This window comes from Cervus elaphus, chromosome 28 (assembly GCF_910594005.1).
Source record: "Cervus elaphus chromosome 28, mCerEla1.1, whole genome shotgun sequence".
Lineage (NCBI taxonomy): Eukaryota > Metazoa > Chordata > Mammalia > Artiodactyla > Cervidae > Cervus > Cervus elaphus.
In genome coordinates, this window is record NC_057842.1 from 46,039,622 (window position 1) to 46,183,800 (window position 144,179).

Sequence of the window (144,179 nt, forward strand, 5' to 3'; positions counted from 1 at the left end):
ACAATCCCCCTCGTCTCAACCTGTTCCTATTCACAACCCAATGTGTAGGTTGCTCATTACACAAGGAGTCTGGAAGTCCAGTACAAGGAAACTACACGTTTTCAAGTAAATTACAGGGTTTTGAGATGATAGAAATTTGTTGTCTGGGCACACACTCTGGTTCTTTTCCTTCCTTCCAAACATGTAATGCTGGTTTTCTGTTTAAAGGGTGTTCACTGTGTGTATGTCGCTCTTAAACCAAATGAAACAAAAATGTGGGAATCATTGTTGTCTTTGCTCTGATGGCACAGTAAGGTCAGTTGCAACATGAGGAAGGGAAACTGGCAAACAGCTTTTAACTTTTAAGTACAGTTTTCAGAATAAATCTTCAGGCAAATGCTCTGGAGACATCTCCACAAATGCCTTGTGATCTTCAGCTGCACTGTCAAGTTATTTTTCCCCTTTCCCCTCCTCTTTTAAACATCAGTAGCTCTACTGCTTTCCTACAAAATAAACAGTCAGTGTTTTTGCTGAAGGTGTGGGTGGGTAGGGTATAGAATCAGTAATTACAGATGATTTCCTCTATGATTTCTCTTTTCTACATGAAATAAACACCTCAGCAGGCAAAGTCTCTTTTTACTTTCATGATTTGAATGTATCTAAATGAATTGTTAACTTTATAGGGGCTCCCAGCAGTTCCAGGAGATAACTATGAACAATTTTAATCTTAAGATTTGTCTTAATTTTTTTTTTTACTTTCTTTCATTTATAAAGTAAATTTATTCTTGACCAGGATTGGTAAGAACAATTATTTTCAAATATTGAAATGATTTAAAATTTTCATTATCTGAAAATTGTAGGCCTGGGAGATAAGTCCCAGTCTTCCTATGGTTGATTTTATTTGCAGAAAAAATAGAGCTAAAGTTTCACATGGATGATTAAGAAGTGGATAGTTAGAATGTACATGCATTATACAGACATGTGGATGCCTTCCTCAAACTTATAATAACCAGTATTTTCTTAGTTTGTCTCTTGGAAGACAAACTACTCACTTAATACATGCACTAAAGTATTTTTACATCTTCTACATAATAGTGTCGTGAATACATTATTAATACATGTATGATCCAGTGCTCCATGCATGTGCAATCAAAATTGTTCTTAAGAGTTTCTAAATGTTCAGTTTTTCTGAAATAAACTGCAATTTAAATCATGCAAAATGAGCATTCAACAATAATAAAAAGACATAAAACACATCAGATTATCATTCTAGAAGGACTCTAGCATACCAATATAAATTTCCAGTTGAGAATAGTACACACAGTGGCAATTGTATAATTGAGTGAGCATGAGGCTGAGATATCCAAGGAAAAGTTTTTGCCAGGCTGAAGACAAGAATCAAGTGGAAGACACTCAGCTATTTGTCATAACCAATGACTGTAAAGGAAAAAACGTGATCATAGGTTCGTTTCCCTAAATGCTGCAGTATCTTGATGATTCAGAGGGGGAAGTACAAGTTTTAAAAATGGCTTATGTTCAGGAACAAAAATCAGGTCTCTCCTCTGTTCCTATGGTGATATATTCCAGAAATTAAGAGTTGGTTCTCTGTCTGATCTGTCCACAGATGCATGGTTTCTTTCTTTAACCAGCTGTAGCTAATTGCATGAGGGCCGCCTCTTGCGCTGAACATGAAAAGGAAACCTGTAATTTATTGCAATAGACCATACCATTTCTGCTATACAACTGCCTTTTCTGTCATGTCAATGAGTGGATTTCTCATGGTACATTGGCAGCTCAGAGACTGGAAAACAGCATTAGTTGGAGAGAGAGAGGAGAGAAAAGGGTTTTAGAATCCCTTCATGTACTTTACACAGAACTCGATAAAAGAATAAACTAGAAACAGAAATTCCCTTTGCAATCTGCCAGGGGGAAATTTTTTTCTGCTATTGTTTACACGTAACTCTTTGCATCAACTACATGGACTTAAGAAGATACAAATATGGGTGACATGTAGCTTAGTATTAGTTTCTATTGAGCAACCCTCCTCACGTGCCTGGAGGAGTGGTCGGGGAGACCTTCACTGTAGATAGAGCAGGGTACCCAATGCGTCCTTCACCCCCTCATGGTTTCAAGGGGCTCAAAACTTCAGTCAGGTATAAAATAGGCACAAAATAACTGGGCCTGATATTTAGGAACCAGATCTGTCCATCAAGGTGTTTACTAGAAATTTAGTTCCTAATGAACTAGACTTTGCCCTGCCTTAAGGCCCACTTGTAAATGCTTGTCAAAGTGGTGCCCTTCTTTTGTTGAGTGGAAATTCAAATTAAAAGACATGCTATTTTGCAGGAGTGGAAAGAAACAAGTTGAGAAAGTGCCGTGTATGTTTTCCAGTTGACTCACAGCCCCCTCAATAGTCCTTTTGTGTGAGGGTGGCAAGTTTTCCCCTGAAGCTCTGACAAGTGTCAAGAAGGGAGCCCTGGGGATGCTGATTCCCAGACAGTGGGCGTGGAAACTCCACAAGGGTCTCCAAACGTAGCTGTTCTCATTATGTTGGTTGCACATGGTACCTGTTGTCACACAATTTGATTGACTTAAACCCCTGTCCCAACATGTCAATAGTTTGGGGAAGATTCCAATTAATCATGGAATTCCTAAGGGCCGTATATCTGCCCCTCTGCCTATGACTGGCTCTCCAGATGCTCCCTGGAGTCGTTTCCAATCTGGGTTACTTCTCAGTACCATTTGAATCAATTAAAAATACCCAGTTTTGCTTGTATGGCTTCAGAAGCAAATCCTGCTACATGTTTTTTCCTGTACATTGTTAGGCAATTATAGCACTAAGGAAATTGGTAAATTATGTATATGTAAGCTATTAAGAAATAACTGAACAACATATTAGAGTGTGCTTGAAAGAAAAATGCCATTGAACTATACATACATAATATCAATCAAATATGCATGTGTATATACAGGTATGTATCTATACCTATATATATGCATACATTACATTGCCGCAGTCAGTGATGGTTAATCAGATGAATGTTTGCTAACTGGAAAAATATAATATGATTGTGTACATCCCAATTCACATGATACCTATTTTTCATTCTTTGTGGAAATAAGGAGTAGAGAAGGGACTTTTCAAAAACCTCAAAAAGTGAATAGTGACCAGTTTTCCAACCACAGCCCTCACAAACAAACTTCTGTTTTTGATTTCCTATACTACTTTTCCATAGGGAAGTTGTCCCTTCCACTCAATAAGAGGGAAAAGAAAACCAGACCCGTCTTGCAAAATTATACAACTTGCTCTATGACAGAATAAACCTTTAAGTTATAGAAAGTCTAGAATTGTTTTAATATTACTGAATTCTTTTCATTTTCAAGCTCTTTTGGCTAGAAACACAATGTTTCTGCACTAGAAAAGTTAGAGAAAGAATAATCTATACTACATGATTCTTAAAATTTGCACTATAAGTAAAAAAATATTTAATTTTATCAGCCCTTTGAAAATTAACACTACATACTTTCCAAATATATTCTCAGAGAGGCTTTTCAAGAATTGGTTTTAACACAAGACTTCAAAAATTTGAACTCTACTTAATTAAATTGTACTTAATTCAAGAATGTATTTAGTTGTTAAGATTACTAATGGAATTTGTTAGTTTTCAGGGTTTGTGAAAATGCATTATATTCTTAATGTTGGAGTTCTTGAAATGATTGTTTAGTCCAGAACTAAATATAGCTCTTCTGAGGTAGATTAATCCATGAATATCCATTCATTCTCAAGACTAAAACAACAACAACAAATTATACTTTGATATGAAGAAGCTTCAGTTTTATTTTGAAGCCAGGAGTGGTCAACCCAAATGCACGTGAGTGTAGAATAAAGTTCTATGTTCTGAGGTATAAGATTTAGTTGCTGTGGGTCAGCAGCAGAAGAGAAATTTACCTAGGAATGCTGTCATCAAGGAACGTTTCATGATGGATTGGAGTATTATAGCCAATAATATTGCCTGGAAGTTAGGAGACCTTTGAATCAGATTGGTTTCCTGAAGGCAGTATGCATCCTATCAACTGTTGCTTTGTGAGAATTTGTCAAAGGACTAATGGCTTTATATAATTGGGAGAGAGAAAAAGTAGAAAGAAGCAAGGGAATTGAAGAGATATTTGTTGAGCCCTCATATACTAGACACTGGGCTGGAAGCTCTGCTTACATGTATTATGCCCTTAATGTTCACAATGATCCAGTTCATGCTTAGTCGCTCAGTCATGTCCAACTCTTTGAGACCCCATTGACTGTAACCCACCAGGCTCCTCTGTCCATTGAATTTTTCACCCAAGAATACTGGAGTGGGATGCCATTTCCTCCTCCAGGGAATCTTCCCAACCCGGAGATCAAACCTGCATCTCTTGTGTGACCCAATAAGATAGTTTATTACTCTTATTCTACAGATGAGGACACCAAGGCTTGGGGTGACTTATGATATTGCTCATGGTCACAGCTAATAACTGTTAGAGCCAAGATTTGAACCTAAATAAGTTTCATTCCAAATTCCATACTCCTTTGTCTATAGCTACTACTCTTAACTAAGTCAACTTGGCAGATTCTTTTTGAAAAATTTTATCCTTTCCAGTAGAGAAGAATTATTAAATACATAGCAAATGTAACTTAATTTCTTTAGTTTGGTCCAGCTTTCTATATGAATTCATAAAATCCTTAGGCTAAAATCCTTCTTTAGATTGTATGTTTTGATTTGGAGTTCTGAAAATATGGTAGTGAAAGTGAAAGTGCTCAGTCGAGTCTGACTCTTTGCGACCCCATGGCCTGTAGCCCATCAGGCTCCTCCATTCATGGGATTCTCCAGGCAAGAATACTGGAGTGGGTTGCCATTTCTTTCTCCAGAAAATATGGTATCTCTCCTATTAAAAAGAAATGTCCTAATCTGCGCTAAGCAAGAGATAATGAGAGTGTGTATACAGAGAAGGCAATTTAATTACAGAAAATTGTGGGGAGAACATCCTGAAGAGAGAGGTAACTCAGCATCCAGGCTCAGCCTGGCTACTCTGTTTCTAAACGACCTAAACCTAAAGAGAGGTTCACTCTCTCTATTTAGTTTTAACCATCTCTGCTTGCTCCTTTTCTACACCGTAAGACTGTACAGAAGTCATCAGATAAACTCAATCTGCCTCGTATCCATAATGAACAATTAGAGAATAGTAATAAAGTAGTTTTGTTTATAATCTCAGAAAAATATTGCTATAACCGACGTTGACTTTGACCGATGCTCTGATCTTAGTAAGATTAATATCAGCAGATTTTGGTTTGAATTACAATGTCAGTCCTTTGAGTTTTTGCTGCCTTCTAGTTTATGTGACAGAAGTAAATATTTTCTGAATTTTATTTTACTTTTCATTAGGGAGAATACCCCTCAAAGTGCCATAGTAGCATCAGCTTGATACCAGGCAGTTGGATTAGGGTATCATATACAAATATACTATGTGTGTGTGTGTGTATAATAGGGTACTATATTAAATAGACTTCCCTGGTGTCTCAGATGATAAAGAATCTGCCTGCAATGAAGGAGACCTGGGTTTGATCCCTGGGTTGGGAAGATACCCTGGAAAAACCCTGGAAGATACCCTGGAATGGCAACCCACTGCAGTATTCTTGTCTGGAGAATTCCCTAGATGGAGGAGCCTGGTGGGCTACAGCTCATGGGGTTGCAAAGAGTCAGACATGACTATGCCACTATCACATTATATTGATGTCATATAAATCTGGAAACCAGTCAGCCAATGGTCTCATTGGGCTGACACTTGAAGGCAAGGCTTCCTATTCTGAATGCAAATAAAATATCAGGCAAATTTATAGCTTGAGTTGACTATATGAGGGTGAGTGAGGTACAAACATTCAAACTTCTCCATGAGTTATTTATCTTTAGGTGATTTTGGGGTGGAGGTCAGGCACAGCATATGTGAATACAGATTTACACCTTTTAAGTTGGACTACCTTGCATCTGTTGGTGAATAACCTGGATAGATAAGGATCAGAGGCCACTGACAGTCACAGGTGGGGAAATGTATGAGGAAGGTGGCACTTGCAGGCACCAGGCAACCCTGCCCACATCAAAGTCCTGAGCGCACTTTGATTTCATAGCCCTTTCCATTGCCCTTTTATGGTTCTGTGACAGAGGTTTCTGTGGTTAAAATCAGATCGTGTATCTGCCTCTCGCCCATTGAGGATCAGGTGCCCAGAACCTTAAAGCAGTATAAATAACATTGGAGTACCAGTGAGCTGCTTTTGTTTGTCAATGGTCCACACCAATGTCTCTCACCAAGATACTGTGTGTCAAAAAACTTTCAGAGCTATACTGATTTATGTTTGAAATAAGTCATAGTCATCTTTCAAGGAAAAAGTTTTGTGTTTTTTTTCTTGACATAACTGCTGTGTCTCCTTTGTCTCTTCCTCCCACACCCTTTGCAACACCATATTTTCCTTTGTGCTTGTGTGATGTACACCTCTGGCATGCTGGCTGAGTGTTTTCATGTGGTGGAGGAAACTCCCAGATTCCAAAATGGCCCTTCCTTGTCATTTTGACCCGTTTATGAAGTGTTGTTCTTGCCAGATGCAAAACAAAGCACCACACGGAGGTGAAGAACACAGGCACGGGTCAGAGCAAATGACTGTGCTGATGACTAACCCAGCCTTTAGTTTTGTCAAACACATGCCTTATTTCTGTTGAGATTACACACTCAAACCTATGGCTGGACCTACTAGTTCTCCAAAGGGGAAGGCAAAGGTATTAGCTCTGGTGGCCAACTTTTACCATTGTTCTTGTGGTGAGAAAAAACAATATTACATTTAAATTATAATATATCCTAAAAAGAAACAACTCCTAAAAAAAAACTTCATGGCCTCATCCAGTCATTTTCAAACTTAATGTATCCTTCATTTCACCATATGATGGAAAACTTTCTGGAATCCTATCATGATGCAAAGTCTCACTTTTGAGGAAGGATAATATATAGTATACTATATATAAGATACATACTATAGTATACTATTCTGTGACTCAGTGTTAAAAAATCTGTCTGCCAAAGCAGCTGTGGGTTCGATCCCTGGGTTGGAAAGATCCCCTGGAGAAGGAAATGACAACCCTCTCTAGTATTCTTGCCTGGAAAATCCCATGGACAGAGGAGCCCGGTGGGCTAATTCCATGGTGTTGCAAACAGCTGGACATGAGCTAGTGACAAAGCAACAATAATAGCAATTCTATTGATCACATATGTTAAATTTTAAGGACCTCAAAATTAAATTAGAATTTTTGGGAAGAAGAGTTGATGTGCATATCTTTTCACCAAGAAAAATAGAAATCAGAAGAAACATCTAGTGTCCAAGGTACAGTCCCATTTCAAAAACTCTCATCTGAAGATGGCAAAGGCATTTTGGTCCAATTTTCTGTCATTACTACATATCCCACCTAGACAACAGGTCCATGCAGCTGCAGACTACCAGCTGAAAGCTAACCAGTGCATGTGCTTTCCAGCCAGAAAGAGTTTGTGGAATGCTCATGCCATGCCGTACTAGACTGTCATATTCTGGAAAGTTCACTGGAGCCTGAGAAGTATATCTTCAAGCTCAGACTGTCACCAGGGTTTTTATCCAACTCAGTGACTAGAATGTGTTGAAGGGAGTCTGTGTGAGTGTGTGTGTGTGTGTGTGTGTGTGTGTGTGTTAGGTGGTGGGTGATATTGGTGCTAAGGTTTGCCTTAAATGGAAATGCTAGGTTAAAACACACACACACACATTCCTGACCATCCTTGACTCCTCTGGTATCAGACTTTTATGGGACAAGGTATGTGATACTCTATACCAACCAAGGTAAATGGCAAGATTTTTCAAAACTTTGAAGGAAACAGAGGAAAAACAATACCATGTCAAGTAAAGAAATAATTACATAATTTGGATTTTCAATTAGTAAAAAAAAAAAAAGTCAAGTGATTATAAGCCCCCATCCTGTATGTTAACTTTTCTGAGTCTGACCCCTAACTAACTCACTTTCCAAATAATGGCTATACCGCCGTGTGTACACACTATATACCCTGCCTCCTTTCAAAGAATTGAGCTTCATTCTTCCTGTAGTGACAGTGCAATGGGACAATAATTCTCAAGTGGAAGTCTGTGGTGCTTTGCTGCTAATTAGGATCATCTGGAGAGACTTTCTAAACTACACATGTCCACCCTCCTTTTAATCAGAGGAGTGAATTTCCCTGTTCCTATTTAATAACATGTAGTATCATACCCTACTACACAAAGTTCTCATCTTTATACATGCTGCCATATTTTCACTATTATGAATCAGAACAAGAAGACTTGTTTGGATAACCAATTTCAGGAGGGCCCTTTGTGGAGATTTCCAAAGAATCTTAGTAATATTTAATAACTTGTTGAGAAGTGGCTATGCTTTCCTTTCTTTCTTTTATTTACTTGTTTTCGTTACTGTTGTAAGGTTCCTTGTAATAAGAACAGCCCTCAGAGACCAAGTTGTTGGTCATTTGCTGACTTTGAAGCCAATTCTTAGCTTCCTCCATCTTTTATGCTGTTGTTTTCAGACTTCTCCTTGGCACTTGCCATTTAAAATGTTTGAATTTTGCCTTTGGGGAGCTCTACCTTTTGTTCTTCCACAAAAAATTTGATTAAATGATGACCTCACTCAAAGGCAACTGAAATTAGCCCTAAGTTTAAAAAATTCTAAGAAATAAATTCTTTTCTTGTGTCAGGAAACATTCTTCTTCCACTTGGTCCTCTGTCAATATCTCTAGCTACCTGGATGCTTTATTTTGTCACATGCCATTTCTCATCTGATATATCACATGTTTGTTTATTGGTTTATTGTACATTCCTCCCACTCACCCCACTGGAATGTAATCTCTGTGAAAACAAGGACTGTGTTTTGCTCTTTGTCTATTAAAATGGTATCTGGCACATTCTGAGTGCTTTATAAGTACTTGTTGAAAACTTGAACATTCAGCAAAGCAAGGATAAGTCCAAGAACTTATTTTTCTCTCCTGAGAGAAAGACAAAGAATATTGGCTCTAGTGGCAAGTCTGTTACTAGAGTATTAATTTAGCCTTTCAAATAATTTTAAGAATTATTAAAAACTATATAGCTCTAGAGAATTAGACCTGATTTTCTAGCAAAGTAACCAACTTCTACCCCTGGATAACTATTGTCCTTTGAGGTAGTACTTTTGAAAGAACAATTATCTTTTCAAGTAAAGCTCAGAATATTTGGGTAACATCTCTTTGAAGTCACCTTGTTGGCTATTTGTTAGCTATGCAACCAAATTAACCCCACTGCTTAAAAAATATATTATTTAATTAATTTTTGAGTAGATAATATACTTACACGAATATTATTTAGATTAGAATATTATTTAGATTCCAATATTTAGGAGTATTTCAGACACTTTTCTTTTTATTGATTTCTAGTTCAAGCCCATAGTAGTCAGAGAACATAATTTGTAACATTCAAATTCCTTTAAGTTTAGTTAGATTTGTTTTATGGCCTAACTATAATCTCTTTTAATAAATATTCTGCTTGCACTTAAAAAAAAAAAAGTGTGCTCTCCTGCTGATGGTGGGTGTTCTATAACATTGATCAGTTTGGTTGAAAGTGTTGTTTAAAGCTTCTGTACCATTACAGATGTTTTTCCAATTTGTTCTACCTATTATTGAGAGAAGTTTAGGAGAAACCTCTGGTTGTAACTGTAGATTTTATGATTTCTTACTGCAGTCTTATCAGTTTTTACTTCATATATTTGGAGTCTTTTTCAACGCAGAAACATTTAAAATACGTTCCATGATAAATTCTACAATACAAGGTATTTTGCTTTGAGTAGTCATTTTTCAAGGAGATCTAAAAATTGAGCAAGTCTTTTGTGTTTAGCCAGATCGTACCATTTCATTACTCACCATTCTCTGGGTAGATTTAGATTCCCATTTTTAAATATTTTCTTTCTGCCTAAGTGATTTTCTTTTAACATTTTTTTACAGCACATGTCTGTTGGTGATAAATTCTGCTTCTGTTTGCCTGAAAAAGTCTTTTTATTACATTTGTTTTTGGAAAAAATTGCTAGGTTTAGAATTCTAGGTGCCCTTTTTTTTCTTTCAGTACTTTAAAGATATTGCTATACTACCTTCTGACTTGCATTGTTTCTTAAAAGAAGACTGCTGTCTTTTTTTCTCTGAGTGCTTTTAGGATTTTTCTCTTTATCACTGGTGCTAAGCAATTTGATTATGATGCTTTTCATGGCTTTATTCATGTTTCTTGTATTTTGGGGATTATTAGATATGTGTGTTTATAGTTTCATCATATTTTGAAATGTTCAACCATTGTTTATTCAAATTCTTGTTTTATTCTCCCGTTTATCTCTATCAGGGGCACCAATTATATGTATATTTGGTGGATGCCCTTCTACTTTTACTTTTTCAGAGTTCTTTCTATGTCTAATTTTGGATAATTTTTATATTTATATCTTTAAGTTCTCTAATCATTTCTTGTGTGCCTAATCTGCTGTTAATCTCATTCAGGATATCTTTTATCTCAGAAATACATTTTTCATTTTCAGAAGTTTGATTTGATCTCTTCCATGTCTCCCATGTTTCTACTTAACATTCTTAATCTTTTCTCTAGCTTACTAAACAAAATGAATAATTTATAATAATTGTTTTAATATCCTTGCCTGCTAATTTTATCAGTTGCATTATTTCTGGGTTAGTTTCAATTGATTTACCTTTCTCATCATTATGAATCATATTTTCCTGCTTCTTTGTTTGCTTGGTAATTACTGATCAGGTGTTAGACAGTGTGAATTTTATTTTGCAATGTACTTGTTTTTATATTTATATAAATATTTGTGAGCTTTCTTCTAGGGCACAGTTAAATTACCTGGGAAAAGTTTGAGTATTTTGGGAATCTGGATTTTAAGCTTTATAGACAGAGCAACATTTATTTTAGGGATAATATTTTCCAGTCTTAAAGCCATAGTCTTCTGAATACTTTACCTGATGTCTTTTGAATTATTTTTCTACTCTGGATGATGAGAACAGAAGCTATTCCAGGTCTTGTGTGAACTCCAAGAAATGGTTCCTTCAATCCTTTTGGAAGATGGCTTTCTCCAGCCTTAGCTTCCCTATCTATCTTTTTATGCATCTCTCACTGTCTCTCTCTCTAGCTCTCTCCTCTTCTGAACACAGAAACAACTAAAAGCAAGACTGACTGATTAGTTTGAGACAGCTTCCCTCGTATGTCCTGATGCCCTGTCCCTGGAAATATCTACTTAAATCTTCAAATCCACAAGTCAGCATTTCCTGTTCTTGATTTTAACTTTATTCAGTGGATTATTTCAAATTAGTAGTAGCTCCCTCTTGCTTGTAAGATTTTGATTCCTGCAGAAAAATTTGCATTTCTCTCCTTTTTCCTAAATTCTTGACAAATTTCTTGGGATTGAGATTCAGAGAAACATAAAATTTCTAAGAAATTCCAGGATGGAATTCCATCGCTATATCTCCCTTGCAGTTAAACTTGGCCATGTGACTAAGTATATGAGTGGAAGGAAATTGTGCAACTTCATTTCAAAAGAGGAAGACATTTACTCTGGCATTTCTTTGTCTCCTTTCTTAGGGTTGTGAGGATGATAAGCCAGCTGAGATAATGCTGGTGAGGACAGCCTACTACAAATGTCCAGGCTACCAGGTAGACAGAACCTGAATCCCTGGATAGCCTTGAGGAACAGTTTCCCTGCAATCCTGGAGTGTTTTATTTCTGGAAAGTTTTATAGGACAGAAAATTTATTTAATCTATGGTTTGGATTATCTTTAATGTAACAACTTAGACTCTAATACAATAGGTATATTAAATTCATTTATAGTTACCATTATGATGGATAAATTTGACCTTAGATCCGTCATGCTATTTTATGCTTTTTATTTGTTACAATTAAAGAAATTTACTTATTTTCTTTGCTTCATGTATATAGGTATAATTTTTCAGGAAGATTTGTATTTTCTTTTTCCACTGATTACCTTTGTAACAATTTTCTCATTTTCTTTTTCCTCTCACAATCTTTTGGGTGTCATTTCTATTTCTTCAAAATATTTACATTATATTTTCTACCAGTTAAATACAGTAAATGTTTGCTCTCTGTTCAACTGTCATAGTTTTCCTGGCCATCCTTTGGTTGGCTATTGTTCATCTTTAATAGTATCCTCAATAAGGGCTCATGGTAAAAATATTCTTTGAGTTCTTTCCTGTTGAAAACTATTTGTCTGCATCCTTTATACTTTCTGATATACAAAGTATATACTTTACATCAAGACAGTATGGTACTGGCATAAAGACAGAAATATAGATCAATGGAACAGAATAGAAAGCCCAGAGATAAATCCAAGTACCTATGGAAACCTTATCTTCAACAAAGGAGGCAAGGATATACAATGGAAAAGAGACAACCTTTTTAACAAGTGGTGCTGGGAAAACTGGTCAACCACTTGTAAAAGAATGAAACTAGAACACTTTCTAACACCATACACAAAAATAAACTCAAAATGGATTAAAGATCTAAATGTAAGACCAAAAGCTATAAAACTCCTAGAGGAGAACATAGGCAAAACACTCTCTGACATAAATCACAGCAGGATCCTCTATGACCCACCTCCCAGAATATTGGAAATAAAAGCAAAAATAAACAAATGGGACCTAATGAAACTTAAAAGCTTTTGCACAACAAAGGAAACTATAAGCAAGGTGAAAAGACAGCCTTCAGAATGCGAGAAAATAATAGCAAACGAAGCAACAAAGGATTAATCTCAAAAATATACAAGCAATTCCTGCAGCTCAATTCCAGAAAAATAAATGACCCAATCAAAAAATGGGCCAAAGAACTAAACAGACATTTCTCCAAAGAAGACATACAGATGGCTAACAAACACATGAAAAGATGCTCAACATCACTCATTATCAGAGAAATGCAAATCAAAACCACAATGAGGTACCATTACACACCAGTCAGGATGGCTGCTATCCAAAAGTCTACAAGCAATAAATGCTGGAGAGGGTGTGGAGAAAAGGGAACCCTCTTACACTGTTGGTGGGAATGCAAACTAGTACAACCACTATGGAGAACAGTGTGGAGATTCCTTAAAAAACTGGAATAGAACTGCCACATGACCCAGCAATCCCACTCCTGGGCATACACACCAAGGAAACCAGATCTGAAAAAAGAATTCATTTGAATCAGTTCTAATGAGATGGATGAAACTGGAGCCCATTATACAGAGTGAAGTAAGCCAGAAAGATAAAGACCAGTACAGTATACTAACGCATATATATGGAATTTAAAAAGATGGTAACGATAACCCTATATGCAAAACAGAAAAAGAGACACAGATGTACAGAACAGACATCGGGACTCTGTGGGAGAAGGTGAGGGTGGGATGTTCTGAGAGAACAGCATCGAAATATGTATATTATCTATGGTGAAACAGATCATCAGCCCAGGTTGGATACATGAGACAAGTGCTCAGGGCTGGTGCACTGGGAAGACTCAGAGGGATGGGATGGAGAAGGAGGCGGGAGAGGGGATCGGGATGGGGAACACATGTAAATCCATGGCTGATTCATGTCAATGTATGGCAAAAACCACTACAATATTGTAAAGTAATTAGCTTCCAACTAATCAAAATAATTGAAAAACAAAACAAAAAAAATCAAAAACAAAAAAAACCCAAAAAACAAAAAAAAGTGTATACTTTATACTTTTTATATTTTTTCCCTTGAGAATCTGTAAATTTATTCAACTCGGAATATTAATATAAAGAACTCAATGATTTTTTGCCCCTAAATGCTGTTACAATTTAGACCAACTTTCTCAGAGACCATAACAAAGCATGCTGATTTACAAAGTGATAATGAGAAAGGATAGAGAAATCATATTTTGGTTTTGGATATACTTGTCATTGACTTGTATCTTTAAGAATTACATAAGGACCAAAAAAAAAAAAAAAGAATTACATAAGGACAGAACACTGCCTCAGGGAGGATGAGAAACACAGATAATAAGAATGTAGTCTATACCTGTAATTCATGTGTATATACCTTTAAAGATAAAAGAAGAAAATGTTTATAATGTCATTACACTAACCAAGGATATAATTTAAAACTCTCACACCTTTACTGTTCAAGTGAGTCTATTTATTGTTAGAGCACTGACCCAGGAGGGAGGTCATGTGGACAGAGATTAAACCATTTACTATGTTTCTTTCATTTACATAGTTGGGAGATGGTGGACCTCATATATTACTTCAAGTTTCTTGCAAATTCTTTGAGGTAAACCAACTAAAATAGTTTTACATTTGATATTGACATATTCATAATTAGCCATGGATAATTCAGAGTATTTATAATTAATGACATTTCCTCTGCAGTAAAGCTGAGATGGCCAAAGACAGTCATGTCATCATAAGTGGCAGAAATTTCAATCAGTCCTTAAAAAAATCTTCTATTTTTAACTTGGATTTCAAACTTCATCATTGCCATATAAAATGTTGTGTGTCTTCTGAGAGTATTTCTATATGCAGCTCTTTACTGTTCCTTTTCTTATTTATTTATTCAACAGATGATTTATTGGGTGCCTACTATATGTCATGCAGAGAATCAGGAGTGTACCAAAGTCAAAATCCTGGTTCTCCTGGCGTTTATATTCTAGTGTGGAAGATAGATAGACAAGCAGACAATCAACCAACCAACCAACCAGCCAGATACCACATTTTTATTAGAAACAATAAGCATGAGGAGGGATAGAGCTACGGAAGAAGGAGTACTACCTCAGATAAGAGGGTCAGAGAAGGTTTCTCTGAGGGAATGAGCAGAATCCTAAACGTGAATAGCTGGGGAAATGTGTTCCTGGCAGAGAGAAGTCTAAGAGCAAATACCCACACTAGGAATATGCTTAGGTGTTCTGGGAATAGCAAGGAGGCTGCAGAAGTCAAGGAAGCAAATGCAGTAGGAGAGTTCATGGAAGGTGGTGGGGATTTAATAGGATCTTGCAGGGCTTCCCAGGTGCCTCCATAGTGAAGAACCCACCTGCAACGCAGGAGATGCAGGAGACAGGGGTTTGATCTCTGGGTCAGGAAGATCCACTAGAGGAGGACATGGCAACCCACTCCAGTATTCTTGCCAGGAAAATCCCATGGACAGAAGAGTCTGGCAGACTACACTCCATAGAGTCGCAAAGAGTTGGACATGACTGAAGTGACTGAGCATAGAGCATGACAGGTGCCATGGGCTTTAATTTATGGCAACAATGGATTTATACCTATGAAAAGACACTGGGTAGAAGGATGCCATGATTTAGTTTGCATTTTAAAAGAACTCCTAACTGGGACTCGTCTGGTTGTCCAGTGGCTAAGACTCCACACTCTCAGTGCAGAGGAGGCCTGGATTCAATCTCTGGTCAGGGACCTAGATCCCATACACCTCAAATAAAAATCCTGTATGCCACATCAAAGATCCCATGTGTTGCAACTAAGACCTGGCACAGCCAAATAAATAAATATTTAAAAAAGAAAAAAAAAGAATCCCTGACTGCCATACAGAGAACTGACTTTAGGGAGCATGAGTGGAAGCCTTGAGACCAGTTAGAAGGCTATTGCAATAATCTGGAACAAAGGTGAAGGTGGATTGGCCAAAGATGGTTGAGAGAAGAGGTGGTGGGCATTGCTTAGATATAGATCATATTTTGAAGGTTAGAGCCAATACATTATGCTGTTAGATTGAATGTAGTCATATGAGAGCAAGAGAACTGTCTGGGTTAGTTTCAGTGTTCACCCTAAGTACACGGCTGAATGATGGGACCACTTATTGAGAAGGGTAATATGGGAGAAGGTGTTGGGTGGCATGGCTTGAATGAGCTCAGTTATGATGTATTAAAGTAAGATGCACAACTAGATGCCAAAGTGGAAAGGTTGAGTAGGCAGTTTGATGTGTAAGCCAGAATTCATGGAGAGTTCAAGACTGGAGATAATAATCTGGAAATTTCTACACATACATTCTATCTGAAGCTATAAGGCAAGACAAGGTCATGTGAGATGTGAATTGAGGTGAAAAAGAAGTATGAGGATTGAGTCCTGGGGCATGCCACTTCTAGAAATAGGGAGGAGGAAGAGTCTCAACATGAAAGACTGAGAGGAGAGGGAAACCCAGGACGATGGTGAAACAGAAGCCAAATGAGGAAAAGGTTGAAAGAAGTCAGGAGCAGGCTTTAAAAGTTTCAAGCTCGTTTGCACCACAGTTATGAAAGGTGCTATTATTAGAGGAAGCTGAGTGAAGGGTACACAGGAACTCTCTGAACTATTTTTGCAACCCCTGTGTGAGTCTAAATGTATTTGAAAGTAGACATTTAAAAAAATGGTTCAAGGCAGTTTCCACAAGAGTGGCAAGCAAATGCCACTGAGAAGTCAGTGAAGGAGAGGACTTGGAATTGAGTGTTCTGTCTGGACATCATTGACTTTACTAAGAGCGATGGCATGGAACGGAGAACAAAAGTTTGATGTGAGTGTTTTCAAGGGAGGATGGGAAGTGACGATGTCAGGACAAGGAGTAGAGACAATTCTTTAGAGGAGTTTTACTACGGAGTGCAGAGAAATACTGTGGTAGACAGAAGTGTGAATAGGGCCAGAAGAACATCTTAAAACATAGTTGAAAGTTGAACTTCCTGCCACTTAAATCCTTATATTTCACTAGCCACTGCCTTTTATTGTGGTACTTTTAATCACTTCGCTCTGATAGTTTTGCATTTTCTCTTGCCACTCATGATTTTGCTTTTTTTTTTTCATTACCACTGCTCCTGCCCTTTAAAATGAGTTCCCTTGGCTGTCTATCACATTGTAGAAGTTTATATCATTCAAAGTGTCTGTCATGTTCTATCTTTCCAGCGACTGTTTTCTGCCTGAAAAAAATATAGAACTAATTCTACTAACAATTTTAGAACTGTAAGAACATTATAATATTTGTGCAGAATTGAGATTCAGATGTGTGTGCATGTGTGCATGTGTGTGTGTGTGTGTATTTAGTGGTTAATCAAAAACATTCACTTAGGAAGTTTCATGGAAAGCAAGTGGCGCCAGGTATTGTGAGGCTACAAAAGAAATGGAACGTGTGTAAGGCTATGTTGCCTCTTGTCTTTGGAAGTCTGTGCACTCTAGTTATATGTGGTTATGGCCTAACCTAATGGGCTGACTCATTTCTGTGGCTGCTTTATAATTTTGTATCTCAAAGGACCACAGATTCTAAATACCTCTTCTTGTCTCCTTGAACATCTCCTGCCAACATTTGTAATGAAGTCAAATAGGCATGGCAGGGCGATGCTTTTAACTGACAGCACACGCATTTGGGTAAATGTAGAGCAGGGAAATACAGAGACTTCCCCTGTCCCAGTTGCCTGTCAAATTCAGCAGTAACAAAAGGCAAAACCTGAGTTTCACAAAGCTCTTTAAACAGGGCAAACAGGCCTCTAAGCCAATGGTTTAATTACAGTATAGGGCATTCATTGTGGCAAACCATGCTTAGAATTTCAAACCACTCCATGTGCTTCTCGATAAAAAAGAAAGCGCACCCAAAACCCCACAAAGCTTCTCACACCCTGCCAAACCAATGATGTCACAGGACAGTGTTCTGTTTGTTTGGCTTTTGAGTTTTCAAACCATCCCAATTTAACAAGAACTGGCCAAAATTTGAGGGACTCTTTTATACCTTTTTCTTGTCTTTTAGTCAACCTGACTGCCTGTCCCCTTGCCTGCACTTCCTCCTCTTTATTTAGGGTTTTTTGCTGGGAAGAGTTTTAGGTGTGCATTTCTGATATCATTTCACCCACTACCAACATCAGTCCAGTCAAAGCCTCTGCAAACCATGATTTCTTTCTTTACTTCCCCTCTACAAGCATCCACTCTTGGGTACTTATATGTCTTTGTATGTGCTTACAGACTTGAGTATTGTGTGTATTCTTGTGTTTTTAATTTGCATAAATGGTTTTGTTCTATCAATTTAATTCTTTACATTTTAAAAATTGAAGTATAGCTGATTTACAATATTGTATTAGCTTCAGGTGTACAACATAGTGATTGAGTATTTCTGCATATTTGTAATTTTCGCAAATCTGATGGATACGAGTTATCCCTTTTACATTTATCTTATTACTATTTCCATTTAAAAACTCCTTGTATACGCACTAGTCACTCAGTTTTCCTCTCTGTGAACTGTCAAACCTTCTCCCGTCCCTTCTCTTTCCTGTTAGATTTCCTATATTTTCTTACTGATTCTTAGGGTTGTGTGAGTATCTAGTGATAAATACCTTGTTGGTATTAGATAAAACAATAATATGCCAGATTTTTGCCCATTGTCCTAATTAATAGGACCTTCTTTCACTCTCAAATATGTTCTTAATTTAGAGGTTGCAAATATCTTCTCCCAGTCTGTGGCTCTTCTCTTGATGTTATCAGTGGTTTTTAACAGTTAAATCCATTAACTTATTAGCCTTATGGTTTGTGCTTTTGAGGTCTTTTAAAGAAGTCTGTTTTTTAAATCCAGTTTTATGTTTTTGAACATTTAGACTTATCCAGCTATTTACCATTTCAGGTCATGCTATGCTGAACATCCCTTGACACTTCTTTGCTCCTATGTGTAAGGATATTCACTAAGTTATGTGTCTATGTGGCTGAGACTGCTATGTACTAAACAATTCCTGTCTTATTTTCCTCTATACATTCTATGGCTGGAATATATTCCATAGTTCCAATTACATTTGTTAGCTGGGTGGCATGTGACTGGTTTCTGGCCAGTAGAATGTGGATAGAAATGATATATGATGTTTCCAGTATTGACTCATGAAAACTTCCCATAAAGGATTCTCCAGTGTTTTCTCTTTCTTCTCAAGCTTTCTGGTTAGACACAGAGGATGAAGTGGAGAACCCAAGTCTGGGTATTGCCACAGGATGGAAACACCTTGGGTCCTTGAATCACTAGATGGAAGGCCATCACTGAATTGTAGATTGGGATTTATGTGAGAACAGAAAATGTTTTCTGTTCATCACCTACTAAAGTTCTGACATTGTTTTATACTAGTGTGTTAATCTCCTAGAACTGCCAAAAAAAGAAAATGCCACACTGTGTGGCTTAAATAGAAATTTATTTTCCCACAGTTTTGGCAGCTGAAAGTCCAAAATAAGGTGTTGGCACAAGTTTAGTTTTTCCTGAGACCTTTTTCCTTGACCTGTACATGGCTGCCTTCTTACCATGTCCACATATAGCCTTTCCTCTGTGCATGAGCATCCCTGGTGTCTTTCAGTGGGTGTCCAAATTTCCTTTTCTTACAAGGATATTAGTCAGATTGAATTAGGGTGGTCTATTTAGATGGTGACTGCAGCCATGAAATTAAAAGACGCTTACTCCTTGGAAGGAAAGTTATGGCCAACCTAGATAGCATATTAAAAAACAGACATTACTTTGCCAACAAAGGTCCGTCTGGTCAAGGCTATGGTTTTTCCAGTGGTCATATATGGATGTTGGACATATATAGAGTTGAACTGTGAAGAAAGCTGAGCACCGAAAAATTGATGCTTTTGAACTGTGGTGTTGGAGAAGACTCTTGAGAGTCCCTTAGACAGCAAGGAGATCCAACCAGTCCATCCTGGAGGAGATAAGTCCTGGGTGTTCATTGGAAGGACTGATGTTGAAGCTGAAACTCTAATACTTTGGCCACCTCATGCAAAGAGTTGACTCGTTGGAAAAGACCCTGATGCTGGGAGGGATTGGGGGCAGGAGGAGAAGAGAACGACAGAGGATGAGATGGCTGGATGGCATCACCGACTCGATGGGCATGAGTTTGAGTAAACTCTGGGAGTTGGTGATGGACAGGGAGGCCTGGAGTGCTGCGATTCAGGGGGTCGCAAAGAGTCGGACACGACTGAGCAACTGAACTGAACTGAACTGACTGATTTAGCTTCATTTACACTGAATTATTTCTTTAAGGAAATTTCCTCCAAATGAAATTACCTTCTAAGGTACTGGCAATTAGGGCTTCAACATATGAGTTTTGAGGGGGACACTGTTCTGTACATATCAAGCAGAGAGCAGTATTTACATTGACCAATATTACTAAGCAGTGGCGTTACTAGATGCTGGGAACTTTGTAAGATACTGCAAAATTGCTCTCCACAATACTAATATTAACTTACGCTCTCCACCTTTGTGCATAATAATTTTTATCTTTACATTTTTTACCTTCTTTTGGTTTGGTCAGACTTTTCCATTTTCCCCAGTCTGATGGGTATGAAATCTTTTGCTGGCCCTTTACTTTCTATTTTTACATAGTATTTCCTTTTCAGTGTATAATACTTAAAATTTTGATTCCCATTTATTCTGTTTGAGATCCTTTGTCTTTTAATTACTAAAGTCACTTATATTTATTATAAAATTTACATTTATCATAATCATGGTTTTAATAGGACTTATTAATGCTACCTTATTTCATGTTTTTATTACCTACACTTTTGTTGTTTTTCTTCTTTCTCTTATTTTCCTCTTTTTGTCCCTATTCCCATCAATTTCCCAGCTACCATTTTGGAAATGTTTAGATTTTTATTCTTTATTTTGTGTACTCATTTTTCTTATTTTCTCTGTGTGTTTGTGTGTGTGTGTGTATGGGCATACACATGTTGATAATTGCATATAGAGACACAGGTTGTTTACTCAGCTTTATTTCCCATATCTCACAGTTTCCTTTTGTATCTAGTTCTCTTTTTCTTGAAATATATCCTTCATGTGTATTTTCAGACTGTTTTTGTGTTATAAATAATTTTGTGTGTCATAAGCATAAAAAAATTTTATTTTGCTCTTATAAGTAAACAGTAATTTATTGGATTATATATTCTAGTTTCATACGTCTTTCAACACCAAAAAAAAAAAAAAAAACCTCTCCTCTGTCTTCTTGCAACCAGGGATGCTACTGAGAAGTTTTATGTTAATCTGATTCTTATTGCTTGGGTAGGTGAGATCCTTTATTCTATGGAAGCTTTTAGAACGTTTTTCTTTGATGTTCTTAAATGTTACATTTGTGTTTCTAGGTGTGGCTTATTGTTCTTCTATACTTGTTATTGTATGAGACTTTGCAATCTCAGATATTACATTTTTCTTTAATTTTAGTAAATTCTGGGCCATTATTTCTTCAAATGTTTTGATCACTTTGTTCTTTTTTTTTCCTCTTGGCATTTCAATTTTATAAATGCTGATATTTCAATTTCTTTCCCCATATTTCCTTATTTTTTCTTATTCTTTCTCATCTCTCTTTGTTATTCTCTGATGACAGATGTATCCTTTATTGTGGCCTTGCAAATTCCTAACTCATACTTCAGTTATCACCCAGCTGTATATCTAATCCATTAGGGACAATAAAATCAATACATTTTCATATCCTGTAACTATAATTGATTCCTCTTTATAACTGCTTTTTCCTTATACATGTTTACAGCATCTTTCTTTGATAATATTTATTTTGGCTTTAAAAGTTTGTGTTTCTGCTGCATTATGATAAATAAAAAGTATACAGTTTGGAAAGGAAGAAGTAAAATTTTCCTTTTATAAAAAGGGTATTATCATCTATACAGAAAATCCTGAATAATTTGCTAAAAAGGCTACTAAGTAATAAGTGGATTTGTCAAAGTTTCAAGACAAAAGGTCAATATACAAAAAAAGAATATATGTAATATAATAATAATATACACATATATAATAATATATACACATATATTTCTATATACTAGCAATGAAAAATCAGCAACTTAAAATTTTAAAAAATACCATATAAACTGCATCAAAATATTTAAAATACTTAGGGATAAATCTGACAGAAGTGTGTACAACTTGAAAACTATAGAACATTACTATAAAAATTAGAAAAATTAAATATAAGAGAGATATAATATGTTCTTAAAGAGGGAATTGGAGAAGGATATGGCAATCAACTCCAGTATTCTTGCCTGAAAAATCCCATGGACAGAGGAGCCTGGTGGGATACAGTCCATGAAGTCGCAAGAGTTGGATATGACTTAGTGACAAACCACCACAAAATTGGAGATATCAATATTATTAATATATCATTTCTTTTCAAGTTAATCTATAGATTCAGTGCAACCAATCAAAATAATATCAAACTTACAGAAATTGAAATTTTTTAAATTTTATTTTTTTAGTTGACGTCTAGTTGATTTACAATGTTGTAGCAAGCTCTGCCATACAGCAAAGTGACTCAGTTATCACATACAGACATTCATTTATTTAATATTCTTTTCCATTATGGTTTGTGTGCATGCGTGCTCAGTTGTGTCTGACTCTGGGTGACCCCATGGACTATAGCCCACCAGCCTCTTCAATCCATGCAATTTCCTACTCCATTTATGCTTGCCATTTCCTACTCCAGTTATGGTTTATCACAGGATGCTGAATACATCCCCCTGTGCTATGCAGTTGGACCTTGTTGTTTATCCTGCCTGTATATAATAGTTTACATCTTCTAATTCCAAACTTCCAGTCCTTCCCTCCCCTAACCCCTTCCCCCTTGGCAACCACAAGTCTGTCCTCTATGTCTGTGAGTCTGTTTCTCTTTTGTGGATAGGTTCACTTGTGCATATTTTAGATTCCACATGTAAGTGATATTGTATGGTATTTGCCTTTCTCTTTCTGACTTCACTTAGTATGAGAATCTCTAGTTGTATCCATGTTGCTGCAAATGGCATTATTTCATTCTTTTCATGGCTTAGTAGTATTCTGTTGTGTATATACCACATCTTCTTTATTCATTCATCTCAAACAATCCATTTGGGTTGTTTCCATGTTTTGGTTATTGTGAATAGTGCTACAGTGAACATAGTGGTACATGTATCTTTTTGAATGATAGTTTTGTCTGGGTATAGTCCAAGGATTGGAATTTCTGGATCATATGGCAATTCTATTTTTAGTTTTCTGAGGAACTTCCATACTGTTTTCCATAATGGCTGCAAAGAAATTGAAAACTTGATTTTAAATTTATATGGAAAAGTGTAAGGTAGTTAAAATAGTCAAAACAACTTTGAAAGAAAAATAAAAATATTGGCAGACTTATACTAACTGATTTTGGTCTATTACAAAGAATTAATATGATTTGGTATAAAAGAGACATACTTATCAATGGAATAGAATAGAGCATCTAGAAAGAAACACACACATGTACCATCAAGTTTTGGCAAATATATTAAGAAAATTCAGAGTAGAGTAATAATTTTTTCAACAAATGGTACTGGAACAATTAATCATATGCAAAAAAGAAACTCTACCCTTACCTCAAAGGCTTCCCTGGTGGCTGAGATGGTAGAGACTCTGCCTGCAATGCAGGAGGCCTGGGTTTGATCCCAGGATCAGGATGATCCCCTGGAGAAGGGACTGGTAACCCATTCCAATATTCTTGCCTGGAGAGTCCCATGGGCAGATGAGCCTGGCAGGCTACAGTCCATGGGGTTGCAAATAGTCGGACACAACTAAGCAACTGACACTTTAACCTTTACCTCATACATAATAAATAAAAAATGAACTCAAAATGGATTTTAAATGTAAAACCCCAAATGATGAAACATATAAGTGTTTTCTATAGGATTTTCTTATAGGATAAAAGAGAAAATCTTAGTAGCTTGGAAATTGGTAAAGATTTCTTAAATACTGTACCAAAAGAAGATGCATAAAACTTAAATATGTAAATTAGAATTAACTTGAAAATTTTTTGACATTTTCCCTTTAAAATCATTGTTACAAAAATGAACAAGTGACACAGATTGCAAAAAAAAAGAAAAATGCAAAATACATAACTGACAAAGAACCTGTATCTAGAATATACAATGTTGCTCAGTCACTAAGTCGTGCCTGACTCTTTGAGACCCCATGGACTACAGCTCACCAGGCTTCCCTCTCCTTCACCATCTCCTGGAGTCCACCCAATAAAATGAATCTATACATTCATATATAATGAATATATGATGAAGTCTTATAATTTGATAAGAAGACAACCCAAGTTTTTAAATGAACAAAAGATCTAAACAGATAGTTCACCAAAGAAGATGTACAGATAGGAAATAAGCACATAAAAAGATGCTCAACATCGCTCATCATTAGAGAAATGCAGATCAAAACTACAATGAGACATCACCTTACACGGTCAGAATAGCCGTCATCAAAAAGTCTACAAACAATAAATGCTGGAGAGGGTACAGAGAAAAGGAAACGCTCTTGCACTGTTGGTGGGAATGTAAATTGATACAGCCACTGTGGAAGACGGTATGGAGATTCCTTAAAAAGCTGCTGCTTCTGCTGCTGCTAAGTCGCTTCAGTCGTGTCTGACTCTGTGCGACCCCATGGATGGCAGCCCACCAGGCTCCCCCGTCCCTGGAATTCTCCAGGTAAGAACACTGGAGCGGTATCACCTTTCTAAATTCCATATATATGTGTTAGTATGCTGTAATGTTCTTTATCTTTCTGGCTTACTTCACTCTGTATAATGGGCTCCAGCTTCATCCATCTCATTAGGACTGGTTCAAATGAATTCTTTTTAATGGCTGAGTAATATTCCATGGTGTATATGTACCACAGCTTCCTTATCCATTCATCTGCTGATGGGCATCTAGGTTGCTTCCATGTCCTGGCTATTATAAACAGTGCTGCGATGAACATTGGGGTGCACGTGTCTCTTTCAGATCCATTATACAGAGTGAAGTAAGCCAGAAAGATAAAGAACATTACAGCATACTAACACATATATATGGAATTTAGAAAGGTGATAACGATAACCCTATATGCAAAACAGAAAAAGAGACACAGAAATACAGAACAGACTTTTGAACTTTGTGGGAGAATGTGAGGGTGGGATATTTCAAAAGAACAGCATGTATACTATCTATGGTGAAACAGATCACCAGCCCAGGTGGGATGCATGAGACAAGTGCTCTGGCCTGGTGCACTGGGAAGACCCAGAGGAATCGGGTGGAGAGGGAGGTGGGAGGGGGGATCGGGATTGGGAATACATGTAAATCCATGGCTGATTCATATCAATGTATGACAAAACCCACTGGAAAAAATAAAAATAAAAAAAAAATAAAGCTGAACAATATTCCCGTAAAAAAAAAAAAAACAAAAAAACAAAACAAAACAAAAAAAAGAACACTGGAGCGGGTTGCCATTTCCTGCTCCAATGCATGAAAGTGAAAACTGAAAGTGAAGTCGCTCAGTCGTGTCCGACTCCTAGCAACCCCATGGACTGCAGCCTACCAGGCTCCTCCGTCCATGGGATTTTCCAGGCAAGAGTATTGGAGTGGGGTGCCATTGGCTTCTCCAACAAGCTGTCTCGGTTGGTCATAACTTTCCTTCGAAGGAGTAAGTGTCTTTTAATTTCAGCTGCAGTCACCATCTGCAGTGATTTTGGAGCCCCCCCAAAATAAAGTCTGTCACTGTTTCCACTGTTTCCCCATCTATTTCCCATGAAGTGATGGGACCAGATGCCATGATCTTAGTTTTCTGAATGTTGAGCTGTAAGCCAACTTTTTCACTCTCCTCTTTCACTTTCATCAAGAGGCTTTTTAGTTCCTCTTCACTTTCTGCCATAAGGGTGGTGTCATCTGCATATCTGAGGTTATTGATATTTCTCCTGGCAATCTTGATTCCAGCTTGTGCTTCATCCAGTCCAGCATTTCTCATGATGTACTCATATATAAGTTAAATAAGCAGGGTGACAATATACAGCCTTGACGCACTCCTTTCTCGATTTGGAACCAGTCCATTGTTCCATGTCCGGTTCTAACTGTTGCTTCTTGACCTGCATACAGATTTCTTAGGAGGCAGGTCAGGTGGTCTGGTATTCCCATCTCTTGAAGAATTTTCCACAGTTTGTTGTGATCCACACAATCAAAGGCTTTGGCATAGTCAATAAAGTAGACATTTTTCTGGAACTCTCTTGCTTTTTTGATGATCCAACGGATGTTGGCAATTTGATCTCTGGTTCCTCTGCCTTTTCTAAAACCAGCTTGAACATGTGGAAGTTCACAGTTCACGTACTATTGAATACTGGCTTGGAGAATTTGGGGCATTACTTTACTAGTGTGTGAGATGACTACAATTGTGTGGTAGTTTGAGCATTCTTTGACATTGCCTTTCTTTGGGATTGGAATGAAGACTGACCTTTTTCAGTGCTGTGGCCACTGCTAAGTTTTCCAAATTTGCTGGCATATTGAGTACAACACTTTCACAGCATCATCTTTTATGATTTGAAATAGCTCAACTGGAATTTCATCACCTCCACTAGCTTTGTTCATAGTGATGCTTCCTAAGGCCCATTTGACTTCACATTCCAGGATATCTAGCTCTAGGTGAATGATCACACCATCATGATTATCTGAGTCACGAAGATCTTTTTTTTTTTTTACAGTTCTGTGTATTCTTGCCACCTCTTCTTAATATATTCTGCTTCTGTTAAGTTCATACCATTTCTATCCTTTATTGTGCCCATCTTTGCATGAAGTTTTCCCTTGGTCTCTCTCATTTTCTTGAAGAGATCTCTTGTCTTTCCCAGTCTATTGTTTTCCTCTATTTCTTTGCACTGATCACTGAGGAAGGCTTTCTTATCTCTCCTTGCTATTCTTTGGAACTCTGCATTCAAATGGGTTTATCTTTCTGCATATACCCTAAGGAAACCAAAATTGAAAAAGATACATGTATCCCGTTGTTCATTTTAGCACTATTTACAATAGCTAGAACATGGAAGCAACCTAGATGTGCATCGAAAGATGAATGGATAAGGAAGTTGTCATACATATACACAATGGGATATTAAAGAAAGTGAAAGTGAAGTTGCTCACTTGTGTCTGACTCTTTGCGACCCCATGGAGTGTACCCTACCATGCTCCTCCATCCAAGGGATTTTCCAGGCAAGAGTACTGGAGTGGGTTGCCATTTCCTTCTCCAGAGGATCTTCCTAACCCAGGGATTTCACCCGGGTCTCCTGCACTGTAGGCAGACGCTTTATTGTCTGAGCCACCAGAGAAGTCCTAATGGAATATTACTCAGCCATAAAAAGGAATGCATTTGAGTCAGTTCTAATGAGATGGATAACCTAAAACCTATTATACAGAGTGAAGTGAGTCAGAAGGAGAAAGATAAATATCATATTCTAATGTATATATACAGAATCTAGAAAAATGGTACTGAAGAATTTATTTGCAGGACAGCAATGGAGGAGCAGACATAGATAATAGACTTATGGACGTGGGGAGAGGGGAGGAGTGGGTGAGATGTATGGAAAGAGTAAGATGGAAACTTACATTACCATATGTAAAATAGATAGCCAATGGGAATTTGCTGTTTGGTTCAGGAAATTCAAACAGGGTTTCTGTATCAATCTAGAGGGATGGGGTGGGGTGGGAGATAGGAGGGAGGTTCAAAAGGGAGTGGATACATGTAAACCTATGGCTGATTCATGTTGAGGTTTGACAGAAAGCAACGAAATTCTATAAAACAATTATCCTTCAATAAAAAAATAAATTTAAAAAATGATTAAAAAAAAAAGAACATGGTGAAGACCATACTTTAGTAAATACCCCTGAAAAAGTAAAATAAAAGAACCTACAATAAAGGAGAAAAAAAAAAGATGCTCAACACCATTAATCATTAGGGAAATGCCAACTAAACTATGATGGGATAATAATAGATAACCACTGAATTGAAAAAAATTGAGAAGCCTGTCTATACTAAAGTGCTGGTGGGGATACAGAGCAAGTGAAATTCTCATGCACTGCTGGAAAACATGTAAAATGGTACAACTACTCTGAAAAAACAGTTCCACAGTTTCTTAAAAAGTTGAACATATACCTGCAATGTATTCAACCATTCCACTCCTAGGTATTACTGACCCAATAGATACAAAAGAACATTACCATTTGCACAAAATGAGGTTGGAAAACACCTTTCAGCTATTACATAAAAGCCACCTCTTTTGTTTTTATTGTAAATGAGCAAATGTAATACTTCCTAAATTTCAATATGTAAACCAATGGGAAATCCTTGTATCTTTTTTGTAATTTTTATACTTTCAAAACTGAAGAATAATACACATACAGAAACCTGTAAAAATCTTACATGTACAATTCAATAACAATCACAAAGTGAACTCACCACTGGGACCACCACCAAGATAAAGAAACAGAACACGTCTAGCCTCTCAAAGATCCCATCATCTTCTCTCCCAAACACTGTAATTCCCTCCTTCAAAAATACTCTATAACTCCCAGTTCCATAGATTGGTTTTCCCTCATTTTAAACTTACATAAATGGAATTCGACAACTACATACATCTTTGAAAGTTGTTCTTCATAATGGATTTGTGTTTTTTTTTTCTAAAACATTTTGTGAAAAGTCTTTTACTAATGTTGCATAGATAAATATAGATTGATATAGATTGAGCTATTGATTTCAGTCCAGTTCAATCACTAAGACATGTCTGACTCTTTGCGACCCCATGGACTGCAGCACGCCAGGGTGGGTCCCTGCCCATCACCAACTCGCGGAGCCCGCTCAAACTCACCTCCATCAAGTCGGTGATGCCATCCAACAATCTCATCCTCTGTTGTCCCCTTCTCCTCCCACCTTCAATCTTTCCCAGCATCAGGGTCTTTTCAAATGAGTCAGTTTTTCTCATCAGGTGGCCAAAGTACTGGTATTTCAGCTTCAGCATCAAGCTTTCCAATGAATATTTAGGACTGATTTCCTTTAGGAGGGACTGGTTGGATTTCCTTGCTGTCCAAGGGACTCTTAAGAGTTTCCTCCAATACCACAGTTCAAAAGCATCAGTTCTTAACTCACTCTGCTTTCTTTATGGTCCAACTCACATCCATACATGACTACTGGAAAAACCATAGCTTTGACTATATGGATCTTGGTCAGTAAAGTAATGTCTCTGCTTTTTAATATCCTGTCTAGGTGGGTCATAGCTTTTCTTCCAAAGAGCAAGTATCTTTTAATTTCATGTCTGTAGTCACCATCTGCAGTGATTTTGGAGCCCAAGAAAATAAAGTCTGTCAATGTTTCCATTGTTTCCCCATCTATTTGCCATGAAGTGATTGGGACCAGATGCCATGATCTTCATTTTTTGAGTTTTAAGCCAGCTTTTTCACTCTCCTCTTTCATTGTCATCTGAAGGATCTTTATTTCCTCTTCACTTTCTGCCATAAGGGTGGTGTCATCTGCATATCTGAGGTTATTGCTGTTTCTCCTGAAAACCTTGATTCCAGCTTGTACTTCATCAGTCTGGCATTTCACATGATGTACTCTGCGTATGAGTTAAATAAGCAGGGTGACAATATACAGCCTTGATGTACTCCTTTCTCAATTTGGAACCAGTCCATTGTTCCATGTTTGGTTCTAATTGTTGCTTCTTGACCTACATACAGATTTCTCAGGAGACAGGTAAGGTGGTCTGATATTCCCATCTTTTTAAGAATTTTCCCGTTTGCTGTGATCCATGTAGTCAAAGGCTTTAGTGTAGTCAATTAAGCAGAAGTAGATGTTTTTCTGGAATTCTCTTGCTTTTTCTGTGATCCAACAGATGTTGGCAGTTTGATCTCTGATTCCTTTGCCTTTTCTAAATCCAGCTTGAACATCTGGAAGTTCTCAGTTCATGTACTGTTGAGGCCTAGCTTGCAGAAATTTGAGCATTACTTTGCTGGCGTGTGATATGAGTGCAATTGTGCTGTAGTCTGAACATTCTTTGGCATTGCCTTTCTTTGGGATTGGAATGGAAACTGACCTTTTCCTGTCCTGTGGCCACTGCTGAGTTTTCCAAATTTGCTGGCATATTGAGTGCAGCACTTACTTACAAATTACTTATATAAAATAAACAACTTTCTAGAGAGACAAAACCTACCAAAACTGACTAAAGAAAACTAAAAAATTCAAGTAGACCCATGACAAGTAAAAGAGACTGAATTAATAACAACAGCAACAAAAATCCCACAGAAGAAAGCCCAAGCCCAGATGGCTTCATTGATTAAGATATCAAACAGAAGAGTATTAAGTAAAAATGAATACTGTTCAGAAATATCCCCCCTCAAAAATCGAAGAGAACACTTCTCAACTCATTTTGTGAGGCCAGTATTATCCTGATAATAGGTTTGCCTTGCCTGCACTCAATACTTCTGCTCAAACTACCATCTGTGAACTTACAGAATGCCTTATCCTCTGTCACGGTTTTCCACACAAGATTGGTTCTGATTAAGGATCTTAGTTCACAGCAAAAGCTATACGTTCATGGAACTCGCTCGTCTTATCACATTCCTCATCTGGTTTGATAGTACAATGGAATCACCTGTTGAATACTCAGTTACAGCACCAATCAGGTGGTAACACCTTATAGGGCTGGGGTAAAGGTCTCCAAACAGCAGTAAACAGTCTCAGTCATCTACCAATATAAGGTGGTATTTCTCCCATAAACAAAATTCATGAGTCCAGAAATTAAAAGATGGCAAGAGAGCGAGATCTACCTACATACCTCTCATAAATTTCCTAGTCACCAATTTTCCTAATTATGTTTCTACCAAGTCCCTGACCACCCAGCCAAACAATTGGCCACAACCCATAAATCAGTGTAAAATTCCACATCTGGCCATTTCTCCTTCCAGGTAGTGAGTAATTGAGTGTGCTGCTTGAATTTCTGCCCACTGGGGGAAGGTTTCACTGTCTTTCAGGGTGTTACAGAAAGGGGCAAACAGTATAGCTGTCTGCTCTTGGGTGGTATCTGCTTAGTGCATGGAACCACCTGTAAACTAGGCCCAAGTCATCTCTTCCTCTGTCAACTGATCATAGGGAACTCCCCACGAGGCCATATGTACTGGCCAGTAAAGAGAAGGTAGTATAGGAGGAGTGGGGACCATGGGTATTTGAGTCACTTATTGATGTAACTTGCTTATGCCATCAAAGCCTGCTCAGGTTCAATCATATACATACCACTTCCGTTTAATGATGTAATGCTGCTGCATACCCAACTATATGACTTGGTGGATCAGACAACATCCAGTTCCTCATAGGTAATTTAGCTGACATGGTAACTTTGTGGTCCATGGTTAAGCATCCAGTCTCTACTAAGGTCAAGTAGTGGCCAGGAGCCACTTCTCAAAAGGAGAGCTTATCTGCAGAGGATGGCAGGGCTTTGTTAAAAAATGCTAGAGCCCCTACTTCAGTTCACCCATTGTTATTGCTGTTGTTGGTGGTGTTCAGTTGCTAAGTCATGTCTGACTCTTTATGACCCCATGGACTACAGCACACCAGATCGCCCTGTCCCTCACCATCTCCTGGAATTCACCCGAGTTCATGTCTATTACATCAGTGATGCTATCAAACCAACTCATCCTTTGTTGCCCTCTTCTCCTTTTGTCTTCAGCCTTTCCCAGCATCAGGTCCTGCCCAAATCTCCAAACTGCATCTCTCTCTGTCAATGGCATTTCAAGCACCATTGGGCCTCAAAAATATGACCTAAGTGGCAGAGCAGCCTGGACTGATTACAGAGTCTTCTGTTCTGTATCTTAGACTTCTAGTCTCTAGAACTGTGAAGGAATACATTTATATTGTTTAAGATACTAAGTCTATGGTATTTTGTTATGGAAGCCTGAGTTAACAAAGATAGATTTTTGTACCAGGATTTAGGTGCTGCTATAACAGATACTTGAAATTGTGGAAGTGGTTTTGAAACTGGATAATAGGTAGAGAATAGAAAAATTTTGAGATGCACAGTAGAAATATGGATGTTCCAAGTGATTCTGGTGAGGACTCAGATGGAAATGAGGAATGTGTTATTAGAAACTGAAGAAAATGACATAAATCACAGCAAGGTCCTCTATGAGGGACTTCCTAGAGTAATGGAAATAAAGACAAAAATAAGCAAATGGGACCTAATTAAGTTAAACTTAAAAGCTTTTGCACAGTAAAGGAAACTATAAACAAAGTAAAAAGACAACCCTCAGAATGGGAAAAAGTAATAGCAAATGAAACAACTGACAAAGGATTAATCTCCAAAATATACAAGCAGCTCCTGCAGCTCAATACCAGAAAAGCAGACAACCCAATCAAAAAGTAGGCAGTAGACCTCAAAAGACATTTCTCAAAGAAGACATACAAATGGCTGATAAACGCATGAAAATATACTTTACATTGCTTCATTATTAGAGAAATGCAAATCAAAACTACAATGAGGTATCACCCTACACTGGTCAGAATGGCCATCATCAAAAAATCTGCAAACAGTAAATGCTGGAGAGGCTGTGGAGAAAAGGGAGCTCTCTTATAAACTGATACAGTCATTGTGGAGAACAGTATGGAAATTCCTTTAAAAACTAGGTGTAAAACTACCATATCACCCAACAGTCCCACTACTGGGCATATTCTCTTGAGGAAACCACAATTGAAAAAGACATATTGTTCATTGCAGTACTATTTACAATAGCTAGGACATGGAAGCAACCTAGATGCCCATCAGTAGATGAATGGATAAAGAAGTTGTGGCACATATATACAATGGAATATTACTCGGCCATAAAATGGAACACGTATGAGTCAGTTCTAATGAGGTGGATGAACCTAAAGCCTATTATACAGAGTGAAGTAAGTCAGAAGGAGAAAAACACATATTGTGTATTAACACATGGCTTCCCTGGTAAAGAATCTGCCTGCAAATGCAGGAGATTTGGGTTTCATCCCTGGGTCAGGAAGACTCCCTAGAGGAGGGCATGGCAAACCACTCTAGTACTCTTGCTTGGAGAATCCCATGGGCAGAGGAGCCTGGCAGGCTACAGCCCATAGGGTCACGCAGAGACCTATGAGAGACCTATCACCACACGACTGATGCGACCACGCAGCAGCAGCATGGAATCTAGAAGGATGGTGCTGATGGACCTATTTGCAGGGCAGCAATAGAGATGCAGACATAGAGAACGGATTTGTGGACACAGTGGGGGAAGGAGGGGGGACAAATAGAGAGATCAGCATTGAAATACATACATTCAGTTCAGTTCAGTTCAGTTCAGTTCAGTTCAGTTCAGTCCAGTCACTCAGTCGTGTCCGACTCCTTGCGACCCCATGAATCACAGCATGCCAGGCCTCCCTGTCCATCACCAGCTCCCAGAGTTTATTCAAACTCATCTCCATCGAGTCGGTGATGCTATCCAGCCATCTCATCCTCTGCCATCCCTTCTCCTCCTGCCCCCAGTCCCTCCCAGCATCAGGGTCTTTTCCAATGAGTCAACTCTTCGCATCAGGTGACCAAAGTATTGGAGTTTCAGCTTCAACATCAGTCCTTCCAATGAGCACCCAGGACTGATCTCCTCTAGGATGGACTGGTTGGATCTCCTTGCAGTCCAAGGGACTCTCAAGAGACTTCTCCAACACCACAGTTCAAAAGCATCAATTTTTTGGTGCTCAGCTTTCTTCACAGTCCAACTCTCACATCCATACATGGCCACTGGAAAAACCATAGCCTTGACTAGACAGACCTTTGTTGGCAAAGTAATGTCTCTGCTTTTCAATATGCTATCTAGGTTGGCCATAACTTTCCTTCCAAGGAGTAAGCGTCTTTTTATTTCATGGCTGCAGTCACCATCTGCAGTAATTTTGGAGCCCCCAAAAATAAAGTCTGACACTGTTTCCACTGTCTCCCCATCTATTTCCCATGAGGTGATGGGAATATATACATTACTGTATGTAAAATAGATAAACAGTGGGAATTTGCTATATGATGCAGGGAGCTTGAATCTGGTTCTCTGAGACAACTTAGAGGGGTGGGATGGGGTGGGAGGTGGGAGGGAAGTTTAAGAGGGAGGGTACATATGTATGCCTATGGCTGATTCATGTTGAGAGAAATCAACATAATATTGTAAAGCAATTATCTTCCAATTAAAAATTAGAAGAAAAAAAAGAGAGAGACTGAAGGAAAGGTGGTTCTTGTTATAAAGTGGCCAAGAACTTGGCCGAACAGTGTTCTGATGTCTTGTGGAAGGTAACGCTTGAGAGTGATGACACTGGATATCTAGCTGAGGATTTGTTGTTCTTTAGTTGCTAAGTAGTTTCTGACTTTCTGCGACCTCATGGACTGCGCCCGCCAGGCTCCTCTGTCCATGAGATTTCCCAAGCAAGGATATTGGAGTGGGTTGCCATTTCCTTTTCCCAGGGATCTTTTCAACCCACAGATTTGAACCTGTGTCCCCTGCACTGGCAGGCAGATTCTTTACCAGTGAGCCACCAGGGAAGTCCCTTAGCTGAGAATATTTATAAGCTAAATATTGAAGGAGTGGCTTGTCGCTTCCTGTTTATAGTAAAATGTGACAAGAAAGAGGTGAATTTCTCTTTCCTCCTCCATGTAAGGACACAGTGGGATGGCGGCCATTGCAAGCCAGGAAGAGAAACCTTACCAGAACCTAGCCCTGCATCCTCACTTCATACTTCCAGAACTGTGAGAAAATACATTTGTATTGTTTAAGTCACCCAGTCTATGGTATTTTGTTATGACAGCCTGAGCTAATGAGTACAATGACCAATTGAGATTTATCCCACAAGTGCAAGATTGACTTCATATTAAAAAATCAATTATGTATTATATCACAGCAATGGAACAAAGGAGGAAAACCACATGAGTATCTCAATAGGTGGGGAAAGGGTACTTGACAAAATCAACACACTTTCATGATGAAAACATTTAACACCTAGGAATAGGAAGAAACTTCCTTCACCTGATAACATCTATGAACCTCCTATAGCTAGTTTTACACTTAATGTTGAAAAACTGCAAAGACTGCATGCTTTCCCAAGAGAAAGATGTTCACTCTCCCCATTTATATTCAGCATTGTACTGAAGGTCCTAGCCAGGACAATATTAGGCAAGAAAATGAGGTAAAAGTCGCTGATGTTGGGAGAAAGTAAAACTATTTTGGTTTGTGGATGACATGAGCATGAATATAGAAAACCTTAATGCAGACTTAAGAATTCATCAAAAATTATTAGAATAAATAAATATAGCAAGTTTGCAAGGCATAAGATCAATATTCAAAAATTGATTGTATCTCTATGTAATAGCAATGAGTATACCAAATGTAATTAAAGGAAGCAATTGCTTTTATAATCATCAAATACTTAGGGATAAATTTTAAAAAGAAGTATGAAACATGTACTATGAAAAAGGTAAAACATCATTGAAAGAAATTTTGAAAGACCTAGATAAATGAAAAGGCATACCATATTCCTAGATTGGAAGGCTCAATATTATTCATATGTCCGTGCTCTCCAAACTGATCTATAGATTCAATTAAATCTCTGTTAAAATCCTACCTGTCTTTTTGGAAAAGATTGACAAGTTGATACTAACATTCACATGAAAGTGCAGGGGTCTAGAATAGCCAAAACAACCTTGAAAAAGAAAAACAAATTAAGAAAACTCACACTTTCTCATTTTGAACTTATTACAAAGTTACAATATTCAAGACACTGTGTTTCTTCTATAAGATTAGATATATGGGTCAGCGGAATAGAACTGAGAGTCCAGAAATAAGCCCATACATATATGGTTAATTGATCTTCAATAAGGATGCCAAAATCATTCAATGGGGAAAGATAGTCTTTTCTACAAATGTTGCTGTGACAATTGTATATTCACATGCAAAAGGATAAAGCTGGACTCCTGCCTCACATCATATATAATAATTAACTCAAAATCAATTAAGACTTAAATGTCAATGTTAAAACAATAAAATTCTTAAAGAAAACATAGAGTAAATCTTCATGACATTGGATTTGACAATGGTTTCTTAATTATAACACCAAAACCATAGCAATCAAAGAAAACATAGATACACTGGACTTTATCAAACTGACAAGTTTTGTGTGTCAAAGGACGCTACCAATAAAGTATAAAGACTGCCCATAAAGATTCAGGAAATATTTGTAAATCATATATCTGACAAGTATTTATTATCCAAAATATGCAAAGAATTGTTGTAATTCAAGAAAACAAGTTAAATAGCTCAATTTAACAATAGGCAAAGCATTTGAATAGATATTTCTCTAAAGAAAATATACAGATGCCCAATAAGAGCATAAAATGATACTCAGCATCATTAGTCATTAGAGAAATGCAAACCAAAACCACTACAAGATACCACTTCACACCCACTAAAGTAGTTATAATGAAAGAAGTGGAAAATAACAAGTGTTGGGAGGATGTGGAGAAATTGGAACCCTCAAATGTTACTGATCAAAATGTAAAATGGTAGAGCCATTTTAGAAAAGATTTCAGCATTTCTTCAAGAAGTTAAATCATAGAGTTATCATATGACCCAACATTGCATTTCTAGCTATAAACCCTAGAAAATTAGAAACATATATTCACATAAAATTTGTACATCAGTGTTCATAGCAGTGTTATTCATAATAACCAAAAAGTGGAAACAACCCAAACATCCAGCAACTGATGAATATATTAACAGAATGTGGTATGCCCATACAATGGAATATTATTATGCAATAAAAAAGAATGAACTATTGATTCATGTCATAATATGGACGAATCTTGAAGACATGCTTAGTGAAAGAAGCCAGACACAAAATGCAATGTAGTTTATGATTCTGTTTATATGAAATATCCAGAATAGGCATAACCATAGTGACAAAAAGTTGCTTAGTGGTTGCTAGAGGCTGAGGGGAGGAGAGCATAAGGAGGGACTACTAATGGGGAGGAGATCCCTTTGTGGGGTGAGGAAAATGTTGTGGATTAAATAATGCTGATGACGGCATAACCTTGTCAATATGCTTTTAAAAACCCCACTCAGCTATACACTTCCAAGTACATTTTATGGTACACGATCTATACCTCTTTTAAAAACACGCTACTCTCTAACTTGGTATAACCACATTATATGACTTAATTATATGACCCAGGAAACACGAGTGGACTCTGGTCTCATGGTGCTTTTTCTTGGCGCTCTGTTATTAATTAACTGGGTAAAACTGTTCCTGTTGTATTCAAGCGATCTCCTCAGAGACAGAGCCTCCACTCCATCCGAGTTGTTGGTACCCCGCCACTCCTCCCTCCCATGTCTCAGCAGGGCTCTAAGGCGTAGGAGGGTGGCAACTCCCTTGTCCTTTGGTGCCAGGATCTTCGGAGCATGTCCATGGTGGTGACTAAAAGGAGAGACAACCCCCACAGGTAGTGATGAACTATCTCCTCTTTGTGGGACAGCAAGGGGCCTCCTCTGAGCCTGGGACCAGCTGACTCGTGAAGGAAACGGAGTATGTGCTACAGTCTCATTTTTACCACACATACCCCAGAATGATATCCATCTGACCTAAATGCTGCCATTCATCTCAGACAGACTAAATCTTTCTACCCATACCACAGGAAAGCTCTGTTACTGATGGGGACTATAATATCCTCATGTATGGTTGTGTGGAAAGAACAAAGGGTGTCCACATGGGTCCCAGATCACTGTGCAGATGCTTATCTTTTTTTTTTTTTTTTGGCTTCTGAAACAATCTCTGAAATGAATAATCCTGCATATCCAGGCAATATTTTAATAAATAATAAATAAAAGACAAGACAATTTTCTCTTTATATTTGGGAAATCAGAGTTGGAGTAATACTCTGAGTTCTTTAAAAGTATTTCTTTTCAGGGACTAACCTGAATTATAAAGCAGAATAAAATATTCAGAGCATCATCAGTACTTACAGGTTCTACTTCCTGCTGAAACAAATCTATCTTTGTGATGTTTATTTATCCTGTCTTTTCTTCCATAGACCTTCATCTTCTCCAGATTCTTCCCATTCAGATTTTTTCTTCCTTCTCATCTCTAAACAAAAAAGAACCAAGAAGTCTTAAATGACTTACTTGCTATTGTTGTTGACCTCTAGACTCCTCCTTCTTTCAGCATTGTATTTTGAAGAGTGAATCTGTGAAATTAACTTTAGTCTCAGTGACTAATTATACTTAACCCTCCTCTCAAAAACGATGTAAAAATGAACACCTTATGAGTAAGGCTTACAGGAAAAGAGTAAGTTACCTAGCTATTAAATGATCATTTAGGCAAAATATTGTTACTCAAAAATGCCTTCATATGCACTGAATTATTTATCTAGAAGTCATTACACTGTCTTAGAAAGAACTTCATTACAAGGTACCCCAACATTTATCAGCCAAAGCTTTTCAGAATGTCTTGACTCCACAAAGACTCTATGGATCACTTTCATAGTAAGTAAGTAAACAATTGAGTCAGAAATAATTGGCCTTGAAGAATATGTTTTCTAATTCAAACTAATTAAAATGTGTAAACTATGATTCAGTTGCCTTCAGGATTGTTTTTAATAAAAGAGGTGTACTCCACCCAGCTATTTTTACTTTTAACTTCTCTTTTTTGGGTCAAGATGCATGATTGTACAACCAATGTTTAAGTTCCAGGTCTAAGTAATTGTTTCCCTCCTGTAGTAGTTCTCATTTCTCACCATACGTTAGAGAGTAGCTTCTTCTTTGTATCACAAGAGGAAACATGGTTTTCACCCGTTGTTTTGTGTTTTATGAAAATTCCCCACTTTTCTCTACTTGCAACAGAGCAATTTCCTATAGTTTAGTGTGTGCATGCTCAGTCGTGTCCGACTCTTTGTGACCCCATGGATCGTAGCCCACCAGGCTCCTCTGTCTATGGGATTCTCCTGGCAAGAATACTGGACTGGGTTGCCATTTCATCCTCCAGAGGATCTTCCTGACCCAGGCATGGAACAGTGTCTCCTGCATTGGCAGGCGGATTCTTTACCACTGCACCACCAGGTTAGTTAGGGGTGGTCCAATTATAAGAAAATAAATCGGTATTTCTATATATCTAGCACAGCTAGTTGACTTAATAGGCATCACTTTGTTGTTAAAATTCTCATCTATTCAAACAGTTTTATTTCCCTAATAAAAGGCTAACACTTTTACATTTGGAGTGACAATTCAATTTACAAGAAAATATTTTGCTTGGCAAAACTGTATCTGGACCACAACTCATCTCACTTTCTGAAGCTTTGCCTACTTCACAGTTTTCTCTTCTTGAGTTCTTTAAAGGTCTGGTTAACAATGCCTCCACCCCTTAAACTGTTTTGCATCAACTAACGAACAATGAATCATCCTTGTTAACAAGTATTAACGGTCGAGTTGATTTCTGGTTTTATCCCAGGGTCAGTTCTAAATGGAACTGTAACTATATAGTGCCAAAATCATCAATTAAAGAGTTCAGGAAGCAGTTAATCCTTTGTTTATGTTGTCTGGATTTTTTTCTTTCTATAAAATTAAATGATTGAGTCATATAAATTGTTCATTTCAGCATTAGGAGAGTCTCATTAGCCCTAATCATCTAATTAAATATTTTTGGATGATAATTAATGATGTTTAAGAAGGTAGTGTGCTATTCTTGCTGATTCAAGAATGGCTACTCTATTAAATTGAAAGGCCAGTAAATGGTGAGAAAAATGCACTGTGAAAGCTATGCTTTTCAGATGTTACCAAGTAAGAGTAATGGAATCTGGTCACAGTGTTCTATTCCCAATTTTGCTTTTCTAAGTTCACATCCCCCTCCTTCTAGCCATAGCACCATCATTTTTTTTTTCTCTTAAATAAATCAATATCTTTTAAAATCAATGAAATATTTTAAATTGGAGCAATCATAATTTCTCCTCTTCTTGTATCACTACTGTTTCCCTTATCTACTCTATATACTCTTTAATTATTGTCTGTACAATTCTTCTCTCATCCTGGTGTATATTTCTTTTTTTTTTTCTGTAGCTCAGGCGGTAAAGCACCATCATTTTCTCATTTACTTTTGGACTTTTGAATGTGATAGTAGGATGGCTTTTGCAAAATTCTTAGGTCAATTTTTTGGCTCTAAAAATAAGCATAATAACATAAAAGTGATGATTGAGGTGACAGCATCTATAATGTTTCTTTAGGTCTGCAGATGTTGATGTTGTAACAGTATAATATGAATTATTATTGAGAACTCCCATATGCTCAGAATCAGATGTAAAGAGGTTTCAATCTTCTTTTTTGGGGACACAGAATATTTTTTAAAATTCTCAAGAGAATACTACTCAGCCATTAAGAAAAAAGAAAAAGAATAAAGTCTAGCCATTTGCCACAGCATGGATGGACTTGGAAGGTATTATGCTAAGTGAAATCAGTCAGATAGAGTAAGGCATATACCGTATGATGTCATGTTTATGTGCAATCTAAAAAATAAAATAAGCTAATAAATGTAACAAAAAAGAAACTCACAGACATAGAAAATATACTAGTGGTTACCAGTGGGGAGAAGAAAGGCTGGAGGAACAAGATAGGGGTAGAGGATTAAGAGGTACAAACTACTACGTATAAAGTAAATAAGCTACAAGGATATATTGTACAATACAGGAATTATAGCCAGTATATTATAATAACTATAAATGGAATATGGTCTTTAAAAATTGTGAGTCATTGTGTGGTACACCTGAAACAAACATCATGCATCAACTAGACCTCAATTTTTTTTTAAAAGACCCCCCCAAAAAAATTCTATAATATATATTAAAAGACTTTTGAGATGTTTTCTTTTTTGCTGACATTTGTGATCTTTCTTATTTAAATTGTTGTGCTTAGTCTTTAAGTCAATAAATAAATAAAAATATATTGAAATTTAAACATAATCCTCAAAAGAGCCTTCTAAGCAAATTACAGTTGTTCTTTTGGTGTACTTCAAAATAATGACACCATCAAATTTTTTTTTTGTTAAAAAAAACAATTTTAAAAATTAATGTTTAAAAAATTCTCAAAAAACAACTAGCTCCTTTAGTTATTTGTTTAAAAAATGTAAAGAGCAGAATGCCTGAATATATTTATCCAGAAGTAGTCAGGAAAGCTGAGTTTTTTGCTCTATTTTATTTTGCAGAGGATTAGAAATGGAATTCAGACTCCAAAATAGAAATGTTTCAATATTCCAGGGAAGAACCATTGGCACATTGAAAGCATAGATTTAGGAAATGGCAGGATATCAAGGTTGAAATGAAAACTGACCCTTTCCAGTCCTGTGGCCACTGCTGAGTTTTCCAAATTTCCTGGCATATTGAGTGCAACACTTTCACAGCATCATCTTTTATGATTTGACATAGCTCAACTGGAATTCCATCTCCACCACTAGTTTTGTTCATAGTGATGCTTCCTAAGGCCCATTTGGCTTTGCATTCCAGGATGTCTAGCTCTAGGTGAGTGATCATACCATCGTGATTATCTGGGTCATGAAGATCTTTTCTGTATAGTTATTCTGTGTATTCTTGCCACCTCTTCTTAATATCTTCTGCTTGTGTTAGGTCCATACCATTTCTATCCTTTATTGAGCCTGTCTTTGCATGAAATGTTCCCTTGGTACCTCTAATTTTCTTGAAGAGATCTCTAGTCTTTCCCATTCTACTGTTTTTCTCTATTTCTTTGCACTGATCACTGAGGAAGGCTTTCTTATCTCTCCTTGCTATTCTTTGGAACTAGGCATTCAAATGGGTATATCTTTCCTTTTCTTCTTTGCTTTCACCTCTCTTCTTCTCACAACTATTTGTAAGTCATTTTGCTTTTTTGTATTTCTTTTTCTTGGGGGTGGTCTTGATCCCTGTCTCCTCTACAATGTCATGAACCTCTGTCCATAGTTAAGCAGTGGTCACAGGACTGGAAGAGGTCAGTCTTCATTCCAATCCCAAAGAAAGGCAATGCCAGAGAATGCTGAAACTACTGCACAATTGCACTCATCTCACACGCTAGCAAAGTAATGCTCGAAATTCTCCAACCCAGGCTTCAACAGTACATGAACCGTGAACTTCCAGATGTTCAAGCTGGTTTTAGACAAGCCAGAGGAACAAGAGATCAAATTGTCAGCATCCGTTGGATCATCGAAAAAGCAAGAAGGTTCCAGAAAAACATCTATTTCTGCTTTATTGACTCTGCCAAAGCCTTTGACTGTGTGGACCACAACAAACTCTGGAAAATTCTTAAAGAGACAGGAATACCAGACCACCTGACCTGCCTCTTGAGAAATCCATATTCAGGTTAGGAAGCAACACTTAGAACTGGACATGGAACAACAGACTGTTTCCAAATAGGGAAAGGAGTGTGTCAAGACTGTATACTGTCACCTTGCTTACTTAACTTATATGCAGAGTACATCGTGAGAAATGCTTGGCTGGATGAAGCACAGGCTGAAATCAAGATTGCCAGGAGAAATATCAGCAACCTCAGATATGCAGATGACACCACTCTTATGGCAGAAAGTGAAGAAGAACTAAAGAGCCTCTTGATAAAAGTGAGAGAGGAGAGTGAAAAAGTTGGCTTAAAGCTCAACATTCAGAAAACTAAGATCATGGCATCTGGTCTCAACACTTAATGGCAAATACATGTGGAAACAGTGACAGACTTTTTTTGGGGGGGCTCCAAAATCACTGAATATGATGACTGTAGCCATGAAATTAAAAGACACTTGCTCCTTTGGAAGAAAGTTATGACCAACCTAGACAACTTGTTAAAAAGCAGAGACATTACGTTGCCAACAAAGGTCTGTCTAGTCAAAGCTATAGTTTTTCCAGTGGTCATGTATGGATGTGAGATTTGGACTGTAAAGAAAGCTGAGTGCCAAAGAACTGATGCTTTTGAACTGTGGTGTTGGAGAAGACTCTTGAGAGTCCCTTGGACAGCAACGAGATCCAACCACTCCAGCCTAAAGGAAATCAGTCCTTAATATTCATTGGGAGGACTGATGCTGAAGCTGAAACTCCAATACTTAGGCCACCTGATGCGAAGAATTGACTCACTTGAAAAGACCCTGATGCTAGGAAAGATTGAAGGTGGGAGAAGAAGGGGACGACAGAGGATAAGATGGTTGGATGACATCACCGACTCAATGGACATGAGTTTGAGTAAACTCTGGGAGTTGGTGCTGGACAAGGAGGCCTGGCGTGCTGCAGTCCATGGGGTTGCAAAGAGTTGGACACGACTGAGCGACTGAACTGAGGTTATCAAGGTTAGTAATGGGAAAATAAAATTAGAATAATTATATTATGTAGAGTTTATTTATAAGTTTTAAAGTTTATAAAGTATTTTTATATATTAACTCAGTCAACTTTCACAATATCTCTGGGGGAAAATTGGGGCAAAATCTGTGTTTTACATTTGAAAAAACTAATACGGGATAAGCTAAGTAATTTGCCCAAGGCTGTATTGCTGGTGTTGTATTGATGCAGGACTTCAATGTGTATCTTTATGATCTTTCTTGGGAGTGATAGTTCTGTGCTTTAGGATTTCTGCTTTGCTATTAGGTGATTTCAGGGGAATCAGAAGATAAGAAAGAAAGGCAATGTTTCTAACCATTTCCTTTAAGATGAATTGCTCTTTTATACCTTGACATGAACATTCCAGAGGCACTGGGTCAATGAAAATACTTTGGTCCACACATCTAACTACTCCAGTCACCTGAGTCCTTTGCATTAATTTTAGCCAGGTGAAGACCACAAAAAGAGATCTGATTTTAGAGCTTCATTGGATGATCCTAAGTCACCTGAGGGTATCACTTCTGTCATTACTTATGTAGTGATTTCTCATGTAGTGATTTCTCTTCATGTGGCAAGAATGGGCTCTAGATAGGAAATGGAAGGGATAAAGAAGCAGATGTTATTGAAAACAAAAAGTAATCTGAAAGCTTATCCCAGGGGAGATACCCCTTTCCAGGCCACATGAAACTTTCAGAGACACCATGTACAGTTTGGGGGAAAAAAAGGAATACAACAAACTTTTTCATTGTATGAACTAGAGAAAACGAAGTTTTACCAAATCTTTTTAGCTGAGGGAGACCTTGATGAAACCATGAGAAATCATCCAAGCAGGAGGCTTTAATTAGAGAACTCTCAGAAACCTTAAATAAAAAGGAACCAGCCATTCCTAGAAGGAAAGCAGTTTTATAGGGAGCAGCACTTATCCCAACTCAAATGCTCGTGAAAACTGATGGCTCGAGTGGCTTCTGTTTGAAAAGGAGGCTATCAATGTTGACAGGGATGACTGGCAGGGTGGAAAAAGGAGGGGGATAAAGCTTTGCAGAAAGGCTTCAGAGGAAATTTGACACCTTGCAAACCACAGGTGTGAAGGTAAGTGAAACTGGTAAGTAAAAGTTACTGTTGTTTTTCAGGGTCTGACACAACACATACTTTTAGTTCAAAATACAGAAGTTTGACTGGACAATGTGAAAAACTTTGGGACATGGACTGCCCAGAATTGGGGCATCAGGGGATTGTTTTCTGACCCTGACGAGATTCCTGATACTGTTCTTGTATTGTACTCCACAGTACTCACCAGAGATCTGGGAAGTTAGGCTAGCTTCCTTCTCTACCCACTCTGCCTGTTTCAAATTCCAGCCTGAGATAGGCTTTCTAACCCGGCTCTCTCTCAGGGGTCATTTATTCAGTACCTGAGCTTTCTGGGTTTGGAGATATTAAGATATTTTAATATAGAATCTTTGCCTTCAAGGATCACAAAAAATCAATGAAAAAATGGGGCATAGTGAATTCAGCCTGAAGATGAATTATTCTGTAACAGAACTAACTGTAAGAAATAAAACATAAATGCCAAGTAATTGGTATAAATATTTTTATAGGAGTTCAAAGGTGGGAGCTAGAGAAGTCTTTTGGGGAGAGGAGGAAGTTGAGTTACATCTTTGAGACTGAGTAGAATTCAGACAGCCTGGGTAAGGATGAGCTGAGATGAGGGCTTGTGAAGAAATTAGGGGAAGTGTGAGAGAAATGCTTCCCAAGAGACAAAGATACTACTGGAGCAAAGGGACAAGTGATTAAATTTAATAATCCTGAGAGGCACCGTCAGAGAAACCAGAAGTGCTTTTTTAACAGTTATTTTTGTTTGGCTTTTGGAGCTAAGCATTTGGGTTTGCTGAGGATATAAACAGTTCACTGTTTTTAAGGGGCATGGACTGACCTGAAGTGGATAATAGAATGGGCTCTGGGGCATTGGGCTTACAATTGAACTCGGTTTTGCCATTCTTTAGCAGTTGCAATCTCTGAGGTCACCCTTCATGTCTCAGGCTCCTAATTTTTAATTGGGAATAGTCTTAGTATCTCATGCAGCTGGTAGTTGTGAGGTTCAAAGGAAATAAAATATTTAAATGCTTACCATAGTACTTGGCACAATAAATCTTAGCTATTATTTTATTATGACTATAATTATAAATAATACTAACAACAGTAATGATAGTAAAATCTCAAAGACAAGGAACACCATGAAATTATTCATGTGCTTATGAGCACAGCAGAGGTCATGCGTAAAGAGTGGACCTTCAGAACCTGCTAATGTTTTTTCCTGACCTCCAGGATAGACGGAGAAAAGAAAACAAGAGCTTTAGTTTTCTCTGACCCATCCCCCAAGTCCTGAAGTCCAGGAATGCTCACGGGGATCCTGGCTTCTGCGTGGATCCACGTCGCTTGTTCTGGTGCTGATTTCTCAGGGGTGTGGCTCCCAACTCAGGTCAAGATGGAGCAAAATGCTTTCCTGAGTTTTCATCAGACTATGGTACAGACAGGCTCAATAACCTGTGCCCTCTATTTATAATTCACATGAAGTTGTTTATTTCTTGCTTCTCATTTTAGCAGGATAAGCAAGTCGAGGCAGGCCACTTTCTAGTAGATTGTGAGAAGATAGATCTCAGCATTAGCTTGACTTGTGGGTCTGATGTGGAGAGAAGAGAGTCAAAAGGAAATATTCTTGTGGCTTTCTGTATGACTGCAAGGCAGCAGGGCTGTTGTTTGCTAGAGCAGCCGATTAAGAAGAGTGACATTCTGGCCAATGAATGTTAATAGGCCCAAGTGGAAGTGTGGTGGCCAATGTTGAGTCATAGCTTGAGAGGAAACCAGTTTTACCCATGTTTTTTTGTTCTTTAGTGGAGACCCTTAGTAAACTCTTCGAAGACAGTGGCTTTCTACAGAGGAGAGCGATTGTAACCGTTGGCCACAGCAAATGTCTCTTCTCAGTCTTGTGTCGGAACAAGAACCAGTTATGAGAAGCCTGGGTTTGGCTTGCTTTTGGTGTGGTTAATGTTGGTGGGAAGGTTAGTTACAGATCTCTTCATTTATTAATGCATTTGGTCTAAGACAGGCTCTCAGGACCTCCTATTGTTGTTGAATGTATTAGTCTAGTTTACTCTGTCCAGGCTAACAGAATTCAAGTCACCCTGTACCCCCAAGAGTGTCTCACCAAGTTCCCCTTTGTCTGGTTGGGGGGCAGGCAGGTGAGGCATCCTTGGGTGGTTATTTGAACATGAAGTCTGACTGATCTTGCACCATCCTTGTACAGCGACCTGAGACCTGGGATATTTTGTGATTGCTCTAGGGGCTTTACCAGAAAATAGGAATGTAGATGGCCTCTGTTTCAATGCTAGAACCTGCTTTCTCCCAGGTTTATTCTTGAGGATGACTAGTAATCTGAACTCTTCAAACTTAAGGGAGAGCCTAGTGTCTATGCAAGAATAAATACACAATTTGGACCAACTCTACTACAGAGGAAATTGAGTTTTATCAGACCTGACATACACAATCTCTCACTCTCCTCCATCCCAAAGTAAATAAAACAGTGCTCATAGTGCCATGTTAGCAGAGGGCTGGCCTCATTTCTGTGTGTGTGATGTTACTTACCTGCTTTGCAAATATTCTCAGATTGAAATTTTCCATGCCCAGTTATCTTTCTCGTGCAAATAAATCTCACCCAGTGTTCTATACCAATTAATTTACTGAATGAAGCATCAGTTAAAATATCTATTGTGACTTTCCTGTTAGGAACTTGGTTCAAAAGCAAGTTCGGGGTATAGACTGAGACCTAAGTAGTTGTTTCCCAGTTCTTCTGGGGACTTCCCCGCCACCCCTGGGAGGCTTGCAGGCTAGAAACTGATACCCACCCTTCACAAAGGGGCCTCCTCCAGCGTGGTAGTGCCAGCACACAGGTAAATTGTTATTTCTAGGAATACTTGCACATCTCTCCTGTTGCCAGATGGCAAACCAACTTCTCCAGGAGAAACACTGGAAAACAATACCATTCTGTACTGCTTCTGTGTTTTCTATTGTGAGAAGGCTGCTACATAAGCCGACCTCCAGGGATTTTTGAGCTGCTCTCTCTATACCAAGTGGCAGCTGATTGATCATTCTTTACATGAATCAAATATTCATTTTCAGCAGCTAAAGTCCCTAACACCCGCAAAACCCAACTGGTGTTCTGCTTTCCCGTTAGGAGACAGTTGCAGACCACTCTGCACTTCCGAAGAAAAATCTATGTAAACGGTTGGGTTGCACACTTTAAAAAATAAAACTTAAAAAAAAATAAGACGAACAGGTGGGCTTTCTCATTCTGTTATCTAAATCAACTCAGCACAGACAAGAAGGCCAATAGCGAAGCCTAGAGATTCTGAAAGGGAAAACACATACTTTGTAGGTTCTGTCCCACATTCAGGAAGGCCAGCAGGAAGTTCCTCCCCAAGCAGGCGCTTCATATTCTAGAGCATGATGGGGGCTCTTTACTGCTGCTGCTCATGAATAGGACCTCCATGGTAAATCATTTCTCAAGGAGGCTTTGCTTTTCCGTTTTAAATAAAAATAGATTTAAAAAAAATCCTTCCTCAGAGTGATAAACAACTCTTTGAAGTAAAAGTCACCTAGATTATCTGGTAATCTCTATAAAAGACCTTCTCCAGTTGATCGAGCTCTGATTCTGATGAAATAATGCATCAAAGTTAGAAGGAAAAAATCTTGACTCAAGTTTTACCAATAAGTGTGATGGAGGGTAGGGGTGAATGGAGAAGTACAATGTCAAGTGTAAGACCCACCATAAGAATTCCACTTAGAATTCCACTTCTGGTCAATACTTTTTTTTTTTTAACTTGTGAAGCTATTGTCTCTAAGCACCAAACTCATCCTTCTACTTCTTTACTTTGCTTTGGGATGCTGGATCTCCTCAAAACACATTTACTTCTCTGTTGCTAGCTCTTGATTAGGTCCTACCTACCCTGGAGGAGGAAATGGTAACCCACCCCAGTATTCTTGCCTGGAGAAATCTCATGGACAGAAGAGCCTGGCAGGCTATAGTCCCTGGGGTTGCAAAGAGTCAGACACCAATGAGCATGCACATAGGGAATGTTAGAGGGAAGCTGCAGGTCTGGAGAAGGAGAAAGTTTCTTTTTCTTCCTGTTACCTCTGAGGCCAGTTTTGCTGGTTGTTCTTTTTTGTATCTCCCAGCAACACTTCTTCAGCTTGTTGGTTCCGGTCACAGAACTTCATACCAGTTGGCAATGTTTCCCAAACTTGCAGGACCAGTCTCCCAGTAGCCCCTCAGAGACATTGTCTCAACTGGCAGCATCACTTTCTTAGATGCCTAGGTCAACCCCAGAGGCCCTTCCACTGCCCTTAGATATACCATCATCTGCCAGCTGCCACCTCCCTGTGGAAGTACCTTCCACAGGGCCCACCCTCCAAGGCCTGAGGTCCAGCACCCCTAAAACTGTGCTCCTGCCTCAGACATCTGAGTGAAGGATCCGTTGGGGCTTTCCTCTAAGCATTTGGTTTTAAAATTTTTTCATCTCTTCCTTTTCTTCTCCAATCCCACAGGTGGTAACTGTATCCTATTTCCATGACAACTTGGTGTTTCCTTTGTGCATCTTCAGTAACTCAGTACCTAGTAAATAATTCCTTGTATTCCTTACCTCTGTTGGTATAGTTTGTCTCTTGGCTGGTCCTAGACTGATAAATTAGGAGTTCTTTTCTCTACCTCACATCTCTTTCACTTGAACATTAACTAGATCTTACAAGGCCTACCTGGAGCTGACCTAAAAATGGTGCTCTTTGAGGGGAATATCTTGTTATACTTTACTACCTGGGCCTAAAAGACAGTGTTTAGTATGAGTTCTTATCCTGTGCTCCAGAAATATGTGAGAGGTCTGCTTACTAGTTGAGTTAGCCTTTGATAAGATAGAATAAGGAAAGACTTTACATTTCTAATTGATAGGGACTTACAGATGTTCCATTTTCTCATTCTAGGTCTCTATGGAAAATTAAAGGATCAGAAGAGTTCTTTTCACTCCAGGCATCAAATGCTATAGAAATAAGAGATCCAAAAGATTTATAGCATTAGGCAAGGGAAAAAGATCGATGGGTTTAAGTGACATAATTGAAGTTTTCATTGTTAGAAACCTCTTTTATAAGCTGGGACACCTACAGGCTTGGCAAATATCCATACCTGTTAGCCATCTGCATCACCACTGACTGTGTGTATATATTGAAGGATTTAGTGAATCATAGACATATGATCACTGCATGGAAAAAAATGTGTTGTGCCCAGTATAGTCTTTTCCATAAAGAAAGCATCACTGGGAAATACAACATGTGGAAACAGGCCACAAAAATGCAGCAAATTAGTCTTTATTATCCACTCATCCATGCAGGAAAATTTTAAAAGGTAATAAAATCTTAGGTTCTTAAAATTGGCACTTTAGCCTCACTGTTTTTAGAGTAAAATATATAGTGCTAGATAACCACTGTGCATCGTAGTATTTAGTCTAGTTTTTAACTACCTTTCAATTTAAGAGGCATTTCGAATCATGCTGTCACCTGTTCCTCAGTTTTCCACTGCAGGTTACCATCCCAAACTACCTCATTAAAATAAATGAAAACAAATAGGATTATCCAAGTAAATTGTCACTAATGCTATTATAAAGTAAGAATGTTTTGGCACCATTCAATAAAGCTACAATTCTGAGCTGTAAATGTAACACATGGAAATTCGGATGACATCTCAACTCATTAGTTAGTCTGTTCCATATTTGTGCTTGCACTTGGAATAAATGATAATGTCATTCTGTACCTGCACAGTATCATAAGCGTCATTGTTTTCCCTAATGAACAATGATGCAATTCTATGATTCCATGATCCTTGTCAAGTATCCTGTTTATTATAATTTCTGAGTACAGTGGATAATCCTGTAATTTGAATATATGTATGCCCACACCAAAAAATCAAACCTATATACCTTTCAAAATAGTTTTCACAAGCTTCTTTCTAAATTTTCCAATGCTTACTGCAAGGGAGTGGAGTTGTGATTTAAAAAAAAAAAAAGCCTAGTGCAATATGTGCAAACTTTTCTCGAATTTTTAACCATAGGCATTTGTTTTAAGTTCAGTGTATATCTTATAGGCATAGTCTAACTGAAAGAGATTGAGAGAGAGAGAGAGAGAGAGAGAGAGATGTGAACCAAAAGTGGAGATGAACTACCAGAAGCAGAGATGACGAGCTACCAGGAACAAAACACAGGAACTTCTCAACCTGACTCAGGGGCACTCCAAATTCAGCAGTAAGGTGATACAGTGTGAAATCATCTTTAGAATGCAGTTTAAAAATCTGGTATATAATCCAGCATGCTGCAGCCACTGTGTACTATAGCCTGGTGAACAACTGCATCTCCCCCACCCCAAGTTTCCATCCGGCCATTCTTCAGCCAGATGTACAGGAAACTGAGAATCAAAGCAACTAATGTGGTCATATGTAAATAGCACATCTGACACTAGGGGAGCATAGGCTTTTTAAGCATAGGACTCACCACCAGGGTGACAGAGACTCTAAGGAGTGAGCAGAAATATGATGATTTCTGAGAACTCGGAACATATGCTGAAGCCACAGTGCTGAAAAGTTTGTTGTCAGTGTAGAAAACGACAGGGTCTACATTTTGTAAGTTTTTCCTTAAGCAGTTTCTTTCCTTTAAATGACCAAGATGGTGTTTCTGCCTTTCTAGCACTGGAAGATTTAGCATTTTCCTCTCTATTGATTGTGCCTCCAATAGCTGTGTCTTAAAGGAGACTTCCATTATTATCACTTGGAACATTAAGTAGAATGAAGCCAATAACAAAATGAAGAAACTCAGATGGAAGTAGGATAGCATAGGGTAATAAATATTCTTTTAGCTGACTCTTAAGAGCTGTGTGATATTAGGCAAATTATCATCTTCGAGGTTTAATATTTCCATCTTAAAAATGAGGATAGGACACCTATCACAGAATTCCTGGGATGATTGACAATCTTTAGAATGCATGAAACCCAGTGTAGGCATATTCTGGGTGCTCAGGAAATGTTAATTCCCCACTTGCTCCGTTTCCTTCTTCATTATGTGTCCAGGCATCTTACCAGCTTTGAAATGTCTTGGTCTGAAAGTGACAGAATCACATAACACATTTAGAAAATTTAGTGTGTTACTATATTTTTGGCCAGGTCAACTCAAGTCATGATGAAATGGTTTGGTTCTGGAAAATGCTAGCTTTCTAGTCTTTTGGGGAAAGCTACAAAGATATCAGGAGTTCATCTTCCTACCTAGGAAATGCACTCCAGTTACTGCTACCTGTGTATCAGAACCCCAAACTGAAAGAACTTAAAAGATAGCAGAGTATGGAGGGAAAGAAAAGAATGATGTGATTCTGGAACAAATACTTCCACATTCTCTGTGCCAAAACAGAAAGTATAGACTCATCCAAAGCTAGGTCTAGACCCGTGGGGGCAACTTTGGAAATTATAAGTGCTCCCAAGGGCGTTAGAATTAATATGAAGTCCCTGGAATATATATGAGCATGAATTTGATGACTGTATATCCTGCGTTTCCCAGGAAGGTCCAGAATTGTATGTTCTCTCATGATAGTAATAAGGCCCTTTTTGTTTTCCAGGGTGTCACAGTTTGAATGATATATTACATGATTTTATCATCATAGGATACTCACAAGGCTCTCAGCCTCCAAGTGTAGGTCACCAATCAAAAGAATCTATATTAGTCCCATTTTTCTACCATTGTTTTTGGTGTTCCTGATATCACTTCTAATGAACACATTTTTATTATCTTTGAATATCACCTGAGTGTACAGTAAAGAATTATTGGGAATAGTTATATCCATGAATGGTTTTAGTTTTCTGACTATCCACTTCTTTTGGAGCCATTATTTACATAACATTCATTTTCTCAAACTGTAATTTTTTTCATATACTTCTGAGTTCTCCACTTAACTGGTTTATCTTTTTGTCCCTGAGCACTTACACACAGTTAATTACCGTAGCCTTATAATATATGTCTTGATATCTGATGGGACTTGTTTCCCCCTCATCCAAATTGATTCTTGTTTGTTAAAAATGGCTTAACCATATCTGCAAAATTATGTCAAGCGGTGGACTTTTATTTACACTTTACAAAGTAGGAATATCAAAAGCCTATGAAACTTCCTTCTACCAATCTAACCTGTTCCATCTGAGGATCTCAGGTTTAACAGTACACCTGGATTTGATTTTTCATATGTTTATACATGTTATGGATGGGTGGTGAGATGTGCTTGTCTTTGGTGACAAGTGTTATGAAATAAAATTTCCTCCTAATTCAGAGCAGACTATTAACATGATGGCACAATCAAGACATTCATGGAAACTTAATGACAAAAACATTCCAAGAACTGCAGAAGGGCACTTCCCTCATCATTTCATGTCACACCCATTAAAATGAAAATTCCTTTTGGCACAGCTTGGGAGAATCAAGGTAGAAGGATTAGTTGGGTTGTGCCAGCCTATAAAGAGCTTTTACCCCTTTAAATTAGTACAAACTGAGCTATTAAATACATATGAAAATTAATGGCATTTACAGCCATTGTTATGGCCATGATGTTAATACCAAAACTTTTACATCAATAGGGAAGAGTGTTTATGTTTAACAAGTTCACATTGGTTGCTTTCCAACATCTTTGAAATGTTTTGAAAATTGGGAGAAGCTTAAAATTGCTGAAATATCAAGGATAAGCTGAAACCATGACTGCTGGGGCACTGAATTGTGCCCAGAATCAGACCTTCTCCTAAGCTCATAGGAGTTTTCATGTCAAACTTCCCAAGTTGAATTTATTGGGTATGATGGTGCTCTTTAAGAAGAGATCTACATATCTGTGGATTTCCCTATGAAATCTGCAGATCTCAATATAAATATATGGGCTTGGATGGACTACAGATGTACGCTAAGAGTCTGCAGATGCAGATTGAACATGCATATGATATTAATCAAAACACATGTGTAACTAAGTCCTTCTTCTGTCACCATGGGTATAATACTGGCTAGGACATAGATTTTTGTAGGAAAGAGATAGGTGTTCCCATTTGGGTTATCCACCCAACTTACAACACACTCATTATTTTAACTAGCTGCTCCAGATTTCTAAGTTTCCAGCAAAGCAGGAATCTTACCACTCTACTCACTGACTGTGAGCCTCTATCTCCTACAAAGAAATCTTGAAAGTGGAGTAAGTTAAGAAAGTTCTCCTGTACTCCTTGACCTCATCTCCCGAAGGAAGAATAAAATACTCTATGGCAGCCTAGATTGTCTATTCAGTGAGTCAATTAATACACAAAGCCTTCATTTTTATATCTTTTCTTCCCACTGTGTGCCCATGTGTCTTATCCTAAGGGCTTTCCAGGATAGGCCTGTGCACAAAAGCACAGAACTCTCAGTGGTTTCTCCTCCAGTATCTTCTTTGCTAAGCGAGGGCTGGAAGCCCCAGGCTAGCTTTCATGGTCTCTCTTAATATGTGCTATTTATGGTGCACATTTAAAAATTCAACCCCAAAATACAGAGTACTGTCTATGTGCTAATCTCTACTCTATATTCTTGGGACACATCACTGAACAATACAAAAAGCTTTGCCATTGTGGGCCTGACCTTCTAGCTGCTTCCCCAGAATCCTGCCTATCCATGGCAAACAGGTTGAGGAAGTTGAACTCTGAGTTAGCATTCTGTCAAAGGCAGGTTTTCATCCCATAGTGCAGAAATTTGATTGAGGAAAAAATGAAATTCAGGCATATTTATATATTAACTAAAATTATATTCATTTTGAGGAAAATAACATGAATCTGTTTTCAGCTCTTATTTCTCTTTTTATTTTCATATCTATTTATGCTATTTCCCTTTGGTGATTTGGACGATAGTCATCAATGTGAGGAACATGTTTTCTGTACTTTAGTACAATAGTTAGTGATAGCTGCTGCAAAACTTGGATTTAATCCCTTTGTATGAATTGTAACAGGATAGAAATATCACAGTCTCAATTGATATAAAGGGAAAGTGAAACTGTTAGTTGCTCAGTTGTGTCCAACTCTTTGCAACCCCATGGACTGTAGCCCTCCAGGCTCCTCTGTCCAGGGAATTCTTCAGGCAAGACTACTGGCATGGGTAGCCATTCACTTTTCCAGGGAATCTTCCCAATCCAGGGATCAAACCTGGGTCTCTTGCATTGCAGGTGGATTCTTTCCTGTCTGAATCACTAGGGATTTAAAGGAGACAATATTTAATCCTCTCAAGCTCTTAACTTTCACCTTAATGTGGTGATGTATTTGTGGAGAGGATGGTTGTTAGCCTGAAAATACCTTTATTTAACCTTTCCTCTCAAAGAACAGTTTCATTAGCTACTCAATTCTAGGTTGACAGTTATTTTTCTTGGCAGTTTTTTCTTTCTCAATCAACATTTCACATTAATTTCTTAATAGAGATCCAATTTCCACTTGACACTCATATTTCTCCAATTCCTAAAAAAGATCTTTATATAGTTGGTTTATTTGGATTAGGTTCTAAACAAGTTCCACAGGTTGCATTTCATCATTAACTCTCATAAACCCCTTTAAAACTTGACCACTATTCTTTTTTTCTTACTGCCATTTTTTTCTTCTGTTGACAAAAACAGATCCTTCATCATGTAGAATAACCACATGATTCTGAATTTGGTAGATTGCTTCCTGGTAATGTCTTGTAGCTTGTTTCTCTAACTCCTGTATTTCCTATAAACTGGCAATTAGATCTTCAGGCTTGAGTTGTTCAAAGTTAGTTTGTGTGTGTGTGTGTGTGTGTGTGTGTGTGTGTGTGTGTATGTGTGAGGGGTTGGGGGTGAAAGGCGAGGGTTGGTGACAAAGAATATTTCTTGGGTAGATGATGTGTGCTATTGCCTCACATCAAGAAGGATATAATATCTGATTGTCATGCTTCTAAAGATGCTAAAACTGGCCAGACCCCTGGATTTAGGTCATGTCAACTCAATCTGTCTGTTAGAAAATTCTGGAAAGTTGGAGGGGCATATTTCTTAAAGGGTTTTGTTTTTTTTTGTCAGTATGTAAATAAGATGTCATTCTTTCAAGAATACAAACATTCACTAAGAAGAAAATGAAAATTATCTTCACCTTCACCCTCCAAATTATAAACACCCCTCCCCACCACCCCCATAAACACACAAATGTTATTTATGTAGTTTTGTACACAGTTTTTTTCCAGTTAACACGAATTGAGAAGTGTTTTGGTGCATTTATACTATGCAACAAATAGGAAACAAAGAGCTTTCTTGGCAGTGATCATGAGGTTTCTCTGGTTCCCTGATAGAATACCAATCTCTCATGTATTCCACAGACCTCCAAAGTAACATAAAATACATACCTTCAAGACTCCTGTTATCATGGCTGGAGCTTACTGAAGACATCTAGATACCAGGTTGGGAAGCACTCTGTATATTCTGCTACTCCAGAAGGTTTGAAGATTTATCCTTAAATCATTTGCTTTAATCTCCCAAAGTTTCTGATAGCCCAAAGAAGTTAATGGTCAGATACTAACTATGCAATTAAAAGTGTGGTTTGATATTATGCTGAATCCAAAGTCAGTGTCATTGGCAGATAACTTATGCATTCAAATAGGATAAAATCAAATAACCATACAGAGGAAGCCTATATGTTCTGATATCCAGAAGGTCACTGTTTGGCTAGTTGAAAATCCCTATAAATATTGTAGAAGATAGTCTATGCATAAAGCAGGTGTCATAGAACGTTTGTTAGGAAAATATTCCAGTTCTGAGTTAGCTGTGTCCTGCTATGGTATAGAACTAGAGGCTCACATGGGCTCATGAGCAGAAGTCTACCCAGAGTGTCTCATATTTTTCTTAATTGATGTTGAAATAATGCAGCTTAGAAACCAGCAATTCTATAAAACAATCAGATAGATTAAATCTGGCTTTTGCAAGTTTCTTTGGGTGGTCAAGTGCCAAAGACCAGTGCGTCAAAGGTGAGCTCTTTGTGTTCTGGTTTCTGAGATTTATTTTGAAAAGACGGAAGAGGCATGGGGTCCACAACTTTTGCTGTTTTTAGACCCACAGAGTGGCATGATGCCTCTGGGTAGTAAGAAGTCCAAAGTCAAAGACAGCTTTTGTACCTGTGTCCATCCTGAGCCAACTGCTGACTTCCAGTGCGGCAGAATTCATTCAAACAAGGACAGGGAAGATATAGGACACTGAAGAACACTAGTTGTGCTTCTCAGGTTTCCTGATAGAATGTGTTAACCCTCCTGTTCACATCACAGGCCTCCAAAGTGCTATCATATTCACACTGCCATTGCTGGAGTTTCCTGGAGAGGTTTATACAACTTAAGTTGGGACGCATTCTGTATACTCTTGAAGATTTTGAGTTCTAGCCTAGAATCAAGTCCCTCCCCCTCCACCACCACAAGACTCCATATTTGAAATACTCTGGTGGATGCTCTATTTTTGTATCCTTTTTTAAAAATTGAAGTGTAGTTGATTTACAATATATAGTCGCCAGTATGTGTTGAGTTGGTGCAGAAGTAACTGCGGTTTCAGATCGTGAAATTTAAATAATTATAACTAGGCTCAAACACATCTTTATTAATCAAAATAGGAACTGTTGCAATCAACACATTTTTGCCAACAAATAAGTTCATTAATTCCTATAGCATAAACATCTGTGCTTTGGGATTCGACAAACTCTTGGAAAGCATTTTCTGCCTCCTACTGGTTGTAGAAGCATTTTCCCTGTAAAAAGTTGTTGAGATGTTTAAAGAAGAGGTGGTCAGTTGGTGAGAGGTCAGGTAAATATGGTGGATGAGGCAAAACTCCATAGCTCAATTCTTTCAACTTTGAGGTGTTGGTTGTGCAACGTGCAGTTGGGAGTTGTTGTGCAGAAGAATTGGGCCCTTTTGGTTGACCAATAACAGCTGCAGGCATTGCAATTTTTAGTGCATCTCATTGATTTGCTGAGCATATTTCTCAGATGTAATGGTTTCACTGGGATTCAGAAAGCTACAGTGGATCTGCCTGGCAGCAGATCACCAAACAGTGACCATGACCTGTTTTTGGTACAAGTTTAGCTTTAGGAAGTGCTTTGGAGCTTCTTCTGGATCCAATCACTGAGCTGATCATCGCTGATAGTCATTTAAAATCCACTTTTGATCATACATCATAATCTAATTGAGAAATGCTTCATTGTTGTTGCCTAGAATAAAAGAAGATGACACTTCCAAAGACTACCCCCCCCACCCCCCAGAAGGGCTTTCCAGGTGGCACTAGTGGTAAAGAACCTGCCTGCCAATAGAGGAGACATAAGAGACACTGGTTTGATCCCCTGGGTTGGGAAGATCCCCTTGAGGAGGGCATGGCAACCCACTTCAGTATTTGTGCCTGGAGAATCCCACGGACAGAGGAGACTAGAGGGCTACAATCCATAGGGTCTCAATGAGTTGGACACAACTAAAGCTACTTAGCATGCACACACACAGCCCATGAAGCACCCACTCATAAGCTTTTTCACCTTTCCATTTGCTTCAGATGCCAAAGGACTGTAGAATGGAGGACGCTGAGTTCTTGGCAACTTCTTGTGTAGTTGTAAGAGATCCATGATTGCTCTCAATTGGTCATTGTCAACTTCCGATGGCTGGTCATTATGCTTCTCATCTTCAAGGCTCTTGTCTCCTTTGCAAAACTTCTTGAACCACTGTTGCACTGAATGTTTATTAGCAGCTCTTTGGCCAAATGCATTGTTGATGTTGTGAGTTGTCTCTCCTGCTTTATGATCTATTTTGAACTCAAATGAGAAATCACTCAAATTTACTCTTCGGGTAGTATTGTTTCACTTCATGGCAAATAGTTGGGGAAACAATGGAAACAGTGGAAGACTTTATTTTCTTGGGCTCCAAAATCATTGCAGATGGTGACTGCAGCCATGAAATTGAAAGACACTTGCTCCTTGGAAGAAAAGCTATGACAAACCTAGAAGGCATAATAAAAAGCAGAGACATTACTTTGCTGACAAAGGTGCATAAAGCCAAAGCTATGGTTTTTCCACTAGTCATGTATGGATGTGAGAGTTGGACCATGAAGAAGGTTGAGCCCCAAAGAACTGATGATTTCAAACTGTGGTGTTGGAGAAGACTCTTGAGAGTCCCTTGGACTGCAAGGAGATCAAATCAATCAATCCAAAGGGAGATCAATTCTGAATGTTCATTGGAAGGACTGATGCTGAAGCTGAAGCTCTAATACTTTGGCCACTTCATGCGAAGAGCTAACTCATTGGAAAAGACCTTGATGCTGGGAAAGAGAGAAAGCAGGAGGAGAAGGGGACAACAGAGGATGAGATGGTTGGATGGCATCTCCGACTCAATGGACATGAATTTGAGCAAGCCCTGGGAGATGATGAAGGATAGGGAAGCTTGGCGTGCTGCTGTCCTTGGGGTCGCAAAGAGTCAAGACATTCCTGAGGGACTGAACAATAATTTCCATAGTCTAAAATAAATGTAAAATAAATAGCAAGTAATAAGTCATTAGCAAAAAAATAAAGCAAGAAATGCACATTAAAATGACATATAGCATACTTATTTAAGAATATATTCTAATATCAAATGGCAAATTTCAACAATGCAAAAACCACAATTACATTTGCACTAACCTCGTAACATAGTGATTCAAATTGTTATAGATTATACTCTACCTAAAGTCATTGTAAACTATTGGCTGTATTCCCTTGCTGTACAATCTATCCCCATACCTCATTAATTTTATACATATTGGTTTGTACTGTTTGATCTCCTTAACTACTTTCATTGAGCTTCTCTTTAAAGTTATGCTTATGTTTTTGACATTTTAAAAATGTAAGAGAGTGGAAGATGTGCAAGTCATGTGCACATTGCTTGTGATTTTTTTTTTTTTTTTATTTTGGTAAGTGTTGCCAAGGATACTATCCATAGGACACTCCATGTAAGGCTACACTCGAAAATTGTCTTTGGGGTTGAGATTCAGGATAAACAGAAAAACTTGTCTTATGAAACTGGCAGACTTTCTTCTTCCTAGTAAGTAGAGTATGTTAGCCTAAGCAGCTATGACAAAGATACCCCAAACTGTGGCTTTTAAACAGATTGGATGCTTGTTATTATTCTGTGTGAAAGTCCAGACATAGATGATCTAGAGCTGGTGGGAAGCTCTGCCATTACTGACACGCAGCTTTTATGTTTGGGTTCAAAGTGATTGTCCCAAAGAACAAAGTGCAAGGGAACCAGAGGTAGTTTACATTATTTCTGCTCACTAATTTCTCTCACTGGTCAGAAATTAGTCTCATAGCCATGCCTGTTTTTGAGGGAGGATAAGAAAAGCTTGACTGTCAAAGAAGCAAGAGGCATACATATGATGGACAAACTCAGTATCTGCCAAAATTGGCTCCTCTGGCTATCCAAATATCCATGCACACCCTTCTTTTCCCACACATAACATTCTCCCTCAGGCTTAAAGTTCAGAATTTCTGCATAATGTACCATCCTCTCTATCAAGTCTAGCTGTTACTCTGTAGTCTGGTGACCTAGAAACTACAAGAAAAGTTATCTTTAGCCCCACCTTCACCCCAAAATACCACAATAAACAAAGCTTTATGACCATTTTATTGTGGATAACCACAATAACAACTCCCATTCAGAAAAGTGAAAAATGATGAACTCACAGCAGCTACTCATCCATCGCAACCATCACACCCCACCAGATGGAAATTGCAGATTCCGTGCCCTGGCAGTGCCGGGTCCTTCAGCTAGACTGGGATGCTGGGAGCAACTCTTCTGGTCCTATGGGAGGTTTTCGTGCCTTTATCCTTCACAGCCACTTATAAAGTGGGCATAGCCTGGTGTCTGCTGGTGAAGGTTTAGGAGGTGGAGGAGTGCTTTAACCTTCAGATGGCCACCATCTTCTTCAGGCTAGGCTTGTGCAATACAATTCCTTTAAAACTTAACAGACTTATGGTCTACTTGCTTCTTGTCAGTTCCAGATACCAATAACTACTGTCAAAGATCTTGTCTATCCATAATTCTTAAACCAAAAGATTCTATTCTTTCATTTTCTGGTCTCCATACTCAATATACCTCTCTCTCTCATATTGCTGGAGACTCCCTAGGACCATCTGAAACAATAGCTTTGAGTGAGATGCCAACATCCTTAGTCTTTACTGTGGGAGTGGCCCCATTGTCTAGCAGGGAACATTCAGTATCTGGCTCTGAGGAAGGCTTGGCATTGAAGTCTCATCTCTCAGTGTATTTGATGTATTATTTTTCAAACCTTTGAATCACCAGACTTTCATTCAATTTAGACTGCAGCCTGCAGGCAATAGAGAACTTCCCAGAAAAGAGATCTCTTGTAAGAAGACTAGCAACACCTGAATTAACCTCTCTTTAAGCCTTTACTAAGATTGCCACTTACTAATCACCCACTAACGGTGGTAGTTTTACCATGTTTACCATGGTATGACGAAAGTCAATAGCTGACAGATTTCAAGGGATTAGATCTGGGAGACAGAGGGCCTGAAGAACTGTGGATGGAGGTCTGTAACATTGTACAGGAACCAGTGACCTAACGATGCCCAAGAAAAAGAAATGCGAGAAGGCAAAGTGGTGTCTGAGGACATGTTACAAACATCTGAGAAAAGAAGAGAAGCAAAAGGCAAGGGAGAAAGGGAAAGATATACCCAACTGAATGCAGCATTCCAGAGAAGAGCAAGGAGAGATAAGAAGGCCTTAAGTGAACAATGCGAAGAGCAAGATGAAAACAATAGAATGGGAAAGACTAGAGATCTCTTCAAGAAAATTGGAGATATCAAGGGCATATTTCATGCAAGGATGGGCATGATAAAGGACAGAAATGGTAAGGACCTAATAGAAGTAGAAGAGACTAAGAAGAGGTGGCAAGAAAACACAGAAGAACTATACAAAAAATGTTTTAATGACCTGGATAACCACGATGGTGTGGCCACTCACCTAGAACCAGACATCCTGGAGTGTGAGGTCAAGTGGGCCTTAGGAAGTGTTACTATGAACAAAGCTAGTGGAGGAGATGGAATTCCAGCTGAGATATTTCAAATACTAAGAGACAATACTGTTCAAGTGCTGCACTCAATATGTCAGCAAATTTGCAAAACTCAGCAGTGGCCACAGGACTGGAAAAGGTCAGTTTTCATTCCAATCCTGAAGAAGAGAAATGCCAAAGAATGTTTGAACTACCATGCAATTGTACACGTTTCACATGCTAGCAAGGCTGTGCTCAAAATCCTTCAAGCTAGGTTTCAGCAGTACGTGAACTGAGAACTTCCAGATGTACAAGTTGGATTTAGAAAAGGCAGAGGAACCAGAGATCAAATTGCCAACATTCATTGAATCATAGAGAAAGCAAGAGAATTCTAGAAAAATATCTACTTCTGCTTCATTGACTAGGCTAAAGCCTTTGATTGTGTGGGTCTCAACAAACTGTGAAAAATTCTTAGAGATGGGAATACCAGACCACCTTACCTGTCTCCTGAGAAACCTGTATGCAGGTCAAGAAGCAACGTTAGAACCAGACATGGAACAATGGACTGGTTCAAAATTGGTAAAGGAGTACATCAAGGCTGTATATTGTTACCCTGCTGATTTAACTTACATGCAGAGTGCATCATGCAAAGTGCCTGGTTGGATGAATCACAAGCTTGAATCAAGATTGCCAGGAGAAATATCAACAATCTCAGATATGCAGATGATACCACTCTAGGGGCAGAAAGTGAAGAGAAACTGAAGAACATCTTGATGAGGGTGAAAGAAGAAAGTGAAAAACCTGGCTTAAAATTCAACATTCAAAGAACTAAGACCATGGCACCTGGTCCCATCACTTCATGGCAAATAGATGGAGAAAAAAGTGGAAACAGTGACAGACTTTTTCTTGGGCTCCAAAATCACTGCAGATGGTGACTGCAATCATGAAATTGAAAAACACTTGTTCCTTGGGAGGAAAGCTATAACAAATCCACACAGAGTATTAAAAAGCAGAGAAATCACTTTGCCAACAAAGGTCCATATAGTCAAAGCCATGTTTCTTCCAGTAGTCATGTATGGATGTCAGAGTTGGACCATAAAGAAGGCTGATCACCAAAGAATTGATGCTTTTGAATTGTGGTGCTGAAGAAGACTCTTGAGAGTCTCTTGGACTGCAAGGAGATCCAACCAGTCCATCCTAAAGGAGATCAGTTCTGGGTGTTCATTGGTAGGTCTGATGTTGAAGCTGAAGCTCCAATACTTTTGCCACCTCATGCGAAGAGTTGACTCATTAGAAAAGACCCTGATGCTGGGAGAGATTGGGGGCAGGAGGAGAAGGGGACATCAGAGGATAAGATGGCTGGATGGCATCACCGACTTGATGGACATGAGTTTGAGTAAGCTCCGGGAGTTGGTGATGGACAGGGAGGCCTGGCGTGCTGTGATTCATGGGGTTGCAAAGAGTTGGACACGACTGAGTGACTGAACTGAACTGAACTGAAGGTACAGTCTAATCTGGTGAAACAAAAAATCCAAAGTTATATTATTTTCTCCAAAGTAATAGCCCAAAGGTCAGCAGTCCAGGGCTAGTACAGACATTCTGCCGTCCTAAATGCACAGCCCCTCTGTATTCCAAACAGCTGCCTCAGCTCCTGCCACCACATCTGCATCCCATCATGTCTATTATGCAAAAGAGTATGACTTGTGAGTTGTACCTATCAATTCTACTTATATCCCTTTGGTTAGAAGTTAATCCCATGGCTTGGTTAACTATAGGGAAAATGTGAAGCATCATTTTTAGAAAGGAATAGACACTGGTGAGCAGTTACAATTCTCACTACAGAATTGAGTTGTCTTATTTTTCTTTTTGCCCAGGTAATCAATTAGCTCAAAATCAAATCTGTAGCATGTGTGTGTATATTTGTGTGTGTGTGTGTGTCTGTATAAAGGGCTCATATCTCAGCGAAAGATTCATGCCATACTACACTGTGAATACTCTTGGGAGGAGTAATTATTTAAAATATCATCAGACATCACAGCTATAGTGAGACCTAGCTCAATGGGTGGGCTTCACTGTAATAGCGGCTGAGAAGGGGTAGATATGAGGAAGTGTGACAGGAGACCAGTGAGCCTTCATTCTAGGCAGGGTGACATGCTTCAGAACAGGTGTAAAATGGACACTATAGGAGGCCATACAGGATCTGGATGACTTGTTGGGGCCTCCTAGGGCAATGGAGTTGGGGGGAGGTGGAGGAAAGTCTGATCACTGTTAATTTTATTGTGTACCTACCCATGCCAAGCAACATGTAAGGGCTTTATATGCCTGTGTTACCTCACTTACAACAAGGGGGCCCTGGAAGTCGAACAGAACAAGACAGTCTCAGGTGCCAGGAAACTGGATACGGCTGCTAACGTCTCGCACTAGTTCAGCAAGAGCGTTCACACAACTGGTCTCATTTGACCCTCCTGAGCCCTGCTGTGCCTGTTGGACAAAGGTAAAGAAACAAGGCCTGAGAGGCCAGGAAATACAGAAGCGACAAAGCTGGGACTCCAGCCCGTGCCTCCCCACAACCTCATCTCACTACACCCGTAATTTTACATGCCTCTGAATTCTACATCATTTCACCAAGATTTGGTCTCATATCTAAAAACAAAGTTTAAGAATGTCTTCAAAGTGGGGACATAGGAAGACTTTTAGATGATTAATGGAATAAAAGGTTTCAGTGTGAAAACATTGCAAATCCTTGACTCTAAAAGCTAAGAAAGAACTTTCTCATTGAGGCTGAGGTTTCAGGCCTCGCTCCTGTTGAGGCCAGTCCCTCCCTTGTGCATATTCTTTTCTCCTTGGGGACATTGTAAATGATCCTTCCTTCCTAAAAGGTTTTTTACCTTCAGCCTCTCAACTTTCCTAAATCTTGCCCATTCTACAGGAAGGGAGCATTGTCCGCCAACTTCTACCTCATCCTCTCCTCTCAAGATGCCCAACAATAGGCATGGTTCACTCCTCACATCTAGTCACACTTTCCTCCAAAAATGGGTCTTTGCTTCTGATACCTTTTCTGGTAAAGTCATTGGTGATCTCCTGATAGCAAATTCAGTGGACATGTCTCCATCCCTTCCTTCCTGGTCTTCCTGGCACATTTGTTACAAATGGCCTCTACCTCCCTTCTCCTTTTCTGCCCCTGACACCACTACATCTTTGAATATTCTTTCTAAGAATTCTTGTGGATCAATTCTGTCTATAGCCCATATACTAGAGTCTTTGAGTGTGTTCCTATTTCATTCCTATTCTTTCTCACTCTTAGATATTTATCTCCATCTCCATCTCATCTTATATCTATATTTCAGTTCCCCAAACTCCTGAAGAAAAAACGCATTTCTCATTGAACAATCCACATTTTCCCCGCAAATGTCCATCAACAGCTGAAATTGATTACTTTTGAAATTGAACTTATATTCCCCCCCTGCTCAATCCTGGACATCTTCCCATTGCTCACACTGACTGGCAACACCACTAGCCACCTCATCTCCCAAAGGACAAATCTGGGATCATACAGGACTCGTTCCTTTCCTCACCCCTCACCCAGTCATTCTGCAAGTCTCCTTGACTTTGCCTTCTAGCCTTCTCTTGCATCAATCCTCTCCTTGCTGTCCTCTCCACCACATCTGAAGTCCAGGCCATCCTTTGCTCCTTCTTAGAGAGTGGTAGTAGGTTCCAGGTTGGTTCTACTGCCTCCAGACTCATTTCTTTCCCATCCAGGTAGCCTACCAAGTTGATCTTGCTAAAACATAGGTCAAATTCTTCTTAAAATCCTTAATAACTCCCCATAGACTACAAAATGAAATCTGAGCTTTTCTTCAGGGTATGTAAAATCTTCAAGAGCTGTGCCCTATTTTTCTACCTCCTCAGCCTTATCCTCAGCTAGTCTTCCATCCATTGGCCCTTCCATTTCGCCTTCCCCTATTTATTTGTCTGCTATGTTCTTTTCTCCAAACTCTGTCTATAATATTGTATTATCTCTACCATCTATTCACCAAATTTTCCTAAGCATCCTTAGTGGAAGTCTCCTCCAAGTATAATAGGGACTATAGAGAAAGGAACACCTATGTTCGTAGGCAACTCTACATTGAAGAGTTTAGTGTTTTCACTAAGCCTCGAAAGATGAAGAAAAGCCCCTCCCGTGGAGCCTGCCTTGGCCCCCAAAGAGCCTCCTGCCTCTTCCCCGTATTACACTGCTGCCCTTGTATGTTGACTTCTTTCTCCTGATGGACTGTGAGCTCCTTTAGCGTAGGGACCACATCACAGTCCTGGGAGTAGCCCCAGTGCTAAGCACAGTACCGATGCTTTGTAGACCTCAGTAAACTTATTAAATTAGACTGAATCAGAGTAGCTCAAAGCCAAGGAGCTCATTAGTGGCAAGTATTTGGCTAAAGAGAAACGGCACCCATCCTCAGGAAAACTGGGCCTGGAATCTTGACCTCATTAGCACCCTGTTCTAACCCAACCTGCCAACTGACTCTGACTTTCCAAACATTAACACAAGGCATCAGCACGTGTGAGCTAAGGATATACACACCAAGTATCAACATGGCATATGGATATGTAGTATATGGAAACTAAACTCCTTTCACTCACCAAGTTTATAGCCCTTTTAAACTGCCTGAGTTAGTTTTGAATCAAACCCAGATTTTCTAGTGTTTCAGTTCATTTTCTTTTGGCAAACACATCTTCCTGTTGTTAAGAAGAAAGCCTTCAAGAAAGATTATTTAAAGGTTGAACTGGTTTCTTGAACACCAGCTAACTCTTACAGTATAGATTTTAATGGTAGGAGTGTAAATGAATTAGAAACACATGGATTCATATCTTCCTAGAATCTTTAGATTATTTAAAAATTTAAAGGAGATATTTGAGAGAAAATATGATTGAGGTGCCATCAGATTCCAAACATAGAATATTGAAAGATATTCTATGAGCTCAAAGTATGCCTGTGCAAGCCTGTAGGAATATCATTTCATTAATAGGTATATGAGTGAACTAGTTAGTAACGAGAGTTATTATAAGTGGAGAGAAACCATAAGGTCCTGTTTAAGCAAAATGGCTGCCACCAGAAGACAAGAATAAGTTCCAACTCAGAGTTTCTAAGTCTGATCCAACTAATAACAAAGAGAAGCTTTCTTTTAAGTTCAATAGAACAGCCTTGTAGAGGTGGGTATCCTAATGTTGTTTCCTTAGGAGTGCTGGATATGGGGAGACTTGGACACTGGAGTGAAAGGAAAGTCATGCAGGGGTCCGACCTGTCTCTTTAATGGAAACTCTTTCATTGTGAAACCGCTGCCTCATTTGGCACAAGTTGAGTGCAGGCTGGGAAGAGCAGGGTAATTGCAGGTCATGATGATCTAGCAGGATTAGTTAGTTTGTATAAACATGTTCCAAGTCCAGCAATGTTTCAGTTAAGCTGCACAGGGAGAACTACCAAAGCAGGCCAGCCCTGGTTCAGTGTCACAAACTGTTTATTTGTACAAGAGATCCCTAGAAGTCTACTAATCCAGGAGACAGCCATCTTAGGGAATTAATGGAGCCCTCTCTGGAGTGGTTATTTTAAAACCAGATTAAACTAGGCCCTTGAGAAAGCAGCATAGAAAGTAATCCCACATGGAGTCCCTTTGTGAAGCGGGGAAGTGGATCTTTTGAAAGAACTTTCCTATCACAGAGGTCTGTTGGTCTCCTTCATTTTAGAGTAATGTGAACTGGTGTAGAGGGCTATGGCTTACACGTTTAAGTATAAATAATGTTTACAAATGTTGCTCCTTCTGTGGTTAATGGGCCTTCTCCTCTTACCTGTTGAGAAATAGCCATTGCTGTAGCTTTTCTGTAGTTCAAGTGGGCATTCAAGAAGCATTTTTTTTCCTTTGCATTTTTTTTCTTTAGGCCTTCAATGGAAACCACAAATGAAAGGTACACTAGGCATTGTTATTTAATACTTACTGAGTACTTCCTGTGGGCCAGGGACTGAGTTAGGGACTAGATACAGAGATGATAGTCATAATAAAAGGAAAAACAACATAGTGTCTTCAAGGTTATAGTCTGGGTCTGGGAAAGAAGAGACAGGTATGTGAACATACCATAAACATATGAGACAAGTGCTGAAACAAAGTGGAGGACAACCTGTTAGGTGAGTCTAAGCTCCACAGGGAAGGATTCAACTCTGGGGAGGTCAAAAAAGTCTGCCAGGGGAGGTGATGTGGAGGGAGGTCTTAAAGGATGGGTTGGATTTTGGTATTCAGGTTGGTGCAAAAAGTAATTGTGGTTTTACATCTTTGAACTTTGCCACTTGATATTGGAATACACTCTTAAATAAATGTGGTTATGTTATACATCATTTTAAAGTGCATTTCTCACTTTTGTTTTTTTAAATAACATTACTTGCTGCTTATTTTATATTTATTTTAGACTGTAGAGTTGATGTTAGACAAAAAGCAGATTAGAGTGATTTTCTTATTCAAGTTCAAAATGAGTGGTAAAGCTGCAGAAATAACTCACCATATCAACAATGCAGTTGGCCCAGGAATTGCTAAAAAAAAGTACAGTGTAGTGGTGGTTCAAGAAGTTTTGCAAAAGAAAGGAGAGTCTTGAAGATGAGGAGTACTGTTGCCAGCCATGTGAGAGGATCATCAAAGCTGATCCTCTTACAACCACACAAGAAGTTGCCAAAGAACTCAGCATTCCCCATTCTTCTGTCATTTGGCATTTGAAGCAAATCGGAAGGGTGAGAAAGCTGAGTAAGTGGATGCCACATGAGCTGACCGCAAATCAAAAAAATCATTATTTTGAAGTGTCATCCTCTCTTATTCTACACAACAACCATCAACCATTTCTAGATTGGATCATGATGTGTAAAGAAGAGTGGATTTTTTACGACAACCAGCAATGACCAGCTCAGTGGTTGGACCGAGAAGAAGCTATAAAGCACTTAGCCAAACTTGCATCAAATAAAAGGTCATGGTCACTGTTTGGTGGTCTGCTGCCAGTCTGATCCACTACAGCTTCCTGGTGAAACCATTACAACTGAGATGTGTGCTCAGCAAATTGATGAGATGCACCAAAGCTGCAATTCTGCAGCCAGCATTGGTCAACAGAAAAGGCCCAATTCTTCTCCACAACAGTGCCTGATTGCATGTCACACAACCAACGCTTCAAAAGTCAAAAGCATTAATCAGTTCTAATGAGATGGATGAAACTGGAGCCTATTATACAGAGTGAAGTAAGCCAGAAAGATAAAGAACATTACAGCATACTAACACATATATATGGAATTTAGAAAGATGGTAATGATAACCCTATATGCAAAACAGAAAAAGAGACACAGATGTACAGAACAGACTTTTGGACTCTGTGGGAGAAGGCGAGGGTGGGATGTTTCGAGAGAACAGCATCGAAACATGTATATTATCTATAGTGAAACAGATCACCAGCCCAGGTTGGATGCATGAGACAAGTGCTCTGGCCTGGTGCACTGGGAAGACTCAGAGGGATTGGGTAGAGAGGGAGGTGGGAGGGGGGATTGAGATGGGGAATGCATGTAAATCCATGGCTGATTCATGTCAATGTATGACAAAACCCACTACAAAATTGTAAAGTAATTAGCCTCCAACTAATAAAAATAAATGAAAAAAAAAAAGTCAAATGCATTAGGCTATGAAATTTTGCCTCATCTGCCATATTACCTGATCTCTCTCTCTTCAAGCATCTCAACAACTTTTTGCCGGAAAAACGCTCTCCACAACCAGCAGGAGGCAGAAAATGCTTTGTAAGAGTTTGTCGAATTCCAAAGCACGGACTTTTATGTTATAGGAATAAACTTATTTCTTATTTACAAAAATATATTATAATGGTTCCTATTTTGATTAATAAAGATGTGTTTGAGCCTAGATATAATGATTTAAGGGCTTCCCATGTGGCTTAGTGGTAAAGAATCCACCTGCCAATGCAGGAGGCGCAGGTTTGATCCCTGGGCCAGGAAGATCCCTGGAAGGGGAAATGGCAACCCACTCCAGTATTCTTGCCTGGAAAATCCCATGGACAGAGGAGCCTGCTGGGCACGGGCCTTGGTGTTGCAAAGAACTGGACACAACTGGGCAACTGAGCACATAATTTAAAATTCACAGTTCAAAACCAAAATTATGTTTGCACCAACCTAATAGTGGTACTGATGGTAAAGACCCACCTGCCAAAACAGGAGATGTAAGAGACATGGGTTCTATCCCTGGGTTAGGAAGATCCCGTGGAGAAGGGCATGGCAATCCACTCCAGTATTCTTGCCTGGAGAATCCCATGGACTGAGGAGCCTGCTGGGCTACAGTCCACAGGGTCTCAAAGAGTCAGACATGACTGAAATGACATAACACACACAGCATGATAGTTGTCAAGGTCAATGTATCAGTGGAAAACTAGATAGGTAGGGAGATGAATGGGAAAAGGAAGATGTCCACATGGGTTCAATAGGATTGAATTTGGTGAGAAGCCTTTGTGCCTCCTATTGAGAGAGTGATTTGGTTTCTCCCTTATTTCTCTAATAACCCTTCTTCTCATTGGTTGCTTTGACTTTTCTCTTGGATCTAATAGCCTGGCAATTTTGATTCAATTTAATTCAGCATTTATTGCTATCATACATTTTTCAGCTCTGTATTAGGCTTGTGGGAGATAAAAGAGGAGGAAACCTTGTCCCAGCCCTCCCAAAGCATGTTCTCCAAAGTGTGTGTTCACGTCCTCATTGCACTGCTTCAGAAGCAGGTTGATGGTGATCTTCTAGTCCTTAAAAGACATCCAAATTGGCAGTCGATAGCTCAGCCTTGCCCAATTAAGAGTTTAGCAAAAATGTCACAAAATATGCTAGGCATGGAAGTTGAAGTTTCCAATGAAAACTGTAATTGAAGCTGAAGATGGTGAAATATAAATCCTTCCTTATGACAAACACGGTCTCCAAGAGTGAGACCACAAGCTGATTCACTTATCTCTTGTATGTTTTAGGACAAGCACAATTTTTCCATAGTGTAAAATGGTCTTTTATAGGAATATATGCCTCAGGGAGTTATAAATATAGATTTTCCTGGCACTAACATTTCCTGAGTTGTAAGGGTAAGGCCACCTCATGCAAAGAGTTGACTCATTGGAAAAGACCCTGATGCTGGGAGAGATTGGGGGCAGGAGGAGAAGGGGACAACAGAGGATGAGATGGCTGGATGGCATCACTGACTCGATGGGCATGAGTTTGAGTAAACTCCGGGAGTTTGTGATGGACAGGGAGGCCTGCTGTGCTCTGATTCATGGGGTCGCAAAGGGTCGGACATGACTGAGTGATTGAACTGAACTGAAGGGTAAGGATTCCTAAGACAGAACTTTAAAAACCTGCAGTGTTGCTTGAAGCTTCTCCATACATCTTTTTAACTGATCAATTACTTTTATTTTATTGGTTGATCAAGAAAGAGAAATATTAACCTAGTTATTAGCTTGGCTCAATAGATTCTCATGTATGAGAAAAAGAAAGTGACATTGAATGGGACCAACCCCAAAATAGACTCGTGCTAGCACTCACTTTTCTCCTTAATCTTGAAAAAGAAAAACCAGATTTAGGAAGGTACTTACATTTAGTATACCTGGAAAAACTTATAGAAAAGAAAAGATTAGTCCATGGCGATTAAAATCAAGGAAAATTACATTGGGTCTGTAAGTACTGAGATGGAAGTGAAACTAAGGACCTCTTGTCACCACTAGGGATACCAAATTCAGAACCTTTCCACCTTAAACATGCAATAAACCCAGAAGGTATTCACTGTAGCACTTAACCATTCAAAATGTTCAAATTAACTTCCAGAATTCTCAGAATTATGGGAAAGAGACTACTACCCAATGAACTTCCAGCTGAACACTTTATTGAATTCTAACTTTTTTCCCCATTCTATTCACAGGAACCAAACTGAGTCAATAAGAAAATATTAAACTATTTCATAGTGTATATGTACCATAGCTTCCTTATCCATTCGTCTGCTGATGGGCATCTAGGTTGCTTCCATGTTCTGGCAATTATAAACAGTGCTGCGATGAACATTGGGGTGCACGTGTCTCTTTCAGATCTGGTTTCCTCAGTGTGTATGCCCAGGAGTGGGATTGCTGGGTCATATGGCAGTTCTATTTCCAGTTTTTTGTAAAGTCACATGACTAAACCGGACTTCCTCAAGGGCTCAGTGGGTAAAGAATCCGCCTGCAATGCGGGAGACATAGGAGATGCGGACTCGATCCCTGGGTCAGGAAGATCCCCTGGAAAAGGAATTGGCAACCCACTCCAGCATTCTTGCCTCAAAAATCCCTTGGAGGGAGGAGTCTGGTGGCCTACAGTCCAAAGGGTCACAAAGAGTCGAAAAGAACTGAGCGACTAAATAGCAGCACAGCATGTGAGTCAACTTTGATACTGACCGTGAAAACAATATGCCTAATCTCTTGGCTTCACTCATTTGGGGTGTGTGTGTGTGTGTGTGTGTGTGTGTGTGTGATATTTATTGTATTCTGGTCATTTTGGCATTTAACAAGTGATTAATACTCTTCTGTATGATCAGTTTATGCTGAACCCAGGAGCTTCAATTCAGGCCAGACCTGCTTGTGACTATTCAGGGGTTTCTGTGGGGTTCATTAACCCAAACATCTGTGTAGTCTACAAAATATTTTCTCCTTTGTTTTCTTATTTGGTCCTTAAAATTGACCTATGAAGAGACTGGAAAGGTTTGATTATTCACATTTCACAGGTGGGGACCAACGAGTCTAATTTAGATCCAGGTATATTAATTTAAACCTGAATAAGTAGCAGAGCTAAGGCTTACAGCTGTTTCCCCTCTTCAGGTTCAGAATTATTCCCACCACACAGGAGGTGGTGTCAGTCAAAGAAATCATTAGCTGGGTGAATCCCCACTCTGCTGACGGCCACTGCCTGACAAGGTTACTTTACCAGAGTTATTAGTGCCCCAGGTGGGAGTGCGGGGGTGACCAGGTGCCCCCTCAAATTAATAGTCTTTAAATTTTTAATTTAGTGAAAGCATCAGGTCAATTCAGTTCAGTCACTCAGTTGTGTCTGACTCTTTGCAACCTCATGGATTGCAGCATGCCCGGCCTCCCTGTTCATCACCAACTCCCGGAGTTCACCCAAACCCATGTTCATTGAGTCGGTGATGCCATCCAACCATCTCATCCTTGGTCGTCCCCTTCTCCTCCTGCTTTCCATCTTCCCCAGCATCAGGGTCTTCTCAAATGAGTCAGCTCTTTGCATTGGGTGGCCAAAATATTGGAGTTCCAACTTCAACATCAGTCCCACCAATGAACACTCAGGACTTACCTCCTTTAGGATGGACTGGTTGGATCTTCTTGCAGTCCAAGAGACTCTCAAGAGTCTTCTCCAACACCACAGTTCAAAAGCATCAATTCTTTGGCGTTCTGTTTTCTTTATAGTCCAAGTCTCACATCCATACATGACCACTGGAAAAACCAATGCCTTGACTAGACAGATCTTTGTTGACAAAGTAATGTCTCTGCTTTTTAATATGCTGTCTAGATTGGTCATAACTTTCCTTCCAAGGAGTAAGAATCTTTTAATTTCATGGCTGCAATCACCATCTGCAGTGATTTTGGAGCCCTGAAAAATAGAGTAAGCATAGTACATATATTCACTGTATCTAAAGCCTTGATCATTTCTGTGAAACTCATTCATTTTTTTCCATTTGCAAACCTTGCAATGAATTGAGAGGGAACTGCTTGTGTCTTTGACAACATAATTGAATTATTTGAGCAATCTGATTCAGTTGTTCATCAAGTTTTTTTTTTTCAGCTTTGTTGAGGTATAGTTGACAAAGTGTCCCTCATAGTAATTTGATATAATATTTATATTGTGAGGATTCCTCTCATCTAGTTAATTAACACATCCATCATCTATCTTTTTTTTTTTAGTGACAACACTTAAACTCTACTCTCTTAGCAAATTTTGCTTATACAATACAGTCTTATCTACATAGCCAACATGTTTATAGCTGAAAGTCTGTGTACTTTTGCCTAACTTTACCTATTTCCCCCAGTCCCCAGCCCCTGGCAACCACTTGTCTACTGTTTCTATGAGTTTGGTTTTTTTAAGATTCCACATGCATGCATAAGTGATAGCATGCAGTATTGATCTTTATCTGATTTATTTCACTTAGCATCAAGGTCCAGCCATGTTGTTGAAAATGGCAGGATTTCCTCCTTTCTCATAGCTGAATAATATTCCTGTGTGTGTGTGTGTGTGTGTGTGTGTGTGTGTGTGTGTGTGTATTCCATCTTCTTTATCCATTCATCCCTTGATGGGCAGTTAGGCTGTTTCCATACTTTTATTCTTATTGTTGTTCTCTAATTGCTAAGTCATGTCCAACTCATTACAACTCCATGGATTGTAGCACACCAGGTTCCTCTGTCCATGGGATTTCCTAGGCAAGAATACTGCAGTTGGTTGCCATTTTCTTCTCCAGTTGATCTTCCTTACCAGGGGTCAAACTCACATCTTCTGCACTGCAGGCAGATTCTTTACCACTGAGCCACCAGGGAAGTCCCATTTCTGTACCTTAGTCATTACAAATAATGTTGCAGTTAACATGGTGGGGCAGATATCTCTTTGATATCCTGTTTTCATTTTCATCAAATATATACCCAGAAGTGGAATTGCTGGATCATGTGGTAATTTTAGTTTTACTGTTTTCCATAGTTGCTATACTAATTTACAATTCTGTAAGTTCCTTTTAAGTGGTTATTTTGGCAGCTGCTTAATTGTCCCTTTCATTGAGTTCTTCTAAACATTAGTTTCCTCATCTGGAAAATGGGGAGAGTATTTACATTCACACTGGTTTGGTGAGAGGTAAATTAGATACACATCTAATCCCAATGCCTATTCATAGGATGGAACTGGCAAATCTGAGTCACCCGCTCCACCTTACCCCCACCAACTTATGCATGTAAAACTTCGGCTGTCACTCAAGACCCACCTCTCATCAAATACTGTAAACTTTCCAGGGGACAGGACATTGTCTTTCTTCCTCATTTTCTTATTTTAAGGCTTTATTTTTTAGAAATAGTTTCAGGTTCACAGGAAAATTGAGTAGAAGTTACAGGGATTTCCCATGTACCCCTACCCTCACACATGCATAGCCTCTTCTATGATCAAAATCCCCACCAGAGTAGTACAACTGATGAACCTACATTTACACAGCACAATCACTCACCCAAAGGCCATAGTTTACACTGCAGTTCATTCTTGGTGTTGTATATCCTATGAATTTGGACAGGTGTTAATGACATGTGTAATAAAATGTACAATGCTATCCATCATTATGGTATCATATATTGATAGTTTCACTGCCCTAAAAATCCTCTGTGCTGTGCCTATTCATCTTTCCTCCCCTTCCTTCAATCCATGATAACTGACTGATCCTTTTACTGTTTCCATAGTTTCGCCTTTTTCAGAATGTCATATAGTTGGAATCACAGTGTGTAGCCTTTTCAGATGGCTTCATATTCCCACATTCCCATATTCATATTCCTTCTAGTTTCCTTCATATCTTTTCATGGCTTGGTAGCTCGTTCTCATTTCTTTTTAGCACTGAATAATGTTCCACTGTACGGATGCCCCACAGTTTATTTATCCATTCACCTGCTGAACATTATCTTGGTTGTTTCCAAGTTTTCACAGTTATGAGTAAAGCTGCTTTAAATGTCCATGTGCAAGTTTTTGTATGGACATAAATTTTCAAATTATTTAGGTAAATACCAAGAAGCACAATTGCTGGATCATATGGTAAGGATATGTTTAGCTTTGTAATAAACTGCCCAAGTGTCTTTCAAAGTGGTTTTGCATTTCCACCAACAGTGACTGAAAGTTTTCTCTTGCTCCACATGCTCCCCAACATTTGATGTTGTCAGTGTTCCAGATTTTATCCATTCTGGTAGGTGTATAGTGGTATCTGATTGTTCTCTTAAGATCTTGTCTTTTTATCCTTTATGCTTAGCATAACATGGCAAATGCTGGGTATAAAGAATTCACTCAGTAGATATTTCTCTGTTGATTTTCCAAATTAAATAGATTCTCTCTCTCTTCCCATTTGTATATACATGTATACACATATAAGCATATGTGTAAACATATTTTAGCCTGAATAATTTTTTACTCTTGCTAGCAACACACATTTATGTGACAATAAAAGTATTATATTTAGAAAAGAGATAAGAAGTCTTGGTTACTCAATATGATGAACTATTGATTCTTACACCTGAGAAAAATTAAAACACCTCCATTCCTTGAAATCATCATCTCTGTGGCTAGCAGGACCTTCGTTTTCAAGGTTCCACCTGAAAGTCAAATGTTCCTCCTCCTCACATTAATGATGATTTTATTTGCCTATGATAGATAAAGGAGTCATTTGAAGTGACATAAACCTAAAATACTGGTTACAAGAAATTTTGTTCTAGTCTACATTAATTGTTCCTGTCTAAATACAGGGTAACACTCACAATTGAGTTTGCTATCTGACTCAAGTCTTATTTGGCTTCATTCTTAACCCATCTGTGGAGTGTTTTGTAGATTAGCGTTGTGTTTTAGAAATACAAAGAATTCTGGAAAAATTCAAGTGAGGCTTTAAAAAATTGACCATTAATTTGGTAAATAACATCTTCCTAGACAGAATGTTTCAACTTGGCCCTTTGAATATAAATATTTTTAGGAAGTATATTAGCTAGTTTGGTAATTCAGTTATAATTCATATCTTATATTATTTTCTTTTACTAAAATGCTACAGAGTTATTCCTCTTGAGCCTCAATTATTCCACACTTTTCTGCTGTGAACTGATCCTCAGTCATGCACTGAGCACCTCCTATGTGCCCTGCACTAAATTCCAGGGTCACATACAAGAGATCTATAGGTTAGGATGCCATTGTGATTATGGAAGGGCCTGAGGGTAATGCCTGAATGAAGAAATTAGGTAGTTAGAAACTAGTTATCATTGACTTAAATGTGATTTTGAGAATAATCAAGCCCTCTGTTAGTTTCCCTTGTCATGTCTTAGACACCCACCATGAGGCTGTGCACACAGGAGCCACCTACAAGTCAAGCAGATGGTGAAAGTGAAAGTTTCACCAGTGAAACTGGTGCAAGTGAAAGTTGTGTCTGACTCTTTGCAACCCCTTGGACTGTAGCCTGCCAGGCTCCTCTGTCCATGGAATTCTCCAGGTCAGAATACTGGAGTGGGTGGCTGTTCCCTTCTCCAGGAGGATATTCCCAACCCAGGGATTGAACCCAGGTCTCCCGCATTGCAGGGAGATTCTTTATTGTCTGAGCCACCAGGGAAGCAGGCTGGTGACACCTCCAAAAACAGGCATGACACAGGCCTCCAAGGGCACGGCTCAGCCTCATGCCCAAACGTGTTCATGTTGATGAATGACTTTACACTCTCAAGCCATGAAAAGATGTGGAGGAAACTTCAATGCATATTTTGTTAAAATTTCATCTACCTGATTTAATATTATTCCACAAAGAGTTTTCAGGCTTTCAGTGAATCAGTCAGTTAGTTCAGTCAGTTCAGTCGCTCAGTCATGTCCGACTCTTTGCGACCCCATAAATTGCAGCACACCAGGCCTCCCTGTCCATCACCAACTCCCGGAGTTTACTCAAACTCTTGTCCATCGAGTCAGTGATGCCATCCAGCCATCTCATCCTCTGTCGTCCCCTTCTCTTCCTGCCCCCAGTCCCTCCCAGCACCAGGGTCTTTTCCAATGAGTCAACGCTTCACACGAGGTGGCCAAAGTATTGGAGTTTCAGCTTCAACATCAGTCCTTCCAATGAACACCCAGGACTGATCTCCTTTAGGATGGACTGGTTGGATCTCCTTGCAGTCCAAGGGACTCTCAAGAGTCTTCTCCAACACCACAGTTCAAAAGCATCAATTCTTCGGCACTCAGCTTTCTTCACAGTCCAACTCTCACATTCATACATGACCACCAATCACAACCCTCCATTTCTCCTTCTCTATATAAGTCCTTCATGGGATATTCAGGAAACCAGTGACAATCCAAGAAAAATTGACATTTAGAACTTTGGAATACAGTAGGTTTGGTTGAAAATGGATGGGTACTAACTATGGAGGTCTTAAAACCAAGTAAATTTACTTTTTCAGGCCATTCCTATCCTTTATTTTCATTGATAAGAAGGAGTTGCTGTCATTGGTTTCACAAGCAATTCTCAGGCTTAATCTCCTCTTTATATTTCCTTTTCCCCCAATCCAGAAATAATACAAGAAACCCTAATAGTTCAGTTCAATTCCTTGAAGTGTAGAACTCCACATTTTATTCCTTCTGGTGACAATATCTCATGTCTAATGATTAAGAAGAAATAATGGGACTTATTTCTCTGGCAATCTAGGAAACAAATTGGTTGAAAAAACATGCCCTGAATTTCCCAACTACTCTTAAGATTGCATCAAGGTACAGGAAGAAAATAAACTCTTGATAAAATTCTTGATCTGTTTGAAAAATCTTCGTTGGGAGGCAGCATATTCAGGGTAAACCCTCTGCCTTTGCTTCTATTCTAATTGGCACACCATGAGATATTGACAAAGTTGCCTAACTTTTCAGCTTTCCTATCTGCACAAGGTATTTGACCATGATCATCTTGTCAACCAGCATTTATTAAGCATCTCCTTTTGTGTGTCACTGTACTAGGTACCAAATCAGACATATGGTAAAGATCTATGAGATAACAAAAGTGAAAGTGTTCTAAGGTCTTTGAAGGAATGAATCTGTGCCAAGTCAGAGATTATGAATTAAAAGATTCATAGCATGAAGAAAGGTCTTCACAGTTCTCAAAATTTTTAATGTATTTAGTTGACATGGAAATCAGGATTAATCCCAGTAGGGAAGAGTTAGCATTTCACAGAAAGAATTTCTGTTTCAGGGTCTGGAATATTAGTAAAGATCACAGGATCTCAAAGGGGTCATTGTATCGAGCAAGTCTGGACAGATAGTTACAAATTTATCATAAAAACTGGCCAAAAATTTGGGCAAAATCATTGCATGCAGAGAACATCTGGTTATGCTCCAATTGTCTTAGTTGATTAATTCTCTAGCTTCCTTCACCCTGCTTTATGTCCTGGGAAGCTGACCCCTAAGGAGTGTCTCACCCAGTCTCCCTTGCTACTGCTTTCTGGTTGATTTAGATCAATGGGAAGCACCAGTAGATCAGAGTTCGGAAAGAGACTGTGTTGGGTTATTTCTTCTTGGCTTCTTGGCTCCCTGTCTTCTTGGTGGGTCTTTGACAAGGACTGTGGCCTCTAGTAGGTAACTGAGCTCTAGTAGCACTATTTCCCCTCTTGCCCTTCAGACCTAAGGGTGGTATGATCTTCCCACTGTTGCTGGTCTCTGGGTGCCTCCACATCTCTTGTTTATTCATTTAGCTTGCCCATACCTCTGTAAGTAGTCCCATATTAAACTGTCATCACTAGAAACTTCTGAGGTGATTTCTGTTTCTTACCAGGATCTTGACTAATATGTACAGCTACAAAAGAAACTTTATAAAGCCCATAAAGACCCTTGTATAGACTGTAAAATATTTTTCACATGAAAAGCAAAATATCCCTCAGCTTTGGAATCAGCCTCTCCACAAGCTGTCCCTGAAATGTTTGAATTTCATTTCTTTGATTTTGAAAATCCTCACACAGGGACATTAAAATCTTCTGATGAAACCATTTTTTTAAGCTGAGAATTTATTGCAAGAACATCTCAGAAGGGGTGAGAAACCCCAGAGAATATTTTGCACATTGTCTTTTTCCTTGACGTGGTTGATGACGTGCATTTTAAGTCAGAAGAAAGGGAAACATTCAGTAATTCTGGCTTTTCTTAGGCAATAATGGATTTTGCAGGTCTGGAGAGAGGATTTTATCTAAGAAGTTAGAGTGTGCATGGATAGATGCTCTGAGCAACATGCAGAGAAAACAATGAATGCAATGAGGTGTCCACAATCTGCAGTCTGGAGGACGCTTGTTTGATCCAGAGTTGACCTTTTGTGACTCACTTTACCTCCCCTCTGTGCTATTAACAAACATATGACCAAGTGGGGAGTGGTAAATGAGTGCATTTCCTGCAAATAAGAGTTTAATGAGACTCTCTAGCTGGTCACATACCAACGCATGATGATAAAATGTTGATTGTTGATCCCCTCCCTCCCAGGTCAATGTGCTGAAAACAAACCAAATTTAATTTTAGTTTACAAAATCATAACGAAACAGAAAATTAGGTCAAAATAAGTAAGTCTGTCTCTGGTGGCAGTAACAGGGACTTTTGCATAAAACCAAGTGATCTCACAGTAGAAGCCCATTCTTGCCTGACCGGGTGTTGTGGCAAACACAGCATTTTCTAACCAGCATGCTTCACTGGGTGTGATTTGGCTAACTAACTCTTCTTGGGCTTAAAAATGGGGCACTGAGCTAGGTTAGAGAAAGGGAAAGTTACATTCCAACTCCCTCTCCAAGGGTATTGAAAGGTTTACATGGAAAAATGATGTTTCCTCCCCGTGATATGTTGCTGTTTTGTTTTTTGGTTTCTTTTTGGTTTTTTAGTTTTATTTTTTGGCCATGCCACATAGCATGTGGGATGTTAGTTCCCTGACTAGGGACCAAAACTCTGTCCCCTGCATTGGAAGCACAAAGTTTTAACTGCTGGATTGCCAAGGAAGTCCTTGTTCTTTATTTTTGACTATTGATGGATAAGAGGGACACAAAGGGCACAGACATGATCAGGAGCTGATGCAGGGAAAAGCAATAAGAAGACAAGTATTTTTCCCCATTGTATCATCTATCATTCTCCAGCAAAGAATCCAAATTCTTATAGCCTTAACTATAAGGGACAACTTTAAAATACCACATGATCCCACTTATTTGGAATTTATTCTGCTGCTTGCAATATCTCTTATTGCTCCCAAGGTTGAAGAAAATGGAAAGGGATGGAAAGAAGTATGAAAAAGGGTTGAACAATAATATTAGCTAATCTACTTTTAAATTTTTTTATTTATTTTATTTTTTTACTGCGCTGGGTCTTTGTGGGCTACACGGGCTTTTCTCTAGTTGTGGCAAGTGGTGACTACTCTCTAGTTGGGTGTGTAGGCTTCTCATTGTTGTGGCTTCTCTTCTTGCAGAGCATGGGTTCTACAGCATTCGGGCTTCAGTAGTTGTAGTTCCCAGGTTCTAGAGCACAGGCTCGGTAGTTGTGATACATGGGCTTACTTTCTCTGTGGCATGTGGTATCTTCCCAGATCAAGGATTGAACTCACCTCTCCTGCATTGGCAGGTGGATTCTTTACCACTGAGACACCAGGGAAGCCCCTAATCTATTTTTTTTTATGTTAAATTATTTGTTGATTTATTTATTCAACAAATGTGTACTAGACACCATTTTGAGCCTGTAGTAAGGCTGTGGATCCAAGCATGAAATAATATTAAATCCGTATCTTCAAATGCCTACTTCTGAGTGAGGGAAGTAAACAGTAGACTAAAAGACAAAATGATACATAATATAATATCTGATATCATAAGTACCAACATATGGGAGGCTCCGTACCAAGAACTTACTTATCCCAAGAGCTCATCTACTCCTCACAACAACTCATGGGGTAGATTTATTGTCCCTATTTTATTCTGAGAAGACAGATTCAGAATAGAAGGGGCCTTGTCTCATGTAGTCCTAGGTAGGGCTGAGACCAAATCTGCCTGGTCTCATAATCAGCAGACGGTTGGATAGATTTGTTTGGCCTCCTCCTGAGTCTACCTACATCTGCTTATCCTGAAAGATGTTTTCCCAAGCTGGTCCTCTCTGAGGTCTCAGAGCACTTCTTGCTTATAAAATTCTCTTGGCAATTAACCATGAACAGCCTCATAAGAGCTACCATCTCCAGCATTTAGATCTGTTATTGAAACATTTTATTTGCATTTAGCTTAATTAAAAGCTTGATTATGATTAAATTGTCATCATCCTTGCTGCAAACTCCTTAAGGGTCAGAAACAGTTAAATGATTTTTACCCTTTATGGCCCTCGAAAACCACATCATGCCTCATAGACATGAATGCTTGCATGCTGAGTCGTCTCAGTTGTATCTGACTCTTTGCAGTCCTACAGACTGGTAGCCCATCCGCCTCCTCTGTCCATGGGATTCTCCAAGCAAAAATACTGGAGTGACTTGTCATGCCCTTCTCCAGGGGATCGTCTCAACCCAGGGATCGAACCTGTGTCTCTTATCTCTCCTGTATTGGCAGGCGGGCTCTTTACCAGTAGTGCCACCTGGGAATGCCTCACACTCATGGACACTTAGTAAGGAGCTTATTTAATTGAGTCTCTAGAAAACGTGGTCCTAGGAATTCATTAAAGTTAATGCATTGTTATCTCAGTTCGTAGAGGAGATTCTTGTTCTTGATTCCTTACCTCAGTGCGTATAGGTAGAACATTTCTTCTTTTAAATGTGTAGTCTGCCTTATAATACCTCCTTGGAACACAAAATAAGCTGGTCCAAAATATTCAGCGTAACTAGTACAGTAAGGGTAAGGTACTCTGGACCCTTATACAGCCACACTTATGGAAAAGAATGAAACTGTTAAATTTGCCAGTTAAGCTGAGAATTAAAAAATAAAACATGCAAAACAAAACAGGACCTAGGAATAAATGATTTGCCTTGACAAAATCTTGCTATGTGGGAAACACCCCTGCAAACATTAGATTCAGACAGTGTCTACTGCAAACTTTGCTAACCAACATCCGGAGCAGCAGGTCATCTTGAGTCTATTTGCATCAGGTCAAGGCTGCTCTTTTACAAGAGGGGTAACCCTGAAGCCTCACTCACGTAAAATAACATTCCATTTCAACCATAACGTTTCTTAAGCAAGAATGCAGTCAGGCAGCAAGTAAATATCTATTAAAAAAAAAAAAAAAGGATAGCCTTTATGGATGTGTAAATACTCTGCCCAGCTCTTCCTTACTCAAAATTCACTGGGACCCAGGAGATTTGAGCAGAGTGATTCTGAAAGGAAATGTTTTCAAAATACAAACATGTCTTATTTGATAAATGTCATCTTTCTGAACTGTTATATATGGAGATATCTCATAATTGAGACTTTATGACTTTCTCCCTTGTATTTCCATTGTATTAGATAAATGTGAATGTAAAATTGTATAAAATTTATACAGATAGACATAAAGGAGTTTGATTGGAGTAATTACTTCAGGGTGTGGGGTAGCTCTTAACTCACTTCCCACACTTTTTGACATTTCTAGATCACCCTATGAATGACCTCCTCTCTTATTTTGATCACTTGAGAACTGGCAGTTGGAAGAGGTTGTTCTTAGGAGCAGTTTCAACCTCCTTAACATTGAGGTGGTAGTTTGGCTCTAGAAAAGAGCCATGTCTAACATGCTTTTGTATCTATACTCATATTAACTGGCATCTTTGGGCTGGGCGTGTTGCCATGATGAGAAACCACAGCACTGAACTTCTCTGTATACATCCAGTGTGGAAGGAGTGGTCCGAATATGGCTAATGTCTGCATGACATCTCTGAAGACTAAATAAATCTGACAGATATGTTGAAGACTTATGTGCCAAACCAAGACACTTGTTCAAACTAGTAGAATTAAGATGGTAGAAGATTAATAAAAATAAAAAAATAAGAGAGCCAATGATTGGATGCTCATGATAAAATTTCAGAGTCAGGAAATTCCTCCACTCATTCATTCAACAAACATTTTTTAATATATGCCAGGCACTCTGCTAGTTCCTTTGAATAGAAAGATGAACAACAATCCCTTCTAAGAGTGTTCACATCAGGCTTCCCTGGTGGCTCACTGGTAAAGAATCTGCCTGCCAATTCAGGGAACATGTGTTTGATCCCTGATCTGGGAAGATATCACATCCCACAGAGCAACTAAGCCCATGTGCCACAACTATTAAGCCTTTGCCCTAGAGGCTGGGAGCCACAGTTACTGAGCCCACACGCCCTAGAGCCCGTGCTCCACAAGAGAAGCCACGTCAGTGAGAAACACACACTGCAACTAGAGAGTAGTCTCCATTCACCACAACTAGAGAAAAGCTTGTGCAGCGACGAAGACCCAATACAGCCAAAAGTAAATAAAAAAATAAAATTATATTTCTTAAAAAAGTATTCATAGCAGAGAAGTAGAGGCAGATAAGCAACAATTTTTAGAAGAGTATATTAGTTTCCTAGGGCTATAAGAGAAATACCATAAATTGGATGGCTTAAACAACAGAAATTTATTTTTCACAGTTCTGGAGACTGGAAGCCCAGGATCAAGGTGTCTGCAGGTTTGGTTTCTCCTGAGGCCCCTCTCCTTGGCTTGTGGTTGGTGCCTTCTTGCTGTGTCTTCACATGGCCTTTCTGTGTGCATGCATCCTTGGTGTCTCTCCTCTTATAAGGACACCAGTGACGCTGGAAGGGCCTCACCTTAATGGCTTCATTTTAAATTTATCACCTCTTTCAAGACTTTATCTTTAAATATGGTTACATTGTGAGATACTGGAGGCTGGAACTTCACCATATAAATTTGGAGGGTAACACAACTTATCCCATAACAGTCTATGAAAAGCTATGGTAGAGCCTGCCCAGGATGCTGGGGAAGCCCCAAGGAGGGTCACAGTCAAAGAGGCTTCATAGAGCATGTGAGAAATAACCAGGCCTTATAAGATATAGAGCAAATAGCCTGAATTCAAACAGTGGACTCTTCCCACAGATGAAACTGGGTATGAATTAAGAACTCATGAATAAATGGTGATGTTATATACTTTGAGAACCACATCTTATATTCAGTCTAAAAATTCGGCAATGGTGTATGTTCTTACAAAACAAAAACACAAAATAGGGATATGTATAGATAATAAAGATATCTAAAGACATTTACTGGGTGTTGGAATGGGATAGAAGTAGAGCATGACCAATGCAAGGATAGATTGTTCACTGAACAGTGAAGAGACAGAGGCCAGGAGAGGCCCAACCCATTAACCATTTGACAAATGCCCACTCCTGGGCACTCTGTGAGGGCTTCTTGGGCCAGCAGCAATTCTGTATTACAGGCTCTTCTTTTAGGTTCCTGCCACCAGGGACCTCTCTCTTGGGCTCAAACCAATGGGCTCCACACTCTGTTCTTCTGTCTGATCTTTATTGTTTAGCAAATAGACATTTTTTCCTTAAAGAGGCATTTAGAAGCCAAAAGTTTCTGGATATGCACAGTCTATGGAACCATGTTGAACTGTCATTGAATTAACAAAGTGGCAGATTGTGGTAGAAAATCAGGGAAACAGGAACTTTCCTGGCTCATGTTTGTGTACTGTCTCTGTGATGCATCACAAAATGTCATCTTCCATTTTCCCAGCTCGGAAACAGTGACAGTAATAATGACCAGAATTTAAAGCTAAAATAAGATAATGTGGAGGATTATAGAATATCAGGAAATTATGGATTGAATCAAACAGTTTATATTCCTCTGAGGAAGATTCAGGTGGATAAAACAATTCATTTGAGTTTGGTTTTGAGGATTAAAAGGGGAAATTCTTTTTTCAGAGACATTGAAAAATGTCAGCAGTGTGTAATTTGAAGATGTCCACCATATGGATTCTAATGGATCAGCTTTCAGAAAGCAGTGACATCAGAGAGAATTTCTCAACTTCTGAAGCCCTGTGAGCCCAGGAAGCAGGGGAAGATTAAAATGCCCTGATATTAATTTTCCTGCTTTTATGATTTTTGCCAGTGTTTTCTTTTTAGTATTGATACCCAGTAGTTTCTCAAAGGACCCTTGAAAAAGAGCATCAAATAAGCAAATGACACTGTTCATTTACTTGAATAACTAGAATACAAATTTCAAATATTGCAGACTTGTGTCAAGTTCAAATGACCAGGATCAAATTTACATATATTCAAATCAATGAGGGTCTTTACCCAAAAGTATTATAACTTTGAAATGCTTGTTGAAATAAGCTATGAGAGGAAACAGTAGTAAAAACTAGAATTAAAAATATGTGCGTGTTTTACTTTTTGCCAATTTTGTCTCTGAATTCCTCTGAGCTTTTTGATAATTCTGATTTAGTTATCCATTTTTAGCTATTATTATATTCATTAGCTTTTTCCACATTAAGTATAATACAACAAAAGTGCGAAGTTCAATTAACTTTTATTTATATGTGAGTTTCAATAACAGTCCCAACAGGAAATTATACATTATCTAGTCCATTTATGTTAGTTGACAAGAGGAAACCTCAGGCATGAAAAGGAAAGAAGCATTTCCCAATGAAACAAAGTGATAGAGTAGCAGAGATGAGCCTCAATTATGACTCCTGGGCCCTACATTCTAGTACCTTCTCCCACTCTGCTCTTTTCCCAGAAGCTTAGTCCCTCTAGATGTCTGGAACCTTCTCCTGGGCCCTTCTCCAGCACCTGAGCAACTGAACAGAGGCTGGACTTAAGGATGAATGGAAAAGAATCATGAGCCGTATTGAGGTGTGGAAGTCACCACAAACCAAAGCCAAATTCAGATGAGTTTTGTTTCAATTTTAAGTTGTTTCTTAATTAATTGCATTTCCTTTCTAGTCATTAAAACAGATAATGAACAGTAAAACCAATCTTCCATCTAGATTTTCATACTAGGCTATGGGACAAGGACTATCCTCATTGCTTTCCATCATGTTTACAGATATTATGGACTTTGCTTGGTCAAAGTGCTATGAGAAAAAGACTTTTCATGGCCAGAGGAAGGCAAGTTTCTTCACTTAAAAAATCATTATCATCTCCAATTGCATGCATAAATAATACTGGATATTGTGAGGATACAAAGTTGTATGGTATGGTCTCTGCCCTCATAAAGCTTATAGTAGTAAAAATTTTAAGATTAAAAAAATACATAACTTTTCCACTTATAAAAAGTGGCATTCCTAGACTGCCAGTTAGTGATAGTTGTGTGTTCTTCTTTTTGTATTTACTGGAAGAAGAAATCTTAATAGTTTAGTGGGAAAAGGCATCATTGGGGTTTTCCGCTGGCATTCTAGAAGGAAGCACGTACTATTTCAGACAATAATGTTCTTCCAGCAAAAAGGAACTAGTCCAGAGCCTAAAAGTGGTTCAAGGCAAAAGTTCCTGAGAGAAAGTAATCTTGGCGAGCCTTTCATGAAATCCCAAGGGACCAGCCTTCCTCGTTTCATAATGGTAGTAAACAAGAGAAAAACAACAAAAGCTTTTTGCTTCCCGCTCTTTTCTGGACTTCCATTGTGGAGAGCCTATGACTGACAGCTGAAGGCAGCATTAACTCCAAGGCTCTACCCAGGTTTCTCTCTCTCTCTCTTTTTAGATTTTATTGAAGTATAGTTGATTTACAATGTTGTGTTAGTTTCTCCTATAGAGCAAAGTGGTTCAGTTATATATATTCTTTTTTTCATATTCTTTTCCATTATGGTTTGTCAAAGGATATTGAATATAGTTCCATGTGCTGTACAGTAGAACCCACAAATGCCTGCCCACATTAGTTGCTGGGGGATCCAACATACCCCCAATCTCAGCCCCCCATCCCTCCATGGCATCCCCTCCGGCCCCTCTCCCCACTTTCCTCTGGAACACTGCAGGCTTTGGTGTCTCTCAACCAGGTCATGCTAATGGGAACCCATCTCCTTCAGGGTTTAGCAACCACCAGTCTCACTTTGGCTGAAGAGAAACTTGGTTTTTAGTCAGCTCAGCATATTATAAAGGAGTAGGAGCGATGAGTGAGAGACCTCTAGAGGTTTATGAGATTCCCTGTTCTATTTATTAACAGAAACAAGCTCAGGAAAAGAAAGACAAAATTGAGGACATTCAAGAGTGGAGTGGCTTTAAAGAGGGCTTCAGTATGTCCATTTATTTGTGAAGCTTTGTGGCAACTCTGTGCAGAGTTGAATTATTTGTAAGCCTGGAGTTTTAGCTTGATAATGGGTAACTGTAGTTATTTTAAAATGAAATTATTTGTTGGAATGCTTTGGTTACCTCCTCATGATGATTTAGCATCTTTGTCTCTTTTAGAAAGAAATGTTTAGGTGTGTGCCTCTAACAAAGCCTTTCTTTCACACACATAAAATATAAATAGAACCACTTCACTACAAGCTATCTGAGATCTAGTCTTACACGGTTTATCTGAGATCTAGTCTTACAGGGTTTTCTGAGTTTGAAGAAACTGCTTTTGCTCTGTACATAGCTCATGATGAGTAAAGAGGGGGATTTCCTGGAAGCTACATTGTCAAGAACTGACCCAATGCTGGCTTTCCCCACTCAGAGCATCCCCATGGCCCTACCAGTAGGGCAACAGGAAGTATTGTCCACTCAACACAGTGGCTTAAGTCCCACCTGGAGAAACCGTCCTGAGGGTTACAGTCAGTGGAGTCAGAGGCAGACTTGTGCGTGTCTTTCCTTTCCTTTGCAGGGTTGATCCCTCGTGTTTAAAGTAGGAGACTCTCAAAGTCAGGAAACAAGTCAGACGTCTGAACTCTGCGGTGACGTGAGGGCCCCTGTGAACCGGAAACAGACATTGACAGTATTCCCTTCAAACTCAGTTGGTTCCAGAAGCCTATCTCTGCTGCAAAGGGGGACTGGGCGGTTGACCCAAAGGCTAACTTGGGCAGAGTCAGCCTGCAGTTCACCAAGGTCACTTTTATTTTTCATTTTTACTGTTTAAAGAGAGAGTTGGGTGTGTAATGTTGGCACTTTTACAAGCGGCTGGTAAAGAGAGAGGAAAGAGGAAAAAGTAAGACTGTTTTCAATTCATCAAACTGCTGCTGATTTAGGAATAATAAACACAAGTCTGTTTCCTTGATTATTTTATAAATAGCAAATATTTGGGTAAAGGAATTTGATAAGTGCGCAGACTATAGGAATTGTTTACCAAAATGATGCGTCAGTTAAAAAAAACAAACAACAATCCCCCAAAAAAACCCTTGAGTATGTCTGTGAGATTCTTCAGTCTGGTTCCCAAGGTCCTTAGTCATCCTTTCCCTCATCTTTTGAACTTGATCAAAGCAACACGGGGGCCTCTGAGGGGAAAGATTGGTTTCATTATGCAAAAGGCAATAAGGTAGTGCCCTTCCCAGCAGTTAATAGACAGGAATGTTGTAAAATACCGTGTGGTTTTCAAATACCAAGGCGGAAGTCTTCTGGTTTATAACCTTCCTAGTCATCTTGCCTGGCCTCCTGGCTTTCTCGTGTGTTGCGACTAATTCCATGCTAATCCAGACTGGTTAGGCGAGAGACCTACTGCCCCAAGTAGGCCAGACCTCTGCCTGGTGCTAACTAGCATGGCCCCTGGGACCACCAATCCTAGGCTTTTCCTCCAGACCCCAGCCAAAGTTCTGGAATTTCCACTGCGCTGAATTACTGTAAGAGCTTCCCAACTTAAGTCACTGACCCAAACATGCAGCAAATTGCATTTAAATGAGCAACCCAGGCCTTGAGGAAAATAGGAGGGAAAATATAAACTGTGGTCACTGCATTCTTCTGATATTTAAAAATTAAAATGGAAATATTTTGTCCATTTGGATTTCTGGGAACTTTAGGATGGGAAAATTCTTCTGAAGTTCTTGTAAGTGGGGTATCCACTTTTTAAAATGAATGATTACCAAGGAAAAAGTAATGAAATGATGTTTTATTTGTTTGTTGGTTGGTTTCACAAATATTTTTCTGAGCATCTATCATAGTCAAGGCTGAGACAGATGCTGGACAGGAAGATGAACAGGAGGTTTCTGGTTCAGTGGGCTTATCAAGAAGGGAAAATATCTACCATTGAATCATGGTTCTTTCAAGGTGAAGATCCTTCTCACTGAGGAAAGGAGAGGAACACACACAAGAGTCATCCACCTCCAAGTAGTATTATGAGACTCCCGTTTTGACGGTTAGTTCTTCAACCTTGAACCTCCAAAAGTTAGAGGTCATCAAAACCCATCCTTCAATCATGTTTTTTTTTTTTTTTTTCCTGATGCTTCCAAAGTCCTTGCATCTCCAGGGACCAGCACAGCATTGTTTGCAGGTGGGAGGGGAGATTTTCCCTTCTGAGACATAACATTCCTTGTGAGGAAAGACGACTTCAGTCGAGGAGCAGGGATCCCATAGCCCTTCCAGACAGGATTAGATGATTTTGGTGTGGTCAGCTTTCTCGGAATGTCTCCTTATCAAGCTTGTGAAGTTTGTCCCCAATCCTAAATAAAAAAAAATCTGCTTTTAACCACATTTGTCTCAAGGTCTTTGAGTTACTTGATACATCCTTAATCCAAATCACAGGTTGTTCTAGGAGACTCAAGGACTCAAACAGCTTAAATGTGGCACTGGAAGGCAAAAGACTATCTGTCCTGTTAATCACCAGCCCGAGAATCAGGAGTTGCAAATAGCCCAGAAGAGGACAGGTAATGACAGATGGAATATAAACAGAATGGAAGAGGCTCCCGGGCAATATTTTTGTTTTCATAATGGGGTCTTTTAACATGATAGGGTCATGTTAAACACAAACTTAATTCATTGGCCCAAGCAAATAGATTGGATTTAGAAAATATTTTTCTTTTGAGTAGCTCAAAAAACACACTACAGCATCTAGGAGTGCTTATATTGGAGATTCTTTATGTGAGCCTGACATCATGCTAGCTATTTAAGTGGAGGTTAGGACAGATTTCAATCTTTGTAAAACCATGTGATACTTATACTATACCTTTCATTTGAGCATTTGTTCTCCCAGGACTTCTGCAAGGGTGTAGATAATTTATGGCTTCTTTTATGAGTAGAGAAACTGAAATGACTAACCATTAACAGGTTGTATTTTCTCAAAGTTACCCTGTAGGGTAATGAATAGATTTAAGAAAACAATCCAAGACTGCAAATTCCTAGTTTCTTGGCCTTTCCCCTTAGACGTTTATACTTTAGATGATCCTAAATGCAATGCCTCAAGAATATAAGAAGTCCTGTGTTAAGGATCCCAATGGACTATTACCTCATTATCATCATAGGACATTTTAAAGGGGAATGTGACAGTTACCAGGGGCTTCCAGGTGGCTCTATTGGTAAAGAACCTTACTGCCAGTGCAGGAGATGTAAGAGATGAGAGTTCAATCCCTGGGTCAGGATGATCACCTGGAGGAGGGCATGGCAACCCTGTATAGTATTATTGCAAGGAGAATCCCATTGACAGGGAAGCCTGGCGGGGCATAGCACATAGGGTCACAAAGAGTCAGACATGACTGAAATGACTTAGCACACACATGATATTGGAGTGAGTTGCCACGTCATTCTCCAGAGGATCTTCCTAACCCAAGGATCAAACTCGTATCTCTTATGTCTCCTGCATTGGCAGGCAAGTTCTTTACCCCTAGTGCCACCTGGGAATCCCCTACTGTGTATTTCATTCATTCAAATTTAGTACTGCTCTTAAGGTGAGGCAAGAGGGACTCTTACCCTGATCTCTTGGCTTTAGAGGACACCACATGTCACAAACACTCATTTATAAACCAACACACGGGTGCTTAGTGCTGGCATAACCCAGCCATAGCTGCAAACATCTGCCCTGATGATGAACCCTGCTCAGGTCCCAGGGAAACACGGTTACACTCCTCTCGCTCTGTGTCCTCAGATCAAAAGGACTGTGACCAAATGCCATGAAGGCTTGTAGGCTGTGCCGCCACTCATGTCAGAAATGGGCCTTGCTTTGGTAAGTAGAGAGTATTTGGTAGCAGGAGCTCTTGCACATGCTAAGTTGCTTCAGTCATGTCCGACTCTTTGTGACCTCATGGACTGTAGCCTGCGAGGCACCTCTGTCCATGGGATTCTCCAGGCAAGAATACTGGAGTGGGTTGCCATGCCGTTCTCCAGGAGATCTTCCCAATCTAGGGGTCAAACCCACATCTCTTATGTCTCCTGCATTGGCAGGAGGGCTCTTTACCACTAGTGCCACCTGGGAAGATCTAGAGATATTCAGTACCAAATACTCACCCCAGTTGCAGATGGTGGCTGAGGAATATGTTGCAATATTGGAAGCTCTGTATTATTCCGAAACTCATGTGTCAGTAGGGCTAAATGTACCATCAGTGAATCATGATACTGGTTTTATACTTGAACATAAATATTAAAGCATATATTATCCAGATCTCAATTCATATAGTATACTCTATGTGGACCTGTTTAAAGGTTATTATTACCTTATTGGGAGGTCTTGGACAGGTCATAACTTTTCAGGGTATCTATTTCCCCATTTGTAAAATAAAATTGTAGGGCTAGATGCCCACTAAAGTCTCCTTCAGCTCTAAACATTTATTTTTAACTTCTACTTATTTATAAATACATATGCTTCTTATAAAACCTAATATAACTTTATATAAAACCTACTATAAACTTCATATAACCTACTAAAACCCTTACACCTTATATAAAAATGTGAACCCTTCTTGTCTTCATTTTGCCTCTCCATCTCCATTCATTCATCAGGCTTTATAGGGCACTGGATATATGACAGACTTGATGCTCTACATGGAGTAAGAACAACACACCAAAGACTAAGTCACAGTTCATGTGCCCAAGCATCTCACAGGCCAGAAAACACTTGATTAGATGAACAGACTATAATAGGTCAGTGCAGCGAGAGCTGGACCTGCAGAAAGAGGCAGCACATAGAGCCCTGGGCCCTTTATCTGCCTTGAGGGATGATAGGTTAGAGAAGGATCTTGGGAGGAGGTAGGGTGTGAGTTGAATCTTAAAGGACAAGCAGTACTCAACCAGCCAAGAGATGGGGAAAACATTTTAGGTAGAGAGGGCAGCACAGCAGAGGCACAGGGGTGAGAGGAGCACGGAACACAAGGACGGCAAATGTGTTAGCCAAGGATCCAGCGTGAGGCATAGATAGGCTGATTCTGAAGCAGCAGGCAGGCACCAAGACTCATGGGTGGACTTCAGGTGATGGAAAACCCTAAAAGATGATAAATTAGAGGATGACATAATAGATTTACATGGTAGTTGGATCATGACTTGACAATAGTCTAGAAGGATAAAGTAGTGGAGAACAGCTTAGAATCAAAGGAACAAGTTGGAAACTAGAGGTGTAATCCCCATGAGAGATCCTGAAGGCCCAGGGTGGGACAATGATAGGACTGATGGAAAAGAGGGGTGGGATTGGGGTCCTATTTTGAAGAATGACATGGATCCATTTAGGTAACAACCAAATTCAGAGTATCCATTCCTGTATTGGTCCATTTGATTCTCCCCATATGAACCGCGAGATGAAAACTTTACCTGCTCTGTGTTTACAGATTTGCATCTTTGAGATCGTACTTGCCATTCATTTTACAGGATGATGTGCATGTTGAAAGAAGGACACTGATGCCCCGCATTCCAAGAGGCTCATTCACTGATGCTCATCAGCTTTGGAAGCTGTGAGCAAACCATTTCCAGTCTCACTCTGTCATCCCTTTTGCGTCTAAAAGTACTTTGTGGAGAGGAAGTATGAACCGCTCAACAGGACTCATGCGATCCACCCTATAGATTTTCAGTTTTCAGGAAAGAGAGTCTCTTCACAGCCAGACAGTAAGCAATCACTTCAGTTCAGGCATCTGCAAACTCTTTGTGAAAATGAGGCAGAAGCAGAGGGTTAGTTTTTCCTTAAAGGCAGAGGCCTTCCAAATCCAGGGGGCAAGTCCATGGCACAGCAAATTGGGTGAGATTGCCCTCAATTCTCCAGAACTGAAGACAGTTGATAAAATGTGGCCAGCCAGGATGCAAGGGTTCCTCCAGGGGACTAGCAGTTGCCCTGGGAAGCTCCAGGGAGGAGTGAGACTGCTGTTAGATCCCAGTTAGATCTCTGAGATCCAAATGGCATTTCCAGGGGTCTATGATTTATACAGATTTATATAAGATGGAAAGCACTTTATGAAATCTGTTCCTGCAATTACATTTCCTAAGAATTACTAGGGATTAGAATGTCACTATCCTCAGACACTTTGTCACATAGTTTTCTGTAAACAGTTTATACAGAAATAAAGGAGAGAGAATGATCAGTTGCCAGTTTGTGTTAGCTTTTTCATACGGCGGCTCACCATGACCGGTTCCTTCTGATTTATGTACCAACTGCCTGTAGCCAGCTGCACAACAGTTATCCTGACTCCTTAGCACTTTTAAAGTGTTTTTAAAATAAGCCCTAATGAAAGGCTTCCTTTCTGTTATCCATGTCCTTCAGGATAACAAAAATTCCCCACAGAAATCGTACACATTTCTCAAAATCCGTAAATCCTCGTGTGACATTTTAATGTCCCAAAGTCAGTGCATAATTAATGTCTCTTGTTATAAGTTAAGGCCTTTCTGGAATGTTTTGACTTTTGAAGTCTCACCAGTAGATAGATTTTCTCTCTTATTCAAGAACAGCTTATTATTGGCTTCAATTCCTATTAACCCCAAAATTATAATTAAAATTCTGAAGTATTTGGCTTTTTTATAGCCTGAGATGATACTCAAATTTAGCGATGTGAATCCCTTTTTGTCCCCCAACACTGAGGAATTAAAAACCAAATACCACATTTGAGGAGGAAGGTATATTATAGGGTGAATGTGTTAGAGAAATTGTAATGGGCATAAGAGTTAAATAAACAGACATTATTTAATATTGTTACTTGACCATGTCAGCCTATATATACTTGCAGGAATGTTTTCTTTTATTTATTAAAATATTCCCCTAAGAATCTTACTAAAATTCATCATCTTACTAATGTTACTAATTCCTAGGAACCCACTTCTGCTATCAAAGTTGGATTGTCTCTGGCCAGAAAGACTGTGTATATTTCATGGATTGCTAGAAGCAAGGGAGAATGTCAGCACAGCCAAGGTCTGTGGGCCTCTTTGGCCTCCTTATTTACACTCCAGACAGCATGTGCTCCCCTGCCCACCTTAGAACATCAAATGGTTCCCACATCCAAGAATAGGTCAAGTCTCTCTGCAGGCTGACACCAAAAGAGGAAAGCCCTCTTCCATGGAGATCCAGACCTTGAATCCATAGAAGAAAACTTCCTCTGGGTCTGTTGAGCATCTAGGACTGAGATAGATTTTGTTCCAGAGGTGTTCTGACTGGAATGGAATATGCTCAGAGCTTCTGAGATGGATGCCAAGCAAAGTCCATATAGCTGTGAGCCAGATAGATGTGGTTGCCACTCTCCTAGAATCCTCTCTGTGTTTTCAGCTTTGGTCCAAGAGACACTTTTAGTACAAGAGACACTCTTGTACTAAATTTTAAAATGGAGATACAGAACTGTACAGTGCAATTCCATCTGTGTGAAAAATCTCTATATAAAAGTGGATAAGTACATGTATACATACCTTGTATATGCTTTAAAACATTCCAAGGACCAGAGTTAAAATACTGTAGGCTGAGGAGAGAAGGAAAACATTTTTATTTTCAGTATATTTCTCTCTGTATTCTTTGCTTTAATTCTGTGTATAACCTACAATTTTAAAGAAATCTAGTCTTAAAAACCAAACAAAGAATTAAGGTTTATCTTTATAAGCAAATGTGGGAAAGTATATTGTTGAAAAGCAGTTTATATATTTATCAAAGGAGATTCCCTTCTTGTAAAAAAAAAATACAGATAAGTAGATGATAGATAGACAGACAGACAGAGATAGATAGATAGATAATAGTGTATCAGTGGGGAAAAATTGAGGATACAAAGCAAATTGCTATAAAAAATTACCTCTGGGGATGTACTGAAAGAGAAGCCCTCTCATTTTCTATGTTACACAGTTCTGTAATATTTGAGTATTTTGCCAGGGAGAATGAACTGATAATCGGAAAAAAATTTTAATAAGAAAAACATTGTGATATGCTTTATGCCAAACAATTCAGCAAATTCTTCCTCATTTAAGTGATAAAAATAACTTAGAGAATTTTTTCCCTTTCTGGTTAAGGTCCATAAGCATAAATATTCACCCAGTACTAGTTTTCCCAAATCCCTCTAGTTCTTTTTTGCCCTTCAAAGTCCTAAATCAGAGAGGATTCCCTAGAACTCTTCTCATTCAGTTTGGAGCCTGTTCTTCTGTGGGATCCAGATGTGGTCCAACAGGGGACATTTAGATCCTGCGTGGGTTGCTTGACCTTGCTCAGGGTCACTTTTCCACCGCCAGACCACTGGGAAAGGGTATTTAGTTAGTCTGGGGGGCCAGTGCCTTTCTGTCCTTAACCCTTTAGCTCGACCTTGTACCCCAAAACCTTTGCTATCTTATGGGCCTCCTTGAGAGGTAGCAAGCAGATTCAGTTTTTGTTTTACTTTCGGAGCACTCATTTGAAGGTTTTCATTTTGAATTGGCATGATTCTGGGTCTCAGACCCACACACAGCCAGTGGCAAGCTGTTGCATGGTAGAGAAGGCCTAGGCAGGCTCCTCTGTACTTTCACTTCCCACCCGGATTCCTGAGCACAAACCAATGGGAGATTGCGTCAGATTCGCCGAGGCAGACCAATTAGACAATCCTGAAATCCCCTCGATGACACAGCATGCATGAAAGCCTGTTTGTACCATCTCACATGGCTAAATTTAGCTGTAGTCTGGCTATTTTACAGAAAAAAAAAAAAAAAAAACCTCTTGAAAAGAGGCAAAGAGATCAATCTAAGGATACAAAAAACCTGCCTGGGCTGGTTAGTCTTCACTTATTTTGTAATGCAGACAGAGAAGGAGCTGATTCCAAGCTCAGCCAGTTGCAACAAGAGTCCTTGTTTCCATGAAGTTACTCTGGAGAAGAAAGTGCCTTCTAGGTACTAGGGTGCTGAGTCTGCCAAGCCCACACAAGAAGTAAGCTGGGAAGGGTAATTGGTACCCTGAAAAATAAGTCAGTTATCCAATACCGAGTTACTGACAATGTCCTGTGAGGGTCTGTAACAGGGCAAATAACAGGCATATGAATAAAATCAAATGTCTCCCAAAGATACATGAATCAATAGCCAAAGCATTAATAATACCAAGGATATCATTCATGTTATGAACAAAGTCTTTGGAACACATGCATCAGATAGATCTTTTAATTCATATGAAAAAATTAGACTTTTAGGGCATGTTGTGGTCTATAAACCATGGAGTTTTCAATATTTTTAGTAGTTGATACCAACAAGAGTAACATTATCCATTTATGATAAATACCACTAAATATCCATTAAATACCACTTGGTATTTTGAAGGATATTATAGAATCTCTTTTTCATATAAAGATGCAACAAACTATCTGGATGTATTAATCATGCTTTTCTTTTAGAAGGAGTAATCTTCTCCAGGGTGTTTCCAAAGATTTTAATTTACAGAATAGTTTTCCCACTCTTTCTGAATGTGAGTCTGGAGAGCTACATTCAAGGATATACTTAAAACTTTTCACATGTTGATACCTCACAGGGCTCCACCTGCTGATTAGCTGATAGATAAAGTCTCAAAAGAGTGGAGAGAAGCATAGATAAGTATTAGGGTACATGTGGCAGAATGTCACAGAATGAAGTCCAAAAAGCTTTGGAATACATGGAAATCCAAATTTCCCTGAGAGAAGATTGGTGAACAGACATGTACACAAGGGGAAAAAAAAAACACCCAGCAACAGAAAAATGCCCAGTGCTGTGCTAAGGATGTCAGTTATGGAGTTCCTCTTTCCCATCTGTCAGTCAAGAAGGTGCTGGCCCCAACTGAATACACGTACATTGAAAGAGAGGACCTTGCATTCTAAAACCCATAAATCTAGAACCCATAAAGTCATCTCTAATTTAATTGCAAACAAAGCACTGAAGTGAATTACTTAAACAAGAAGAAAATGGTTACATAAACAAGAAGAAAATGAAGCCCAAAGAGAAGAAAAAGAAATGAGTTAAATAGGAAGTAAAAAAAAAACAAACAGTCATATAGAGAATTATTGTGATAAACTGGATATAATTGTATAGCTATGTGTGTACATTTTTTCATGTTAATAATGATAGTATTTGATGTTGGTAACACATAGCACTTTTGTCCACATCAGCAGCATTCTCTAGTACACAACTCTAGTAAAGATCAATTTATCATGAAGTACGGATTTTTCAGAAATACACCTTTTGTGTCATTCTGATTTGTCTTCTATGTCCCAAAGTTTTAACAATCAATGCTTTAGGTTCCATTTATAATTCAATTGCTTCAGCCATATCTCTCAAATAAGAAGAAATAGATGGAAACAATTTGAAAATGAATTTGCCAGTTTAAAAAATGCCATAATTCAAAATATGAGGTGAGTCAAAGGGAGGCATTGCTCAGAAAGAAAACACACATACACACACCCTGAAAAGAAAACTATATCATTAGGCAAGTTTGTTCACTTTCCAACAACAAATGACTCATTCATCGGTTTGTATGCCACATATGTTACATGCCTTGAATACAAAGTGGTATTTACCTTTCAACAACAAGAAAAGCCCCTAAGGTCTCACATTACCTCAGTTTTCTCCTAAGTATATCAGTGTGCTAGACCAGTCTATTACCCTTCAGAGTAGGTGATCTGCAGAACTTGCATAGACAAGGAAAAACAACCAATTATTTTTCTACCTTTTACACATAACAGCTACTCCTCTTGCCCAAGGCACTTTCTCCTTTCCTTTCACTGGGAGCTAATAAATAGACAGATGGATGGTTAAATAGCTTGATAGATAAATGATTTTAATGAAATAAACCTGTTTGAGCTTATAGAGCTGAGTATGAACCAAGTGTTGCCTGAAATTTTAGAAGAAAGATTCTAGAAATATGGGGGAAATAATGACTCAACAGTTGCCTCAGGAAAAGATCAGCAACATTATCTTTAGGGTCTGCTGTTTGTGTCTTATTAGGGGAGAGACTTATTGATAACTTAAGCATTTTTCTGTCAGAGATTTTTCCACAGGAGTGGGGGAAGGGCTTTGGGTCTCCAAATGGTCTACGTGACCTCACACTCCCCAGCTTCTGGGCCAAAAACCCTGGATTTTATGTTAAATATGAATAAGTAAATTTTTTAACTTTTAAAACAAAGACAAATAAATCAGTAAAAGAAGCTTCATGTTTATACAGAAATACATATCCATGAATCAATGAAATGAATATCCTGTGAATCAGTGAAATAAATATCCTAATGATTTTTACTAAGGAAATGCTTGCCATAAGCATTCCATTTCAGAACCAAGGAGTCATTTGTTTGTTTGTTTTATAAAGTGTCTGCCAATTATTTGCTGTTTGAGATTAGGAAATGTTAAACTCTATTCAAAAGTACATGAAGAACATGATACAGGAGGATTAAAAACTCAAATGAAAACTATCTACATGAGAAAAGAAATCTGGCTTTTTAGTTTTAAGTTCTGCTGCGATTTAGTATTTGACCTCGGCAAATGTCTTAGCTTCATCTGGGTCTCAGTTTCCTTATTTAAAAGTGGAGACGATAGCACCTTTTGATGTAACGCAGTCGCGTTTTGTGAGGGACGGATGTGTGAAACTACTTTCAAAGAACAAAGCACTGTTTGAATGTTAGCTTCATGAAAAAATATAGTACCTTCTTCTGATTTCCTTCCCTCACAACTGCCATTAATAAAATTATGGTTAGGGTGAAACTAGCATTCCAAGAACATTCCTGATCCACTTCAACTGTGTTTTAAGTAAGGGGTGGTTAATGTCCACAATGTATATTCTATCTAATTTGAACTCTAATTGAAAGTTGCCCTAACTACATTCCACTGTGTTCCCTTTGACTTATGACAAACTCATACTCATGTTTGGTTAAACAGTTGTTCAGTGAGCATCTCAATCACAGATGTAGTAAAGTATCCTAGTTCTCCGCTGAGTACAGCAGTTAGTTAAAACATCCTGGGAAAATAGTCAATTTAGCCTGTGATTCATGTTGGAATCATGCATTGCTTTCTAGTAAGAGATTCCTTGGAGTTGTGTGTACAGTTTAAAAGCAGACAACTTTTACAAGAACATTTTTCTGAACAAAAATTCCCTTCTTAACTTTCAGAAATTGAATTTGCACAAGAGTGCTTGAATAGCATAGACATTACTGAAGAGTGGCCAAATCCAGGGCAGTCATCTCACATAATTTTTCAGCTCTTCAAGGCTGAGATTGGAGATTCCACAATTCTCAACTGTGGTTTTTTGTTCTATGGTGATTTATTTTCCTCCCTGAAGTTTATCACACCCTGGGTCTAGAATCACTGACCTTCCCTAAGAGAACATTTTTAATGTTCCTGAGATGCTTGATGTGTGATAAGTAAGCAACAGACTCGAAAACATAGGCACTGCAGAGATTCCCAGACCTTCCCTTAGGCTGTTAAGAAAGTTTAGGCAAATCATATGCTATACTCATGCCTCAGTGTTCTCATCTGTAAAACAGGGAAACAATACTGATCTGTAACACAGGGCTGTCCTCGAACCTAAGGGGGAAAGGTTTACCAATAGGAAGGGCTACTAGATAATTCACTGAAATATTTGATTTCGTGGGGTCAGTCCTAGCATTCTGGCACTTTCATTTAGGAGAAAAGTAGTTTTTTAAAAAAATGTTATTGGAGTATAGTTGCATTTCAGTGTACAATATTGTGTTATTTTCTACTATATAGCAAAGTGAGTCAACTGTTCGTATACATGTATCCCCTCTTCTTTTAGATTTCCTTTCCATTTAGGTCACCCTAGAGCATTGAATAGGGTTCCCTGTGCTATGAAGCAGGTTCTCACCAGTTATCTATTTTATACACACTATCAATAGTGTATATGGGTCAATCCCAATCTCCCAATTCACGCCATCCCAGCTTTCCTCAAGTTTGTTCTCTACATCTGTGTCTATTTCTGCTTTGTAAATAAGATCATCTCTACCGATTTTTTCAGATTCTACATATCTGTGTTAGTATACAATATTTGTTTTTCTCAGAAAAGTAGTCTAAAATGGGAAAACATGTCATTTAAAAACTCATAGAGAAGAAAAGCAAGGCTTTTGGTTGTGTTGAGGTGACCAGTAACTCTGCCAGGATTAGAAATCAGTCTGCCCATCAGAAATGGCCAACTGTGGAGAGCTGTCCTCTAGGGTTTGTCCTTCACGTCACTAACGCCAGCTCCATAGCACACAGATGCTTTTGGTGACATTCAGTACCTAAACAAAACTAATGCACGTGGAGGTTTGGGGTCTTGCCTTAGTAGATGGTAAACCATGTAGGAAACATTTCGAACCAGGACGGTATTCTGTTTTCCAGTGTCACAAACTTATACAGGTATTTCCTATCAGGTCTCCAAAAGGCAACTTCTGTAAACCTTGGGGGGATAAAAGGGTGACTATTTCCTTAGACATACGTTATATGAACCAGCTCCATCATGTCACAAAATCACCACCCAAGGTGATTAAATTTGTGATATACGACAAGGGATCATTGTATTTTACATAAAATTTTAACACACTAGTAAATGATCATTGTACAAAAGACAGGCAAAGTATGTGTAAGAGGAGCCCTAATAGGAGGGCTAAGGCCTGGATTCCTCCTTGCCTCTCTTCCTTCATAAGGCTGTGTTAGGAGCCAGCATCCCCTACACCTTCCTCACCATCTGTACTTACTGCATTGCTTGATAGTTTTATTTCCTTTCCTAAACTGGCAGACTCACCATAAAGCCAGCACACAGTGGAGAAGCAAAGCTAGGTCTCCTTTTTCTTCTTTTGCTCTCCTCTTTTATTCGTTCAGTAATTTATGCTTTTATCCAACAGATATTTTTGAGCACCTCCTATGTGCCAGTCACATGAATGGATTATCAGATTTAATCTTTACAACCTCACCATCACTTCCACTTCCACTCTGAAGATAAAGAAATTAGAAGTTAGGTCACTTGCCCAGTTCAGAGAGGAAAAAAAAAAAAAAAAAAAGGAGGAAACCAGGATTTAAAATTAGATCTCTCTGGCATCAAAGTCAATGCCTTTTTTTTCTTCTCCATCATGCTATTTCCCAGGCTTATGTTGTTAGACCAGAAAAAAAAAAAAAAAAAAAAAAAACAGTGGAAATAATGTTTAAAGAAAGTATGTATGGGCTGTTTATCTGAAAGGAGTGGGATGGTAATCTGGAGATACTGTAGAAAGAAGGCTTTGGAACTTATGGTAACCAATAAGCCCTAAATGACATATGACATGGCACATTCTAAAATATCTTCCAAACCTTTAGATAACCAGTTTAGCAGGTCTGTTCTGTAAAATGAATAAATACAACACAAGGCCTTCAAGGATGCAGAGCCTGGGGAGGGGGCACATGTCAGATCTAGAAACCAGGACACATTTTGGGGAAAAAGATTTCTGAGTTTAAAAAAAAAAAAAAAAAAAAGTCCCCTTAAGGCTGATCTCTATAGCTGGGAAAGGAGAAGTCAAGACTTACAGGAACAGGTACCAATTAACATTTGGCAGGAAAGCAAAAAAAGCCTCAGGAAAATGCCAAGGATTTCATCAGAATAAACTCGTACAAGAATGTAAAGTTCCAGAGCACCAGATGGCATGTTCTGAGGTACTCAGTATTATAAACAGAGATGTCTGATATGGGCATTTCCTCAGAAACAAAGTCATCACAGATTTTTATTTTAGGGTGATAAGTAGAACCAAAGGGAGCTACACATATGTGCCCATGCTTTGTGGAGACAAGGAGGGGTAAATCAGCCAAGGAGACCCACTCCTTTCCTTTGCCTGGACCTGTTTTCTTTGCTCTCCTAGAGGCTTACTGGTTAATAGCCAAGCTCAAAAGCATAAATTTTGGTAACTCTTTTAGGAAATGCACTTTTCATGTTTCTTTCCAGAAACCATCCCTTTATGAGACTAGAAACTGCCTGCATTTTGTCTATCAGAGGACAGAGACAGAGCCAAGATTTTCTCTTGGCTAATGGATGGCATCTGTAGAAAGCTTTGGAAGCCTTTCGAGTCTTTTGGAAGAAAACAGAGAAATTTACTTTCATTCTTGTTAGTAAATAGGCAGCATTTTTCAAGATACTAAAAGCAGGGCACTTGTTTTTCTCCTTTACACACAAAAGTCTCCCCCCTACCCGTTTCCTTTGCCTCTGCCTTTCCACCCACCCCTCAGCCTGTGCAGGCCAGGAACATCTTCCTACATCTTCTTTGTTCCCTTCCTTACTTCCAACTCTCATATTCTTCCATATGGCTCCATATGCTTCAAATAAAAGCCCATTGTCCATCTGACAAGTCACTTAGCTCCGTCTTTCATATTCCTCCTATGAGTCACATCCCCTGGAAGTCCATCTTCCTTTCAGAGTGTCTTTCTGAAACACTTCAGATCCTGAAATGATGAAGGGAATCACAACAATACCCTATTTTCCCAACTTCTTTGTCACGTAAACACTCTCAGAAAACTTCCTCCCAGAGATTTTCCGTCCTTTTCCTTTCATGATGTCTTTGGAGGGACTGTTACACGTCTGAAAGGCAGGGATGCTTTGTGATTTTGCTTTGTGCATTTCCTAGCATGCTTGTTGGATTCTTTTCATATCACTGAGGATATGATTGTGGCAACCATGATAGAAAAAAGTGAGAATATAGTTTATGAGCAAAAGCAAATTTATTTTTAAAAAGGCATTGAAAAGTTTAAGGGCAGACCATCAAATTTCAGGAAACACATGCAGTGAGAAAGATCTAGACCAAGCTGTCTTCCACAAAGCAGAGAGAGACCCTTCTGTAGACTGGACCATTTTCCTCTGGTCATGGGGATTGGAATGGGGGAGATAGAAATAAGGCCGATCTAGGTTTGAAGCCCAGCTTCACCACTTACTAACAAGTTAACCTCTCAAACCCTCAGACACCTCTTCTGTTTAATGGAAATAACAATCTAACTTATGGCCTTGCTGTGAGGTTTAAGTGAGAGAGTGCATGTGAGTGATCTGCATGCTGACTGCTATAACGTACATGTTCCGTAAGTGAGAACTGTGATTAGTAAATGCAAGAGGGACATCTAGAGAGTATGTGGATGTTTAGGGAGACAGACAGCAGCACACCATCCAATATAAAGTAGCAGTCATTAAAAAGAGATAAAGATGTTTCTCCATTCTCTGGAGGATGTGGACATACCACCCAGCTGAGAGGAACTTGGGGAACAGCAGGTTACTGGGGGTGACATGGGCTCCAAACCCAAGTCAGGGATCCACAAGTGGGGACCTGGTTTTACAAAGCAGAAGCTCGTACACCAGAACCCAGAGTTGAGATCTTGGCAGGACAAACCTTGAGAATACTTCCATGCTGAGTTCTCTGTTGAGCTCCCTAGGCCCCTCCTACCTTAGACCGGGATTGATTTCAAGACCAGGGAGCCCAGGAGCCCACTAAACAGCACCTTTTCTTAAGAAGTCTGATGAAACGCTCCACTTCTTTTCCTCACATGGTAGATACTCAAACAGAGAATTATCGTAAAATGAATCACTGAAAGAGGGCAGTTTGAATTTTTTCCAAGACAGCTGTGTTCGGAAAGCCTCTTTCCTCGGAAGACAGTTCTCAGGTTTCAATATTGCTTTCTACGCAAGTTCCAGAATCTTCTTTCCTTTATCTTTTTTTCCTGAGCTATCCTTCTACAAGTCCTCCCATGGGATCTGTGTGCTGATATTAGCCCTGGCCCAAAAGAGTTTTAGGCTGCTGCCTTACATTATCTTTAGATTTAATTCATTAACATTATTCAAACGAATATAATTTGTCCCCTCAAGTATAATTATGTTTATTAATGTGACAGAGAAACATAATATTCTAAAAATACATATATCTAGTATACCAAGCTTTTAAGAGCTTAGATTTGGTAACAAATGAACACTAAGTCTTAGTTATTTATCTTTTTATGTCGATATGTGTATAGTAAATCAAAGCAACATTTCTCTGAACTATTACACCCCAGAATATACACTGATTTGTATATTTTGAGTTAATACACTAATATGAAGTGCTATAAAAAAGATTTCTTTTGTCATATAGATGCTGTATTTGATGAGTATGTTCTGAAACCTACACAGATTCTTTCCCTGAATGTTCTGAATCCCACAACAGGCACTCAATCTGTTGGCCCTTGTTACCATTGTTTTATTATCCCCAAGGACTATTTCCTACCAGGCCCTTCCTACACACACTGGTCACTCAACAAATACTGTGGACAGATTGACAAAACCTGAACTGTGTGTCCACAATGATTTACTTTTTATTTTGTGTGTCCTTACTGGCAATATTTGGGGGACTCGTCAAGGTGACTTTTCCCTCTTAAGGAGAAATAGCTGTTACTTGTAAACCCTGAAAAATGCAAGAAAAAGGCAGATGGTAGGTTAGGACAGGGAAGGAGTGAGGGATGATGTTGGGCAAAGAGGATTAGGTGTCTCTCCACAAGGATGAGTGGAGTGGAGTGGACCCGGCACTCCACAGCTGTCCTCTGAACCATAAAGTAGAAGGTTTGTTTTCAGGAAGTGGCTAGTGGAATTTCCCAACTGCAGGCAGATAATCTATTAGGTGGGGCAAGCAGAGAGTTACTAATTGCCTCTGGGTTATGACAGAGAGTGTCCATAAATCAGGCCATTATTCTGAAGGGGGCAGGCCATCATGGGGGATTCACGTTCCTGAATAAGGCTGAAGAAGTCTAAAAAGAAACTTTAATCCTTAAAAACCCACAGCCTGTAGGGCTGGAATAAATGGAGAAAGAAATGATTCAAAGAGTACAATTCCAAAACAGGTCAACAGCATTTGTAATAATGGAAAGAAGAGAAGGTTCCCTCTAGCATGTCTTTACCACCATCTATTTTTTGTGTCTCTTCGTTTCAGGCTTGGTAGTGAAGGTGAGCAAATCTTAAACTCTTGTGTTAAAAAACAAAATTCAAAAAGGGCTTCTGTCGTGAGTGGCACACGTAGGGCAGCTCGTTTGCTCTACGTGCGGAATCGACATCAAGAGATTTCGGAAGCATAATTTTTGCTAATGGGGCAGCTGGTGATCGTTGGTCCTGGCGCCCCCAAAAAGAAAAAAAAAGAAAAAAAAAAAAACAAAAAAACAAAAAACAAAATTCAATTGAGTAAATTCGGAGATCTAATTGGCTTTATTAAATGATTCATGAATGGGCCAGCAACCCATCTAGCAAAGAGAAAGGTGCTCAGAGGACCTCAACAAAATGGAAGATTTTTAAGACAGAGGATGAAACATGGGAATGAAAAAAAAAAAAAGATTATTCCAGGCAAAGTTACCTTTCTTTGTCAGAAGGGGAAGGGTCTATCACATATTTTACCTCATCAGTGTTGAATAGGAAATTCCAGATTGATTGGTTTAAAATTCCACTCCTGGGAGAGGCTGAAAGTGCAGTTAGGTTAGTTAGTAGTACTTTGGTTTGCTGCCCTGGGACTTAGCACAAGTGACTCCATTTTGAATGTGTTTCTATTTTTGCCCCTTGGTACACTCTATTTGTTGAGTGAGAAGTGAAATAGGCTCTAAGTTCTTTTTTTTATTAATAATTCCACACACTTGAAGAAGGGACTGCATTTGGAGAACTTACTTGCTGATGGTGCTCCAGGGCCCCCAATATCTATGGTACCAGCGGCTGGGGCTCTCCATGGCTTCTGCCTGTAGTGCCAACACCAGGAACCCCACTGTACCTCGAGAAAAACTGTGGGAGGCCCTCTCACTGGAAGAAAGTCCTCCCACTGGGGATAGGCTTTTGAGGGGTGTTTAAAATACCAAACACCCCACTCCAGTACTCTTGCCTGGAAAATCCCATGGACGGAGGAGCCTGGTAGGCTGCAGTCCATGGGGTCGCAAAGAGTCGGACATGACTGAGTGACTTCATTTTCACTTTTCACTTTTATGCATTGGAGAAGGAAATGGCAACCCACTCCAGTGTTCTTGCCTGGAGAATCCCAGGGATGGGGTCGCACAGAGTCGGACACGACTGAAGTGACTTAGCAGTAGTAGTAGTAAAATACCAAAATGCTGAAGTAGACATGATCAGATGATGCACTTTCTGAAGGAGAGAAGAAAATGAAATATAAAGGAAAATTTATTCTTCTCCAAATAAAGCCTCAATAAAACCTGTTTTGGAGGCGTCAGGTTTTCATGCCACTGTCATTTTCCTCAATCTGTTTTATTTGTACAAGTCAAGGGGGAAGAAATCCATCCTTAGAAGAAGCTTCACAGAGTAAAAAGATGTGTTATAAATTCCCCACAGTCACCTAAACCTGCTTTTAGAATCTAAATGGCATGGGATGCCGAGATCTTTGAATACTGATCTCTAGTTCCTAAGTATATCAGGTTCTCCAAAACTTCCTCCACTAATCTTCTTAGTGGACCCTATTCTGTCTGTGGCACTGAATTTTCACCTGATCCCTTCCCTTTCCTCCTGTGGAAATGAGAGGAATTTCCATCAAAGGAGGAATTATTTTACTCAAGAGCTGAGACCTAAAATGAGACTTTCTGGGGAACCCATTTGCAGAAAGGAAGCCTCCTAGAATTCTGACCTTGCTCTCTTTGGCTCTAAAGCTTCCCTCTTGGCATCTTCTAGGAGGGCTTCCTGACTGTTCTTTTGACCCCAGTGAGATCAGGCCAGCATGTGTCTAAGAGAAATCTTGTAATTTCCATACCAAGGAACCCAACGTAATTTACTATTTTGTTTTGCTCCTGAATTTGCCTCATCTCTTCTTTCTTCTCTCTTCCATTATCTCCAGTCCCTTAACCTGTATTCTTGATACTCCAGGTTTCACATCTCTACCCTAAACACCCTCTCTCCATTCTATGCCATCAATGTAACTCTGTGTATAAATGTAACTCAGGAGCCAGTGATAATGAACCACTTAAGCTTTCTCTCCTCATTTTCCCCATGAGACAACCGAAGAACATTGGGCTTTGCTTTACAAGAACCAGGAATCCCAAACTGCTGCTGCTGCTAAGTCGCTTCAGTTGTGTCTGACTCTGTGTGACCCCATAGATGGCAGCCCACCAGGTTCCGCTGTCCCTGGGATTCTCCAGGCAAGAACACTGGAATGGGTTGCCAGTTCCTTCTCCAATGCATGAAAGTGAAAAGTGAAAGTGAAGTCACTCAGTCGTGTCTGACTCCTAGCGACCCCATGGACTGCAGCCTACCAGGTTCCTCCGTCCATGGGATTTTCCAGGCAAGAGTACTGGAGTGGGGTGCCATTGCCTTCTCCAAGGAATCCCAAACTACCTCTCTAAAAAATGTTAATACTAGATTGAACCAAAGAATAAGAAAAAGGATCACTCTGTCTATCTGAGACAAGTTATTCCCCTCAACACGCCCACTGAGGAGATTAAATATATCTGCTTTTTTAAACTCTGAAGCCATCTGACTACATGGCACACTTGTACTTTACAAGGTATGTGAGAACCCTATGTCCTCAAGGTTTACATCCTCAATGTCTTCCAAGCTAAACCAAAGAATCAAGTTCATTCGATTTGCATCTGCTAGCCTCATTTGTTCAATCAAGTTCATCAGTGTGCTGTTATCTATACTCAGTGAGGGGCTTTATTGCATCTCCCCTCTAGTGATGCATTCTATCTCCTATGAACATAACACTTTTGCTTCAATTATGACCCTTAATTTCAAACTTTCTATTTCCTGAATAGGATGGAAAAAATAACTGGGCAAATCTTGGCCAGTCTTATAAAAATCCACAGATGCTTCTTTGAATAAAACAGTTCATAATAGTTTAAAAGAGGCTTTTCACTCTTAACTTTTATCTAACAGATGAGGTGGGTGGTGGGGGAGGGAGGAAGTGGATCAATGGCTACAATCAAGTTTTGATCCCAGCTCTAACCCAAGCTCCACCCACAAACACCATCTAAAGCAGGACCATTTGTCAGCACTTCAATCGTGAGCACTGTAATTAAGATTTCACAGTTCACTTCTGGGATCAACCTTGGTTTCAGTGGAAGTAATTCATACAGTATCTCCTCTGGGAAGAATCAGGAGGGTCCGTTTGGACTCTAGACGCTGAACACTGGTCTGAGCGCAGTTCCGTGCTGTGGAGTTGAAAGCTTGCGGCAGCCCCCACTGAGAGGGATGGTACAGATGTCACCCAGAACCCAGTGCAGCAAAGAACTTGGGCAAGTTAAGAAAGTGAAGAGGAATGTTTTCCCTTCTGACATTTCTCCAACAACTGTGTCTAACCTGAAAATGTGGCTCCAATCCTTTTCAGAACTATTATTTTCTTTACAGCAAAGTTCTAAAAACTTGGTTTCTTTTGATTTCTGCCCCCCTGGCAGGAAAATGACACATTTGGGGCCAAGGCATTAAAGCATGGTCTCTTGGGAGAAGGGGGAGGGCTATTGCTTTCCAGCCCACAAACAGTTGCAGGTGCAAAAAATGTGCACACGAAAAGGGAGGTCTGCTCGAGGCCCCTTTTAAACTTCAGCCTTTTAAGTTCAATAAATCTCTTTGCTCTTCTCTTTGTGGGCCGGGTGCTCAAATGCACATCCCAGTCCTCAATGTGGCCTCCAGAAGGAATCTTCATGTTTGTTGTGAAGTTTTCCGTAATTACATAATCGGTGAAGTCTGTGAGTTTGTGTTGAGGTGGCTGAAAAATGCAAGGCCGGGGATTACGGTAACATAATTAGATGGCTTCCTGTAAGAACCAAGTGATTTTTCCCTGAGCTAGACTCTGATTGGCTGCCTCAGAGGCCTCCCTCTTGATCAGTGAATCACAGTCCAATAGACACTTCTGCTGGCCAACACCCTAAGGTGTTTCACGGCGCTTGCTGGTATTGTGGATGAACTCTGTGTACACACTGCTTCAATTTGATTAAGAAGGCAGGAGCCATGAAACCAGAGGGCTGTGGTTTTTTGCATGCCTTTCTGTCTGTGTGTGACAGAGCCAGTGCTTAGCTTGTCTGGGCCGTGGTACCTTGACTCATGCGGCGGTGTCTAGAAGCCTGGATTCCTTGCCTCTTGGGGCTTTAGGGGCAGGAAGAAATAGAACTTTGAAAAGAAAGATCACAGCTGAGTTTTAGGTGTGTAATAGAATTTGGTACCTGATATGCATCATTTTTTGTGAATTTTTTCCAAGTCAACTGGACGTTGACGATTACATGTTAAAAACCAAACAGAACCAGAAATAGACTTTTATTTATCCACAGTGTTAGTCTCTTATAATCCCCTTTCCAAAACCTAGCAATCCTCTGAAATGATTATTCATGTGCTCTTTAAATCCTACCCTCTCTCTCTCTGGTGTTCAGTTCTTCTGTATATATGCCATTTTAGTTTTATTCTGGCAGATGCAGAGACTCTAGGAATTGTTTAAAAGCACAAGCCAAGATGTGATAGAAGCTGACTATTTTCTAAAGGAAACTTTTACATTGCTACCTTGTTATTTAGCTGGTATCCAGGGAAACATCAACTATCAGTGGTCTCAAACCAGGGGAGAAACTATGAAATAAGAAAAGATGATGATGACGGAAATCTCTCCCTTTATTTTGTTCTTTAATAAAGAACTAAACCGTCAGATTCCATAATTGATGCCAGAATTTAACAGTTGATTTTTTAAAAAGACGAATGGAAAGACAGGTAAGTCACAGGTGGAAAGTGTGTACATTTAATTTCCAGGAGTGTCAGAACTTGTTCAATCGCCAATAACTATATTCATCAGGCACAAAATTCTTCTCTGGGCGGATGATGGATCAGTTTGGGTTCTCAAGCAGAAATTTTCCTGAGGTCCCTCTTCAGCCTGTTGCTCTGAGAGATTCTCTGGCTCTGCTCTCCTGACCTTTCATTTCTGCTTATATCCTAGTATTCATTCTTTCTGCCCAGTTTGCTCTGAGTTATTCTAACTTCATAAATTTATACAGGGAAGCATAATCTCTCTTTTGCTATGTTTCCCAAGAGAAGAAATAGTACAAATCTATTTCTTAAATATTTGAAACAATCTCTCTGGAAGCAAACTAAGCCCTGCGGCTTTTTGAGAACTAATTCATAACACATCCTACTTTTTGAATAGATGTGCTTCTTGATTTTGTCTTTGCCAAATTTGAACTCCAAAGAATAAAATCATTATGATGTCTTACATAAATACTTGCTCCTCTGCCTTATAAAATGAAAGAAAAAAATTAGATTGATTTGGAATTCTTCAGATTTTAGTGATTACAAAATGATTGCAGTAGTCAAACATACGATAAAAGAAATAAAAACTGGACAAATCAGACACAAAATCTAGCATTCCTGGGTTATGTTTAAGTAAAATGTGTTCCTGTAAATAAGATCCAAGTTTAAAAGAGATATACTTGTGGTCATGCACTGACTTGTATAATAATTGTCGATAGAATAATGAGAGAAAGAATACTTTTTTCTAGAAGTTTAAATGTCCTCATCAACTGGTGATATTTATAATATACTTTATCAGTTAAATTAACAATTTATCAGTGTCCTCACTGTCCATGATATATCCTTACTCTCAGGATAATCAGTGACCAAATTCCTATAAAACTGATTATGTATAAAGACTCAATAGGCGAGAAAAACCACCTTTCTAATATTGTTGTATCATATTATATAACATAAATATATAAAATTATGTAATTTTATTATAAAAATTAACCAAGATAATTTAATCTTATCTACCTGTTACACAGTAATGCATGGCTATGTGACAACTTACCCCCAAACTTCAAGACTTAAAACAAGAAACATTTTTTATTACATAGCTTCTTTGTTTCCCAAAGCTTAGCATGGCTTTACTGAATATCTCTGGCTCAAGGCCTCTCACAGGGCTACAATCAAGGTGTTGCCTGGAGTCCCCAACTGGGAGAGAATCTCCTCTGAGCTTGCTCATTGGCCGAATTCAGCTTTTTGTGGGCTGCTGGACTTGCTGGCTCTTGGCCAGAGACATCACTTCCTTGCTATGTGGGCCTCTCTAATGGGCAGCATACAACATAGCAGCTGGCTTCCCTATGCACAAGCCAGTGAGAGAGTGGGAGGGGAAGTAAAATGGAAGCCATGCGCTTTTGTATCCTAATCCTGCAAATAGTATCACATCTACTTTGTCATAGTTTATTACTTAGGTCTTCCCTTGTAGCTCAGTTGGTAAAGAATCTGCCTGCAATTCAGGAGACCCGGGTTTGATTCCTGGGTCAAGAAGATCCCCTGGAGAAGGAAATGGCAACCTACTCCAGTATTCTTGCCTGGAAAATTCTATAGACTAGTGGGTCCTTGAGGTCTGCGTCCTTGAGGTCGCAGAGTCGGCCATGACTGAGCACAAGGGAGAACTATTAGAAGCAACTCACTAGATACTGTCTGTGCTCAACGGGGAAAAAAAAGTACATAATAGCATGAATATCAGGAATCATGGATCATTAGGGGCCATCTTAAAGTTCAACTATCATACTTATCCACAGGGATTCCTTCTTCCTTATAATTACCTAAAGGTCCTAGCAATAAACAGAAACTGAGTCTTCTACATACAGATGGCTAATAAACACATGAAAAGTTGCTCAACATCATTCATTATCAGAGAAATACAAATCAAAACCACAATGAGGGTCCATCTCCTGCCAGTCAGAATGGCTGCCATCAAAAGATCTACAAACAATAAATGCTGGAGAGGGTGTGGAGAAAAGGGAACCCTCTTACACTCTTGGTGGGAATGCAAACTAGTACAGCCACTATAGAGAACAGTGTGGAGATTGCTTAAAAAGCTGGAAACAGAACTGCCATATGACCCAGCAATCCCACTGCTGTGCATACACACTGAGGAAACCAGATCTGAAAGAGACACGTGTACCCCAATGTTCATCGCAGCACTGTTTATAATAGCCAGGACGTGGAAGCAACCTAGATGCCCATCAGCAGATGAATGGATAAGAAAGCTGTGGTACATATACACAATGGAATATTACTCAGCTATAAAAAGAGAATGCATTTGAGTCAGTTCTAATGAGGTGGATGAAACTGGAGCCCATTATACAGAGTGAAGTAAGTCAGAAAGAGAAATACCAATACAGTGTATTAACGCATATATGTGGAATTTAGAAAGATGGTAATGGCAACCCTATATGCGAGACAGCAAAAGGGACACATATGTAAAGAACAGACCTTTGGACTATGGGAGAAGGCGAGGGTGGGATGATTTGAGAGAATAGCATAGAAACATGTATGTCACCATATGTGAAACAGATCACCCGTCCAAGTTCGATGCATGAAGCAGGGCACTCAAAGCCAGTGCTCCGGGACAACCCAGAGATGGGAGGGGGGTTGAGGGTGGGGAGACACATGTGCACCCATGGCTGATTCATGTTGATATATGGCAAAAACCGCCACAATATTGTAAAGTAATTAGCCTCCAATTAAAATTAATTAATTAATTTTTAAAAATTCAAAAAATGAAAAAAAATAAATTGAGTCTTCTAGAAGGAATAATATAACATCTCAGTAAAGGGCAGTACTTTGGTTTTTTGCTGGTTCAGGAATCTGAACTGTTAGTAGACAATTCTGTCCAATGGTTACGGTATTTCTAAAACCATTGCCCTTAACAATTACCTCATATGGGATTAATCTTACAGACACTGGCAAAGATAAGTCATCTGTGTCCAGATTAAATGCAAAGGCCATTTGATATTAGTTATTGTTGTACTTATGGTCTGTCTTCATATTAGTTACCTATCACTATAAAAACACATTGCCCCAAACTTAATGACTTATATAAAACATTTATTTCCTTTTGCACAGAGTTCTGTGGACTAAGAATTTGGGAGTGGTTTGGCTAGGTTTGGCTAGTGGTTTGGCTAAGAATTTGGAAGTGTTCTGACTGGTGTCTCTCAGGAGGTTGCAATCAAGATGTCAGACAAGGCTGTAGTTATCTAAAAGCTTGACTAGAGCATCCGTCTCCAAGGTGGCCATTCCTATGACTGGCAAGTTAATGACAGCTATTGATGGGAGGTCTCAGTTCCTCACCTCATGGGCCTCCTCAGGGCTGCATGAGTATCTTCATGTGGCAGCTGACTCCCCAGAGAGAGAAATCCAGATTGATTATGGGACATATGAAATATGTTTCAAATTTGAGTAATGATCCTTGTCTTAGTGTTTTTCCTTGTTGCAGGCAAAATATATACTCCAGAGTATTATAGTCTATTACACAGGACCTACCTTTTCAAAAGGTTCAAAAAATGTTCATCTCCCCAAAAAGGACCAGAATCCCTCTTAGTTATAGAGGTCAAAAAAATTCCTATGATACTGTAATATTTGATCACCAACTGCCAAACAATGGTGAAAATTGTTTGGACCTATGCCCATCTCCTGCTCCCTGTCAGGTCCCCCTTTCGCTGCCTCCAGCTTAAAAAAAAAAAAATTGTGATAGAGAATGTGGAGAGGAGAGAGAGGCAGTTCTAGGGGTCCAGAAGGGAACTTTCAAAGAGGAATAGATACAAGGTACATTTAGTGCAATGGTAAACATTTTAAGTCCCCCATCAATGTGTGATGCCTTCTTGGGCTTTGGGACAAGGTGGGTGAGGATACTAGAAAGATGGAAACACGGGGCTTGGAATCAGAAATTAAGGTCCTGTAATCCATAGAGAACATGCTTTTCTTACACAACTGGGTATGTGGGAATTTACAGGTATACCTCCTGTATTATGGAACAAATTCTTTGTAAATGCAAAGAATTCATTGTTTTTTAAAAAAATTTAAACATTTACGGCAACCCTGTAAAGACCAATTCTATTGGTGCCATTTTTCCAGTAGTATTTGGTCACTTCCTATCTCTGTATTACATTTTGAGAATTCTCACAATATTTCAAACATTTTCATCATTAGTAATACCTGTTCTAGCAATCTGTGATCACAATCTTTGATAGTACTATCATGACTTGCTGAAGGCTCAAATGATGGTTAGCATTTTTTAGTAACAGGTGTTTTTCAATTAAGATATGTACATTATTTAGACATAATGCAATTGCACACTTAATAGACTAAAGTGTGCTGTAAAGATAAGTTTTCTATGCACTGAGAAACCAAAAATCCATGTGACTTGTTTTATTGCAGTGGTCTGGAACCAAATCTACACTATCTCTGGGGTTTGTCCGTGTATCTTATGTGTTTGTTTAGTTGATTGCTAGTTACATAAATTTGGCAAAATGATTGCCTATCACATCCTAGAAGGGGGAAAGAGTTCATGTCTCATTATAGTACAGGTGAGTGTATTATATAATTTTGGATCCTAGCTGTCACTAAATTAGCTGTGTAACTTTGAGAAAATTATTTCACTTTTTTTAAGTCTAAGGTGCATCATAAATTTGTAAAAGAATATCCACCTTGTTGGGGTGATGTGACAATAAACTGAGATAGTATCTATAAAGTGTTTAGCAAAGGAACTGCAATGATGGCTATCATATATTAAAGTACAGACATTTTTTAGGACTGAAGAAACTTAATATTCATGTAGACCAGTTATAATATTCAGATTTTGTGCACAGTAAAAAGTATCCTTTTCCTTCTGTATATTTATTTCTCTTTCAAAAATAATTAATATTTTAGGGAAATTCAGCAATATTTATTATAGAAATGGAAAAAAGTAATTCCTCAATTTAGAAATTCTCAATTAAAAATATAGAATAGGAATAAAGTTATGCACCAGAGACTTTTGAACATTAAAAAAGTGTAGATAAGATGAAAACACAAATAAGTTATTTGACACTGCATATTTTAATTAAGGATTGAACTAAGTTGTATATACTCATATACCCATGCCAGAAAAAGGAGTCTTCTTTTTTCTAGGTGAATTTACAACCAATATGTCAATGAAATCTAACTTTTTGCTGATAGATGGAAAGCCATATATAGTGATGCGGAATGTGCTAAAATCAAGAGCAGTAAATGGCAATCTCCCAATTTACTGTATGTGTCCACTGGGAAGAGTGATTATTTCTCACAAGTAGAGGTGAAGCCAGGAACTATTATCATCCATATTTAAGTGGTTTTGCTCTTTTCTTCCACAGCCACCAACTTGATTAAATAATGATTTGGCTCACAAGAGACTTGAGCTTGGTGGCTCCAAGTTCATTCCCAGTCAAGTTTGTAAATGTCCCTGGTGTTCAGCTTAGAAGCGCAGAGATAAGGAAAGGCTCCACTAAGTCCGCACCAGAGAGGGATGTGGGGGAGGCAGCAGCCTCAAGGAGAGGCTGCAAGTCGCCAGATAGAGAAGAGTCAGAATGCCTGAATGACAACTACAAGCCAGCCTTCCCCAACATATTGCGTAGCTGCAGGCAAATTCTAAGCTGTTGAGGAGGAGGAAGGGGCTATAGAAGCCACCCCTTAAGGAAGAATGCTTTGAACTCTCTCTGACTGCTCAAGGAAAATCCAGGGCTTGCTGGAAGATCCCAGCGGTTTTACATGATAATCAAGGGAAACAGTTCTCTGGTGGGGGTGGAGTTTAGATCTTCAGTGGGAGCCAGGTAAAAAGTATTAGGATCACAAATGGGTTCCAGCATTTCAATGAAGAAACACCAGCAGGTTAGTCTCCCAGTGGGTGTGATCTCAATGGGGGTTTTAATTGATACTGCTGCTGCTGCTAAGTCGCTTCAGTCGTGTCCGACTCTGTGCGACCCTATAGACGGCAGCCCACCAGGCTCCGCTGTCCCTGGGATTCTCCAGGCAAGAACACTGGAGTGGGTTGCCATTTCCTTCTCCAATGCAGGAAGGTGAAAAGTGAAAGTGAAGTCGCTCAGTCGTGTGGGACTCAGCGACCCCGTGGACTGTAGCCTACCAGGCTCCTCCCTCCATGGGGTTTTCCAGACGAGAGTACTGGATTGGGGTGCATTGCCTGCTCTGTATTGATACTTCTAGTGGGCAGGATATAGAAAGCTTTTTACCAGGAGCAAAGTCTCATCGTAGCCTAATATTAAAGAACTCAGAAAAGGTATGCGATAATGTGATTTAAAAGAAATATGTGTATTTGATCTTCATCCATGGTTCTTGGCTCACAGCTCCCCAAACCCCTGGAATTTCCTGAATGATAAGAGCAATGGGAGAATCTTTTATTGTAACATTTGGTTTTGACATCAGTTTCTGAAAATGCTCCAGAGACACAGAGGTGAAATGGGTGTCTTGTTATTTATAACAAGACCCTTTCCACTACATTTGGGTTTGTGTTTCTTTTGGAAATGCCAGAAGAACCAAGCACAAGTGGAGGGTTGGAACTTTCAGAACCACCCTCTGATTTCTGGGGAGGGGAGAGGGGGAATGGAGGTTGGATCAATCACCAATGGCCTATGAGCTAATCAACCATGCCTAAGTAATAAAGCCTCCATAAAACCCAAAGGAGGTGAGTGTTCCGAGAACTTCTGAGCTGGTGGACATGTGGGAGCACAAGCAGAGTGGCATGCCGGGAGAGGGCATTGAAGCTCTGCACCCTCCCCATGTGCGTCTCTTCCATCTGGCGGATCCTGAGTCACATCCTTTTACAGTAACCAGTGATCCCGTAAGTAAATGTTTTCCCGAGTTCTATGAGCCACTCTTGCAAATTAATTGAACCCAAAGAGTGGGTTGTGGGAACCTCTGATTTATAGCCAGTGGATCAAGAAGCACAGGTAACAACCTGGTTTTTCTATTTGACATTTGAAGCGGAAGAAGAGGGTGGACAGTCTTGTGGGACTGAACTCTTAACCTATGCAGTCTAATGCCATCTCTGAGTAGTGTCAGAATTGAGTTGAATCGTAAACACCCAGCTGTTATCAGAGAATAATTGCTTCCTGGTGTGTGGGAACCCCTCCCCCGACACACAGAAACATTGGATAAGACCCTCTTTATGGTGGTTGTCTGAATGTCTTCTTAATTTTTATTTTTTAATTTACCACTGTAAGTCACAGTTTCTGAACTTCTGTATTCAGAAGAATGCATTCACAATGTTTAATGTCAGGTATTTGTTCAGCATTGTAATCTAATTTCCTCATTTCTAAATCAATCTCTGGTTTATTGGCTATGAGCATTTTCTTTTCTGAGAAACTGCTTTGTGTCAGTCACTAAAGTAGTTCTTGTTTTTAAAGTATTGGCTCATGAAATCACTGTGAAAGAGCCACGTGGTGGGCATGTGCTGCATTTTCAGATGAAGAAGCTGAAACTCAGAATTTGTCCAAATTCCATAGCCTAGCAAATTAAAGAGAAGAAATTTGTAGCAGATCTCTCTAATGTCCATAAATCGTACTCATATCTCCACAATTGCTGCCTGTCATAGAACAAAAGAAACAAAAGCCTTTGTGTTGAAGAAAATCTATGTTCTCATTTAGAAAAACATTTTGGAGTCACTTCTCATTTTGCCGACTTTGACTTACATCTTGATTAATAAGTAAAAATAAAAAATCTCTCCCCTATCATTAACAAACTATGATTTAACAACATAATGATTTAGGTGCTTCATTTATAACCCATGCCAGTGCCCATGACATGCTATAAATATTTAAAAAGTGAATTCTTAAGTTAACCTTAGAACTAATTTCTTAGAAAATAGTTACTCATGGAGAGTTAGTCTCTCACCAGCTTTTCCTATTTGTTTCAATTTAGTAGATAAGATCCTAAAATACACTTGGAAAAAATACAGCTTTCCTTTCATAGTTGGCATTCTGATGCACTGAGAAGAGGAGAGAAGGTATTTGAAGCAGCTGAGGCACTGCAAAATGTATTTTGTTAAATGTTCCATTCATCTGTTGATGAATGCTGAGGTTGCTTCCATGTCATAGTCATTTTTTAATAATAACTTTGGAGTTATTATAGTCATAACCTATAAACATATAGAATTACTATGTTGTACATCTAAAGCTAATATAATATTGTAAATCAACTATATTTAAACTAAAAAATGTATCATATTTATTTAGAACATTCTAAATTTTTTACTTTCTGCCATAAGGGTGGTATCATTTGCATATCTGAGGTTATTGATATTTTTCCCGGCAATCTTGATTCCAGCTTGTGCTTCTTCCAGCCCAGCGGTTCTCATGATGTACTCTGCATATAAGTTAAATAAGCAGGGTGACAATATGCAGCCTTGACGTACTCCTTTTCCTATTTGGAACCAGTCTGTTGTTCCATGTCCAGTTCTAATTGTTACTTCCTGACCTGCATATAGATTTCTCAAGAGGCAGGTCAGGTGGTCTGGTATTCCCATCTCTTGAAGACTGTTCCAGTTTGTTGTGGTTCACACAGTCAAAGGCTTTTGCATAATCAATAAAGCAGAAATAGATGTTTTTCTGGAACTCTCTTGCTTCTTCGATGATCCAGAGGATGTTGGCCATTTGATCTCTGGTTCCTCTGCCTTTTCTAAAACCAGCTTGAACATCTGGAAGTTCACGGTTCATGTATTGCTGAAGCCTGGCTTGGAGAATTTTGAGCATTACTTTACTAGCATGTGAGATGAGTGCAATTGTGCGGTAGTTTGAGCATTCTTTGGCATTGCCTTTCTTTGGGATTGGGATGAAAACTGGCCTTTTCCAGTCCTGTGGCCACTGCTGAGTTTTCCACATTTGCTGTCATATTGAGTGCAGCACTTTCACAGAATCATCTTTCAGGATTTGAAATAGCTCAACTGAAATAGCTCAATTCTGTCACCTCCACTAGCTTTGTTCATAGTGATGCTTTCTAAGACCCACTTGACTTCACATTCCAGGATGTCTGGCTCTAGGTGAGTGATCACACTATAGTGATTATTTGGGTCATGAAGATCTTTTTTGTACAGTTCTTCTGTGTGTTCTTGCCACCTCTTCTTAATATCTTCTGCTTCTGTTAGGTCCATACCATTTCTGTCCTTTATTGAGCCCATCTTTGCATGAAATGTTCCCTTGGTAACTCTAATTTTTTGAAGAGATCTCTAGTCTTTCCCATTCTGTTGTTTTCCTCTATTTGTTTGCATTGATCACTGAGGAAGGCTTTCTTATCTCTCCTTGCTATTCTTTGGAACCCTGCATTCAAATGGGAATATCTTTCCTTTTCTCCTTTGCTTTTTGCTTCTCTTCTTTTCACAGCTATTTGTAAGGCCTCCTCAGACAACCATTTTGCCTTTTTGCATTTCTTTTCCATGGGGATGGTCTTGATCCCTGTCTCCTGTACAATGTCACAAACCTCAAGTGAAAGAGGAGAGTGAAAAAGTTGGCTAAAAGCTCAACATTCAGAAAGCTAAGATCATGGCATCTGGTCCCATCACTTCATGGGAAATAGATGGGGAAACAGTGGTAACGGTGTCAGACTTTATTTTTGGGGGCTCCAAAATCACTGCAAATGGTGATTGCAGCCATGAAATTAAAAGACGCTTACTCCTTGGAAGGAAAGTTATGACCAACCTAGATAGAATATTAAAAATCAGAGACATTACTTTGCCAACAAAGGTCCATCTAGTCAAGGCAAAAGTTTTTCCAGTGGTCATGTATGGATGTGAGAGCTGGACTATGAAGAAGTCTGAGCGCCGAAGAATTGATGCTTTTGAACTGTGGTGCTGGAGAAGATTCTTGAGAGTCCCTTGGACTGCAGGGAGATCCAACCAGTCCATCCTAAAGGAGATCAGTCCTGAGTGTTCATTGGAAAGACTGATGCTGAAGCTGAAACTCCAATACTTTGGCCACCTCATGTGAAGAGTTGACACATTGGAAAAGACCCTGATGCTGGGAGGGATTGGGGGCAGGAGAAGGGGACCACGGAGGATGAGATGGCTAGATGGCATCACTGACTCAATGGACATGAGTTTGAGTGGACTCCAGGAGTTGGTGATGGACAGGGAGGCCTGGCGTGCTGTGAGTCATGGGGTTGCAAAGAGTCGGACACAACTGAGCGACTGAACTGAACTGAACTGAAATGTTTGACTACTCATGTGTGAGTACAAATTATTTTTCTATCTAAAATTGCTTGACACATTATTAAGTGTAATCTATAGCTGATATTCAACATCTCTAACTTGGTACCAAACAAATTCTCGGAGACAGTTTTGGGTGAAGTAGAAAAGAATAAGTTTATTTCTTTGTGGGGCAAAGAGAGTCACAGAAAACTAATGCCCTCAAAACTGTGTGTCCCAAACTGGAATGTGTCCCAAACCGAAAAGGTGTGAGGAGTTTTAGTATAATGGTTCAGAAAGGGAGGCCGTGATTGACTCGTGGACGATCTTCTGATTGACTGCTGGTGAGGTAATTGGGAGTCAGAATCATCAAACGTCTGGTTCCAACAGGTCTGGGGTCTACATGCTTATGGGCAGCATGCAGTTAATTTCTACCACCTGATGGGGATTTCAGTACCTGTATCTGCAAAGCAGCTCAAAGATACTGTTACGTAGCCCTTCAGAAGGAACCAAGACCCTCCCCAAGCCTACACTATTGGTTTCTTGGTTTTGTAACTGTTCCTCCCTCTACACATGGACATCACCAGATGGTCAATACTGAAATCAGATTGATTTTTTTCTTTGCAGCCAAAGGTGGAGAAATTCTATACGGTCAGTAAAAGCAAGACCAGGAGCTGATTGTTGTTCAGACCATGAACTCCTTATTGGCAAATTCAGACTTAAATTGAAGAAAGTAGGGAAAACCACTAGACCATTCAGGTATGACCTAAATCAAATCCTTTATGATTCTGCAGTGGAAGTGACAAATAGATTCAAGGGATTAGATCTGATAGAGTGCCTAAAGAGCTATGGATGGAGATTTGTGACATTGTACAGGAGGCAGGGATCAAAACCAACCCCAAGGAAAATAAATGCAAAAAGGCAAAATGGTTGTCTGAGGAGGCCTTACAAATAGCTGTGAAAAGAAGAGAAGTGAAAGGCAAAGGAGAAAAGGAAAGATATAGCCATTTGAATGCAGAGTTCCAAAGAACAGCAAGGAGAGATAAGAAAGCCTTCCTCAGTGATCAGTGCAAAGAAATAGAGGAAAACAATAGAATGGGAAAGACTAGAGATGACTTCAGGAAAACTAGAGATACCAAGGGAACATTTCATACAAAGATGGGCACAATAAAAGATAGAAATGGTATGGACTTAACAGAAGCAGTTCGGTTCAGTTCAGTCGCTCAGTCATGTCCAACTCTTTGTGACCCCATGAACCACAGCATGCCAGGCCTCCCTGTCCATCACCAACTCCTGGCGTTTACCCAAACTCATGTCCATTGAGTCGGTGATGCCATCCAGCCATCTCATCCTCTGTTGTCCCTTTCTCCTCCTGCCCTCAATCTTTCCCAGCATCAGGGTCTTTTCCAATGAAACAGAAGCAGAAGATATTAAGAAGAGACAGCAAGAACACACAGAAGAGCTATACAGAAAAGATCTCTATGACTCAGATAATCACGATTGTGTAATCACTCACTTAGAGCCAGACATCCTGGAATGCAAAGTCAAGGGGGCCTTAGGAAGCGTCACGATGAACAAAGCTGGTGGAGGTGATGGAATTCCAGTTGAGCTCTTTCAAATCCTAAATGATGATGCTGTGAAAGTGCTACACTCAAAGTGCCATGCAAATGTGGAAAACTCAACAGTGGCCACAGGACTTGAAAAGGTCAGTTTGCATTCCAGTCCTAAAGAAAGGCAACGCCAAAGAATGCTCAAACAACTGCACAATTGCACTCATCTCACATGCTAGCCAAGTAATGCTCAAAATTCTCCAAGCTAGGCTTCAACAGTACATGAACCTAGAACTTCCAGATGTTAAAGCTGGATTTAGAAAAGGCAGAGGAACCAGAGATCAAAATGCCAACATCTGTTGCATCATAGAAAAAATAAAAGAGTTCCAGAATATCTTTTACTTCTGCTTTATTTGCTGTGCAAAAGCCTTTGACTGTGTGGACCACAACAAACTCTGGAAAATTCTTCAAGAGATGGGAATATCAGACTGCCTGACTTGCCTCTTGAGAAACCTGTATGCAGGTCAGGAAGAAACAGTTAGAACTGGACATGGAACAACAGACTGGTTCCAAATAGGGAAAGGAGTATGTCAAGGCTGCATATTGTCACCCTGCTTATTTAACTTATATGCAGAGTACATCATGAGAAATGCTAGGCTGGATGAAGCACAAGCTGAAATCAATTTTGCTGGGAGAAATATCAATAACCTCAGATATGCAGATGACACCACCCTTATGGCAGAAAGCAAAAAAAGACTAAAGAGCCTCTTGATGAAAGTGAAAGAGGAGAGTGAAAAAGTTGGCTTAAAACTCAACATTCAGAAAACTAAGATCATGGCATTTGTCCCATCACTTCATGGCAAATAGATGGGGAAACAGTGGAAACAGTGAGAGACTTTATTATGTGGGGTTCCAAAATCACTGCATATGGTTTCTGTAGCCATGGAATTAAAAGACGCTTGCTCCTTGGAAGAAAAGTTATGATCAACCTAGACAGCTTGTTAAAAAGCAGGGACATTACTTTGCCAACAAAGGTCTGTCTAGTCAAAGCTATAGTTTTTCCAGTAGTCATGTATGGATGTGAGAGTTGGACTATAAAGAAAGCTGAGCACCGAAGAATTGATGGTTTTGAACTGTGGTGTTGGAGAAGACTCTTGAGAGTCCCTTGGACTGCTAGGACCTCCAAACAGTCCATCCTAAAAGAAATCAGTCCTGAATATTCATTGGAAGGACTGATGCTGATGCTGAAACTCCAATACTTTGGCCTCCTGATGCGAAGAACTAACTCATTTGAAAAGACCCTGATGCTGGGAAAGATTGAAGGTGGGAGGAGAAAGGGATGACAGAGGATGAGATGGCTGGATGGCATCACCGACTCAATGGACGTGAGTTTGAGTGAACTCCAGGAGTTGGTGATGGACAGGGAGACCTGGCGTGCTGCAGTCCATGGGGTTGCAAAGGGTCGGACATGACTGAGCAACTGAACTGAGCTGAACTGCTCTCCCCCTAGTCTCCACATCCCCTCCCTTCCCTGATTAACAATTGTTGGAAGCTCTTCTTTAGAACTCAGGGGAGGTCATGTAGACTGAATAAAACCTGTTTCTTGCTAACAAGGAAAAGTGTGACGTAGACTTTTGTGCCCGGAAGCTTCACAATGTCCTGCTTGGTTTCAATTCCAGTTCATACATTTGTTTTCTATTATGAAAGAAATCTACTTTTTATTATTTAAAAGTGACTTATTGCTGATATACATGTATATAGTTAGGTATATATGTGTATGTAATGTGTATATATCATTATCTTCTATACAAATATTACTGAATAATATACTCTTGATAAATATTAAGGTAATTCTTGTTACAATGGTTTCTGTACATATATGAATATAGTTTGCAAGTAATGAAAATTATCTTGGAGAAGCAGTCCCTGACACCAGAAGCTGGCCTGATCATGTTAGGCAGGCCTTGGGTTTTTGCACTAAATACACATAATTTCACAGAACATCAACATCAGACAAGGCCACACGGTGACCATCATGTATCCACACAAAAATAAGACCACTCTGCAATCATGTCTGAGCACATACAAATCATGAACAATAGCCAAGCCACAAAAATACCAGATATGTCCCTGTTTTGACCAATATGTGTGTTGTTGCACTGTTACTAGCTATAGCTTTAGCCTTGGTCTAGTCTCCCATACATTTGGAAAAGATTTATTAAGGTTTTAATAATTTATTAAGACACTGGCAGAGTTATCCTCACTTCCTGATTGCATCCTCTCCAGAGATAAGCCTTGCTTCCTTAAACCCTCCAAAATCAAGTAACACAAGCCAAATTATAAGTCCTTCCTAATACTTTGTTACCAAGATACCGAACAAAGCTCTGTTGGCTTAATTCTCCAGCAAGCCTTCTCTCCCTGCAAGAAGTAATAAGCCCACATTGTTTAAAAGTGAATTCCTGGTGGTCTTTGTCTGGAGGACGTTGATAGTGTGAAATACAACATTTTTCATCATATCAATAAACAAGGGTATCACAGCCGTCCATGATTCTGGCCCTCCAAATATGAATTTCTAAGCCCAGGGCGCACCGAGGAGGAACAATGTCATCTCTCCAGCAGCCATAGTGGGATGTGGAGGGGGGTGAGAAGTTCAGGCAGCAGCCATCCACCACTCCTTATGGTGGCCAAGGGACTAAGAATGTAAAAATCCAAACTGTAGGATGTTGGCCCCAGATAGCTGAGATACATATGAAAGAAATGATTTCAGTAAGCCCAGATGCTTGTATTTTTCCATACATAGAAAATGGCTAAATATCTTTACTTGAGATATCTGTTTTTCCCTAATTGACAATAATATTTTCACTTTTAGACTACCTATCCCTTGTTGTAAGTTTCTATATAATCTAACTCCTCCCTACCACCTCCTCAGAATGGTTCTTTCAGGGTCCCCTGAGATGCTATCTCCTGGGCTTTAAGTCCTAAAAATTTCCACCAAATAACACGTAACTCTCAACTTCTAGGTTGTGACTATTTTTTAAGTCGGTGATAGTCTCTCATGTCAAGATTTTTTTAACATTTCTTTTTCATGTCTTGTTACATTGACCAAATTGTAAAATAACATAGAATAATAATGATGATAACAAAAGGACTAATGTGTTTTACTGTGGAATTAACACTTGCTTTTCTTTTAACATGGATTCCTTTATTAAGTAAGAATAGTTCTGTACTTTGAAAAGAAAGTTTATTTTTAAATTGACACAAAAATTTATCAATATTTGTCTATTACTCAGTTCAGTTCAGTCACTCAGTTGTGTCTGACTCTTTGCAACCCCATGAACCACAGCATGCCAGGCCTCCCTGTCCATCACCAACTGCCAGAGTCTACCCAAACCCATGTCCATTGAGTCGGTGATGCAATCCGATCATCTCATCCTCTGTTGTCCCCTTCTCCTCCTACCCTCAGTCTTTCCCAGAATCAGGGTCTTTTCAAATGAGTCAGCTCTTCACATCAGGTGGCCAAAGTATTGGAGTTTCAGCTTCAACATCAGTCCTTCTAATGAACACCCAGGAATGATCTCCCTTAGGATGAACTGGTTGGATGTCCTAGCAGTCCAAAGGACTCTCTAGAGTCTTCTCCAATACCACAGTTCAAAACCATCAATTCTTTGGTGCTCAGCTTTCTTTATAGTCCAACTCTCACATCTGACTAGATGGACCTTTGTTGACAAAGTAATGTCTCTGCTTTTTACTATGCTGTCTAGGTTGGTCATAACTTTCCTTCCAAGGAGTAAGCATCTTTTAATTTCATGGCTGCAGTCACCATCTGCAGTGATTTTGGAGCCCCCCAAAAAATAAAGTCAGCCACTGTTTCCACTGTTTCCCCATCTATTTGCCATGATGTGATGGGACTGGATGCCATGATCTGAGTTTTCTGAATGTTGAGCTTTAAGCCAACTTTTTCACTCTCCTCTTTCACCTTCCTCAAGTGGCTCTTTAGTTCTTCTTCACTTTCTGTCATAAGGGTGGTGTCATCTGCATATCTGAGGTTATAGATATTTCCCTCAGCAATCTTGATTCCAGCTTGTGTTTCCTCCAGCCCAGCATTTCTCATGATGTACTCTGCATATAAGTTATTACTAGCTTTTTATTTTTGTATTTTGTAATGGAACATTATTTTGTTAGGTTTTCCTCCCACAAATTTCTAGGATAAATCCTTTATAGTTGTGAAAGATTATTTTAATGAGTTCCAACTTTAATAAATTATTTAATTTACTTTATTCATGTAACAAATATTCTTTAAATACTTAGGATACCAGTTCTATCTTAAGTCATGGAGATATTGCAATTAAAAAAAAAATCACGGGAAGGGAGGTGGCTGTGGCTATAAAAGTGTAACACAAGAGATACTTAAAATAGAAATTTTCTGCACCTTGACTATGGTGCTGATCATGAATCTCCATGTGATAAAACTGCATGGAGTGACATACATACACATGATGAACACATGTAAAACTGATGAACTCTGAATCAGGTTAACAGATTCTATTGATGTCAGTTTTCTGGTTGTGATATTGTACTCTGGTTATTCAAGATGTTGTCATTGGGGGAAAGTACATGAAATATATACAGAATTCTTCTACATTATTTCTTGCAACAGAATGTGACTTTATTATTTTAAATGGAAAAGGTTTAAAAATTATGTAATCTCTGATATGTAGAATACAATCTAATAATATTAATAGAAATAGATTACAAAGAAATAAACACACACAAAAAGCTATATAATAACTACTATGATGTGGTTAGAAAAAAGTATTGGCACCCATAGGTACATATGATATTGGAGTCTAACCTGTACTCAAGGGTCAGGAAAGACTCCTCTGAAGATGTAACACTCAAAGCCCATTATGAAGCGCCAATACTTTGGCCACCTGATGCAAAGAACCAACTCATTGGAAAAGACCCTAATGCTTAGAAAAGATTGAAGACAAAAGGATAAGAGGGCAGCAGGATAAGATGGTTAGATAGCATCACTGACTCAATGGACATGAATTTGAGCAAACTGGGAGATACTGGAGGACAGAGCAGCCTGGTGTGCTGCAGTCCATGGAGTTGCAAGGAATCAGACACAACTTAGTGCCTGAACAACAATAAAAGAATGAGTACCAATGAAGATTTTCACCTTTGAGGGAATGGGGTCTCAACAGAGAATAGTGATCATAAGGAAGATTGACAGAAGGTAATGCTGAAGATTAGTTTAGGACAGGTCATTTATACTTGTGGATTATAGTAATTTTATTATGTTAATAATGCAAAGCCATAAAAATGCTTTAAGCAAGGCAGTAATAATTTCAAATTTACATTTTTTAACTATTATTTTGACTTTTAGGTAGAGAAGAGCTTGGTTGGAAAGGATCTTCATAAATAAGCAGAAAAAAGAAGGTTGTGGAAATCCAGGTTAGTGATGGGGTTTTTGGAATTGGGGGAGGAGAGGGCTCTGTGAAGCTGGTGGTATGTAAATGGATTCCAGAGATCAAGAGATAACTGGACAGATTTAGTAATGATTTGAATGTGAGATGTTGACATCATAGATTATACACAAATTTTGACATATATGATTGGGTGATGGAGAAGCAATGTTCCCAGGTAGGTTGAGTGAGAGGAAGTGAAGATCTAAAGTGGGGTAGGGGATAGTTTGGTTCAATTTTACATCTAAAATAAGATGCCAGCAAGACTTCCAAGTAGAAATTTCAAGAAGGCAAGTAGATCTTTCCATCTGGAACACAGGAAAAGAGGTACATACCAGGGATAAAAGCTTTTTAAGTCTTTGGCATATAGATAGTATTTAAAGTTAAGATTGATAGTTATGAGCATTGAGAGAGTGAAAAGAGAAAGGAAAAAGTGGCCCAGAGGAAATTCCTGATGAATTTGAACATTTAAAAATCAAGGAGGCTTACTTTATCAAGTGTAGTAGAAAAGCTTTTGTATTTATATGGGCTTGCCAGGTGGCACAGTGGTAAAGAATGCACCTGTCAATGCAGGTGACAGAAGAGACACAGGTTCAATCCCTGGGTCAGGAAAATCCCCTGGAGTAGGAAATGTCAGCCAACTCCAGTATTCCTGCTGGGAAAATTCCATGGACAGAGGAGCCTGGCGGGCTGTAGTCTATGGAGTGGCAAAGAATCAGACATGACTGATCAACTAACACAGTAGTATTGCTGCTAAAAGTCTAGAAAGCTAATTAGTGTCTTTAAAAAAAAAAAATTGAATGAGGCTTGCAACTTCTAATTCAATTCTGAGAATATAAAGAAATACTATGTTATTTTTAAAAAAAAAGGAAATTCACACGTGATACAGTATTAGTAACTAAAGTACAGATTTTGTTCAAATTTCACAAAACTTTGTGCTAGTGTCCATTATTTGTCTTCATGTCTTATTCAAGATTCTACATTGTATTTAGCTATACTAAGCACCTTCAGCTGATGCAACAAATTCTAAGAAATTCTCTTTTCATTTTTATTCTGGTACAAATATTTTCAAATTTCCATTTTAGAAAGGAAAATTATGGCTTCTTAGATATACCCATCACTTAAAAGTGGACTTAGTTTCCAAATACATGGGATTTTAAAAATATCTTTATTAATTTCTCAGGTCGATATTCATTTCTCATTTAAGTGCTTTCTTCTCTGCAATCACCCTGTGTGTGTTTTCAGTCTTCTAATTTTATTGAGGCTTTCAATGGCTAAGTCAAAGATCTCTCTTGGTAAATGCATTTGAAAATATGTGAGTTATTTTCAAATATCTTTTGATATTTATTTCTAACATAATTCCACAAAGATAAGAGAACAGACTCTGCATGATTTCAATATCTAGACCATGAAATTTTTGCACCTAGTTTTGTGTCTCTGGATATATTCCAGTGTCTCCTGGTTTATAATCTATGGGAACTTGAATAGAATTTTATCCTGCTCTTGTGTGAAAATTGTATATATCTTAGTTATGTTGAATTGGTTCATAGTGCTTTTCAGGTCTACTATATCCTACTTTTCTGTCTGTTCATTCTATTAATTTTTGAGATTTTGATATTGAAACTCCAACTTTTAATTTATTCACTTAAAAAATAATTGTAACATATAGTAGAACTATGTGTAACTTTGTTCTGTATTTTCCAAGTCTCTTATAAATGTGTTATCATACTTTCATAATTAAAGAAAAAAAAGTTCAGGAGGCTTGGAAAATATGGTCAGAGAGATGGTGAAAATCCAAGAGTAATGTGGGGGAAGCAGAGGGAAGAGAGTATTTCCAGAAAGAAATGGTAAAACCTGTTTTAAATGCTCTGCTGAGAAATCAAGTCCAATGAGGCATGGAAATTGGCCATTGGATTTAGCAACATGAGGATCATTTGTAACTGGAGTGGAGGAAGGGAGAAGGAACACCAAGGGAAGAACCTTGCAAATTTCCCTAGAGGAAACAAAGTGGCTGAAACCTCATGATATTGATTTTTTCCTACAAAAGTATAGATACTGGGAAGGACTTGAGGAAGAAGGTCTAAGTTGTTGCAAGACAGTGAGCAGACTAGAAAAATATTTCAAGTTCTGGGGTAAACTTTTTTTAAAGTTTAAGTTGAAATTATCCAAATTTTCCATTGGATAAGAAGACTCAATATTGCAAAGATGTTAAACCTCTTCATCTCTATCATTATTTTTGATCTAAACTTGAAAGTGAAAGTGAAAGTCACTCAGCTGTGCCCAACTCTTTGTGACCCCATGGACTATGGGAATTCTCCTGGCCAGGATACTGGGGTGGGTAGCCTTTCCCTTCTCCAGGGATCAACCCAGGGATCAAACGCAGGTCTCCCACATTGCAGGCGGATTCTTTACCAGCTGAGCCACAAGATGGGCGGTGGGGGGTAGGGGGGCGGGGGGCAGGATCTAGACTTAATTATTACTAAAATTACAATTATACTACACATTTGCAGAGGGCTTACTGTGTGTCCAGCACTGGCTTAAATGTTCATTAAATTCTAATCAAAATTACAAGTTCAGGGAAACTTGCAAAATGACTAAAGTTTATCTGGAAAATAAACACTCAAGAATAGCAAAGAAAATTCTGGGAAAGAAAGTACAGAGTCCAGATTAACCAACTGTAATTGTGGTTTGTAACAATAGAGAGCTCCATGGAAAGAATTCAGAAATAAACACAAGTTTATACAGAGTGACTTCGATAAAGCTGGGATTTCCAATCAATGGAAAAATAGATTTACAGTAAGAAGTTTGGGACACCTAGATAGCCATTTGGGAAATGATAAGGCTAGATTTCTACATAATTCCTTAACCCCAAATTACATGGATCAAAGGTGTGAATGGAAAAAAAATTAAGCTATAAAAGAACTAAACATAACCTTTTAAAATATAGGACAGTATTCATCATTGACTTGGCAAAAACACACACTCACACACACACACAAACAATGCCAAAAGTCAAATGTTAAACTGGAGGAGACATTGTTAATTTCTAAGACAAAAGATTGAGCTTTCATAGATCAATTAAAAATATGACAAACACATTATAATAAGAAGGACAAGAAGCAGACAGTTCAGGGTAAAAGAAATACACACAGTTAATAAACCATGTGAAAAGATGCCAAAGTTTTGCCACAAATTAAAAACAGAAAAATTTTAACAACAAACTGATAGGAATTTTTACTTATCACATGAATTCAGTTAACATTATTTTTGAGCACTTCCTAGATGCCAGGTGTTTTTAGTATTTTTAAGTATATTTCACATACTTTTTGTGAGCATATTTCTCATAACTACCAATTTTTCATAATATGATCAGCAGTTTGAATGGAAACATGCCTCTGCAGAGCTTGGTGATACTTGAAAGGTGATTTTCTTACATAAGTCAGACTTTTGGCAATCTTGTTTATATACTTAATTTGATTAACATACTCTTTTACGCAGAATGCTCAGTCTTCAAAAGCAATATATTTTTCTTAACGCTCACAAAATTATTTCCCTCCCATATAATTATATCTTATAGAATTGACAGTATTTCTGATCATTCAAACTTAACGTTGGAATTCTGAAAGCAAACCAAATTTAAATCATAACCACTGACTCATCTATCACAGAAGGTAAGAGGTGCAGTTGATGAAGCTCTTTTCAATCTCTTCATTCTTTCATTCAACAAACATTTCTTGTTTCTCTACTCTGTGCAGCCACAGAAATAGGTGCTGGGGATACCAAAATGGATGGGAGAGATTTCTTACCCTCAGATTTTACCATCTAACTGGGGTTACATAAAAGTAAACCTGCAATGATAACACTTTGTTGTAAGAACTTGCATTTAAGTACCTGAAATCTCCCGTCACTTCCGTTCCTTCAATCCAGGAACAGTGTTGTGTTACTGGGGGTGATAAGTTACTTTTGTGACTATACTAGATACTCATTTGGGGATGCTTGAGGCACCATATTTGAAGTATCTTTTTAAATAGTGTGTGACACCTAAATGTAGTTAAATCACAAACTTCCTCTAAATTAATAAAACTAAACTTTTTGGCAACATGGAAGAGCTATTCAAGATCTAAATGAATCATTAGAAGTTAATAAATCATAGACATAACAAATGCTTTATAATTAAGGTAAAGATGTATGTGTAAAAGATGTATTGTAAATCTCAGAATAACCCTCAAGTGTGTCCATTTGTCTTTGTCAAATATTACTGGAAAGAACCAAAAGAAATAATCAACTGTAATTCCAAATAGTCTATGCTTTTAAAAAAAACCCACTAAGCTAATATATACTTTCTTGGGGAGTGAGGGCAGGAACCTCATACTATAAACTAGACAATTAAATTAGTTTCACAAGATATTTTACAGAGTTCCTGAATTATATTAGATTGAATTCTTTGAAATTGCCAACATTTAATTTTTTTACCTACAAGATTGACAATTTCATGTGGTTCACCCTAATAGCATGACATTATTTCAATTCTTAAGAAGAAATCTTTGAGTAATGCACAGTTTATAGAACGCTCCCTGCAAGTGACTTACTGTTCTAAGCCCTGTCTGTCAGCAGTCCAAGGTCTTTACCTGGGGCCCAGAGACTCCTCCTAAACGGTCCAGACTAGAATTAAGGAGGATCTTTGAACTTGGATGAAAAAAAATTGACATATTTGTTTTCTATAACCTTTAACTGGAACTTAGCATTTCTTTCAACTGTAGATGCAAACAGCAAGCTTTGGTGATGTTAGCAGCATCTTTGTTTTTATCACAAGTAGAAACCACAGGTATATTCATATAACATTACAATTGCTACAGCTGTCTCAAAATAACACATATACTTATCATAAGCTTGAAATTTCCTGTTGATATTAAACTCACTTTTAGATATTATTTAATGTATGTATTACTAATCATATATTTATTTTTTTTAAATATTGAAAAGCTCTAAGATTGGTTTGCTTTATAGTATTGTATATTTTGTTTTATGGATTTAAAATATGTTATTCTGAAAACAGTTTCAAAGGGCTTTCCCAGGTTGTCAAAGGGGTCCATGACACAAAAAGTTAAGAATCCCTAGTACCATTTTATTGTTGTAGCCACTCATACTGGTAGTAGGAGATATTGCCACCCCCAGTGGACAGAGTGGAAAGGTTGGGTCACTTGCTGAAGGTACACAGCTAACAGCACAGCCAGTTTTCACAGTGAAAACTGTGAGTCTGGCTCCAAAGCCTAGGGTCTTATCAAGGACCTACACCTCCTCTGGAAATTTCCAGGTGACCAATGGAGATCATAACGGCTGAGATGTTGATGATGATCATCAAATAATGCTTGTGTGAACCTGAAAATATTTCTCTAGTGCTGCAGCAAGGACTATACAACAACCCACCCGAAAAGTGTTGTCTGAGGCAATCATAGCTTTACAACATGGACTAGAAAGTGTTAACTAAATAATGAGCATGGGCTCTGAGCACTGCAGTGCCGAGAGGGGGTGAAGGCCTGAGAGATTCAGAGAAGGATATGTCAGAGAGGGGGAATACCTGGCACATAGATGGGTGACAAGGTTTTAGTGAAATTTAGTTTTTACTCAGCTGGTGACCGCTGTCTTCTTTTCCTACTTCTGTGTTTATTTCTCTTTTTCTCTTCTGTCTCCTTTCAGTTTCTCATTTAGATTTCTATCCTACTTCTCCATATACTAACCAATACTCAATTTAAAATAGAGGGAAATAGGCCAGGTTATAGCAGATGAAATTCAGGATGGTACCTTTATACATTTATTTGGGATGCTGTTTTTCTGTTTGCTTTTTTGAGGTGTAATTGATGTATAGCATGTTTATTTCAAGTATACAACATAATGGTTTGGTATTTACATATATTGTGCAATGATTCCCAAATGCCTTTCAGTTTTACCAGGATAAATGCTGCTGCTGCTGCTACTAAGTCACTTCAGTCGTGTCCGACTCTGTGCGACCCCATAGGCAGCAGTCCACCAGGCTCCGCCGTCCCTGGGATTCTCCAGGCAAGAACACTGGAGTGGGTTGCCATTTCCTTCTCCAGGATAAATAGATATTGACAAATATCACCTTCCCAAATTCCACACTTTATTTATGTAATAATAAATGTGAATATGAAGACGTTTTCACTTAGAGAACAGTGAGGATCCTCAGCGAACGTCAGCACTATAGGGACCTCCCTGCTGGGGAAAGGCCCACTGGATTAGCGTGTCGGTGAGCACTCTCCTGTAGCTCTTCCTTCTCTTGATTCACTGTCAGGTTCCCAACAGGGGGCTGGTCCGTAGACCACAGTTCTGCATTCAGATGACCTACATTTAAGTTCCCTCCTTAGCATTTCGAGAGAGATGGCCTTGGACAAATTAGTAATAGTTAACCTCTTTGTGCCTTAGTTTTTTCATCTGTAGGTGAAGCTGATAATATTTCTTAGCAACAATGTTATAGGGATTAACAGAAATGTTTGCAAGGAGTTGCCATATAGCTTAATACATGTAAGCCATGTTCATTACAACTAATAGAAATACCACGAATTTCTCAGGGCATTTGCTTTTCTCTACAATCTCCATGACACAAATGAATTCCACTTCAATGAGGAAAGGGAGGGTTCAGAGACTGAGGAAGCTGATATTTCTCCTGTCAATTATAGGTTTGCTGTGATACAAGAGATTATGAAGCAAATATCCGCAGCTATTTGGTTAGACAAAAACAAAGGGCCTAGAAAGGCTGATGCTCTCAGCAATAGAAGCAGGCTTCCGGAAAGGGTCATCTAAGGTGGTATGAAACCAATGACTTGGTTTCAAAGACATTATAAGTTTTCACAGTCATTGCTAACATAAACAATTAGTCTGTTTTGAAGCTATGAAAATTTGAGCTTTACTTTCATGCTGTACTTGTAGCTTTTGCTCCAACATCAGAGAAGAGTTGAAACCATATAATAACTATGAACATGTAATAGTTGAAGCCCCTTTCAAGGACACAAGATGGAGAGATTGGAAAACCAGGTCTTTGAAATGAGCATGTACTATGTATCAAGTGCTATGTGGTTTTTCATACATTAACTCACCGGTCATCAGGATTAGCTGCATGTGTGAAAAGTGCCTCTCCTGCCTCCAGATCTCAAAGTTGTTTATACAGTTGACCCTTGAACAACATGGATTTGAACCTCCCAAGTCCACTTATACGTGGATTTTTAAAAATATAGTACTATGCTATCCTTGTGTGTTGAATCTGCTGGTGCAGAACTACAGATACAGAGGAACTGAGTACATGTCCAGGCAAGCCTGACCTGCTGTAGTCCCTGAAGTCACAAATAGTCAGACTTGACTTAGTAACTGAACAAGTTACACCTGATATTCAACTGCACGGATGGTTGGCACCGTTAATCCCCTCCAACTCCCATGTTGTTCAAGGGTCAGTGGTATTCACTGTTACTGAATTTCACAAAACCACACAAGGTTAAAATCATTATTAATTTTAACTTTATTAATAATGCCACAGTCTTTGCTAAAACTGCCAATGGCCACATAACACAATGCTATGACAAAAATTAAGCAAAGATTAGAGAGTGAGTGATTTAACTAAAAAGAACATGCTGACTCTTACATTTCTTTGGATAAGAATACATGGTTTCAGTAGACTCAGAACTTGAATTTGTCAAAGTCCACAGGAGGGAAGGTGTTATCTTTCTGTGCCAAACTCTGGGTTCACCAGACAAGGCATATTGCAGAAAAAGAAAGTCAAGAGGTTATCTCCCACAAACATTAAAAGACTCTCAATAGGCAGGGAATGGTGCTTTGGATGAAATTCTTAAAGATCTTATCATTGGGCTAATGGTTTTAAAAGTGAACTTTTTCCTTCTATTTGACATTCATGAATCATTCTATAAATGATTGCCCAGATTGTAGTTAGCTGGGCATTAACTATTTCATAGCTCTGTGTCTGTGTTGCCCCAAGAATCGCCTCTTCTCAGAAAATAATTTTCTACATTATACACGCCATACTGACTCTCAAAATTCAGCTGAGCTTTGAAAGACACTTTAGCTCACTTTCAATAAAGCTAATCCCAAAAAAGTCAAGCATGGGTGAAAATGCATGACCTACATTGTTCATTTTCATTGCTGACATATCATGTTTTCAGTCCTAGATGTTATACCAAAAGACACTTTGCTTCTAAGAAAGCAGGTTCTACAAAGACATTTATTTTTCACTCAATCAGTAACCTGTTGTTCTCTGGCAAAGTCAGAGAGGGTTTGCCTACTGGAGTGGTAGGGATGAAATATCAGTGAGAGTACTCGTGGGCAGCTCCCATGGTGATCACCATGCTGACAAATATCCCTCAAAGTAAGCTTGACAGGTGAATGAATTTGCCACAAATGGTTCAGTTGTGATACTGAAAATTCTGGGCAGCTTTCTTTTGGAAGAGAAGTGTCAGCAGATATAGTAAATCACCACTTTAATTAAAAAATAACCAAATATGCAAAATAAAGCCTTCCCAGCATAGATACCCAAAGAAAGGCCAACTTACTTACCTCTCTAAGGTGAGCTTGCCTCAGTAAAACTTAGGACTGGAACAGGACATCTCTATGAGGCCCCAGGGGCTAGTGTTGATTCCAGGGCTAATCTAATCCCACAGCAATTTGGAGACCTCACAAGTAGATAAAATGGGAAAGGGAAATTGTTAAAGTTTTGAGAAGTTCAAATTCAATTCCATCTCTAGATCTTTTAGAGGACTGTTTACTCTTTGCCCTCCAACTGAGATTTGAAATAGCATAAGAACCATTTTCTAAATAAAGAGCTGGGGAAAAAGGTCATGTTAACAAACAAGTATCATGCAGCTGACTTGACATTCATAAAAACTGATCTTATATAATTTCACTTATGTAATATGGCTGAATACCAAAGAATTGATGCTTTCAATTGTGGTGCTTGAGAAGACTCTTGAGGTCCCTTGAACTGTAAGGGAATTAAGCCAGTTAGTCCTAAAGGAAATCCATCCTGAATATTCATTGAGAGGACTGATGCTAAAACTCCAATATTTGGCCACCTGATGTGAGAAACTCATTCATTGGAAAAGACCCTGATGCTGGGAAAGATTGAAGGCCAAAGGAGAAGAGGGCAGCAGAAGATGAGATGGTTAGATAGCATCACCAACTCAATGGGCATGAATGTGAGCAAGCTCCGGGAGCTAGTAAAGGACAAGGAAGCCTTATGCGCTGTAGTCCATGGGGTTGCAAAGAATCGAACATGACTTAGTGACAGAACAGCAGATATTTACCAATACCTTTTATCTAATGGACTCTGTGCATAGAAATAGTTTGTCAAATCATGGTTTGAAAAAAAAAAAAAAAAACAGCCAATTTGGTCTAATAAAAGGCAAAAATAACAGGATTTCTCTGATGTGTATCATCACCCTATCATCATTCCACTTTGAACATTTTTTGACATTGTGCAGAGAACACAACAAATTATTCTCAAGGGAACTCTGAAGCAAGAAGAGATCATAGTCTATAATTCAGTCATGTGATGATCAACATAAAACAACTCCTCAACCATTATTTCAAAGTCTTCACCCAGTTTCGAAATCCCAAGAGTCACATTGATCCTTGGCCCAAGCACACCATTCGCATTAGAATGGGTGGGATGTCTTCAGGCAAATGGTATTTGTAGCTCCAGTTCTGCTAGAAAAAACCTGATTTGCATTGACATCTTGGGACTTAGTTTCCCATAAGCTAACTTATCTATCATACACCTTGACAAGTTTTCTGTTGCTACCACCCTGACTATGTAAGGCTTTGTCTAAAACTCTGCAATGATAAGGGCTTTCATTCACATAAGCTTTTTTTAAAACTTTAATTAAATATCAGGTAAATCCAGAAGGATCATTGTTAGAAAATGATTGAACAGAGATTGGGAGTGTTTGTGGAGGACCCATTTCAGCAAAATAACTATCTGTGCTCACATAAATCAGGAAGCTGCAACCCTAATTCACCTTGTGGTCTGGGTGTGGGGGTGGGGGTGGGTTCACTTATACTGCTGCTGCTAAGTCACTTCAGTCGTGTCCGACTCTGTGTGACCCCATAGACGGCAGCCCACCAGGCTCCCCCGTCCCTGGGATTCTCCAGGCAAGAACACTGGAGTGGGTTGCCATTTCCTTCTCCTTCTATCTTCTACAAGCAGACTTAAACTCACTTATACTAGTGCTTCTCTAAATTCTCCATTCAAGAGCATCCACCAATTGACTAAAATTGTTGCTATGGAGAAAAGAGGGGTAAATGGTACAGGGGAGAGGTTGTTTTGAAAAGATTGTCCTGACTCCTAATGATAAAGTGGAGGGAAAAAAGAGAGAGCACCACAGATCCCAGCAAGTATGGTAACTTGTCTGCTGTGAGAATGTCTAAGTTAGGAAGTACAGTTTGCAATGTGAGTTTAAGTCTGTTTGTAGAAGATAGAAGGCATGTCAAGGAAGAGAAGAGGGCAGAATTCCTAGGCCAGGAAGCACCAATGGTAGCTCCCAGGGAAGAGGGGTCAGAGTGAAGCCAAGGCTGCCAATTTGTAGAGAATGATAATAGCAACTATTATTAGTGATTACTGTCAAACTCTCTAGAGGTCATATGAACTTCTACAACATTGTTTGAGCACCCAATACAAGATGAAGGATGAAATAGAAGCTATTTGTTTCCCTCTTGATGAAAATCTGGGGAAAGAAAAAATCAGTAACTGGCTCATAGCATAGCTATTACATAACAGAACTATATCTCAAACCCATCTCTTGGGCCCTATGCTTTTCCCAAGGGACCACACTTGTTGCAGTGACCTATTTTGTGATCTGTTCTGAGATAGAGCATTGATGTGTAAATCAATTGGAATTGTGAATCTGACATCTAAGGCTAGCTAAGGAGAGAATGTAGACATTAGACAAGATTTCCAATCTTGTAATAGCATGAGTGTGATACTATTATTCTAGCTGCCTTAAAGGTGAACTAGAGGAGGACAAGCTACTCACAGCCCTAATACTATGTATCTTCCTGGCCCATTTCCAAATGAGAACATAGGAGGATGGAATATGGAGCTAGAAGGAATCAAAATATGTAGGCTGGGTGTGTCTGTGTAAGAGAGAGACAGACAGAAACATTGAGAGGAAATGGTAGGGGAGAGTATATTTGCGTATTTTCTGCTTCCTCGTTTCTTCAGAGTGCCCCAAGAGCAGACAGACAGACTCAGGAACGGATCGCTCTTATATTCACATTATACCTCATGACTAAGAAAACTGTTCTCTGAAGATGTCTGTGTTTTACTAAATCTTTGTCTCCTCTTCTTCCACAACTTTTCTCGTACTCTACACAGAGTCTGGAAGCATAGCAGTGAGTCCTGGCTGACCACATGCTGACTGCCTCTATTTCAGTGCACTCATTTTTTCTGTGTTTGGGGAAATGTCCAGATAGATTAGCTGAGGTTGCGCCCAGCAGCAGGCCGTTGGGAAAGCATGATTGTGGCCCTGCAGCTCGCATCAGCTGACTTGTAAAATGTCCTGACAGCACACTATTGCATGTTGTAAAACTCTTGGACGTGAACTTAGGCAAAGCTTTTTTCAGCCACAATAACACTCTGTGTGCCTGAAAGTTCTTTCCAGCCAAGTCAGTGGCATCAGTGGTAGAACGGATTTACTTCTCAGGAAAATTTGAAGTCAATGCCAGTAAAATCTAGTTTACACTGAAGAACCACATTTTTAAAAATAATGTTCGTACCAATAACACTGCTCACTGTTATCAAAATTACCTCCTCTAGGGCTCCCCTGAAGTGATTTTTCCAGCAACAGGGAGAGGCTTGGATATTTAGAGGAATCCTTTATGCTGGTATTTAGAGGAATGGTATGAATGTGCTGCCTCCATCTCCTTCCTTTTCATTTCTGCTTTATACTGGCTCTCTCATGGTTTTCACCTCCTCCCTCCACTTCACTGAAAAGGCATCTCAGAGATGAGCAGGATTCTTCCCTTACTAAGCACAGCATCATTTTCTCAGTTCATGTTTCTCAGTTCACTTTGTTTTTCCCTCTGCGTTGCAGACTCTCCGTTCTTAAAGTCATCTCTAATCTTCTCAGCATGCTTTTCTGACCTCTCTTCATCCTCCAAGCTCATAATCTGATGATTCTTCACCTTCAAGTTCATGAACCTTAAGAATCTGATGGAGTTACAGACCCTTTTCCCAAACGAGTGCACATATTCCAACACACACACAAAAATTGACTGCAATGAGATACAACTCACACTTAAAGGATGATAAATAACGCACAAAGGGCAGACAAGAATGAAGAGCAGTAGAATTCTCAGTCACTGCTGTGTGTGCAAAGTCGCTTCAGTCATGTCCGACTCTCTGTGACCCTGTGGACTGAAGCCTGCCAGGCTCCTGTGTCCATGGGATATTCCAGGCAAGAATACTGGAGTGGGTTGCCATGCCCTCCTTCAGGGGACCTTCCCAACCCAGGGATCGAACCCATGTCTCTTATGTTTCCTGCATTGGCACGCATGTTCTTTACCACTGGAACCATCTGGGAAGCCCAGTCATCGCCAAGAAGAATGCAAAATGGAATAACTACTCAGGAAAACAGTTTGGCAGTTTCTCATAAAATTAAATATAGGCCTGCCATACCATCCAGCAATCCCACTCTTAAGATTTACCTCTAAAAATGAAAACTGTGTTTCCACAAAAGTCTGTATGCAAATGTTTATAGGACCTTTATTTATAATCAGCAAAAACTGGAAGCAACCCAATTGTATGTCAAGTGGTGAATGGATAAACACACTGTGGTGTCTCCACACAGGGAATACTGCTCGCCATAAAGAGGGATGAATGACTGATACTCATAACAACCTGGATAAATCTCAAGTTCAGTTCAGTCGCTCAGTCATGTCCATCTCTTTGCAACCCCATGGCCTGTAGGATATCAGGCTTCCCTGTCCATCACCAACACCCACAGCTTGCTCAAATTCATGTCCATTGAGTCAGTGATGCCATCCAACCATATCATCCTCTGTTGTCCCCTTCTCCTCCTGCCTTCAATGAAATATAGGAAGCCAAACTAAAAAATTGCATGCTATTACGATTCCATTCATAAGACATTCTGAAAAAACAAAAATGTTGGATTAGAAAAATAACTAGTTGTTACCCAGTGGCTGGTGTGAGGAGATAATTAACTACTAAAAGGCATACAGGAATTTTTGGACAGAAATAGGAATGCTCTAGGTCTTGATTCTGGTCATGGTTATACAACTGTACATAGCCATCAAACTCATAGAACTGTACGTGTTCAAGGATGAATTTTACTGTATAAATTTATACTCTAAAAACCTGACTGAAAATTTTGGTGGGGGAAGTGCTCTGAATTTCGGGAGCATTCAGGGATGCCAAGGTAAATTGACTACAATGAAATCCTCCCCTTCTTTCCTTCATTTCCTCTCACTCTGTACTTTCTTCCTGAGTTCTCACTCTCTCTGGTGGCTTCAAACACATTCTTCACACTGATGACTGCAAATTTTATATCTATTGAGCTCCAATTCAAAATATTTACCGGTAATTCAAAATTACTCCTGACCTTACGCTCTGGAAGAGTTTCTTTCCAGAACTGTACCTTCTCCTATGTTTCCTACGTGCTTCATCTAATCACACTGTTCTCAGGACACTTTTATTGGACTTATCTCTAACTCAAGTCTATGCTGATATCTCATCAGTCACTAAGACCTGTTGATTCCACTTGTTAATTATCTCTCGGACAACTTTATCTCTTTCATTATATCTTTCAAGCTACTTTTCAAATCTATGCTGTTGTAATCTCTTCATTAAACCTATGTAATAGCTTCCTTTACAATTAAATCCTTATCTCTTCAACCCACACCTCAGTAACATGGCACAAAGGTTAGGTGACATGTTTCCTCTGCTCAAAACCCTGCAAAATTTCTTACATCCTACAGGTTAAAGTATGATTTTCTGAGCTCAGTGTTCAAGGCTCTGAGTGATTGAATTCAAACACCTTTTAAAGTCACATCTCCTACCACATCTTACCCACACACAGCCTCTAGAAATTTATCAGTCTATTATCAGGGCCCTGTAGATACCATAGTACTTACACTCAGCTCAGATGTTAAAGCATCTGCCTACAATGCGGGAGACACAGGTTCAATCCCTAGGTTGGGAAGATCTCCTGGAGAAGGAAATGACAACCCACTCCAGTATTCTTGCCTGGAAAATCCCATGAACAGAGGAACCTGGTAGACTACAGTCCATGGGGTCACAAAGAGTTAGACACGTCTGAGCGACTTCACTTTACTTACATTCTCCTGGCTTGTGTGAGGTCTCTTCCTAGAATATCCTTCCTCTAAAATTGTTTGGCTAGTGACAAAACTACCATTCTTTGAGATGTGGGCCAAATATCACAGTCTCTGATGACTCTTCCCCAATCATTCCTTTCTGAATTATTTTCTTCCTTAGCATGCCTATAGCATATATGTGTATGTATGTGTGTGTGTGTGTTAGTTACCAGGTTGAAATTATTTATGTAGTTGCTGAACCCTCCTAGAAAGTCAGTCACCTCAGGACAGGAACTGTGTCTTACTCATTTTTATGTACCCCACAGCTAACTAGTAAGGGTGCCTCCCCAAAATAGATACTCAATACATATTTGCCGAACTAAGTTTGTCTAAAAAAATTCCACACAATTAAAAGAAAGTTAAAATCCACATATGCTTTAAATAAGGCATGTACACTGTGTCCACTATGTGCTCCATTCCAAGCTGTGATTCAAAGAATATAGAAAAGTCCTTATCCCCAAATACCTCCCTGTTAGCCTTAAATTCTACTAAATGTAATCAAAGCAACAGTATCTGACACAACAGCAGAAAGCCCTCTAGTATACATGCTACCTGAGACTTACGTTCTTTAATAGAAATATAAGGTTATTAAACAGTTTGGATTTAAATCACTTTTAGGCTTTTGTAAAATAGTCACTTTGTTAAAATAAATTTGTCTGAGATTCAGTTTTAAAGGTTTTGCTGTTCACGTAGGGAAAAGAGATTAGAATCCTCCTGCCAATGCAAGAGACTTAAGAGATCCAGGTTCAATCCCTGGATTGGGAAGATCCCCTGGAGGAGAACATAGCAACCCACTCCAGTATCCTTGCCTGGAGAACCCCATGGACAGAGGAGCCTGGGGAGCTACAGTCCATAGGGTTGCACAGTCAGACATGGCCGAGGCAACAGTACGCACATGAGTCATCTAAATGTTAAAGAGAAAAATATAAGAATAAAATAAAAACGTCATCAGTATTTCAAGCCTATGTTCAGTCAATAGGAATCCAGTGACAATTTTCTATAAAACTAGTATTGTCCAAGACAGTCTAGAGGGCACAGTCTTTGAGACATGTTCTTTATTCCCAAGGAATTTAGATCCCAGAGACAAGAGAAAGGGGCAAAACTAGCATGTGAAATGATCAGAAGTTAGCATCCGGGTGATGCAGGGTGATACAGAGCAACCATATCCAGAGAAGGGATGGACCTCCATGCTAAGGTCCACACACCTAGTTTGAGAAAAGTTCAGTGAAAGAGTCAGGGTGTTAGTTTCCTAGGGCTCTAAAATAAATTACTGCAAGCTGGATGGCTTACAACATTATTTTTTTATCTGTCACTTCTGGAAACTAGATGTCTAAAATCCAGGTGTCTTCTAGACTGTTCTCTAACGAGAGGCCCTACAGTTGTTTCTGTTCTGTGTCTTCCAGCTTCTAGGGGCCCCAGGCCTTCCTTGGCTTTGGTTACGTCATCCCAAGCCATGGTCCCATTGTCTCCTTGTCTCTGTATATCCATCTTATAAGGATACATTGATTGTATTTAGGGACTTAGGATCCACCTAGATAATCCAAGAGGAGCTCCTGTTTTTAAGATCCTAAACTTAACCACATCTTTTGCCATAAAAGTTATTGTTTACTCTTTTGCCAAATAAGGTAATATTCACTCTTTTGCCATATAAGTAATATTCACAGGTTCCACAGATTAGGCCATGGACATACTATTGGGGAGGGTGGTAAACCCAACTCCTGGCAGCTGCATAATTTGTAGATCTCAGAGGAAAATGAAAATGATAGACCCCCAAATTTAAAAACCAGGAAAACTGTGCCATTAGAGATACTACAAAGCTTTTCATTTTCTTTGGTGGTCTCGCTCCCTCACTGACTTATCATGGTTTTTTATTTACTATTTAATGTCATTCTAAGAAGAGAAATTTTAAAATTATTTGCATGAATTTTATTATTCATCTTTATTCTATGCAATGACAGTTTAAAATTAAAATATAACAATATTTAACTCATCTGCAGAATCACCAAAATTGCACAATTTGTATTTCATAATTAATACATGTTTATATATTTCATTCTTACCAAAACATCAGATATACTACACAAAATTAAATAAACTGTTTTTAGTACATTTCTTGACACACACACATACTCTCTACCAACACTCATTCTCTCTGTCCCACTGATGATCAAGGACAGGCCGAAAGGAAAAGGCACTCCAGATTGCCCTATCTCTCCCTTTCCTTCTATGTCATCATTTTCAGCATAAGTGGTTGGCTAATACAGGGAAGTGATATGAGTAAGAAAGGATATGATAAGGCTACTTGGTAATTTGTGTTTCTTAGAATGTCATCCCGTTTCTTCACAGTTGAAGCAAATTCAGGTTTAAATTGCAAGCATGACCTCTCCAGGATGTCAGGGTCCCCACTTACTCAGGCATAGACAAAGCATACTTGACCACATCCTCACTTGGAGTCTCACTGAATTCCCATCCAGTGTTGATCCACCAGCCTTCTGTGCCCATGGGGCATCGTGAGTGCTGTGTATGAATGAGGGCAAGGAGC

The 144,179-nt window shown here is 39.1% G+C and overlaps 1 non-coding gene across 1 annotated transcript; it reads left to right on the plus strand.

Annotated features, from left to right (window-relative positions):
* The first annotated feature begins 105,294 nt into the window (after positions 1-105,294).
* Positions 105,295-105,427, plus strand: LOC122685626. The gene has a single exon (XR_006338485.1). It is a non-coding gene; the product is annotated as a U11 spliceosomal RNA (small nuclear RNA).
* Positions 105,428-144,179: the final 38,752 nt, after the last annotated feature.